The 122,874-nt window shown below is 50.7% G+C and overlaps 2 protein-coding genes across 6 annotated transcripts; one reads left to right on the plus strand and one right to left on the minus strand.

The window, feature by feature from the left end:
• The first annotated feature begins 32,627 nt into the window (after positions 1-32,627).
• NTMT1 (N-terminal Xaa-Pro-Lys N-methyltransferase 1) lies at positions 32,628-44,094 on the plus strand. Of its 3 annotated transcripts, none has more exons than XM_077306833.1 (4): positions 32,628-32,873; positions 40,176-40,469; positions 41,488-41,740; positions 43,585-44,094. In XM_077306833.1, the coding sequence occupies exons 2-4, from the start codon at positions 40,308-40,310 to the stop codon at positions 43,839-43,841; spliced, it is 672 nt and encodes a 223-aa protein (XP_077162948.1). In that variant the 5' UTR covers positions 32,628-32,873; positions 40,176-40,307; the 3' UTR covers positions 43,842-44,094. The 3 variants fall into 3 exon arrangements, with proteins under 3 accessions (XP_077162948.1, XP_077162949.1, XP_077162950.1); XM_077306834.1 differs by lacking the exon at positions 32,628-32,873 and adding an exon at positions 33,204-33,327; XM_077306835.1 differs by lacking the exon at positions 32,628-32,873 and having other exon boundaries at positions 40,061-40,469; positions 41,488-41,638.
• A 3,595-nt stretch (positions 44,095-47,689) lies between these two features.
• ASB6 (ankyrin repeat and SOCS box containing 6) lies at positions 47,690-87,873 on the minus strand. 3 transcript variants are annotated; one of them, XM_077306831.1, is made up of 7 exons: positions 87,846-87,873; positions 66,838-67,028; positions 65,809-65,990; positions 60,269-60,375; positions 50,488-50,596; positions 50,126-50,212; positions 47,690-48,790 (listed from the first exon to the last, which is right to left on the minus strand). In XM_077306831.1, the coding sequence occupies exons 2-7, from the start codon at positions 66,972-66,974 to the stop codon at positions 48,114-48,116; spliced, it is 1,299 nt and encodes a 432-aa protein (XP_077162946.1). In that variant the 5' UTR covers positions 66,975-67,028; positions 87,846-87,873; the 3' UTR covers positions 47,690-48,113. The 3 variants fall into 3 exon arrangements, with proteins under 3 accessions (XP_077162946.1, XP_077162945.1, XP_077162947.1); XM_077306830.1 differs by lacking the exon at positions 87,846-87,873 and adding an exon at positions 71,966-72,128; XM_077306832.1 differs by lacking the exons at positions 65,809-65,990; positions 66,838-67,028; positions 87,846-87,873 and adding an exon at positions 63,164-63,318.
• Positions 87,874-122,874: the final 35,001 nt, after the last annotated feature.

A 122,874-nucleotide genomic window follows, 5' to 3' on the forward strand; every position in this document is an offset into this window, starting at 1 on the left:
CAAAGTGCCGGCTGGTCAACGCCGTTGTCTTCCCCATAACGCTATGGATGCAAAAGCTGGACCCTGAAGAAGGAAGACAGGAGGAGAAGAGATGCTTTCGGATTATGGTGCTGGAGACGAATGCGGCGAGTACCCTGGGCAGCCAAAGTTACCAACAAGAGAGTTTTAGAGAGGAGCAGACCAACTATGTCATTAGAAGGCAAGATGTTACTGCTGAAGATCATTTACTTTGGACATGCGATCGAACTCAGAGAAATCATTAATGCTCGGCATGGTCAGCAGCAAAAGGCTCGACATGCTGGCGCGACATGATCAAAGTCGATACAGAAATGACCCTGGACCAACTGAGAGAGGCGGCCATTGACAGGCACATGGCGAAGACTTTCCTATGGAATCGCTGAGGATTGGACACGACCGAACAGATAACATCATCATCATTCTCATTTCAAATCTGGAGATTTGAAACCTTTGTGTTTCGAACCCAATACAGAATGACTTTGATTGCTGGTTCTACCTGAAAATGCCCGTTTTGAGCTTGCTTTTCCCTTGCCCAATTCTTTATCTTCTGTGACCTTTGAACTCTTCCAGTATTAACTGTGTGCCAGTAAGTCCTCCTATGAAGATATTGTATTTGGAAATGAGGTACATTTGAGTGTCTAAATAAAATCAGTAGGAAGCTCCTCCCCTGCCACAAATCCTGTTAAGATATTTGTGGACATCTGCTCTTTTCTGCTGCTACGGATAGACTCACAGCAGCCCACCTTCATCTCAGTAAAACCAGTACCCAGGAAAGCCCCACCTGGTTAGACAGGAATCTTTACAAATATAACCAGTCAGAAGCAGGGAACTGAAACTGCCCACTAATTTCCCTACAAGTGATTACAGACAAAACACACAGAAGAAGAACAATTGGTTTCTATACTCCACTTTTCACTACCTGGAGGAGTCAAAGAAGCTTCCAGTTGCCTTCCCTTCTTCTCCCCACAACAGATACCTTGTGAGGTAGGAGGGGCTGAGAGAGCTCTGACAGAATTGCTCTGCAAGAACAGCTCTGCAAGAACAGCTCTGCAAGAACAGCTCTGTGACTGTCCCAAGGTCACCCAGATAGAGGCCCCCGCTCTTAATCACTACACCAAGCTGTTTTCATTTCCTGAACCCAAAGTGTTCTCCGATATGCAAAGGGTTCTCAAAGACACAAATGTCAAAGGAAAGGAATTCCACAAACCACCCAGAAAGCCAAACGGATCTCACCAATTCACTGATCTTATCAGAAAGACAACAAAATAATTTGGAATTTGCAAGTCCCAAGAGAAACTCAGATAAGGAGTATTTTGGAAGTGCCTTCAGGTTGGCCCTTGGGACATACAGTGAAAGAAAAAAATCCAAGGGATCCTCCTGCTACTACATAGGTTGAGGAAAAAGAAGAAGAAGATTTGGTTCTTATATGCCGCTTTTCTCTACCCGAAGGAGTCTCAAAGTGGCTTACAGTCACCTTCCTTTCCTCTCCCCACAACAGACCCCCTGTGAGGTGGGTGAGGCTGAGAGAGCCCTGAGATTCCTGCTCAGTCAGAACAGTTTTATCATTGCCGTGGCGAGCCCAAGGTCACCCAGCTGGCTGCATGTGGGGGACTGGGGAATCAAACCTGGCTCACCAGATTAGAAGTCTGCACTCCTAACCACTACACCAAGCTAGCTCTCTCTCAGATGGAAACACAATCACATATAAGTTGTCGTTCTCTTCAGCTCCCAGGCATGCACTGTGACTGATTTGGATCAGGACTGTGGGGTGCATGTGCACAGTGATCCTGATCCTAATCGATGGAGCAGCTGAGGAGAACCTATGCCAGACCCAGCCTATGTGCTCTGACCCAAATGCCAACCTCTAGGTGGTGCCTGGGTATCCCCTGGACTTACAGCTGGTCTTCAGACCCATTTCCCAGGAGAAAATGGCTACTTGGGAGCATGGCCCATCTGGCCTTCTATGCCACAAGATCCCACCCTCCCCTCGCCCCTTCCTACCTGGGTCCCACCCTCAAATCTCCAGGAATGTCCCAGCCCAGAATTGGCAACCTTTTGGTTCTGTCAATCAGAACAGACAACATTGAATTTGATGAACCAATTGCTGGATTTGATGTAAGGCCCTGCACATGGATCACATGAACACATGAAGCTGCCTATTCTGACTCAGACCCTCGGCCTATCACAGTCAATGTCAGTGGATTCTTAGACCTGCGGTGGTTCTCCAGGGTCTTAGAGTCTCACATCACCTACTTCCTGACTCCAGTTAACAGGAGATGCTGGGGACCGAACTGCCACATAGGGTCCCCAACCTATTTCAGCCTTTAGGCATGTTTGGAATTCTGACATGGCATGATGAGTGCAGCAGCAAAATGGATCTGGCTTAAAGTTCTGATCATCACCTTCAAGGCCATATGCCCTGAGTCCCGCCTCTCTGCCTACACCCCCCAGAGAGCACTTCGCTCCACAAATATCAATAAACTGGGGATCCAGAGAAGCTAGTCTGGCCTCCACCAGAGCCAGGGCTTTTTTGGTCCTAGGCCCCACTTGGTGGAATGAGCTGCCAGAAGATATCAGGGCCTGGATGGAGCTAGATCAATTCCGCAGGGCCTGCAACTAGAGACACTGGGCCCCCTCCCATCACCAAACTACACCCAGTAGAAGACTCAGAGTGATACCCGAAAATACAAAGAATTGAACTGTAGTTATTGCATATGTAGAACTGTAAAGTTTAAATGCCCTTCAAATGTTAGAAAAATTATAAGCTACAAGTTACATATATATGTTATAAGTTCAAGTTTCTCCATTTTCATTGTAAACTGTCCTGACCTACAAGGGAGGGCGGAGTGTAAGTCTAATAAAATAATTTTTTTCGACACGCAGCTTCTTGAACACATTCCACATAATGGCCAAAGGGGCGAATGGTGAGGGCCGGTGCCAAAACCCACTGGCTGTGCCACCACCACCACCCATCACCCAAGGCCATCCCCAGTCACCTGAGGGCAATACCGGCCTCAGAATATAGGCAGTGGTAGTGGTGGTGGCAGAGCACCCGAGCGGAGCTCCATGCTAGGCCTCGATGCTTTGCCACCATTACTGCTGCCCATCTTCTGAGGCCAGTCCCACTCTCCTGAGGACAGGATCAGCCTTGGAAAATGGGTGGTGGCAGTGCAGACTCTGCCTGGGACTCCGGGGTCAGTGCAGCTGCTGCCTCAGCCTCCTTGGCCTTCTATGTCAGCCACCTCCCTGCCTCTTCTGGGGCAGGGCTATTGTCCTGCCCCTGCTGCCACCTCCCGTCTCCCAGGAGTTGCCACAGCAACCGGGGCCTGCAGCTGAGCCAGCTCTGGCAGAAGAGAGAGGGGCCTCTGAATGTGCAGCAGGGGGAGGCAGCACAAGTCAGCCAGGCTCTTCTAATTCTTTGGTGCATACGCAGATGCATTCCAGCCCTGACAGCTCGGCTGAATCACGCAGGCGAAGCAGAAGGGTGGTGTTTGCTGAACGCTGAAGGAGCCAGAGACTGCAGGCATGCTGTCAAAGTAGATGAGGCCCATCTGGGATAGCTCCTGGGGGGGATGAGTAAGACCTCCCCCAGGTGCAGCCAATTAGCTGGGCTGCTTTTAGGAGAGACAGCAGGAGCTCTTCGGCATGGGTGCAATCTATGCAGAAACCCTCCTGTCTGGCTTGGATTCCTTGGTCTGCGAACTTCTGGCTCCTATGGGCTTCCTTGACTCCTGGCAAATGGCTTTTGACTACGCATCTGGTAATTGGACTGGCTTTGTTGAATATATGCTTATCTGGACTCTGACCTTGGCTTTCCCTTGTCTACTCTTTGCCTTGCCTTTCATTCTGCTTGCTTTGATTCCTAACGACTTGGACTGGACTTTGACTTTATTCTGGTGTGGACTCCAGCTAGGCTCCGTAGCCCAGGCACCTCCTGCCCATGGGCGTGGCCAGCTAGGGCAGCATAGCTACGGACATTTCTGTAGTCATTTCCGTTTCAGGGGGCACTCCAGAATATGTGTTCCACATCAATGAATTAAAATAAATAAAATCAGCCCAGACCATCAAATCTCCGAAGATGAGAAGCGTTGCTGAGCAAAAGCTTTACCTCGCCTAAAAACACTGGTCAGGCACCAGGAAATGTAGCTCCAGGCCCCCATGGACCTCACAGGCATCACACTGGGGGCCCCTGGCTGAGGGTCTCAGAGACCCAGTTCCAGATCTCCTCTCTCCCATGGAAACTCCCATGTAGGGCCACCCTGGGCCAGTCAGACAGGTTCCACATGAACTACCTCACAGGGTGCCCTGGAGGGTCAAATGGAGGAGAGAAGGAGGAGGTTGGTTGCTCCACATCCCCACTCGGGAGAAAGTGTTTTGAAAAACAGCCAAACAAACACATACCTCAGTCCCACCAGATTTGCTTCCCTGCAGTCTTTTATCAATACACGTGCATGTGTCAGTAGCACAGAAGGGGGAGACCACAGCTGTGGCACACTGCCCATGCACAGAGAGATGTGCCTAATTCAGAAATTAAAAAATGGAACATTGGAGAACTCGGAAGCCTTAAGTGGGTCGCCATGTCGGTCTGAAGCAACAGAAAAAGAGTTGGTTCTTATGTGCCGCTTTTCTCTATCCAAAGGAGTCTCAAAGCAGCCTACAATTGCCTTCCCTTCCTCTCCTCTCCAAAGAGACCATGTGAGGAAGGTGGGGCTGAGAGAACTCTGACAGGACCGGGACTGATCCAATGCAGCTGGCTGCATATGGAGGAGGAGTTGGGAATCAAACCCGACTTTCCAGATGAAAGGCTGCCACCATGACACTCAGCTGGCTCTCAACATACCACAGAATATTTGATATTCAGATATCTGACATGCACATGAATACTTATATCCAGAATTAACATTCGCTGGTCTTAAAGCACTGCTGGACTCCAGCTTTGTCCTTGAGGCATTCGTTCTGCTTGGGGAACAAGAGAAGGGGGTTCTGAACTCCTAGATCCAGGGCTAAAGGCCGAGGGAGATGGACACGTCCCTGGGAGCAGCATGCTTTGGCTAGGAAGGAGAAATGCACGACATAAACTCTCTTTGGGTTTTAAAACGTCACTTGCCTGGTTACCTGGGTGTGGGTGGGTGTGTGGTGATATTTACCTGTCCTAGGGGATCAGGCCAAGGGCTCTTTGCAAGCCCTCCCTCCTTTGGCTTGCAGGATGAAAAAGAGCCTCTCCAGCAGGCTGAAAGGTCAACAGTTTCTGCCCAACCCCTCCGGAGGACACCAGAGCTGTGAGCTCCTTGGGGCTCCTTGTGGGCGGGGCCTCCTTAGTCATTCCAGGAGCGAGTTCTGTGAACTCAGCCAGTCTCTCTTTCCTTACACGCAGCTCCTCCATGCACAGAACACAGGCGGCTGTTGTGGTGCTGAGGCCTTCCTGAGCCCTTCTCTCGCAAGGTGGCCTGGGAGACACGGCCATTTCCAGCCGGCCTGAAAGGTGGTGGGAGGACATGGGGTGTCCTCCATGCTCCAAAGTGTGGGGCAGGAAACATTCGGCCAATGTGTCTGTCTGATCGTTAAAACCAAGCAAACTGCAAATTGAGACGGAGGGAGCAGAGCGAATCCCTGAAATGGGTCCTCAAGATCAAAAGCCGTGGATTTAGAAATCAGATTTGAATCACAGGATTTATGATTTTCTCTTCCTTCAAAAAGATCTTAAGGGTGGTGGTGGTGGTGGTTATCACAGAGTTTAGTAGGCCAGGTGAGAAGATGTGGACTGGCCCTTCTCTATTGTAGGCTGCCAACCTCCAGTTATGATCTGGAGAACTCCTGGAATTACATCTGACTTCAGGACTACAGAAGAAGAAGACTGCTTTGGAGGGTGGACTCTTGGAGGTCGCCTCCCCTCCCCTAATCCTTCACTCTAGGAATTTCCCAACCTAAAGTTGGCAACTTAGCTCCACCCAGGTAGCTTGATGGTAGTTGGCCTGCATGTCCAGCACCGAATCCGATGACTGCTAACACTACCCTGCCATTTGCTCAAGCTGGTCACCTGTTTTCAACATTTAGCCATAATCCTAGAACTAGGGTTGCCAGCCTCCAGGTGGGGCCTGGGGATCCCCCGGAATTCCAGCTCATCTCCAGACTGCAGAGCTCAGTTCCCCTGGAGGAAAGGTCTGCTTGGGAGGGGGGACTGAGGGATGCCAGCCTCCAGGTGGGGCCTGGGGATCCCCTGGAATTCCAGCTCACCTCCAGACTACAGAGCTCAGTTCCCCTGGAGGAAAGGGCTGCTTGGGAGGGAGGACTAAGGGATGCCAGCCTCCAGGTGGGGCCTGGGGATCCCCTGGAATTCCAGCTCATCTCCAGACTACAGAGCTCAGTTCCCCTGGAGGAAAGGGCTGCTTGGGAGGGGGGACTGAGGGATGCCAGCCTCCAGGTGGGGCCTGGGGATCCCCTGGAATTCCAGCTCACCTCCAGACTACAGAGCTCAGTTCCCCTGGAGGAAAGGGCTGCTTGGGAGGGAGGACTAAGGGATGCCAGCCTCCAGGTGGGGCCTGGGGATCCCCTGGAATTCCAGCTCATCTCCAGACTACAGAGCTCAGTTCCCCTGGAGGAAAGGGCTGCTTGGGAGGGGGGACTGAGGGATGCCAGCCTCCAGGTGGGGCCTGGGGATCTCACAGAATTATAGCTCATCTCCAGACTGCAGAGATCAGTTCCACTGGAGGAAAGGGCTTGTTGGGAGGGGGGGCTCAGGGATGCCAGTCTCCAGGTGGGGCCTGGGGATCCTCTGGAATTCCAGCTCATCTCCAGACTACAGAGCTCAGTTCCCCTGGAGGAAAGGGCTGCTTGGGAGGGGGACTGAGGGATGCCAGCCTCCAGGTGGGGCCTGGGGATCCCCTGGAATTCCAGCTCATCTCCAGACTGCAGAGATCAGTTCCCCTGGAGGAAAGGGCTGCTTGGGAGGGGGACTGAGGGATGCCAGCCTCCAGGTGGGGCCTGGGGATCCTCTGGAATTCCAGCTCATCTCCAGACTGCAGAGATCAGTTCCCCTGGAGGAAAGGGCTGCTTGGGAGGGGGACTGAGGGATGCCAGCCTCCAGGTGGGAGCTGGGGATCCCCTGGAATTCCAGCTCATCTCCAGACGACAGAGCTCAGTTCCCCTGGAGGAAAGGGCTGCTTGGGAAGGGGACTGAGGGATGCCAGCCTCCAGGTGGGGCCTGGGGATCCACTGAAATTCCAGCTCATCTCCAGACTACAGAGATCAGTTCCCCTGGAGGAAAGGGCTGCTTGGCAGGGGGACTGAGGGATGCCAGCCTCCATGGGGATGGGGGTGCTTCTGGGGAGCCGTTTTCTCTCGGCCTGGGTCCCAGCCTCCTCACTTGAGTGGGAGACTCTCACCTTCCCCACTTACTCTGGACAGTCCCCATTTTCAACCACAGTCTTTGTTTTGCCTCCCTTTTGAAACCCTGGAGATGCTGCTTGTCTGCCCTGCTTCACGTGTCCTCCTTCAGGATTCAGCACCCCACTCCCAGTCTCCAGAAGCCAGATCTCTGAGCTGCTGAGGACGTCTTCATGCACATCATGTCTGTCGATTAGGGGGTCCCCAACATGGTGCCCTGGAGCCCACCAACCCTTTTCCAGGCATCTGTCCAGTGCTTCTTGTCCAGCAGCCTGTGTGCATTAAGAGGCATCCTGTTAAACAGAGCCTCTGCCTGAAAGGCTGAAGCGGTGCTATCAGAGCGACAGATCCCCTCGCTCCTTGTGGCTGACCTCCCCTCCTGCGGTAGCCATCTTGTGAGGCACCCGTTTTGAAAGTGCCTGTTGCCCTGTGTCAGAGGTGCCTGCAAGCACAGACGTCTGAGGACCCCAGGCACGGAGCACATCCATGCGCATAAATGTAAAGGCACTGTGCAGGGCCCACCTTGTTTCTAGTACGTAAATGCAAGCAAGTTAATGCTAAGGCACCATGCTGTGGTATCTGGGCTTTTGTGCCTTGGCTCCAGTATGTTTCCAATGCTAAGGCACTGGGGGTGCTCTCAGCCCAAGCCTGCTGGGGTTCAGAGGTTCTGTACGCTTCTCCCGCCTTCTTCCTGGCCTGCAAGGCCTCACTGCTCAGAAGCCTGGGAAGGAGCAAAGAGGTCTCGTGGCTCGAGCCCGGCTGTTGAGAGGCCGAGTTGAATAGCCCTCTGCTTCTGGCTGCTGGTCCTGCCACCTGGTCATTCCGGGACCTCATCGAGACACGCAGTTTAAAAGCTGGAAGCACATATGGGCCAAAGAAAGTCCCCCGTTTCACTTGTGATGCTTCCCAGGAGCTCCTGCTGGGGTTGCGGAGACCAACTGCAGCTCTGGCATCTCTTTCCCCAAGAATTATGGCCTGCCTCTGTCTGTGAAAGAAGTCCCCCTGGAGTGCTGTGGCCTCCACACAGAGGCGCGCTTTCCAATACTATCCGAGCAAAATCTGTATGAAACAGATCCCATTTATTAAGCTAGTTATAACTAATCCAAACAAGAAAACTGACACTATTTGGAAAGGAGGAGGGAATTCACTGGCATCTTGCTGATGACGTTCCAGGAAATAGAGAACGAAGAAAGCCGCTAAGCAGATACGTGCCAGACGGGGCCATTGTCCCACCACAGGGATATGAATACTGCTCCACCTGACGAGGTCATGGCAGAGACTGCAGCAAAAGTCATGTCTGCAAAGTGCATTGATTGCTTTGAAATCAGAAATCAGAGTTGCCAGCTCTGGGTTGGGAAATATCTGGAGATGTTTGGAGTGAGGTTGGGGGAGGGGGCAGGGTTTGGGGAGGACCGTGGAGTCCAAGGCCATAGAGTTCACCTGCCAAAGCAGCCATCTTCTCCACCCAAACTGACCTCTGTCACCTGGAGATCCAGGCACAGAACCCACAGAACCCAGAGCTTCATCCAGAAGTGGCCTCTCCCGCCTGGGGGAGGGGAGTGTCATCCGGGCAGGCCTGCAGGCTGCCTACCCCCAGCCCTGGAAGGGAAGCCACGGGGAGCTTCCAGCACCAGCTGTGCTCTGGCCCCTGCCTCCCCCCCACCCCCACCCCCACCCCCACCCCCCAGCTCTGGAAGGCGGCTTGGCTGCCGCCCAGCCATTCGCAATGGAAATGCAATGGTTTCCTGGAAAGCTCTCTGGCCTCTCCTTTCCTTTCTCCTCGCTGCTTTTCTTCCCCTGCTGATGGGAACCTCCCGCCGGCCTTTGATGCTGGGGCCTCTGGAAGCCCCTCCAGTGCAGCCCCCTCCCCGGCTTTTGCCGTTTCTGGGGGGACTTGGAGGCCTCTGCTTTCCCCCTGCTGCCCACCAGCACCCTCCCCTCCCGTCCTCTGCAATTGCGCACCTCTTGCTTTTGCTGCTTCTGAAGGGAGCTTTGTGAATTTTTTTGGGGAGGGGGGATGGGACGGTTTGGCCAGTGGGTTTGTTGCTGTTCGTTGCCACCTTTTGTGCATGGGGGGGGGGGGGAAGGAGGTGTGGCTGCCAGGATCCTCAGCAGCAGCAGCATTTTCCCTTCCTCCCTGGCCTCCAGCTGGGACGCCAACTCCTGCCTGGTAGGGCACGGCCAGGTCGGGGTTTGGGGCAGCCCAGCAGACAGTACCCAGCAGCCCCCTCGTGCCTTCCCTTCCACCCCCACCCCTGTGGGCTCCCACTTGCCTGCCCCACTGGCCTTTGGCGTCGCCAACCTCCAGATGGGGAGCAGGGACCAGTCAGCCGTGGAGCACCGGAGAGAAGAAAAGAAGCTGACCTTGAGGCTTGAAAAATGTATTAGTGTATCAAAATCATATAAAGCCCAGAAAGAGTCCTGGTGGAAACCTCGTTTTCGGAGAATGTGTCTTCCTCAGTGGCTTAATTATGTGCAGCGTGTTACCTCCATATACAATTTTTGCATAAATCTATAAATATCACTTTGCCTGTTGGGTCAAATAGTTCGACGTGGAAAAAGGGGGAATTGCGGGCACAGCCGACGTTCTGTTCCCAGAGAGCATGGGATTGACCCTCGCATTGTTTATGCATTTTGTTTATGTATTTAAAACATTTCTTCCCCTTCTCTGCTTTGGAAGGTGGACCTCACAGCAATAGGCCCTCCTTCCCCAGGCTCCATCCTCCAAGCTCCAGGTCTTTCTGAACCGGGTGTTGGCAACCCTCCCTGGAAACCCTTTCCTAGCAACACTGGCCATGCCCTGATGCAGCCCAGAGTGTTGCCACCTGAGCACCCTCCCCACGTGATATGGGGCACCTGGCAGCACAGGGGGTGGAACGAGGAAGGCAAAGATGGGAGAACGCATGAAGACCAGTGTGTGTGTGTGGGGGGGGGGGGGGGGCTAGGAACCACGGTCCTTGGGGTATGCTGAGCCCAGCCCTACAGTAGCCTGCCAGGTTCCTGAGCTGCTGTGGTGTCATCCTGCTGCATTTTGGATTCTAGTATGTGTCTGGACCAGGTGTTGCAGTAACAGTTACGCACCTGTGAATCCGGGAGTGCCTGGTTCAAATCATACCAGCACCAGGAACTTCTTTGGAAAGCCTCAGGAGGAACAAGTGACCGTTTCAGCCCAGGGGAACCTAAATGCCTCCATCCTGCATCGCGGGAGAACAGCAGAATTTGAGTCCAGCAGCACCCGAGCGACTGAGAAGATTTCCAGCGACTGAGAAGAACTCCCAAATCTCCCTTTGTCGGACCCCAGAGCTGACTCCGGGGTGAAGAGAAGGGAGGATAGCAGGCCCAAAGACAGGTGTGCAAGCACGGTGCTTTTCAGAAGGCTTTGCGTCCTTCCTGAGTAAGCGCCTCTCGTCTATGCTGGAATTGGGAGCCTTTCTCATCCGCACTTTCGGGAACCGGAGCCCTCCCTGAGTTTAGTCCAGACAGGCTTTTTCTTCTTCAACACCAAGGCCCGGGGGCAGCAGGGAGGAGCGTTTCCCTGCTAGGCATCATAAACCAGCTGCAGGCAGCGTGGAGAGAGAAATGCCTCCCAAGCAGGAGAAAGTCCGCCAGGCAGGCTGTTTCTTCATTCATTTGTGTTATTCACAGTGTGCCTTTCTCTGGGGGACCCAAGGCGGATGACACACAGCAAGCCAGCATCCTTGTCAACACGAGGGTTCAGGAAACCCGGGCTGCGAAACCCTGCCTTAAAGTGGTACAGGAATCACATAAATAGGATTCTACTTACAATACGCTAAACACAACGCTGTAGACCAGCCATTCCCAGTGGCAGCCATTTGCCCCCCACACACACACACACACCGTAGGGCCCTGGCGCATCAGAAAGGGGCCACAGTGAAAAATGTAAGGAGGGGAGCTGCATCACACTGCCTGCTCATGTTTAGTTTACAATCCACAAGTACCCCAAGGTCTCGTTCACACACAGTGTTACCTAGAAGTGTATCCCCCATCCAGTAGGCATGCTTTTCATTTTTCTGACCCAAATGCAGAACTTTACACTTATCTTTATTAAATTGCATCTTGTTCTCATTTGCCCATTTTTCCATTGTGTTCAGATCTCGTTGAACTCTGTCTCTATCTTCCGGAGTATTTGCCAGTCCTCCCAATTTGCCAGTCCTCCCAATTTGGAAAAAATCTCTTTGGCAAGTTTGGTCTCCCGTCAAGAAGGCCATATCTGTGGTGCCATCCACTCACCTTGCATCTTCCACCGAAACAGCCAGGCCTCACGGGAAGGCCTGAACAAGCCAGAGGGGCCAGGTGGGAGAAGGCGCCTCCTCTCCATGCAGTGGGGCCACAGATTGTGCAGGGATTCTTCCAGGGGAAAGGTGAGAAGCATCATGGACAGCACTACCTGACATGTGCTCCGTTGCTTCCCATGGGGATGAAGGTGTGCAGTGTGGGGGCAGTTGCAAAGTTGTTGGGTGGTACCTGCAAGGTCACTGTGGCTTGTCCTCTTCATAAACACGGGCAGGGATAGTAATAGCAGCCCTTAGCATTTAGAGAGCACTTCCACTAGTAAATATGCTTCACATATATTATTCTTACGCCATCCCTGGAAGGTAGGCCAGGATTATTACCCTTTTTTTTTAAAGCTCCAGTCATTAGCTTCAATTCCAAATACAGAAGTATTCCAAATATTTCTGCATCAAATTCTGCACCAAGATGGGGGGAAATCTACAATTGATATAAATCAGGCTGTTCCAGGTGACAGTCACCATTTCTTCTTCTTCAGAATTTAAACTGCAAAGTTTGATCGTTTGCAACATTTATTCTGCATGGGGAGGTTCAGTGTAGGAGAATCGTCCTCCGAAGTCCCAAAATCTGGTGTCATAACTTCTCCAGGTTCAGCATCCTTATTCCAGCTGCTTCATCCCAAAAATCCTTGTTTACATTTTTGAGTGTTTTAGCATCAGGGGTGTGCAGTTCTATTCAGAATGGGGCCACCAGGTGTGGTTAGATGGGGCTTAAGCCCCTCCACCCCAGGTCATGTTCCTGACCCAAAGCAGATGCCAGGAGACATGGAGCATTTCCGCATGTGCAAAATGTAGCCGGACAGCCTCTGAATGTAGGCGACATATTCTGGCCCCTCCACATGATGTCGTCCACATCGAGAGGCTGTCCAGTAGCTGGGTTGCGATTTGGCCATTTTTTATTCACAATGTAGTAAAGCCAGAAAAGTGGATTTACCACCCTAAAACGCATGAGCCACTGGTGAACAGCCAGCAAGCATCGAGGGAACAGAACGTATGGAGGGGGGAAGGCATGATAGTCTCAGCAGCTTTCCCCCTCCCTCCCACCTTCGCCACTCCATTTCCTGCCCAGCAAGGGAGGCACCTCCACCTGCCCACCCCTGTGTCAGTTCAACCTCCATTAAGTCTCTCTCTGTTGGTTTTTTTAGTAAGTGCCTCCTTCCCTTCCTCCTCTCGTTTGTCAGATCCCCGTCCCTTCTGCTCCTCTCCTCTCCCTCCCACCCCACAGGTCTGCCTGCCTGCCGCTCAGCCATTCCCTCCCATGATTGCCTAGGACTCCTGCCCTGCCTCTCCCTTCCCAAGCCCTTCTTAAGTGGGGGTGCTCCTGCCATGCCGCCCAAGCCACTGTGCTGCCCAGGCTGCCTCTGCGCCACTGCCCACGGCAAACGCGGCAGGAAGGCTTAAAGTGGGGAGGGAAGAAAAGGTGCAATTCACTATCCTGCTATTGCACCATTTGACCCACTGTGCGGAAATGCCCATTATTTGCCCCACAGGGAAAACTTAGGGGCACTGATGTACGTTTCCCCAGCGGGGCAAATAACGCTCCAAAAGGGCCACTTCCAGTCTGGACAACAGAATGTATGTATATATTTACCTACCTACCTGCCACCCTCCCTTACGGATCAGGTGAGTTTACTTAGAACCTCGAGAACATGGGGAACATGTGAACCCCCCTTTCTCAGGCACATTGTGACCCCCAGGTGTGAACCCCAACCACCAGACTCCATGGCTCCAAGGCCAGGGCTATGTCGATAGCCCGGCAGAATAACTTGGTAACAATAATGTCAAATTAAAAAAGCAGTTAAAATAGTACAGGTGGGAATGTGCCATTCCACATTTCCCTATGGTCCATGGTTCCAATCCTACTGGGAGCATATATACTCGGGAATTAAATTCCTCTGAGCACAGAATTCCCAGCATAGGTCTATGCCATGTTCCCTGTCAACTGAACAGTCTTGGTATGTTCTGCAAAAGTGATTTATTGAAAGAAACAAACGGATATTGATACTTTTTGCTAAGACCACCTGTACAGATCAACTTCAGGTCATGTCCTGCCACTCCACTCCGAAAGGCAGCCTCCCCCCTTTCCCAGGCACATGGTGACCCCCCCAGGTGTGAACCCCAGCCACCAGGCTCCATGGCTCCAAGGGCTATGTCCAGAGCCCGGCAGCTTCCTCTCTTCCCAACACCAACAGCCTGTGCTGAGATCAAAATGAAACTATAAACAATCCCAGACTCCCAGATATTCCCAAGAACACCAAACAATTCCTCTGTTCCCCCCTATAAAGAATGCATATGGTAAAAACCATGTCAGGAGGCTGATGCCAACAGGGATCCTGACCTACAGAAGCCATTGTGGACTAGAGCAGGGGTAGTCAAACTGCGGCCCTCCAGATGTCCGTGGACTACAATTCCCAGGAGCCCCTGCCAGCATTCGCTGGCAGGGGGCTCATGGGAATTGTAGTCCATGGACATCTGGAGGGCCGCAGTTTGACTACCCCTGGACTAGAGTCCACACTCAACTGCACTCTGGAAACAGCAGCAGTGAAATTGACTAAAGTGGCCGTTTCTTTGAGGGGGGGGACTAAGTTATCCTGCTCTCTCTTCCTTGATGGCTGACGGCCCCTGGCTAGGGCACTCTCTTCTGGGCGAGGGCTGGGGACAGGACAGAGAATCACAGATTAATGGCATCCCAGAGAGGGGAGGGGCCGTGCAGGCCATCTGCTCCAAGCCCCGCTCAGTACAGGATCAGCCTGAAGCATCCAGGAGAAGGATCTGTCCAACCGCTGCTAGAAGACGGCCAGTGAAGGGGAACCCACCACCTTCTTAGGTAGCCCACTGCACTGCTGAACTACTTGGTCTGTGAACACCCCCCCCCAATATCTAGCCAGTACTATTCTACATGTCGTTTAAACCCATTACTGCAAGTCATATTCTCTGCTGCCAACAGAAAGAAACCTCTCCCTGTCCTCTAAGACAGCCATCCTGTCCCTCTCAACCTCATCTTCCCCAGGCTGAACATTCCCAGGTCCCTCTGCCTCTCCTCCTAGGGCTTGGTCCCCAGGCCCTGGATCATTCTCCTTTCTCCCCTTTGTACCCTCTCAATTTTGTCCTCGTCTTTTTTGACGTGAGGCCTCCAGAACTGCACACAGGACTCCAGGTGGGGTCTGACCAATGCGGTATACAGAGGGACATCTTACAATTTTGATGTGATGCCTCTGTTGATACAGCCCAATTTACATCCAATGCTTGTGTTTGTGGAGCCGTTGGGGGCAGAGGGGTCTTCCAGAATGCTGGGGGGGGGGTCATGCTGGTTTGGAAGGTAGCACCTTCTGTGAGGGCTGCTTCCTCGGTCTCTCCTGCTCAGGGCATGCCATCCTAAGTAAAAAGCATTATAAGAATGCCATAAATCTCCACGATTCCTGTGGCCATGCCCTGTGCATATAATTGCATCAAGATTTTTTGGGTGGTGTTTTATTAATCTGCAGACAGAGGCACATAAGTAACGGGAAGCACAAAGAGAAGATACATCAGGAGTTGAAATCTACAGCAAAGTGCACAACACATTTTATAAAATCTGGAAATGCAAAACAAAACAAAACACTGAGGGTGCATCCAGCATGGTTACAAGAACAATTAGTTAGGGACTCCGGAACGTGGGCAGAAAACAGAATCTGGAGGATTTGGGGAGAATTTCCAGAACATTTCCAGAAACAACCTGGGCTTGATACGTTATTAAGCTGCGTCTCTGCATCATGCACGCTTTTTGCAGAAGCTTTGCGTGCTGCCATTTGGCGGATGAGAAAGTTTGTGTTTTGCGGGATTTGTGGGGTCTGTCAGTGAAGATCAAAATTACCAGCAGGGGGGATGGAAGAGCATACAGTGGGGGAGGGAGCTGACTGAGCAGAGGGAATCCAGAGCGAGGAGCTGGGGCTTCTGCAGGGTGTAGAATTGCCTGTGGTAGGACTTCCTGGCATGCCCGCCTGCCCGCGCATTGATTGGATAAACATGCAAGCGAAGAAAAGGAGCGACGATCAGCTGTACGATAAGGTTCTTTTAAGGCAGGGGTAGTCAAACTGCGACTCTCCAGATGTCCATGGACTACAATTCACTTCTGGGAATTGTAGTCCATGGACATCTGGAGGGCCGCAGTTTGACTACCCCTGTTTTAAGGAGTCCAGTGTCTTAAATTCTTTTAGAGGTCAGCACACAATGGAGCCTAGCCAGAACGAGGTCCACTCTTGTTTTCAAAACAGCAGCTTAGCTCCTCGGTCCCTGCAATGGATGCCAATTTCCTCAGCCTCTTCTAGACATATATTCCTTCAAGGGCCCACTTGGTTGCTAGTGGAGAATCAGTCTTGAGGTCTAGCGGCTTGGGAGCACACTTGGGAAGTTAAGCTTTTGTGCCCATTTCTGTGATTGCAGAGGAAAAGCTGGTTTTTCGGACCTCCCTTTTTACTACCCAAAGGAGTCTCAAAGCAGCTGCCAGTCCCCCACCCTTCTTCTCCCCAGTGAGGTGGGTGAGGCTGAGAGAGTCCTGAGAGAACTGGGACTGGCCCTGGGCCCCCAGCTGGCTGCACGTGGAGGAGCGTTTATGCTTTATGTTTCGAGTTATATATCCCACCACTCCCACATAGTGGAGAATCAAACCAGGGTCTCCATATTAGAGGACACCAATCTTTGCCCCCTCACCAAAGCTGGCTCTAAGACAGCCCATCTCAACCGATAAAGCTCTTTCTATTTTTCTGGGCATTTGAGAGAGGGGTGGTCCTGATGGGGCCTGCTTTCAGAGTGGGACCAACTTCCAAACTGACTGAACATTTGGGGGACCCCTTGCAAGCCAACCCCATCCTATTTGCCTCTCCGCAGACACCCTCAACAGTCTCACGCCAGCAGACATGTTCCTCTCTTACCTTCCCACCTGGAATACTCATGGATGCCTAGCAATTCCGAGCAACAGGATACACCTGAGGGCCAGGGGTTGATTTATTCATTGGAAGAAGAAGAAGAAGAAGAAGAAGAAGAAGAAGAAGAAGAAGAAGAAGAAGAAGAAGAGTTGGTTCTTAGGTGCCGCTTTTCTCAACCTGAAGGAGTCACAAAGCTGCTTATAGTCACCTTCCCTTTCTTCTCCCCACAACAGACACCCTGTGAGGGAGGTGAGGCTGAGAGAGCCCTGATATCACTGCTCAGTCAGAACAGCTTTATCAGTGCTGTGGCGAGCCCAAGGTCACTCAGCTGGATGCATGTCAGGGAACGGGAAATCAAGCCCAGCTCGCCAGATTAGAAGTCCACCCTTCTAACCACTACACCAAAATGGCTCTCAAATTTGCTCAGCTTATAATGTTACTGTTATGATCTTGTTAAGTTATTATTGTTACTAGTAAAAGAGCCCATTGTAACGAAAATACAATGGGCGCTAGAATGTGGGGGATAGGGAGGGACAGGGCAGCGTGGGGCAAGGAAGCTCACCTTAGAGAGGGTGGGCGGCGGCGGCGGGGCATCCTCGGGCGCTCTGCGGGCCTTTGGCGCCCATCTTCGAATCCGTCGGGGTCTTCCGAAGGTGCGTTTTGCACCAGATTTTTAAACGGGAGTCCCTGCCAGCGGCGCGCAGGGCGGCTGGCGGGGGCTCCCTGCCCGGCGGTCTGACGCGGTGGGAGGCGCAAAGCGCCTCTCACCGCATCAGACCGCCGGGCAGGGAGCCCCCGCCAGCCGCCCTGCGCGCCGCTGGCAGGGACTCCCTCAGGCGGCGGCTTGACGGGCGGCTTGACGGGCAGGGAGCCCCCGGCAGCCGCGCTCCGCGTGACTGCTGGGAGCTCCCTCGTGGTGCGGCCTGACGCGGCGAGAGGCGCTTCGCGCCTCTCGCCGCATCAGGCCGCCGGGCAGGGAGCCCCCGGCAGCCGCGCTCTGCACGACTGCCGGGGGCTCCCTCGGGCGGTGGCCTGACGCAGCGAGAGGCGCTTTGCGCCTCTCGCTGTGTCAGGCCGGGAGCAACTGCGAGGTGCGCTGCGCGCGGCTCACAGTTGCTGCGGCTAGGAATCGGAGGGACCAATCGGCAGGCGCAACGTCGTTGACAATCTGCAACACTCCTGAAACCGATCTGCAAAAAGCGCTTCATTGTAGCGCTTTCAGGGAAATCCCAAAAAGTGGATTCACCTTCCGGAAAGCGCTACACTCCTGCAACCAATCTGCAACACTAGCGGGAAAGTTCTGTGCGTTACCATTGTTGCGGTTTCTGCAAAGTCCCTCCCCCTGGCTCTCTCCTCGGATCTTCCGGTGAAGCGATCGCCATTTTTTTTTCTCCTAGCGAGCGGAGATCAACACACCGGCAAGCCTTCGTTTACCCAGTGAGGCTTCCCCGGCTGCAGTCCGTCTGTTTAAAGTCACCAAGCACAAGCATCATAGAGGCCCGTTTGCTGGTTTATTTTCACTTTATTTTTCACACTGTTTTCGGCCGAAAATCGCGCCCGTGAGGGGGGGGATTTTTTTTTTCACTCGGGGGGAGCGTGGCAACGATGAAACGGCAGCTCAAACATCACCTGCTAGCTGGATGGGTCTCTCCGTTGCAACGAATCAACGCATATTCGTTGCAACGGGTGTGTGTGTGTGTGTGTTTTTTTAAACCTTCCTTAAAGGGAAAGGGGCTGTTTGGGAGCATGATAACGGCCGCCCATTGGCTGCTTGACGGCGAGGGGCGGGACACATGTCAGCAATAGCGCTTCCTTTCTAGCGATTTTTGCCAAGACCGGAACCCTGTGGGAAACGATAGAAACGCAACTGGATTCCACTACAAAGGCAGGTATGCATAACGACGAATTCCACTATTTCAAATGGTGATTTTTCGTTCAGCAAACAATTTGCTACATGGATCCTGGTGCAGAATGGCCCTGATTCTCGCCTCAATTTCCACCTCACAACAACCCTGTGAGGCTGCCTAGACTGCGTGCCTGGCTCAGAATCACCCACCAGGCTTCCAGGGGATTCAAACTGGGGTCTCCCAGCTCCTAGTTCAAATTCTACCCCACGAGCTCTCTCCAGTGGTGGGAGGCCTTCAAATGAAGCAACTAGTCAACAGAAAGTATTCTGCCAAGGGGGCCCAAAGGCACAAGTGCTTGGACTCAGCCAGGAAAAGCGGCAGGAAACCGGTGCTCTGAGGATCCCAACATCCCCCCCCCACCGCCCCCCGGGAACATTTTGTCTGCCACCCAAGCAAAGGCCTCCTGTGCCAAATCAAAGCCACAGACATTTGCTCCTCATGCTAGAGGGGTGGATGTTTGCCCAAGACTCGGTTTGGACAGGAGTCCATTGCTGGGTGGAGCTCATGTTGGCCCTGCACCTACTGCTCAGGCCAAGCGGTGCCCCCTGTTTGGAATTAGTGCCAGCCCCATGGGGTGCAGAGGGCTGCCAGGGCTCTTCGACCTCTAGTGGGGGATGGGAGGGTAGGGTGCCAGTTCCAGGCTGGAAAACTCTTGGAGATTTGGGGGCGGACAGAGACCTCAGAGAGGTGCAAGGCCCTACAGCCCATCTTTCAAGCCAGCCCTTTTCTGATCTCTGTAGTCTGTACAGGAGGTGTAATTCCAGGAGATCCCCAGGCCACACCTGGAGGTTGGCACACCTAAATGCACATAAAAGTCATGCTGATGGTTGGTGTGGAGCAGGGGTAGTCAAACTGCGGCCCTCCAGATGTCCGTGGACTACAATTCCCATGAGCCCCTGCCAGCAAATGCTGGCAGGGGCTCCTGGGAATTGTAGTCCACGGACATCTGGAGGGCCGCAGTTTGACTACCCCTGGTGTGGAGGCTTCCAAGCTTTATTCCTGACTTCCCAGGAGCCCTGGGTCCAGATTTCTTTTTCTCCTTGGTTTTCCTTAACCCTGTGCACACACATATGCAATCCCATCTTTTGCCATTTCCTGCTTGGAAATGTCCTTTCTACTGAGAGACAGAATACGCTTAAACTTGCAAAGCGAGACTTGAGGCAACAGATTGTGAAGGCTTCATGCAGAGACAACAGCGAGGCGTGCTTCAGTTAAGCCCTGGCTTGCTGCAGCATCTACCAAACCAGTGCTCAGACCAGGGTCTGTAACTGGTTTGTTAAGTCTACTTTGTGCCTGGTTTGTTAAGTTTCGTTTGAAGAAGGGGAGTTGGTTCTTATATGTCACTTTTCTCTACCCGAAGGAGTCTCCAAGCAGCTTCCATTCGCCTTCCCTTTCCTCTCCCCACAACAGACACCTTGTGAGGTGGGTGAGGCTGGGAGAGCCCTGAGATTACTGAAGAAGAAGAGTTGGTTCTTATATGTCACTTCTCTCTACCCGAAGGAGTCTCCAAGCGGCTTACAGTCGGCTTCCCTTTCCTCTCCCCACAACAGACACCCTGTGAGGCAGGTGAGGCTGAGAGAGCCCTGAGATTCCTGCTTGGTCAGAGCAGCTTTATAAGTGCAGGGGGGAGCCTAAGGCCACCCAGCTGGCTGCATGTGGGGACATGCAGAATCCAACCATATTAGAAGGCCGCCCTCCTAACCACCACACCAAGCTGGCTCCTTGCAATGCCATGTCTGGTTCAGTAGACCTCCCGTGCATGGCTTGATGGCTGCTGAGAGAGCAGTTCAGGGAGGCCGACCTCTCAGCTGGGTGGGGAGAGGAGGGGGTCAGAAAGACTTCCATCTGGTCCAGCCTCCTGTCTCATGCAGCGGCCGTCCCGTTCCTCCCGACAGCCAACAGGAGAGCTTAGATACTGAGACCTTCCCTTGACATTGCCTCTTGGCTCTGGGATTCAGGGGTTGACTTCCTCGGGCTGTGGAGGTTCCCCTCAGTCCGCAGGGCTCAGAGCCATTAATGGGCTGCTCCTCCATGAATCTGCTGCATCCCAAGTGGAAGCGATTCCTGCGGGCATCAGAACCACATGATCTGTCGGTGACTTCCACATTTCGATCCCTCTCTGCCTTCCCCCCCAACCAAAGCCGGGTAGGCCACCCCCCCTCTCCACTTCTTCCTCCCAGCAACCCTGTGAGGCTGTCACGGGTGAGCTTCCGTAGTGGAACAGGAATCCGAACTTGGGTCTCTCAGCTCCCGGTTGGCCGCTCCGCTCCTCGTTGGTGTCCCTTCCCCTCTGAGCTGCTGCCAGGCCCCTTCCCAAAGCCCCTCAGCTGGCTGCAAATCCCACAAGCAAATCCCGCTTTGAGTCTGGGAGCATGGGGGCTCAGTCTCCCCGCTGCACTACCCCGGCTCTGGAGCCACAGCCAGGAGTAGTCAAACTGCGGCCTTCCAGATGTCCATGGACTACAATTCCCAGGAGCCCCTGCCAGCCTTCGCTTGCAGGGGCTCATGGGAATTGTAGTCCATGGACATCTGGAGGGCCGCAGTTTGACTGCTCCTGGACACAAACCTCGGGTTAGCAGTGACTGCCGTACTGCGAGGGGGGGGGGTGGCGGGACCTATGCAAAGGCAGGGGGAGCTGGGAGGGGAGGAGGGGCCAGCGAGCCCAGGCGCTGCCCCCCTCCAGACCCAGGGCGGCTCCCCCCTTGGTGTTTCCTTCCTTCCTTCCTTCCTTCCCTCCCGTCGCAGCCCCGCCCGGGGCAGTCACGCGGACGCGGGGCAGGAGCCGCCGCCGGCAGAAGCCGCTCTTCGCCGCAGCCCGAACGGCGCGGGAGGGAGGGAGGGAGGGGGGCGGGGGAGGCGGGGGGGGGGAGCTGCTTCGCCGCCCGCTCACAAAGGCGCCCGCGAGGGGAGCAAAGGCGAGGCAACACTGCCCCCAAGTGGCCGAGGGCCCGTCCTGCGGGAGGCTGGCCAGCCGGAGGGAAGAAGGAAGGCGAAGCAAGAGGAAGGAGGGAGGGAGGCAGGCAGGAAGGCGGGCATGGAGCTGGGGGGGGGGGGGGGAAGGCTGATCACCAAGAAGGAAGGAAGGAAGACTGAGTCAGGCGGGAGAGACAGACTAGGGGAAAGGTCAGTTGCCAAAAGCCACGAAGCGGTGGCCTGGTCCAGTGTCACAGTTTAGGGTGGTGGCCTCTCATCTGTAGAGCTGCGTTTGTTTCTTCGCCCCTCCTCCATGTGCAGCCAGCTGGGTGACCCTGAGCTAGTCACAGTTCTTTTAGAGCAGTTCTCTCAGGTTTGTCTCAGCCCCAGTGACCTCACAGGATGTCTGATGTGGGGACAGGAAGGGAAGGCGATTGGCAGACACTTTGAGGCTCCTTTGGGAAATGAAGATCGGGCTATAAAACCCAACTCCTATATGCTTGTTACCAAGCCCACATTGGCTGCACTTGGGGGGGGGGTTGGTGAGAAGACCTGGGGGATTTAAGGTCCTGAGTGGGTGTCGGAAGCAACCTTTCCCACCCCCAGGGGGATGAGAAGCACATCTGATCTGATCTGAATACCAGCAAATTAGTTCAGCCTTGCATGTTCCTTGCCTGCAGAATCTGCCCACCTTCCTATCAGCTACCCTCAAGCCTTTTTGTTTCGGGTGAGGGATCCACATGGAGCTCTTTGCCACGTCTGTGGTTGAGGCCAGGCCAGCAAGAGGCCAGCAATGGGGGAGGTAGGAGGGACCCGATCTTGGTTCCTTGGGAGTTATACGGGTTAGGGGGTTTTATGGGGTTTTATGGAATTTATATTATTACGTAACCCGCCTTGAGTCTTTGGAGGAAGGCGTGCTATACATTTAATTAATAATAACAACAACAACAACTTAGTGGGTTGTCATCCGTATCATCACATAGGGGAGGAGACACAGCCCATTCTCAAAGTTCAAAAATGAACCAGACAGACACAAAATATTGTAGAGGAAGACCTAACCGATGAAGAGGTTGGAGGGTCTCCTCAAAGAAGTCCAAAGACCTGCAAATCTAGAAAAGATTCCGGGAGATGCGGGATGGGGGTGGGAGGAGAGGTTTTAAAATCATGCCTGGGTTGGAGAAATGGAGAGAATGTTTTCCCCTTTCCAGTGGAGATGATGGGCTGCAGAGCCCGTATATCAGCAGCTCCCCACTGTTTCAGTGTGGTGACCCACAAGTCCAAATTGACTTGGCATTGTGAACTATCCAGGGCCGGCTCCAGGCTTTTGTGCAGCCAAGGCCAGGCTTTCTCAAGCAGGGTTTCATGAAACTCTGGGGTTTCTTGACGGCCCTGGGAGGATTTCCCAAGGGGGGGGGGAAGCTGTTAAACATTTCTCAGTTGATATGACCATATAGGATCATATTGCCTCGCCACCCTCTCCCAAAATGGCCAGTGAAGGGACTGGAGGGGATGGAAGAGGAAGGGCCCTGGGTGGGCATGTCCACAGCTCTGCTTCCCAACCATATGTTCTACATCAGGGGTAGTCAAACTGCGGCCCTCCAGATGTCCATGGACTACAATTCCCAGGAGCCTGGGAATTGTAGTCCATGGACATCTGGAGGGCCGCAGTTTGACTACCCCTGTTCTACATGATGCGCCACTTATGGAGTTTCTCCAAGCCTGAAGAATGTTTCAGGGGTTTCTCACTGGTAGAAAAATTGAGAAAAGCTGCGCTAGGCAAAGGAGAACCTTAGTCCTCAGCATCTCACTCAGCGTCCCACGTACTCCAGGGGCTAACTAGATGTTTTTGAGAAGCCAACCAGCATCGCCCCTTGTGTGAACCCCCTAAGCAAGTGGCATTCCGACACACACAGCTTTTGCACATGGAGGTTAGATTCCAGCCTTTGAGCGCTTGCTCCTTTCTAGGGTCTGATCTGGGTTACCAAAACACAAAGGACAGCAGTGGAAAGGGCAGGGTGGCATTTAGGGAGGGCTGGCCCTCCACTACTGGCTTTGAGTTCTTGATCTGCAGGTGGGGAAGCACTGCCCTAGGACAGAGTCTGGGGGTAGGGGAATAGAATTATATGTTCATCCTGGGCGTATTTGTTACCGTGGGCCACGAGAAACTGCTGTAGCACCACTCTGCCAGGCCTGCTGCCCTTTCTAAGCCTTTGGGCTCTTGATAACACTAGGTGTTATTAATTCAATGTGCAGGACTGGGCCATAAGTTCCCCTCTAGGTTGTTTTGGTTTTCCTCTGCCATCTGCTTTGTTTGGTTAGTCATGACGTGTGAGTACTGTGTTTTAATTGGGGGGGGAGTGTGTTTTACTGTTTTTATTGTGTTTATTATTATGAAGGCTGTTTGCCTTATTTGTAAGCCGCCCTGAGCTGACTTGTTGAGAGAGGTGGGATATAAGTTTAATAATAAAATAAATAATAAACATGATTTCAGTGAAGAGGTCAACGGTTTCATGAAATGCCTCATTTGGATTCACGGGCAAAGTTCTAAACACCAGAGTACCAGAAGAATGTTGGTGCAACAGGTGGACACGTCCAGACATCCCCCTTTCCTATGAGACATTTTGCTGGTCGAGTCAAAATATTTTTCAGCCTTCCCGGGAAATGGCGTACACAGTTTTCCTTAGACAGAAACCAAACTTGGCCTCAAACGCTGGCTTCAGGCATTGGAATTCAGAAGAAAGAAGCCAAGGCAGATTCCAGAAGGCACCATGGGGAGCCAGCCCAAGGGCTCCCGGGCAATGGCCACGGAAGGAAGAGGACACCAGAGCTCCAGAGGGGTTCCCCTCATTCTCATCTGGATTGGACATCTTTGTTGCCCTCCTCTGGACACGTTCCAGTTTGTCAACATCCCTCTTCAATTGGGGTGCCAAAAACAACACAGTACTCCAAATGAGGCTGAACCAGAGCAGAGTAAAGCAGTACCATCACCTCCTGTGATCTGGACACGATACTCCGTTTGATACAGCTGAAAATCCCATTTGCCTTTTTAGCCACTGAGTCACACTGCAGACTCATGTTCTATGGTCTGTTAAGACTCTTCTAGATCCTTTTTGCACATGCTACTGCCAAGACAAGTCTCCTCCATCTTATATTGGTGTATTTGTTTTTTCCTACCTAAATGCAGAACTTTACATTTGTCCCTATTGAACTTCATTTTATTCAGTTTAGCCCACTTCTTGAGCCTATCAAGATCATCCTGTATTCTGTTGCTGTCTTCAGTTGTGTTTGCTACCCGTCTCAGTTTAGTATCATCTGCAAATTTAATAAGTATCCCCTTTAATCCCTCATCCAAATAATTTATAAATATGTTGAACAACACAGGCCCCAGGACAGATCCTTGGGGTACTCCACTTGTCACTCTTTTCCAAGAAGATGCTGAACCATTAACAAGTACCCTCTGGGTACGATTTGTCAACAAGTTATTGATCCACCTGACAGAATTAGGATCCATACGCACTTTACCAACTTGTCAACAAGAATATCATGTGGAACCTTATCAAAAGCTTTACTGAAATCCAGATAAACTATGTCCATGGCATTCCCCTGATCCAGCAAGGTAGTCACTTTCTCAAAAAAAGAGATAAGGTTGGTCTGACATGACTGGTTCTTGCGAAACCCTTGCTGAGTCTTAGAAATCACAGCTCTCAGTTCCAGCTGCTCAAGGACCGAGTGTTTGATTATTTGTTCCGAAATTTTGCCAGCTACAGATGTCAAGCTGACGGGTCGATAATTACCCGGATCCTCCTTTTCCCCTTTCTTGAAGATGGGGACAACATTTGCCCACCTCCAATCATCTGGCATCTCACCTGTTCTCCAAGAAGTGTCAAAAATAATGGACAGAGGTTCAGAGATGACATCTGCAAGTTCTTTAGTAACCTTGGATGCAGTTCATCTGGCCCAGAAGACTTTGTTTCATTTAAAGAAACTAGGTGTTTGTGGACTGCTCCAACAGTGATCCTAGGCCACCATTCCCGTCCCCCGTGCTGTGTTACGTTTTTGCCACATTGATCACTATTTCCCTCACAAGAGAAGACCGAGGAGAAATAGGAGTTAAGCAGTTCAGCCCTCTCTTCATCATCTGTTATAATTTCACTTTCTTGTCCTCGCAGTGGTCCTATGGTGTCCCTATTCTTTTTCTTGCTTGAAATATAACTAAAGAAGCCTTTTTTGTTATGTTTAGTATTTCTTGCTAGGCTAAGCTCATATTGAGCTTTAGCTTTTCTAACACTCCCCCTACAATTATTGGTTATTTGTTTATACTCATCCTTGGTAATAAGGCCTTCCTTCCATTTCCTAAATGACTCTTTTTTATTCCTCAAATCCTTTGACAATTGCTTATGGATCCAACTTGGCTTCTTTAGGCTCCTTCCATCTTTCCTTCTCAAGGGAATTGTTTGTGATTGAGCCTTCAGTATTTCACTTTTAAGAAACTCCCAGCCCTCTTGGACTCCCATCTCTTTAAGTCTTTCTGACCACGGAACTCTACGCAACATACCTTTAAGTCTGTGAAAATCAGCTTTCCTGAAGTCCAGTCTATATGTCCAACTACGTAAAGGTTTTCTCTTTCCCACAATTGAAGATTCCAAAAGCACATGGTCACTGCTACCAAGTGTGCCCACTACTTCCACCTCATCAAGTCTAAAATAGCAGAGCCCCTGGTTCCCCTCTTTACTTTCTGGGAAATGAAGCTGTCGGCAAGACAAGTTAAGAATTTAACGGAGTTTGCATTTTTAGCAGAGTTGGTCCAACCGATATCTGGGTAATTGAAGTCACCCATGACCACTGTTTCCGCCTTTTTTGAAAACTGTGTAATTTGGTCTAGCAGTATCTCATTCAAGTCCTCTGACTGGCTCGGTGGTCTATAGCAGACCCCCACAATAATACCACTTTCATTTCCTACTCCTTTTATATTTACCCAAATACACTCAACTGAACTTTCATGCTCGGGTACCTGTATTTCTTGTATATTCTGGATGAATGCAAACTAACTAGGGGCAACTGCGTTCTGGTAACCCAAGAACGTTTTTTTCCCCCTGAGCGGCAATGCTAAGATAAAGTGAAGCTTTAATTGGTTTATTCTTATTTACTCTATTTGTCCTCTACTTTTCTTGCTGATATTCAAGGTAGATTACAGAGCTGGGGGGAAAAAAGAGGACAACAATGTAAAACGTACGATGAACAATGTAATCAAACCTGATTACACAAATGATCTAGCAAGGAAAGGAAAACAGTGCCCAGATCTCTACTTTCTGCATTTAGCGCAGAAGATTGCTCTCTTCCAGGACCTAGCTGATCTGTCCTACTGCAGCTATACTGTGGTTCTCCTGATGTCCATGGACTACAATTCCCATGAGCCCCAGCTGGCAGGGGCAACCTTAAGGCTAGACTACTGTAATGCATTTTACATGGGTAGACAATCTGGAATCTCCAGTGGTTTGATCACTATGGGGAGCTAGATGGAAGATTCAAATTCATAGAAACATAGAGTAGGAAGGGGCCATACGGGCCAACTGGTCCAACCCCCTGCTCAATTACTGATGACAGTCATGTGCCCTCCATGAGGCTGCTTCTGAAAATGGCACAGGAACTTCCGCTGGCCGATGTGCTGGCCAGTCTACTGTCAGCTGGCTACAGGGGTTGCATCACCTGCGTGGAAAGCTCTTTCCAGGTACAGTTCAAAGGGCTAGATCAGGGGTAGTCAAACTGTGGCCCTCCAGATGTCCATGGACTACAATTCCCATGAGCCCCTGCCAGCAAATGCTGGCAGGGGCTCATAGGAATTGTAGTCCATGGACATCTGGAGGGCCACAGTTTGACTACCCCTGGGCTAGATCTTACCTTTAAGGCTTCTGGTTAGTGAACCTAGAGGGCCACCTCCTCCCATTCTTTGGAGCCCCTCCCCTCTTGAGGCTCTCCTGGTACCTGCTTTCGTTCTTCAAAGTGCCTGGTCACAGCACATCTCTGTACTCAGGCTTTTATGGGAAGTTTCTGTTTTATGGGAAGTTTTTATGCTGTTTGTGCTTAGGGCTTGCTTTTTTAATAACTTGTTTTATGTACAATCACCGCCACCTTTATTGGCATAAAGAATAGTCACCAAAAGTAAAATAGGACAAATCAGAATACAGGCAATTTGTTCTTAAGTTCTGGCAACTTAATTGCCATTTGCAAAAATTTAGCCACTGTATCAATTATATCTGGATCCTGGTTGGACAGAAGGAACCGTATCTTGCATTATCAGATTGGCCAATACATTTAATGGGAAATACGTTGAGAGCTTTATTCCGAATAGCAATGGGGCAAAAAATGAAGACGTGCTGTATGGTTTCTAGAGAACCTTGTTTACACGGGCAGTGTTTCATATATATATACACTATGCTTTTTAAATTGTAAGCAGCCTTGAGCATGATTCTGAAGAGGGGGCACTGAAATATTTTAAACTAGCTTCAAAGCCCGTTCCTAAGAATGGGCCTTGAAAGGGCCCCCTCCCATGGCCAGGCAGCTTAAGGTGGCTTTGGGACACTGCTCACAGCCGGATCAAGTAGGCTGGGCGGGGGCTGGCCAGCTTGTTAGAAGGCCTGGGACAGAGCTCCATAGCAGGCAGTCAGCGGGCCCGGAGGGCCTCGTCAACAGACCCATCCTATCAGGCTGAGAGGCCCTCGCTAGCAAGCCCTCCAGCATGACCCTTTACCCAGGGCCCTTTCCCCTTACCTGCTGCTGGCTCCAGGCACTGAGGCGTCTGAGAGCAAAGAGGCTAGAGTCCAGAGACAGAGGGCGGGAGCTGCAGGGGCAGGGCCAATCAGGGCAAAGCTGGCTGCTACCTTATTGGCCCAATTACAACTTGGACAGCTGGACATGTCCCACCCTCCGGGCTATTTCATAAATATATAGAGCAGGGGTAGTCAAACTGCGGCCCTCCAGATGTCCATGGACTACAATTCCCAGGAGCCCCCTGCCAGCAAATGCTGGCAGGGGGCTCCTGGGAATTGTAGTCCATGGACATCTGGAGGGCCACAGTTTGACTACCCCTGATATAGAGGAACAACAATGGATAAGGATAAGTTAGTCTTGTTTTGCAGCTGCTCTGTTGGTTGCCAATTAAGAAGTGGCGGGCTCTGTCCTAATTGGCTGCCACTTGCAAAATACTTCCTGGCCTGGTGTCAAGATCCTGTTCATATGTTCACATGTTCTTGTCAGGAAAGACTGACTGTATGTTTCTTTGGTTCTGTCACGTGATATCCTTTTGACCCTGTTTAATAGTGTAGTAAATCACAGCTCTCTCTCATATGACGTACCCTCACCTTAGCGTGTTGATGCAGTAGTTTAGGAATGTATACTCTCTATTAAAACTTTTGTGGGCTTTGTGTGGGAACAAGATAGCACCTGGGACCGTAATCCGCGTGGCGAGAACCGAGTTGAGGGGCCATATGCGTGGGGCCATAAAAGTATGCTAGCTTGTTAGCATACAGTTTCAGCAAAGGATTCCTTGCTCCCTCATACCATTTCCTTTGCATAAAGAGATTTATTTGCACCAAAGCGTCTGCTTACTGGGAATCTGACAGGACACCGGCACCTTCAACCCATTCCTAAAGGAACACCTGTCCCAATATGCTGGGTCCCCTGAGCAAAGTCCACTGAGGATGCCGGACGTACTTTGCGGGGGCGAGGCTAGCAGATGCCCAGCCCCGAGCCTTTGCAGAATTTGGGCTCACCTCGCCTTGTTGGAGGTGGTCAGGAAGGTGTGCGTATTCCACAGGATTTGCAAACAGAATGGCTCCGAAGGGCATTTTTATAAAGGGAGTAGGGAGGGACAAGGGCCACAGCTTACTACACAGTTTACTGTATCACCTTATTGTTAGATTCAATTGGTTAGCCGTGTTGGTCTGAAGCAGCAGAACAAATTTAGAGTTCAGTGGCACCTTTAAGACCAACTAAGTTTTATTCAAGGTATATTAGGGCACTGTTATCTAATTTCTGCAATCTGTTTTTGCATTTCTTGTATGTCTTGTCTTAAAGCTGTCTTGCTGCATTATAAAAAGTCTCACTGCATGTTTTATACCAGGGGTAGTAAACCTGTAGTCCTCCAGATGTTCATGGACTTCAATTCCCATGAGCTCCTGCCAGTGTTTGCTGGCAGGGGCTCATGGAAATTGTAGTCCATGATCATCTGGAGGACCACAGGATGACTACCCCTCTTTTATACTGTACATATTGCACCATTTTAAAATTTGTAATCCTACTGGCCAGAAAGGTGGACTATAAAAAAAGAATAGGATTTCATGCTTAAAGAATAGTAAAGCACAGACAGTATAATATATCCAGTAAACAATGAGGAAAGGCCAAGCGTTATATACTACAATGAACTGGGAGGAGAGGGACATTTGCTTGATTATGTGGATAGGCTGGAGTTGCTTGATCTCACCCCCTTCAGAAGCCAAGCAGCGGCAGCCCTGGCTGGTACTTGGTCATGGGAGACCACTGAGGAAGTTCAGGTTTACGAAGCAGAGGCAGGCCATGGCAGACCACCTCTGAACTTCTGCCTTGACAACCCTATGGGGCTACAAGTGTTTCCTCTAAGCTAGTGGTCCCCAACCACCAGGCCGGGCCGCGAAGGCCCTGGCACCGGGCCGCAGCTCCCTCTCCCAGCCCCCCCCCCACCGCAGTAAAAAACTTCCCAGGCCGCAAGCTTGTGGCCCGGGAAGCTTCTTACTGTGGGAGGGGGGGAGAGGGAAGCAGGGCCGTGCACACGCATTGCGCCATGCGCGGCCAAAATCACGCATGCGCAAAAGTGCAGTGCATATGCTATTTCGGTCGTGCACGGCGCATGCATGCCTGGCCGGGCATGCATGGCCAGGCAATCGCCCTCCCTGCTGCCGCCGGTCCCCAGCCTCAAAAAGGTTGGGGGCCACTGCTCCAAGCTGTGCAGGAAGCTCCACTCAGCAGTCGGCTGGAGCCGCAAAAGGATCCTGCACTGCCCGTTTGAAGACTGCAGCAGTTACACTCTGCTCAGGATGCCATTTGCTGTGCTCAGCAGGGGGATAAAAATAGAGGGATTATGGGTCCCCACAAGCTGGCTGCAACCTGACCTCTGGTCCAGCACCAGCTGGGTTATAAGTCACCCCCTGAGAGAACATCAGGGGGCGCTGCAGCACCCCGGTTTCTCCAGCAAGGGGCCTCCCTGAGCCCTTGAAAAAAATTGTACCCAACACTCAAAATTGTTATGAATTGCACAAGTGTTGCTCATGTACAGTCTAACACAACCTCTCTGCTGCTGTCCCTGACCTGCCACCCATTTGTCCAGCCCACCAAACAGGAAAATACCACTGCAAAAAAATCTTAGTTATAAACATGGAGGGCTTTTTAAAAAGTGTTTCTTTTGTTTGCTTCGATCCTGCTGTCTACCGTGGATGGAGTGCTATTAAACAGACTGCAGATCTTTATTTATTTACTTTCTATCCCACCTTTCTCCCCAATGGGGACCCAAAGTGGCTTATATCATTCTCTCCTCCATGTTACCCTCACAACAATCATGTGAGGTAGGTGAGGCTGAGAGACTGGGACTGGCCCAAGGTCACCCAGCCAGCTTCCTTGACACACAAGTGGAGATCTGTACTGGGGTCTTCCAGATCCTAGTCCAACACTTTAAGTACTGCAGCAAAACTTTGGCAGGGTCATGCACTGCCACCTGGGATGTGTAGTTCAACCAGGCCAATTCCCAGTTTGAAGGCCACCTGTGCTGGGCTGGGGATTTATTTATTTAAAGGTAAAGGTAAAGGTATCCCCTGTGCAAGCACCGAGTCATGTCTGACCCTTGGGGTGACGCCCTCTAGCGTTTTCATGGCAGACTCAATACGGGGTGGTTTGCCAGTGCCTTCCCCAGTCATGACCGTTTACCCCCCAGCAGCAAGCTGGGTACTCATTTTACCGACCTCGGAAGGATGGAAGGCTGAGTCAACCTTGAGCCGGCTGCTGGGATCGAACTCCCAACCTCATGAGCAAAGCTTTCAGGCGGCTGCCTTACCACTCTGCGCCACAAGAGGCTCTTTTTATTTATTTAGATTTTTATTTAAGTACCGCCCTTCCATACGGCTCTGGGTTGTTTACATAAAACGTCATGAGTTAATGACATGGAACATCACAACAAATATAGCAATCATACCATCTCAACTAGGATATTTCAACAGAACATTGTTGAACAAGACAGGCACTTTAAGGGAACCCTTAGGGAGGTCATATTTAGTCATGAAAGGGGGTTGTCAGGGGCGACCAGCGGATGCTCTTGGGTCAGTCGGCCTCAAGCAAATGCCTGGTGGAGGCATTTTGCAGGCCCTGCGAAACTGTGGGGGTTCGGGCCCTGATCTCTTCAGGGAGCTCCTTCCACCAGGTGGGGGCCAGGACCGAGAAGGCTCAGGCCCTTGTTGAGGCCTGGAAGGTGATCACCCTTAAGCTTAATCCGGAATTCAACTGGGGGCCAGCCGACCTGTTGGACTACTGGCCAGATATGGAATCTTCATGGTGTTTTCTCTGTGCCGGTTGTAGTTTCCGGATCCAGGATAAGGGTCGGCCTGCACAGAGCGAGTTGCAGAAGTCTAGAGGTGACCCAAGGTGGTTCCAAGGAAGGGGGCTGAAACCAACCAGCCCCTATCGCAAGGCCCCTGCATGGGTCTCTGGCGTGGCCTCATTGGGAGCCCCGTGGCCCCTTCTGGCCCCCCACCTGGGGACTAAAGGTCTCCTAGCACTGGAGGAGATGTGGAAAAGGGCACCAGAGTGGGAGGCTGAGGCAGGGAGGGCTCTTCCGCTTGGGGGAGTGACCTCTGAGGGGAGACCAGACCGAGTTTCCAAAATGACGCCTCGGATAGCGGGCAGGGTGGAGGGGGAAGTCCCTTTCTCCCTCTCTCCCCAGCCATGCGATGGAGCCGACGAGCAGGAGGCTTCGGACGGAGAAAAGGATGTTTCCGCTCCTTCCCCAGAGAGTCGAGAGTCCATTCCCACGCAAGGTCGTTCAGCAGAGCCTCCAGCGCCCAGCGCAGTCTTCCCGAGCGAGTGGGGCAGGCCCCGCCGCAGCCGCAGTCCGCGGGGGAGGAGAGAGGAGGGGAGGGGAGAGACGCGGGGCTGCCTTCCGAGGAGGCACGCGGCGGGTGGGGCCGGCGAGGCGAGCACGCCGCTTCCTCCCGAGTAGAGGCGCCCCGTCCCGTCCGTCCCGTCCCCTTCGCCGCCCGCTCGTCAGGCTCCGCGTGCCGGGGAGGAGCCTCCGCCGCCCAATGCCCGCCGCCCCGGCAGGCCGAGCAGGAGGAGCAGGAGGAGGCGCGGCCCGGCCGATCCGGCGCAGCCTGCCTGCCTTCCCCGCCCCGCCCGCGGCTGCCCGGGAGCCCTGGGGCCAGGTGAGTGGGCCGTCGCCTCCCTCCCGGGGGCTTCCCTGCCCCCCCCACCCGCCCAAGCAGGGCCGCTTCCGGGGACGCCACACGTGGGCGCCTGAGCATGTGCAGAGTGGGCCTCCTGCCTGCGGCGTGTGACTCCCGGCAGGGCGAGGCCTGGAGGCTTTGGGGGTGGAGCCGGGAGGGGGCGGGGAGGGGGAGGGGCTACCCCACCCCACCCCAGCAGCCCTTTGCTCCTCTCTGCCCGGGGGATCCCCAGGCTCCTCCTTGCCGGCCTGGGCGCGCTTGGGGCGAGGAGTGGGATGCCTGCTTGGGGGGGGGGAGGCCTAGCGACCCCCATCAGGAAGTTGACCCTATAATACAAGGGCCCTGCCTGAAGTTCTTGTTGGTTTCCTTGCTTATTGGTGTGTTTCACTTCAGTTATACCTGGCCCTTCTCCCAAATGTGGATCCAGAAAAGCGTATGTATTTTTCCTTGTCTCTTTTCTCCCCTCACAACAACCCTGTGGGGTGGGTTAGGCTGACAGTGGCTCACGGAAGACTTGTAGGGATTCAAACCGGGCTTCCCAGATACTGCATTCCGGCATTCTTCACCACTACCCCATGGTGGCTCTGGGACTGTGCATTGATTTCCATGGGAAAATAGTTTTTTTACAGTGATTGCGTGGCAGAGGCCTATGTGGCAGAGAAGTGGGAATCCGTCTCCTGGTGCTGCACAGGAAACTACTGGAAGAGAACAAGGAACGCTGCTCCTAGGATGCCCTCTCAGCTACAGTTTTAATCAGTGCTTAAAAAACAACTAAAAATCATTTGACTAATGGCCAATTCAAAATTCAATCCATTTAGTCCGGTTTATGAATCCAATAAATGGATTCGCAGTATGTCTCCAGGTCAGGTTGAGAGAGGTGAGCTGGGAATTCTGTGCTGAACTGGATCAGGACCATGCCAGATTCTCCGAAATTCTGGCTGTCTGGGGGCTGCTTCAGGACATGCGGGCGGCACAGGAGGGTTGGGGTTAGAGAGATTTAGGCCTTTCTCCTTGCCTGCGGTGGCTGCGGTCTGACTCCAGGCCCTGCATGTCTAGGAGCTGAATGACATGGGCCAACTCCCCAGCCACACCTGCTGCCCGCATCTGAGGGCCTCCCTACGTAGCATGTCGCATACTTAGGCCGCAAAAGGCAGACGGAGGAGGCCCTGAGTGCCTGGCCTTGGGCAGCTGCATGCTTATGGGAGCCTCACCTGCATAGGCCAGGCTGGACTGGATCCCGCTGGCTCTTGGAACAAAGCAGGGTTAGCCCTGGTGAGCACGTGGATGGGAGACCACCCAGAAAGTCCAGGGTCGCCGTGCAGAGGCAGGCCATGGCAGACCGTCTCTTGCCCTGAAAGCCCTTACAGGGCTGCCGTCACTTGGCTGTTCCTTGTCCCTGTGTGGGGTGGGCTGAGGCATGCTGGCAAGGCAAAACGGGCACTCTGTAGTGGGACTGTTTTTAGGGATGCTCTCCAGAACTCTTTGCCTGGCAACGGGGTCTCCGTGGAACCACCAGCCTCCGCGAGTAGTTTTCCGTCAAGCAGAGCAGTTTGGATAAATGAAGGCCACGGTTTGGGCTGAGGAGGCAGGGATCGTCTTTGGGTATCGGGAGGAACCCGGCTTTGCTTGTGACGGCCGCCGGGGCAGCTTGTTCTTGGCACGAAACCCTTTTCCTCCCTTCTGGGCTGTTGGGAGGATAAAATGGAGGAGAGGTTGTCAGCCATTTTGAGCCCCTGTTGGCGAGAAAGGCAGAGTACGCGTCCTGTAAATAACTAAATAAATCCTGTGCTCGGTGGCTTTTAAAGGAAGGTGGCGCAATCTATGGTAAAGAGCCGTTAGCCGTACTGGCAGAATAGATCCTCCATGACCAGAGGCAGGTACTTCTGAATAAAAGATACTTGGGGAGTTTTCTGTGCCAGGAGGTTGGCTGCTTTCAGTCAAGGGCTCTCAGGATGCAAGTGGCAGGCGTTTGTGAGGAGCTGAAAGCTGGGCTAGATGATGTTGGTCTCAGGCTGTTCTCTCTGAACTGCTGAGTCTGGAGTAATGGCTTCATTTTGTCGGGAGACACATGTCTCTCACCCTTGGCTAGTTACTTGGGCCCAGGTCAGTGGAGCTGTTCTGAGCGAAGAAACTTGGCCAGCGGAGTGTGTCCCAATTCCATGTTTGGAATCGAGAAGGCACACCCTAGTAAGCAATGTATATTTAGCTCCTATGCTCATTGTGCGCAGAAGCACGTATTTCTGGGCTCAGCACAAGGGGAGCTTCTCCTTAAACTCCTTTGCTCCTTCCTGCATGGGGCCTCTTCCCCGGGGCCAGGGCCCCTCAGGCGGCTCATGGGACCTGAGGTTGGGGGGGCTCTGCCGCTACTGTGTGTTTAGGGCAAAGCACATTTTAGACGTTTGGGATGTGCCCACCTACGTGTGAAATTTCCTTTCTCAGGGAATAAAAGGGGTCTTGCCTGGTGAAGCTCTGGACCTGAAAATCAGAGCGTTGCGGCTTGAGTTTTTCACATCATTGGTTTGCACTGCTGACTCGCTTCATTTTTGAAGTCTCCTGGTCTACCCATCCTTGCTTCTTTGGTGGCATCTTCACAAACGGCATGTTGTGATCTGTTACCAGTCCATTCCCAGAAGGGGATCCATTTTGTGGGGGCGGGATGGCAGAGAGGCCTCTTCTAAAATAGTTCTGGCCATCTTTTATAAGCTCTTGTTTTCCCAAGTAACTTTGACCATGAATGAGCAGCTGACCAGTTAATCAAAAGCAGGTTGCCTATTGAACCAAATATTGAATTACTTGACAGTGCAATCCTAGACAACCCACAGGCTTAGACTGAGAGTAATTCTGTACAGGATTGCACCATTAGTCTAGCCGATTAATTGGCTGATAGGAACATAGTGCTTTTGAAATTTGCAGAAACCTTTGCCCAGGTCATATTTAGGGCTCTGAGCAGGTGGGTGGGGAGTTTATCTGCTCGTTGCTGAAGTGAGATGATGGTAGAGTTGTGTGTAGGGGAGTCATGTTTCTCCTTGTTCTTGTTACCACTGTATGTCCACATGTCATGGAGGCATATGTGGCTATTTGATAACCAGACATGCGCCAGTGGTAACCAGGGGTGCCTTGGTCTCTGCAAGGCCATGGGTCACAGAGTTATCAACAAGGCTTGAGAGCCCAGATGGAATCATAACACGAAATAACACAATGAGATTGCAAAACAACGTTCTTGGAAGACTGTTCTCCTAACAATGCATCATGGGAGTCTGGCCAAAGGAAAGGGAGTGGACCAAAGCCAGCCCACTGCTGGAATCCATAAGAAGCCATATGTGGTGACACCCCCCCCCCCGATATGGCACAAACAGGGCTGTTTCATGACACCGAGTCTCAGTTTGCTTCCAGGCACAAGGTGCAGGTATTGATCTTTAAGAGCGTTCCAGAAGAAAGGCCTTCTCTGATACAAACTGGCCCTTTCACTCCAGTAATCTTTGGGAACCTGTTTTGGGCGCCCCAGTTATCTGAAGCTATCCAGGTGGCAACCCAAGAAAGGGCTGCCATGGTTATTGCCCTGAAACTTTGGAATTCTCCCCCCAGGGGCATTTGTCTGGGCCCCTGTCTTCCCCCAGCAGGTGAAGATTTTCGTGTTTTGTGTGGTGTGCCCCCAGTAAGTTATTGGCCCATTCTTCTTGCTTGTGTTGGTGTGTGTGTGTGTGTGTGTGTGTGTGTGTGTATATGTGTGTGTGTGTGTGTGTGTATATGTGTATATATATAATATGTGTGTGTGTGTATGTATATATATATATATATTTGAAGTGTATAAATATTATGCACACACATAGCTACATAACACTGTTTTAACGTTTGCCACCTAATTGGGTGGAAAGGAGGCATATAAATGTTTTTAAATAAATGCGTCATGGTGGCTGATGGAGTGATAGGAAACATCTGCTGTCCTTTTTTATTAAAAGCACATTGAGTTATTGCCAGTAACTGAAAGCAAACATATTTGGAGAATGGGAGAGAAGGTTCCCCTCCATGGCAATAGCGCTCCATGGCTGCTTTGACCTGAGCATGGCCTCTTTCCCACTGCCTTCCAGCCACTCTGCCCTCCTGCTGCGATTTCTTTCTGCATCTACACCCCCCCCCCAGATTATTGTTGTGCATTGAATGTCTGCAGTTTGTCTATTTTAACTGCTGCCGTTCTCTTAAAATTGGGTCACCGTCCAACCCAGGTGTGTGGGTTTGGTTTGTTTTGCTGTCAAAGTATACAGGGACACCCAGACCCAAAAGAACGTGGAATAGAAACCTTCTGTGGAAAATACTGGCATCCTGGTACAGCAAAAAGCTTTAATGACACAAACTGAAAGGTGTGTGGGGGGGGGGGGGGGAGCGCAGAAACAGGGTGCACCGCCTGAAAGGGCGACTGTGTTTTAAAGGCTTTTCGGAAAAATAGTTTCAGAGGATTCTGCCGTAAGGCAATTAGATTTGCGCACGGGAGCATCTGAGAGCCAGCCAGCCGGGTATAGTGCTCAGGAAGGGGTGGCCTCTAAGCTGGAGAACTGGATTAGATTCCCCACTCCTCCTCCACATGCAGCCGGCTGGGTGGCCTTGGGCCAGTCCCAGTTCTCTTAAAGCTGTTCCTGCAGAACAGTTCTCTCAGAGTTCTTTTGGGCCCAGCTGCCTCATAGGGTGTCTGTTGTGAGGAGATTCAAGAGGGTACCTGTGCCAGTCAGACGCAGGAGAACAAAGGTCAAGTCTAGGGCACCTTTAAGGCCAACAAAGTGGGCACCAACCACCAGCTTTTCTCCTCCTCTTCTAAACTGACCATTTGCAAGTGGGTTTTGCCATTCCACACAGTTGCAAAGTGCATTATTTACTGTGAGGGCCTAAACCAGGGGTAGTCAAACTGCGGCCCTCCAGATGTCCATGGACTACAATTCCCAGGAGCCCCTGCCAGCATTCGCTGGCAGGGGCTCCTGGGAATTGTAGTCCATGGACATCTGGAGGGCCACAGTTTGACTACCCCTGGCCTAAACGTTGGAGTTCCCCCATAGCTGTTTTAAGGGGACTCCGCAGATGGATTTCCCTGTTGTCTGCAGAGGAATTGTTCCCACTTGGATGAAAGAACAGGCAGCGCAGAAAGCCCCAACCCGGGACCAGGTAGCCCTGGGAAAGTCATCCTTGACTGGTGATTCAGCCTGATCTAAAAACTGCTCAGCCAGGGCTCATCCAACGCTGCAACACCCGACCCAGAAGCCTGCCGGTTCAATTCTGCATGGAGTAGTGGTTAGAGCGACAGGAGAGGTTCTCGAGAGCCAGGAAGGAGGAAGACGGCGTAAGCAAAAGAAAAGAGGTTCAAGCTGGCAATGCAAATAACAGTTTATTCCCACGGGAAACAGTTTCTCAAACTTTCCTAATCATCAAAACAAACTCCTCGGTATATTCCGTTTTCTGTATCTTCATCACTGATATGTGATACTCTTAATATTGTTTATAAACCAATCCTCTTTATATCAATTCTTTCCGACAATGAAAATGTGCCGCCTTGGGCTTCAGTGGTGGCCGAAGTGTGCTGTCCTAGTATCCAATGTACAGGGGTCTACAAGTATTAACATCACAATGTATAAATGCTCTTCGTTAGTCGCTGAAGTTAATATTAAGTCTCTCAGCCCCACCTTCCTCCCAGGGTATATGTAGTGAGGAGAGGAAGGGAAGGCGATTGTAAGCCCCTTTGAGACTCCTCTGAATAGTGAAAAGCATGGTATGAAAACCAACTCTTCTTTCCGAATTTGGCAAAGGGTGCTTTGACTCTCAAAAGCTTACGTCCCCAAAATCCTGTTGGCCTCAAAAGTGTTACCGGGCTGTCCATAATAGCATTCTTCACTAGCGAGGGCAGCGGTTATGGCGCTTTCCCCAGGCGCTCTGTGCCCGGCTGCCCTGGAAATTGCTCTGGACACGCCAACCGGTCCAGCGGGCAGCTGCTCAGGGCCTCCCGGTTACCCAGTAGGGAGGTCACATTTGACCTGTGCTCTTCAGCTGCAGTGGCTCTGGATCAAGGCTTTGGTTTTTACCTTCAAATCCCTGTCAGCCTTTCTCAACCAGGGTTTTGTGAAGCCCTGAAAGGGTTTCCTGAATGGGTTAATTAATTTTTATTATATTTAAAAATTTGTTAAGTGATATGACCATATATGGTCATGGTCATGTCGACCCATCCCTCCCAAAATGGCTAATGATGGGCCTGGAGGGGGTGGGTGAGTACACAGCTCTGCTTCCCAGCCATATTCTGCACAATTGGGCCACTTCTGGGGTTTCTTGAAGCCTGAACATTTCCGGGGGGTTCTTAATGGTAAGAAAGGTGAGACAGGCTGCCCTAAATGGTCTGGGACCCAGGTATCTATGGGATTGCCTCTTCAACTGCCCTCCCCAACGAGGGCAGTCCAGAAATCCCCAGCCCTGAGAGTGTCTGTTGTGGGGAGAGGAATGGGAAGGCGACTGTAAGCCGCTTTGAGCCTCCTTCAGGTAGAGAAAAGCAGCATATAAGAACCAACTCTTCTTCTTCTTCAGTAATCTCAGGGCTCTCTCAGCCTCACCCACCTCACAGGGTGTCTGTTGTGGGGAGAGGAATGGGAAGGCGACTGTAAGCCGCTTTGAGCCTCCTTCGGGTAGGGAAAAGCGGCATATAAGAACCAACTCTTCTTCTGCTGCTGCTGCTGCTTCTTCTGCTTCTTCTAAAGCTGGCTTCTCCCCTCTGCCCAATGAGATCAGGGCCCTGCAGGACTTTAAACAGCTCCACCAGGCCTGCAGGACAGAGCTGTTTTGCCAGGCCTATGGCGGAGGCCAGGAATAACATTGCTGGCCTCCCTGCCTAAAAGCTACCCAAAGGAAATTGTGATTAGGGTTGTGCGCGGCTGCATCCGAATTGGCCGCTCCGGGCCACCGCAGCCATCACCTCACCGCAGGGGGTGGAGGGAGGGTGCGCGGCCACGCATCTTCCCTCTCCCCCCCTGCGGTGAGGCGCTGGCTGCGGTGGCCCGGAGCGGCCAATTCGGGCACAACCGAATTGGGATGTCAAAATTTAAGAAATGCCACAGGGTTCTGTGTTTCTGCCCACTCCACCCCCCGTCACCTGTGGGTGAGGGAACACGGGAAGGCACCACATTCCATGATCTCACAAAGAGGGATTCTCCTCAATGTCACAGGGACAGAGCCCTGAGCAGCCGCCATGCGGCCACTCTTTCCACCTGGTGGGGCCCCCAGTTAGACGTTCTGACCCCCGTGTCGTTTTTTTAGGACTGAGCTACGTCGAGCCGTGGGCTGAAGGCCCCGTGTTGTCACATCGCCTCCCCCCGCACACACCCGCGCCCCCTCCGAGAAAGGTGCCACCTCGAACCCGGATTGCTTTGCCCCAGGAGGACGGCCATCATGACCAGCCAAGTGGTGGAGGATGAGCCGGAGTTCTACTCCAAGGCCAAGAAGTACTGGAAGGACATCCCTCCCACGGTGGATGGCATGCTGGGGGGCTACGGACACATCTCCAGCATCGACATCAACAGCTCCAGAAAGTTCTTGCTCAGGTTTATCCGGGTAAGCAAGGGTCCTGGGGATGTGTCCCAGTGCTTAGGTACTCCCTAGCCACCTTGCTTCACATACCACTACTGGTGGCATGGCCCCTGGCCAACCAGAAAAAATGTTGAAAATATCTTTGCTGGAGCCTTCTGCTCCGACCTGGGTGGCCCAGGCTGGCATGATCTTGGCAGGTCTTGGAAGCCCTGGTCAGTGCCTGGACGGGAGACCCCCAGGGAAGACTTGGGTTGCTGCAGGGAGGGTGGCAAGAGCAAACCACCTCCGAGCGCCTCGTGTCTTGAAAATCCGACAGGGTCGCCCTAAGCTGGCCTTTCCCCGGCACCACGAGGCTTTCTCAGCATCCGAGGAAGGTTCAGCTTTGTGGCAGAAAAGCAGCACCGGATCTGGCCCATCCCCTCACGGGACACCCAACTCTAAGTATAACAAGGTGGTTATTTTGACAAAATCTCCACTAAAGCCACTTAGCAGGACACGGAAGCTGCACGTGTAAGGAGTCACATGTGGAATTCACTGCTGCATGAAATGGTGGTGGCTACAAGCATAGCCAGTTTCAATAATAAGAATAATATAGTTATAATAATATTTATTTATCAGCTGCCCTCTCCCGAGGGCTAACAACAAGCACACTAAACAAAATAACACAATACAATTAAACCATAAATTTTTCCCCAGGTTAAACTTTTTCCCCAGGTTAAAACAAATTCATTCCAAACACTCCTTTCCTCTCACAAGAGGGTGATGTAGACGTAAATTTAACAAGACGGAATTGGATAAGTATTTGCCCCATGGGTGGCTGTTAGGCACAAGTAACAGGTCTGTGACAGTGAATCTCTGTCTTCTTGGAGGGCCCTAATGGGAGGGATTCTGGAGTTCTGGCCCTGCTGGTAGACCTGATGGCCCCTGTGTGACACAGAGTGTTGCCCTGGATGGGCCACTAGCCTGACCCAACATGGCTTCTCTTGTGTTCCTATAAGGTCTCTTCAAGGTTCTGTTCCTCACCAATCATTTTCTGCTGCAGGATGGGTCAGTGAAGACGGGGGTGGCCCGTGCTTTGGACTGTGGGGCTGGCATCGGCAGGATCACCAAGAGACTCCTGTTGCCACTTTTCAAAACAGTGGACATGGTGGACGTCACCGAAGACTTCCTGAACAAGGCCAAGACCTACCTCGGTGAGGAGGGGCGGCGTGTGAGGAACTATTTCTGCTGCGGTTTGCAAGATTTTAGTCCGGAGCCCGGTGCTTATGATGTCATCTGGATCCAGTGGGTCATAGGTGAGCTCTGCCACTTGGGGGGCCCTGAGATTTGGGGGGCCCTCTTCATATGACCGTACGATGCTGTCTTCTACTGAATCAGACCATTGGGTCCCTCAAAGGCAGTATTGCTGACTCAGACTGGCAGCCGCTCTCCAGGGCAGGGATGGGCAAACTGTGGCCCTCCAGATGTCCATGGACTACATTTCCCATAAGCCCCTGCCAACAAATGCTGGCAGGGGCTCATGAGAATTGTAGTCCATGGACATCTGGAGGGCCACAGTTTGCCCACCCCTGCTCCAGGGTCTCAGGCAGAGAAATGTCTTTCCCATCCCCTCCTGCCTGGTCCTTTCAACTGGAGATGCCCAGGATTGAACCAGGGAACTTCTGTATGCTAAACTAGTCCCATCAAGGCCTGGATCTCAATTGGTAGCTCATTCCGCCAGGTAAAGGTATCCCCGGTGCAAGCACCGAGTCATGTCTGACCCTTGGGGTGACACCCTCTAGCGTTTTCATGGCAGACTCCATACGGAGTGGTTTGCCAATGCCTTCCCCAGTCATTACCGTTTACCCCCCAGCAAGCTGGGTACTCATTTTACCAACCTCGGAAGGATGGAAGGCTGAGTCAACCTTGAGCCGGCTGCCGGGATTGAACTCCTAGCCTCATGGGCAGAGCTTTCAGACTGCATGTCTGCTGCCTTACCACTCTGTGCCACAAGAGGCTTAGAAGTAGGTAGGTTTGGTCAATTAGTTCCCAAAATGAAGAATGTTGCTTTTTCAAGCTTTTCAAGCTTTTCCAAATCACTTATTCTGTGGCCAGTAAGCTTTTTATTTTACTTGCAGGAGTCTCCAGACAGGTAGGCCAGCTCCTCCCCCCACCTGCGTAACCACAGCTGCCCTTCTGCAAAACTAACTTTGGTTCAATAGCAGGTGCACCATTTTTAAATGTATATATCCTTATCTATGGTTCCTCTACATATTTGTGAAACAGCCTGGGGGGTGGAACGTGTCCAGCTGTCCAAGTTGGAATAGGGCCAATTGCTGGCTGCACCCTGATTGGCCCTGCCCCTACAGCTCCCTCCCTCCCTCCCTGGATGCTAGCCACATTCCTCTAAGCTGCACCAGAGACAGAGAGAGACACACAGAGCCCTGCCAGACTGAACACGAGCCCTCATTCCCTCCTGTCGCTCCTGCTGCAAGGGAGGTAGAGAAAGACACAGAGAGGGCTGCCCCAAGCTGCTGACAGTGACACAGAGAGAGCTGCCCCTGCTGCAATGGAGGGAGAGACAGACAGACAGAGCTGCCTCACACTGCATACCAGCCCTCCTTCCCTCCTAAGAACGAGCCCTAATTACCTGCTATGCCTCCTGCTGCAAGGCACACCGAGATACACAGCGAGAGGGAGGAGAGAGAGAGACATGGAGAGAGAGACACACAGAGAGAGCTGCCCCTGCAGCAACGGAGGGAGAGAGACGCAGAAAGAGCTGCCCCAAACTGTACAGCAGCCCTCCTTCCCTCCCACAAAACTAGTCCTAATTACCTGCTATGCCTCCTGTTGGTCCTAGTGCCATAAATATAAATATTTATGATCACCCCTCCTGCAAGGTGACAGCAGTGGCCTTCAAAGGGAGAGAGGGAGGGAGAGATCTGCACCTCCCGGTGTCCCCTGGGTCCTAGTGCCCACTACATTGCTGCTTGCGATGAGCTTTCTTGATAGTATATTTATGATATTTATATAACCCCTCCTGCAAGGTGACAGCAGTGGCCTTCACAGGTTCCCAGAGACCCATACCTGGCTGTGGGGAAACCTGACGTTGCAGCCTGGGATCCAATCTCTCCTCACTACCTGTTTTTACCCCAATCAGGACACCTAACGGATGATGATCTCTCCAACTTCCTGAAGAGGTGTCGGCTCGGCCTGCAGCCCAACGGCCTCATTGTCATTAAGGATAACATGGCCCAGGAAGGGGTCATCATGGATGACGTGGACAGCAGTGTGTGCCGCGACCTGGACGTGGTCTGCAAGATCATCCGCCAGGCTGGACTCAGCCTCTTGGCCCAAGAGAAGCAGGACAACTTCCCCGATGAAATCTACCACGTCTACACATTGGCCATGAGATGAAGGCTGCGGAGGCCGGGAGAGCGAGAGACCGCTTTCCTGGAAGCCCCTTGGGGCTGTGTCTGAGTGAGGAACCTCTTCCGGAGAGACCTTTGGGGTGGGCAGGAGGCTGAGGCCACCAACCCTAGGAACCGGTCCAGACATCTTGCGGGGGCATCTTGACTGTTTTGCCGAGATGGGGTTTGGTGGGGAAGAATTCAGGCCTTTTGTTCTCCGGTAAAGCAGTGGCTTGGAAGAAAATATATTTGTGCTGTTAGCAGGCTGTGTTGTCTTGTGGATTGTGGGCAGTTGGGGGTCAAACTTACCAACATCTGACCTAGGACAGGAGCATCTTTAACTACAGCAGGTCGGTCAGACATTTTTTATACCTCCTTCATAAAGCCAAATCAATTTATTTGATCAGCAGACCTTGCCTAGAGATACAATATACAATCAAAATGCCTTCAACAGCCAGGATCTGTGCAAGGACCGAGTCATGTCTGACCCTTGGGGTGACGCCCTCTAGCATTTTCTTGGCAGACTCAATACGGGGTGGTTTGCCAGTGCCTTCCCCAGTCATTACCATTTACCCCCCCAGCAAGCTGGATATTCATTTTATTGACCTCGGAAGGATGGAAGGCTGAGTCAACCTTGAACCGGCTGCTGGGATTGAACTCCCAACCTCATGGGCCGAGCTTCAGACAGCCTGTTAGCTGCCTTACCACCCTGCGCCACAAGAGGCTCATAAAAAGGGGGGTCCAAACTGGGCCTCTCCAGATGTCCATGGATTACAATTCCCTTGAGCCTCTGCTGCTGCTATGGATTAATGGGAATTGTAGTCCATGGACATCTGGAGAGCCAGTTTGACCACCCCTGCCCTAAGCTGACCTAGATGGCTATCCCCTCATAAGAACATTAGAAGTGCCCTGCTGGACCAGACCAGTGGGACATCTAGTCTAGCATCTCGTCTCACACAGTGGCCAACCAGTTCCTCTGAAGGGCCAATAACAGGGAAATGAGACTGAGGCCTTCCTCGTGGTGCTGCGATTTAGAGGTTGACTGCTTCTGAATGTGGAGGTCCTCTTTAGTCACCATGGCTAGAAGCAATTGATAGACCTACATGCATGTATTTGATCCCTATTTAAGGCTGTCTGAGTCTGTCGCCACATCCTCTGGCAGCAAACTCTACTTTTGCGTTTTGTCCTCTCGGCATCAGTGAGGTGAGAGGCACAGGTATTCACCAAACTTTATTGGCAGCATACAGCATAGAGACACACACAACTCTCTCGAGAAGCAGAGGTTCAACTACCCAGGTTTGTTTGGCTCTCTGGAGCTCCAGCAGATGGCCCACTGGTTCTCTCTTCTAGCCTTCTGTTCAGTCCCCCTCTTGCTCCACCTGCCGCAGAGAGGGTTTCAGAATTCACAAGAGGCTGCATGGCACTTTTCACTTTGCAGTTTCCTACTTCTCACATACTGGGAAGTATGAATCACGACGCAACACACACACCACACACACAAACCCCTGCCACCACCACCACCTTTCATGCTGTGGAGACAATGAGTTACTGGGGAGGGGGACAAACTGAAAAGCACAGCTGACCACAGCAGTCTGAGGCCAGAGAAGAAGGATGGCTAACTTGGTGATGCTGGATCACTGGTGCCTCAGCTATGTGGGGTGGGGGACGCACACCATAAATCCTGAACATGTACAGATGGGACACTTCAGAGGGCTCTGGCATGTTTTGCTGAGTTCAATATGCTGTATTATATCTAATCCAAAGGACATCAGGATACTGAGAAATTCTCACGATAAGTGGGGACTCTCATACATGGCAAATAACCTCTAAATCTGAAACTTCTAATTTATAACATTCCTCGCCAGCTAGAAAGAACATTGATTTGGTTGTGGACCATTATTAATGCTGTTGGGATGTATTTTATAGCACTGGGTGATTTTAAGGTTTTAGTTGTGGTTTTAATATTGTCACGTTGAGTAGTCGTCAGCTGCCACAAGTTGGCTTTGCCGGGAGTGGGAGTGGTGGGTTAATCGGAAGAATAAACAAGCATGTCTTAATAAACACACAGATAAATAATAAGCGCACAGATAAAGACACAGCCATCTTAATAACAGAAATCCCAGGTGCAAGCGAAATAACATGCTTTTGAATATTCTCATGCAAGGCTGAGATCCACCAGACCAATATGAAGAGAAGTTTATGAGTTCTAGATGAAGATTTACGAAACAAGAAAGTTACACCTGGGATTTCTGTTGGTCCTTTGCTTGCTTTATATCAAGACCCTTATTTTGTGAAAGGTGTTTCAGCTGTTATTGACACGTGACCGTGGAAACTTTCTACCAGGCAGGGAAAAGTTAACCTGCAAGGAGTGAATCTGAAGGCTTTTCCGGCAGTGAGTGGCCTCATTTGGGAGTCCATGGACTTTGGGCTATGTCATGGTGGCTGTTAAAGTCTTGTGCCTTATCTTGTGTCTATTAATGCGATATTCACAGTATGCTGACTTCCTGTGGACTGTATATTCCTATGACTGTGTATCTTGCTTGTTTGTCTTGAATGTTCTATCTGGAAGGGTTATATTAGGCTGGGTCGGAGTTTCTCCCACACCATGTTTCTTTGAGTTGGTATTCTGTGCTGGGAAGGAAGCTGTTTCAAAAGTGGTTACTCCTACAGAGACACATTAGACAACCTCTGAGGTCCTTTAACAGCTGAGATCCTGTAATGAACAAACTGGGAAGGGACTTTCCCCTCCCAAGGGGCCAGAACAGAGATCAAGAGTTTTCCCTCTGAGGCAAAGGACATCTGAATAATGGGGTTATCCTACCACACAGCCAGAGAGGCAGGAACAAAAATTCCTTCCTCTTCTGGTCTCCTTCAAGCTCTTCTGAGGCCAAATTCTGGATTTAATGCTTAGAGTGTGCAAGATGTGACCTGCAGGAGACTGGGAACATGAGAGGATGGAAATGGGAAGAAGAAATCCAGGTAGAAATCCAGACTGGGCCTGCCAACTCTGAAGTGGAGGAACTGCCAATATTCCTTCTACCTGTGCATGAGAGGTCAGGGGCCAAGCCAGGCCTCAACAAGACGGGGATGCTGTGTCTGAAGCAGTCTTCAGAAATGTCTTTCCATCCCAGGAAAAAATATAAGGCTGCTGCTGCGGCAAAATCTTTACAGGGTTCTTAAATGTTACCAATGATAAAAGAGGATATTTTACTCTGCATTCCCAATAGGACTGATTTCTAGGAACATGGCTTTTCAAAGCTGGAGTTACAGTTCTTGGCATAGCATCGTGGCTCCTGTGGAGCATTAGGCAGTCCGGAGGAGCAGGTTCCTAGAGGTCAGGGCAGGGGGGCAAGGAGACCAAAGATGCTCAGCCAAACAGAGGCAGAACATGCTTGCGGGATGCGAAAGCTGCAGGGTTTGGCCGCCATCACAGCAGCTCCCAAAAAAGACTATTCAACCTGGAGAACCAGGCCTGATTTTAAAGTTTAGCTGGGCCACTGAGAGTGAGATGAAAAAGTCTCAAGCAGGATTTTGCAACAAAAAGTAATTTTTTTTAAGCGGAAACAAAAGTTGCTGGAACGACAGATGGGGGTTCTGGCATGACTGCAGGAGAACTGGGCCACGTCTTGGCTGGGGCTGCCCCCTCCCCCAAAGTTCCTTCATTTGCACATCCTCAAGAGGACTCCAATCCTCCCTCGCAAGAATCTGTGACTCCTGCTCACAACGTTCTTGAGAGTGACACACAGCAACAGGTGCTGCCTACAGCTGGTTCTGTGGTCCCCAAACCCAGCTTCCTGCCAGGTATCAATAACCCTCCCTTTAAACAAAACAAAACAGACCCTCGGAAACCTCGACTGGTGCAGACATCATTTTATTGGCCAAGTGGAACTGCTGAACATTCTCATTTGCCAGAAATTCACTCTGGGCTTTGGGCAGGATTGTTCAAGCCGAGTTCCGTCCCGCGAAGGCTGGTCTGAGTTCTCGTTGGTCAAGGCACAGATCCATGAGGAAGACCTCCCTTCCCTCAACTACAGGTAATAACACGGTTTAATATCAGATTCTGTTCCACCAGAGAAAGATGCACGTCTATCTGTTAAGGGAACAAAGGCCAGGTGTCCACAGAAGGATGGGGGGTCACCACCAGATGTGACGATTCATGAGCTTTGTGTAGATCAACCAGCTGGGCAAAGGGATGAAGATCTTCGGCATGCTGGCACAGTCCCCAACCTATGTTTCATGTGTGTGATGAGGCAGCTAGGTCCGTTCTCTACCCACTTGTTCACACATCCTGTTCTGTGGAACTGCCGTGATCTATCAGGAGGTACCACTTGAGTCTGTCGGGCAGCGGGAGAACTTTGACCTTGACATCCACCGGCCAGGGTCGTAGGCTCTGACGGATGTGGACGCGGCAGAGGTGCTTCAGTGTGGGCGGAGAGTGCTCCAGCTGCTTGAGGGAGCAGAAGAGGCTCTTGATCTTCTCCTTGTGGAAGCAGCAGTTGCTCAGGTTGACTTCGAAGTTGTTTGGAAGCTTTATGGCCGGAGAGCTGGCCAACATAAGCTCCAGCGTGGTCTCGGCCTTCTGGAGGAGGTCGATGGAGAAGCTGTCCTCTTTGGATTCGCTGATGTGGGAACCCAGCCTCTCAAAGATGATGTCGAAGCCTGACCAGCACGAGGGACCGTGGAGGGAGCAGTTGTAGGAGGCCCCTGATTCCAGGAGGAACCGTAAGAGCGGGAAATGGAGGCGGAAACTCTTCAGGCAGAGGTGGGTGAGGGACTCGTAGGAAGGGCACTCGCTGGGGTCAGCACCGTGGGCCATCAGCAACCGCGTGACCTGGAAGCAGAAGCGGCTGATCTTCTGGGCTTCCTCTTTGTCCCCTCCCACCATCTCTCCCAGGAGGAAAATGATGAAAGTGAAGACGGTGTCACCATCTTTGGTGGTGGCCTTGACATCTGCTCCTGAGGAAAGGGAGAAGAAAGAGCCTTTTTTAAAAATCTATTACACTAACCTTCTTCTGAGATCCAAGGGAAATCCGTCAACCTTCCCTTCTCTGCTTTGTCCTGACAAGTAGGTGAGACAGGTCTATCAGTGGCTGCTGCCCCTAGTGACCAATAGGAACCTCCGAAGTCAGAGGCAGTCAACTTTGAATCACTGCCAGGAAGCAACAAGGGAAGGCCTCGACCTCTCTGCCCTGTTGTTGGTTGTACAGAGGAACTAGGTAGCCATTGTGTGAGACAGGATGCTGAACGAGATGGACCCTCACTGGTCCAGTCCATTAGGGCTCCTCTGGTATTCTCTGTCCCATTGTTGGCCCTCTTGAGGAACTGGTTGGCTGCTGCATGAGACAGAAGGCTAAGAAGAGCCCTGCTGGATCAGACCAGGGGTCTGTCTAGTTCAGCCTTCTGCACTAAGGTGAGGCCCAAAACAGCCCAGTAACCTTTACATACACATGAAGATTGGAACCACACTCTTACTGGTTCAAGCTGCATTTCACATTTCTGGGATACCATATTATACTTTTTTAGTGCATACCCAGGAAGATCTGGGGGATGGGCTGAACCCCGTTCAGGGTGCTGCAGATAGCCACCGAAAGGCCCATGAACGGAACAATAAGCCCCTGGAACAGACCTCTGTACACAAGAGAGCCAGATCCAGGTGGGACTAAACAGGTACAACCTTAAGAAGAAGAGTTGCTTTCTGTATCCCACTTTTTGCTACCTAAAGGAGTCTCAAAGTGGCTTACAAACACCTTTCCCTTCTCCCCACAACAGACACCCTGTGAGGTGGGAGAGTCTGAGAGAGCTCTAAGATAACTGCTCTGTGAGAACAGGTCTAACAGGACTGTGACTAGCCCAAGGTCACCCAGCTGGCTGCAGTTGGAGGAGGAGTGGGGAATCGAACTGCATTTCTCCAGATTAGAGGCCGCCACTCTTAACCACTACACCAATCTGGTTCTCTGGGGGGAGAAGTATCTTTTGCAATATCATTGGGGGGGGGGGTGACATGATGAAATAGTCCTCCGTAACTCCCCCTCCAAAAAACAGCTGTCCTGCCTACATGACTACCTGACATGCAGGATTTCTACATTCAAGGTGTGGTTTTTGTGGAGGGATATTCAGTCATGACCCTCCACTCCCACCCACGCTAGCCTGTATGTGTGCAGCCCAAATACAAGTTTTTATTATCTCTGTGAGAACTATATCCCTTCAGGTGCTAATGTGATAAGCAGAGCAGAATTTGGGCTCCCTGGGAAAGGAATGGCGGGGAGGGGGGCAGGGGGTGTGCAACCTCACCTCCTTCTAGCAGGAGACGAATATTTTCCGTGTTATGGATCTGAACCCCATCGCTGCTGGCCAGAGCGTGCAGAAGGGCCGTCTTTCCTGGGGGGCGGAGAGACAGAAACGACCCATCACAGACAGACAATGCCGCAGTAAGGGAGACACCGGCAGACATCGTGCCAGGGGGATCCACGGCGCATTCTCCTCTTCACATTAAGCAAGAATGGGGGTGTGTAGCCTGCACACACAACACCGCAGGAGTAGTTGAAGGCAAGTAAGACTGCGTTTGCTGGCTCCCTCCCACAGGGGCAGATTCAACCCAAAATTGGGGGCAGGGGTGAGAGATGAAAGAAGAGAAAGACCAAGGAGGTACAGACCATGTTTGTCAGACGCATTGACATCGGCACCGAGTTCGAGGAGACGCTGCAGACAGGGAAGGCGTTCTGGCTCTTCACTGGCGAGGTCCAGCGGGCTGCTCTCGTGAATCTAATGAGATGGGGGGAGGTATTGAAAGAAGAAAAGGCTTGCTGGCTGGGTGGGGGATCCTTTCATTTTCCCTTCCAAATACATCTTAACCAAGATGTGCTTCATCTCCCCCCTGGTTCTTTGAAAGGTCTTCCAGCCAAAGGATATGCTGGGAAATGTAAACCTCAAATAAAAGCTCTGGGTCTGGAGGACAACACCGTGAATATTGCAAAAAAATTAAAAAGTCAGGAAAGAAATATGTTATAACATAATGAACAGTGAACAACCAACAAAAATATATGCAAGAGACCAATCTATGCACAATTAAGAGTGGTCAAAATTTACAATCCTTTTATGGATAGGCAAATGAAGAGTCTTTTTGCAAATGGATCCCGAGAGAAGTACAGAAACTGATGATTTCTGGTGACGACTGAGGGAGGCAGACCAGCACCGCAAGTAACCTCTTAGTTATTTTATTGTCCTTTTATTGTTTTAACATGTTGCATTTTATTTTATTAACTACTGCGCTCAGTTTTTAAACCAAGCAGCCTCCACAAATTGTGATAAGCTGCAGCAAATTAACAATTGGCAGCTACACCTGCTTATATCGCCTGACCTTGGACTTCTACAGCTTCCTACATACGAACAGTTAAAACAGGAGCTGGGACTAAATTTAGCCAAATTTACTTGGCAGCTCTAGAGAGAACAGTTATAGATTTGGATGTGTAAGAAAAAGAAGTGGGGAAAACACCAGAGGTGAAGCAGCTTAAAATGGGGGTGCATAAACAAGCAAGAGAGGCCGAGTCTGAGGATCATTTTCTCCCTGCCTCTAAACAATCAAAGATGAGAGACTATTTTGTAGCAACAGGCTCCTTACAAATCCTCACCTCCAATCAATTTGCAGCTTTGGCAGATGTTCTCGATGATTCCTCTGGAAACTCTGCTTTGGATATTGCTAGAGGAGATATTAAATGTGGAGGACTTGGACCCCCCTCCAGATGATAGGAGCATGAAGGGGGTTGATGATGCGCCAGCTGACTTGCTCTTACTGACTGCAAAAACAATAGACTATATCTGCAAAGTACTCATTTGTTAGTACTCTTTTGCCCTCAAGCAATTGAGGGCAAAAGAAGAAGGGGACGACAGAGAATGAGGTGGCTGGATGGAGTCACTGAAGCAGTCGGTGCAAACTTAAATGGACTCTGGACACGACTTCGCACCTAACAACAACAAACAAAGTACTATCTTCACTGCATGAGAAAGTGGACAACCTAATTACTAGGGACTTAGCTGGTAAGAGCTCCAAATTAAAAGAGACCACCCTACCTAAAGAGCCTTCACCAGGTACAACTACTGCCCCACAACAAGGTGCTTCTGCTTTAAAAATCACCAATACTCCCTCACGGCTGCATGATAGAGGAAGTGAAGCTACCACCACCTAGTTTTGCAGCCACACTAGGTCAGCTTAACTGTTTGTAGCTTTAAAGGCAACATTCCCTCTTGGCGATCCAAGCTATTTGTTAAAAGACATCTGAGAGCCCTTTTGGGTGATCAAGTGAAACATGCTGAACTAATTGCAGTGGAAACGCTACACAATCCCAATCCCAATCCCAATCATGCACAAAGGGTTTTACTATCCTTCAGCAGCCCCAAAGTACCATCCCTGCTGCTTTGTAACAAACCCCTCCTAAGTGCAAAGGGGGTCTTTCCAGCTCGTGTTTTTAGTAATATCGGAGAACCAGTACCTGAGAACCAGCTTACTGAAAAGCACAGCCAGCACCTTTATCTACCCCGTCTGCCCACCCATCAAATATGGATGTGCCTAACCCTGACTCCAGCATGACTATTATTGCCCCTCACAACAAGGATTCACCAACGGAAACAGCGCCTGAGAGAAATAAACATCTAGGACCACCAACCAGTGCAGTTACGACTCTGGGGGAGGGAAGCTGCCATAAAGGGACAATATCGAAGCAGCACACAGACACAATGGCCCAGGAAAGGGCAATGGCAGTGTTTTCTTTGACCCTAACAAATCTCTTGAGCGGCTAATTGAAACTGATTGACTCTTAAAGCAGTGGTCCCCAACCTTTCCGAGGCTGGGGACCGGCAGGGCATCGGGCCGCGCCCCCGCGGACCGCGCCCCCGCGGGCCACGCCCGCGGATCGGGCCGCACCCGAGCCGCGCCCGCGGGCCGCGCCCACGCCGCGCCCGCGGATCGGGCCGCACCAGAGCCGCGCCCGCGAGCCGCGCCCACGCCGCGCCCGCGGGCCGCGCCCACGCCGCGCCCGCGGGCCGCACCCACGCCGCGCCCGGGCCGCGCCCGCGGATCGGGCCGAGCGGGCGTGGCCCGCACAGGCGCGGCCTGGCCCTGATTCCCTCTTCCCGCCTCCCGCAGTAAGTAGCTTCCCGGGCCGCAAGCTTGCGGCCTGGGAAGTTTTTTACTGCTGGGGGGGGGCGGGGAGAGGGAGCCGCGGCCCGGTGCCATGGCCTTTGCGGCCCGGCACCGGGCCGCGGCCCGCAGGTTGGGGACCACTGTCTTAAAGGACCCCTCTCTCCCTGCAATCAAGATCCTCTCCTGGAATGCTGCTGGTTGGAAAAGTAAGGGGAATGATCCAGATTTCATGTGTTTTATCAAAGGTTTTGATCTGGTTTTATTACAGGAGACATGGTCACATTATGAAATAAGCTTTGAGGGATATGAATCCCATTCTGTATTAGTTTACAAATCCAAATCTAAGGGGCGCTACAGAGCAGGATTAACCCTCTTATGCTCCCAACAGGCAAGCATAGAACTCACTGCTCTATCTGTTTGCAATCCCATTGCTCTGGCCTCCTTCCTAAAATTTTCCAACATAGCTTTAATAGTAATTAATGCTTATTTCCCTCCTTGCCTGGACCAGCAAAACTTGCACTTCCACTGGAGCCGCTTCACAATATTTGTTGAGGAGCTTGAAGCAAAATTCCCCTTGACTGAAATGCTGCTTGCAGGAGATTTCAACGCAAAGATAGGCAAAGATGGCTCTGCACTCTCAAGGGCACTGGGCTTGGACCCAGATGAACCCCTACCCAATTCTCTTTCTGATGCAAGGCATCCCAAAGAATCTCATATAAATAATGCCGGAATTTCACTAGCCAAATTTTGCATACGTTTCGACAGAGTGATACTAAATGGCTCGTTCCCCCAAGATCATCCTGGGGAATTCACATTTGCCTCTGGGAGAGGTAGCAGTGTGATTGACTATATATTGTTTCCCCCTGCTTTGAAAGGCCAATTAGAGGTATTTCGTATTGGAGACCGCACTGATAGCGATCACCTCCTACTGATATTGACCATCAAGGCGACCTCTCCCCTAAGGTCATCTCCACCAATTATGGGCTCTGAAAATGTCCAAGGTACCCTATGTAAGATCCCGTGGTCACAAAGCACTGCTGGAAAGATCAAACATCTATTTACTGCCAGTTCTCTAATAGCATTTAACTCCATCCCCAGCATCAATGATAATCCTTCTGAGGTTATAAAAAATTACAATAATATAATCACTTGCATTCATCGGCTATCGAGCCACCAATCAAACTCACAGAAAACAACCCAAAGAAGAACTCTAAATCCCTGGTTTGATTCGCTGGCAGGGGGCTCCTGGGAATTGTAGTCCATGGACATCTGGAGGGCCGCAGTTTGACTACCCCTGAACTAAAGCCTAGAAAAGCACCAGGACCGGATGCGATCCCTCCTGAGCTGCTTAAAACCTTCCCAGACTGGTGGGCTCCTCTTTTGGTGCTCTCTTTACTGTAATAAACAAACCAGGCTTAATGCCTGACTCATGGACAAATGCAATCCTTGTTCCAGTATTTAAAAACGGTGACCGCTCGCTCCCAATCAATTATAGAACCATCAGCCTTCTCTCTATTGTTAGGAATCATAGAATCATAGAGTTGGAAGGGGCCATACAGGCCATCTAGTCCAACCCCCTGCTCAACGCAGGATTAGCCCTAAGCATCCTAAAGCAATATGCCAGGAAGCTATATGCCAGACTCCTATCAAATAAACTCACCTTGTGGTTGACTGAGAAAACGATTTTAGGCCCTGAGCAGGTTGGATTCTGTCAAGGGAAATCCTCCCTTGATCATTGCACCATCCTTGCCCACCTTGTCAACAAATATAGTAAGAAAGAGAGTCCAAAGCTCTTTGCAGCTTTTCTGGACCTTAAGGGGGCCTTTGATTCTATCCCTAGAGATCTTCTCTGGGATAAGCTGTTAAAGATGGAGATAGATAAAAGGCTCCTACATCTTATAAGGAAACTATTCTTCTACCTGTTGCCAAGTCAAACTCACCCCCCTTGGGAGTCTTACACCTAAAATACCAATCAACAAAGCGGTAAAACAAGGGTGCATTTTGCCCCCCCTCCTATTTAACCTTTTTATGAATGACCTTGCTCCATCCCTATCCCCCAATTCTGGCCATAGCCCAAAAATTGGTTCCCTTCACATCCCACTGCTTTTATACGCAGATGATGCGGTAGTGCTGCCCCATTCACAAATTGGCTTAAAACGCTTACTGGTTCAATTCCTGGACTTCTGTGAAGTACACAAACTTGCTCTGAACTTTGAGAAGTCAAAAACTGTGGGTTTTGGAAAGCCATGGAAGCCTCCTTAATGGAATGTAAGAGGTAACAACACTGAACAAATTAAAAGCTTCAAATTCTTGGGAATATTTTTTCACCATAATGCAAATTGGGCTATACAGAGGAAATATGCAATCACATCTGCAAAAACTAGTGCCCTGGCAATTACACATTTCTTCTATACCAGTGGTAACCAGTACGTGCCAGCAGCCCTCAAAGTATTCAATGGGAAACTAAGTGCCCAACTGTTCTATGGCATCCCTATTTGGATCAACGCTTTTAACCAAATGGTCAAAAGTCTCCAATCTGTCTTCCTTTGTAAAATCCTTGGGACCCCGAACTGTGTCTCTTACGCAGTCCTATGTCTAGAAACCAGCCAAAGACTATTGGAAACCAGAGCATGGTTGTTAACAATCAAGTTCTGGCTTCGCATTCATTTTAGATCTGACCCCAATAGTCTAATTTCCCTTATGCTATCTGAACATGAGTCATCTACTTGGTTAAGACACATTGAGGGAAAATTAAATCTATAGGAATCTCTTTAGACTCCTTGTATCTGATATCTGAAAAGACTGCATTTGATTCAATTAAACGTAGACTGTTAGACATAGAACTGCAGGAACTTAGCAGTAAAGCTAGAAATGTTTGCTTTCCATTGAGCTTGGGGATCTCACCACGCTCTCCACCCCTAGCTGCGTATTTCTACCATCTAATCATCCCACAACAGCGTAGAGCATTCATGTTAGCTAGAACTAATGCTCTGCCTTCTGCTGTGCCGTATGGGAGATTTCAACAGATCCCGCATTCAACTAGGCTGTGCCCATGTGGACAATGCTGTATAGAAGCAATTACACACGTTTTCTTCAACTGTCAATTTTATTCCTCGATCCGAGCTAAATTTCTTAACTCACTGCTATGTAAAAGAAAACTGCATTCGGATGAACGTAAGATTCAGACATCCCAGAACCCTGATATAACTGAACCAGTGGCAAAGTTTTTACATCTTGCCATGAGAAATCGTGAATGTATTATGTCTTACTCTAAAGCATGATCTTTGCCTATGTTTTCTCTAGCAGTGGATCGTTTTGCACTTTTCCTCTTTATATCGCACTTTTATATGCTATTAAAGGCTTGCTGTAAAAGTACAGAAACTCTAATCCGTGTATGCTAGGTGAATTCGGGATAACACGTTTCAATCCTATTTCTTCTGGCGTACAATACATGCACAAAATATTTTCCTCCAAAGTTCCAGAGCCAACACAGCTCCGTTGGGGATACTCCCTACTTGAGATGCTGGGGCAAACCCTCGGGCCAAGCATCTCCTGCTGATGTGCTGCGGACTGTAAACCAAAAGCCAACTTAAAGCACCAAGAGGGTTAACAACATTGTTTTAGCCATTCTTTTCATTGTACATGGATTGCTCTATTGCATTTCAGTGTACTTTTATATCATACGACGATGATCATGGTTGGCGGTTTGATGTTCATTTAGGGTTGCCAGCTCTGGGTTAGGAAATACCTGGGGACATCGGGGGTGGAGCTGGGAGTGGATGGGATTTGGGACAAGGAGGGACCTCAAGGATATATAATGCAGCCTTTTTCTCCAGGGGAACGGACTGCTGTCACCTGGAGATGACCTGTAATTCCTGGAGGTCCCTGGGTCCTACCTGGAGGCTGGCATCCCTATGAGCATTATCTGTATACTAGGGGCAAAGCCCGTTGCATTCAGGGATACATGGGTGCTAAATTAGGGGGGTGGGGTGGAAGAACTCTGCAGACAGCCTCCCCCTCCCTCCAGGACCTGGAAAGGCTGCAGGCAGCTGTTAGGGGACTTACTGGCAGGGGCAGCTCTCACTCAGCAGGGATCTGCGGCCTCCGAGCCTCAGAGGGAAGTGGAAGGAGGAGGGGGTGGTCAGGGGAGGGGGATGGAAGGCGACTGGCTGGCAGCTGGACAGACAGGCAAGCCAGTTGGGACAAGAGGCACTCAGGGGTGGGACAGCTGCCCTGAGTGGGTGTTAAGTGCTGTCACTTAGCTATGAGACATGCTCCTCCTCCAAGGCCTTACCATAATAATATATAATAAATATATTATGTGAAACAGATTCATATATTTCTTTTCTGACTTTTAATTTTTTTGCAATATTCATATCGTCCTTTGGACACAGAGCTTTATTTGAAGTTTTTTTTCTACCATGACTCCATCCTATTTAAGTCAGTGGCAAATTCACACCTACATGTACTGAGAGACCTATCCTCCTTGTAACAAATAACATAAAAGGGAAACAAAAACCCAATATGGATAGCTGGTGAGAACCAGAAAGGCTGGGGATAAAACTCTATATAGAAAAATATAAATAAATAAAGCTTTATGTGTGCCCAACAGATAATATTTTCTGGTTTTTAAGCATTTTGAGCTCTAATAATAATGGTTTACATTCTAATATATACGGTTTTATCTCTAACCTTCGTGGTAATCCCTTTTCATGCTGTTTACTTCTGTGGCCATCACTACCTCCTCTGGCAGCAACATCCAACTATGAATATTGTGCCAACTATGAAAGTAGAAAACTAGGCTGTGCTCTAGACCAGTGGTCCCCAACCTTTCTGAGGTTGGGGACCGGCAGGGCATTGGGCCGCGCCCCCGCATAGGGCCGCGCCCGCGAGCCGCGCCCGCACATCGGGCCGTGCCCGCACGGGCGCAGCCCGGCCCCGATTCCCTCTCCCCGCCCTGCCGCAGTAAGAAGCTTCCCAGGCCGCAAGCTTGCAGCCTGGGAAGTTTTTTACTGCGGGGGGGGGGGCGGGGAGAGGGAGCCGCGGCCCGGCGCCATGGCCTTTGCGTCCCGCCACCGGGCCGCGGCCCGCAGGTTGGGGACCACTGCTCTAGACAAACTAAGTTCTTTACCTCCTCAGGTGGAAAAAAAAGACATCTTCATCACAGACCCACAGCTTGTAACTGTGGCCCTCCAGATGTCCACGGATTACAATTCCCATGAGCCTCTGCCAGCAGGAGCTCGTGGGAATTGTAGTCCGTGGACATCTGGAGGGCCACAGTTTGCCCATTCTTGCCCTATACTATTCCTGTCTGTAGGGCCTTTAACCCCAGCCCAACGTCCCTTTCCCTCGCAGAAGGACTGCACACATTCCCAGGGGAGATTTATTCCTTGGGAGGTTTCTGCAAGCGCAGCCAACTGCTAGCCTTGGGATGTGACCAGTTTGCAATACAGGAACATACATAAGCCCCCCAGCCTTCCTTCTTCCTTCCCACCCCCCTTGAGCGGTAGGGTGGGGGGGTTCTCACTTTTCGCCATATTTTTATATCATGTTATGACTGTGATTGGAATTATTTGTGTTCTTTTTAACTGGGATTTTAATTGTTTTTATGGACGTATGTAACTCGCCACGAGCCAGCTTCGGGAGTGGTGGGGAATAAATATAAAAATACAGATAAAGATAAAAATTAAAATATTCCTACGCTGTATTGTGCTCATGTCCCATGAATGTTCACACAGGGATAAGACGCTTATTATGGGGGCAGAATGCCTGGGACCATAGCTTTGTGAAGCCGGAAAGCAAAACACCTTCATTTCCTTACAGGAGACAAGAGCCAGAGTCCAGGAGCACTTTAAAGACTAGCAGAATTTGTGGCAGGAGAGGCACTTTCGTGAGTCAGACAAGCCCGGCTACCCACCTTCATTGACTTCCCCACAATGGACACCCAGCAGCAATTGCATCCTTTCCCTCTCCTCCAGTTTATCCTCAGAGAAACACTGCAAGGTAGGCTACACTGAGAATTTGCAACCAGACATAGTCATCCAGCAAGTTTCCGGGGCGGAGCGGAATTCAAACCCAGGTCTCCCAGATATCACCTGGACACTCTGACCGCTACACTACAGGGCTTCTCCTATGCAACACTTCTTCCCCCAACACAAAGATTGGGACTGGAAAGGCAGCTCCAGGGCTGCCCCACTGGCATGGTTCCTATTACTGTTGAGATCATAGTCCTAATCTGTCAGCAACCAGGGCTGCTAACAACCCTCTCGAAAGCCGGGTCTTAAATTCATCAGCCCGTTTATGGCTTCTTGTCTAATCAATGATGTCAATGTTGATCTTTTGCTCCCTAAGACTTGGGGAGTTTTTATAATGTGCACCACAGCATGCTCTCCCGCGCCCTGGACCCTGATGAATGGCGCGTGGCTCCCGATGCGCCCATTCCTCTCTGTGCAGATGAACACTCAATATGAAGTCAACAACATCTTGGGAAAGCTCCAGTACCCGGCATCCTCTTTTCCCCAGTGGCCAACCAGGTATCCCCAGGTGGGCCACAACAGAGGCACATAGCCAAAGCCTCTCAACAACTGACACAGTGTATACCACTCCTGAACATGGAGGTTCCATTTAGCCATCAGAATTAATAGACTCAGAGAGGCCAGGTGGCCCAACTGTGGCTCTCCAGAGTTCCACGGACTACAATTCAAGGTGCTGGCAGGGGCCCATGGGAATTGTTGGCCATGGGCATCTGGAAAGCCCCGGTTGGCCACCCCTGGGACTCCAGGAGTTACAGCATGAGACTAGGCTTTGGGGACCTGGTTCAAGTCCCCACTCTGCCATCAAAGCTTGCTGGGTGACTTTGGGCCAAACATGCCCTCTTAGCCTGACCTACCTCACAGGGTTGTTGTGAAGAAAAAACTGAGGCAAGGAGAATGATGTAAGCTGCATTGGGGACAAAGTTGAGATATAAATAATGTAAATCAAATTAAGCGAGCTCCTGTTGAATCTTACTCTCCATGAAGCTGCACGTTTTAAAGTCGTCCGAGGAAATGTCCTTTGCGTATTGCGGCAGTAAGTTCCACAAGTGAATTAGGCAGTGAGCAAACAAGCGATTCCTTTTGTCTGCCATGTATCCACCCCACCCTTAAGCTTCTGAATTGTGTGTGTGTGTGGGGGGGGTGATTACAGGACTGTTTCCCAGATTCCAGATATCACAGATACACACCTGTGCATTGGGACACTGGCTGGAGGCTATTTGTGACCCCCTCCCCACCGGCAAGCAAAGTCACAATGCTCCCTACCCTGTCCCTCCGATTAATGTCTGCTCCTCTTTGCACTAGGAGCTCCACCATGTCCGGCTGGTTCCGGAGCACTGCGATATGCAGGGCCGTGTAATACGTTACTGGATCTGGAAATAAAAGGAAGACAGAGAGAGAAAGCATTAAAAGTCTATTTTAGACACTCCAGCCAGATCCTTAATGCCAGGCCTCTCCCTGGGCAGGACGCTTAGAGCTGGCACCAGAGAGAAATTGGCCTCTCAAAATGGTGGATCTAACAGTACAAAGATATTCACTCTGATCAAATCCAGCAAGGGAGCATCTTTCCAAAGAAACAAAGTTTCTGCACCATCATCTTTTAGGAGTCACCGCCGACTTTGTTGGCTGCCTGAGGCTGCTTATGGGAACGGGAGCGGGAGAAGCTTATGCGATTCTAAGTCAAAAGGCTCGACCATCCGAGAGGCTGCTATGGGGCATCCCGTTGCAGAAATGGAGCCTGCTCTGGGAGGAAATGATCCGGTCAGGCGAGGGAGGGGCTTCTGAAACTGCATGAATGGGTGGCTTTGGAGCACAGTTATTTTAGCATAGGTATGTTTATTATTTAGTTATTTCAAACATTTTTTCTCCCGCATTTATTACTACTACTACTACTACTACTACTACTACTACTACTACTACTACTACTACTATCACTATTATTATTAGACTTATTGCCCGCCACTCTCATATCTGACTCATGGTGGGTTACCGTTTGTCCAAAATTAAAGGCCCATTTAAAACCGCACCAGACATACACAACACAACAGACTCCAACAATTTAAACCAAGTGGACTTCTAAGCCCTCTGAAAAACTAATGTAGGAGCAGGAGGCAGATCTCCAAGTACGTGCATGCTCTTAACACGGGGGGGGGGGGGGGCAGCCTGGCAACTCTTCCTTGCTACGCTGGCCTCAACCATAGACCTGACATAAGAGCTCTGTTTTGCAGGCCCTGGGGAATGTCGAAAGCTCCCACAGGGCCCGAAGCTCCTCCAGGAGCTCATTCCCCCAGGTAGGGGCCAGGACCAAAAGGCCCTGGCCCTTCCCACCCAGTTAGGGGCTTCCAGGTGGCAAACCATTAAAAAGACAACAATATCAGTTTTTTCAAAAACTCAATGCACCCATATTCACAGTGAGTGTGTCTCATGGGTTAAGTGCCACTCAGCGTTTAACACCCAAGGACCTTACCTTCAGGTGACCTTACCCAGGGGTTTAGCAATGAGCATAGGAGACAAGATGGAAATGTGCAGAACACAGAGGCCAAGGGGCTATGCAGCAGGTTCCCAGCACCACCACCGAAGACCAGATGGGGCCAAAGTAGCCGCAAGACAGTTCTTCCCAGTCCCAGCCTCAGTTGGGAATGATACCACAGCTGATAGCACTGAGGCATTGAGGCATTGACATCTCCCATCATCCACCAGAGCAACCTGTTTCTTTCAGGGTGTTTTCTGTTCTGCACATGCTTTGATCCTGCTAGTGATGGATTTGATATCACATCACTGTGTGTCTAGCATTAAAAACTGCAGTTTAACTCTGCCGGGAAGTACATTGGAAATAAATTGATGTAATATTGGATCAGCCACTGGAGGGAGCAAAATGTGTGCGGAGAAGACACAAGCGAGGAAAAGCAGAATGTGGAAAAAGCCTAAATCCTCCCACTTTATACATTTTTTGTTCCTGTATGACTTTAAATACATGCAACAGGGCTCCTACAGGGCTCTACCATTGATCTCAGGAATAGCGTGGGGATCAGTGGAGAACCTGGCCATCCAGTTGCTGTATCGACCGGCTAATTCACCGCCAACTGCCCTGTCAAGCCTCCTAGAGGTCTGGGCATTACAGTATCCAAGATTTATCATCTTGGGGGACGTCCATGCCGATTCACCGTCCTTTGGCCCTGACCCCAATGTGGTGGAATGAGCTCCCGGATGTGTTGAGGGCCCTGATGGAACTTTCTCAGTTCTGCAAGGCCTGTAAAACGGAGCTCTTCCGCCAGGGCTCTGGTTGAGGCCAGGGCAGTTAAGATCTGAGCCCCTCTCGGTGCCAGCCAGGTCATCGGACTACCCCTGAGGCATTAGTCAAGAAGCCTGTAGAGCTCGGGGGAGGGAGTCTATTTTAGTGCCACCAGGGGAAGGTTTTTATGTTGTTTGATGATTGTTTTATGGGGATTTCATTGTGGGGTATGGATGGAGGTTGCCCACCATGAGCCACTGTGTGGGAGTGGAGGGCTACAAATAAAAAATAAATATGGAGGATCATATTAGCCAGTGAGTTTAGATTTCTGTCTATCATGACAACTTGTGAACAGACTACCTTGGCGGGGGGGGGGGGGGCTCTCTTCTAATTACTATTAAATAGGTGCCACAGTACATGAGATCCAATCAGGGCATTTATTTATTTATTTCCCACTTTTCTCCTTCATCGGGGTCCAAAGTGGCTTAGCACACCATTCTCCTGCTCCCCTATTTCTCCACAACAACCTGGCTGGCCAGGCTGTGACTGCCCCAAGGTCACCCAGCGAACTTCAGTGGCAGAAGTGGGGATTCAAACTCAGGTCTCCCAGGGTCCTAATCCACCACTTGTCTTCCCGGACTTTCGTAACACTTCTGTGTAGTGCAGGGAGACCGAAAACTAGGAGGGAGCCAGCCGAGGTTGGAATCATAGAAGGGGACAGTGTTAACTGCCCTTTACATTCACCGTGACCCCAACCCTGAGTCGCTTTCTTCAGTGCCTGACTTGGGAGGGAAAGAGAAAGAAACCCCCACGCTGCCCTCCACAGATCTCCCAGCATCCTCTCCAGCAGCCCCACACTGAGTGTCTGAGTGGTGTCTTTAGTGTGTGGGGGCTTAGTGAGGCCAGTGAAAAGACTGCCGAGCCCTTACCGCTAGGCAACTCTCCCCTGCAACAGGGAAACCAGCAGTCGAGGAAGGACTCTGCCCAGCTCCTCCCCATCTGGCAGTCCAGGGCCCTCACGCGCGCCATACGGGTGGCCGCGTCCGGGAGCGGCCATGTTGCTACGGAGACCGTCTATAGGGAACTCCGGCATGAGGTCACAAAACTCCGGAGCACCAACTGAGGCAAAAAGCACGCTCTCTTTAAAGAGAAAGGGCGAGGGGAGGGTGGCAAAAATCACAGACACTGCCACACAGGTGCTGCACACCAAGGGAAGTCTGACTTGAGGGAGGAAAGAAACCAGGCCTACCACATTCACATACTGGAGGGCCAGCATGGTGCAGCCTTTCTCAAGTTTTTCCCATTGAGAAACCTCTGAAACATTCTTTAGCCTTTGAGTGGCAGGAGGCTGCAAGATACGGTTGGGAAGCAGAGCTGTGGACATGCCCACCTATGGTCATATCAGACGATAAATGTCCATGTTAAGAAATCCCAGGGTTCCGCGAGACCCTGGTTGAGAAAGGGGGAAATCCAGTTTTGCATCCCCACGCATATCATGGAAGCTTGCTGGGAGCTCTTAGGCCAGTCACACCCTCTCAGCCTCAAACGGGGAGAGGAGAATGAGGCAAGCCATGCTGGGTCCCCACTCGTGGGGGGGGGGGTGAGAGGCCAGATAGAAATAAAGTAACCAGATAAATACTTCTAGTATTCCAGTGGTCACACTTTAAGATTTGGGGTGCGGACAATGAAACGGGGGGTGGATTGGGGCTCCCCAAGCATGGCCCAACATGGCAACCACAACACACCGACTCTCACAGCAGCACACCAGTCCGAAAGGAATGGGGGAAATCATCCACATTCAGAAAAAAAAGTCTTTTTTTCAAGCAAGTCATCAATATTTGCTCCCAATCCCAGAATGAGTGTTTCTCCTCCCCCCTCCCCCCCATGCTATGTTACGTGGCCCTAAAGCAGGGATCCCCAAGGGAGTGCCCACAGGGGCCATGGCGCTCACTGACAACTTTCCTGGTGCCCACCAAATGTTTCCAGAAAGTGGGTGGGGCTCTCTGACGGGTTAGCCGGTCATCCTAAAAGGGCATTGTCTCAGGGACCACTATCAGCACAGAGCTTGTTGTGTTCCCTTTCACTCGACTTTTCTAGCATTTTTTTTTAATTATCCCTCCTCTCTCCTGCATTTGGGTTTCCTCCGTGGATGGGGCTGCGCCTCTTCTTGTGGTGAACAGAAGCCATTTTGTGGTTCGGTTCACCACCTTGTATCAGAATATCTAAAGCAGGGGTAGTCAAACTGCGGCCCTCCAGATGTCCATGGACCACAATTCCCAGAAGCCCCTGCCAGCGAATGCTGGCAGGGGCTTCTGGGAATCGTGGTCCATGGACATCTGGAGGGCCGCAGTTTGACTACCCCTGATCTAAAGGAATCGAACAGGTTGGGAAGCCCTGCCCTAAAGCTTTTAGTCATTGTTTAGGATCCAAAACTGCAAGTCCAGCACATGTGTAGCAGCCTTATTCAGAATCAGACTCCAAGCCCATCACAGTCCGCTCAGTGTGGGTCTTCGTTTACTCCAGGAAAAGCAAACCTTCTTTAGAAACGTTTCTTTATTAGAGCAGAGCAAGATATTACATGTAAGGCATAGTTAGAACTAACTTACAGAACACTAGCACACAGGGGCCAAGGGAGGTGCCCCCCTTCCTGGCAACCTAAAGTAGGTACCACATCAAGGAAGTCACAACATCTTGATAACAACTATGGGTGCAAAAGTGATGGGAAGGGCAGAAAACCAAACAGCCGAGGGGAGGGAGGGGAGGAAGGTGAGGAATCTTAGGGCATCTGGAGACTTCAAAGGGATTTCGTCCTTGGGTGTCAGCTACACTCAGGCATGGCAAAGCATTAAATCAGGAGAGTTGTTTCTTATATGCCGCTTTTCTGTACCCAAAGGAGTCTCTACTCAAAGTGGCTTACATTCGCATTCCCTTTCCTCTCCCCACAAGACCCCCTGTGAGGAAGGTGAGGCTGAGAGAGCCCTGAGATTACTGAAGGAGAAGAAGAGTTGGTTCTTATATGCCGCTTTTCTCTATCCGAAGGGGTCTCAAAGCAGCTTACAGTCACCTTCCTTTTCCTCTCCCCACAACAGACACCCTGTGAGGGAGGTGAAGCTGAGAAACCCCTGAGATTAGTGAAGAAAAAGAGTTGGTTCTTATATGCTGCTTTCCTCTCCCCGAAGGAGTCTCAATGCAGCTTCCATCCACCTTCCCTTTCCTCTCCCCACAACAGACACCCTGTGAGGGAGGGGAGGCCGAGAGAGCCCTGATATTACTGCTCAGTCAGAATAACTTTATCAGTGCCGTGGCGAGCCCAAGGTCACCCAGCTGGCTGCATGTGGAAGAGTGTGGAATCAAACCCGGCTCGCCAGATTAGAAGTCCGCCCTCCTAACCACTACACCCAGCTGACTCGCTCAGAACAAGACTACAACTTACTGTATCATGGCAGGAATACATGGGGGCTTCTGACACTCAGACTGACAACCCATCATCTCCTGCCTGCCGGGGATTGAACTGGGGACCTTCTGTACGCAGGGCAGGTGCTATTCCGCTGAGCCGCAGTCCCTCTCCTCCTACCTTCAAAGACAATGTCTGCCCCGTTGCGCAAGAGGGTTTCGGCAGCGTGAGTCAGCCCGAGCTCAGCTACTTTCAGCAGAGCGTAGCTCACTCCTTCCTGGTAGAACAGCGAATGGGCCTCTCTCTCCAGAAGCTCTTGGAGGACCAGCAGCCGGCCTTCATCTTCAGCCACATCGCTGGGACTGGGGAAAGACAAAAGGACCACAGGAGGTCAAGGTGGCCACGGCGCTGGAGGAATTGCAGGACCCAAACGGCATGGCTAAATGATACCCCCCCCCCGATCTTTTCATCTCCAAACCACTCACATCTCTCACCTTTGTTGCAAGCATCCCCGTCAAACACACACGAATGTTGTCAGCCAGGCACACTGGCATCTGTGCACACAAGCATGGGGAGAAATAATCCACTAGGGAGGCAGGGTTGCCATTTGTCCCTCTGGCACGACCCATGTCCCATCAGCATCCAGTGGGCCGTGGGTGGGAGATGCGTCACACAAAGCTGCAACTTCACTTCCAGCTTGGACTTGGATACGGCATCACCACGTTGCAGCAATGCTCTAGGAATTTCCCCAAATCTCTATGGTTTTTACCATAGAGATCAGTAGGAATTCTGGAGTGTTGGAGCAATCAAGATCCTAACCGGAAAAGTTGATGTGACGGCTTGCAGTGCCATTTTGAAGCCCTGCCCCCTCCGGAGTGGTGCTGGCTCTTTTGTTCAGAGAATGTCTCTCAGCAGAATTTCTCTTTCCTATAAATAACACTTCCCACTCTTCCTTAGCATCACTTCCTGTTGGAGTTGACCGGAACTTTAGTTTTAACTTGAAGATGGAGAGAACTACGACTTCCACCAAGCAAAGCCATCTGCACATGCACCAGGTCACTAGCCTATATGGAGATGAATGGCATCATATGCCAGGTTGCGTCTTGCCCTGGGGTGAGCGCATGCCCTTTCCCATTGTCACTGTGGCCTGGGTCCAGAAGACCAGCTCTCCAGCGCCATGAATGCCCATCAACCTTTCAAGCCCATTACCTCTCGAGGGTCTCTTGCCGTTCAGGATCCTGCAGCCCCAGGCAGCCCAAGATCTCGTCCACGAAGGGCTGGTACTCAAAGATGATCCTCCGGAAGCCGTGCAGGAAGGGCATTGTCCCCGCCTGGCCAAAGGTCATCCAGAAACCACTCCTGGTCTCTCAGCAAAGCAGACGGTTCCCTTCTGGGCTTCCCTAAAATCGAAACAATTGTCTCTAAACAAAGGTGTTGAAGTAGCACCTGCCTATTCAAAATATGAACGTGTCAGAGTGCATCAGACATCCACGCAAGGTGCGAAGAAGCTAAGACCAGGCAGGGATGTCTTGCAGGAGCACTCCTGGCCCTTGACCAGAAACGTCCTGCTCCGGACCAGCTCGAACGCATGCAAGGAACGGAGCTGGTGGACTCCCCACTGACTGAGACCACTTAATCCCAGTTTAGAGGCATCCGGATGACAGGGCAGGACACAGCTGGATCAGGTCAGGACGCTTCCAAGCCAGCTCCTTCAGAGGAGCACCACGGCCGGCTGGTCCCGCCTGCCCCTTTTCAGGAAGGCCACCTGCTCCTATGTGCAGGACTACGTAGTTCAGAGCCCCACAACCACCAGCCAGCAGCTTTCGATCTCAGCTCCCGAGAGGCCTGCTGCAAAAGCAAACCCCACACGGCTCTAAGGAACATTTCTACGTTGCACTGCAAAGAACTGCAGACCAAAGGAAAATGCCCTGCATGGCTGCCCTGACCCCACAGGGCCTTCGTTTTATCGTGAAGGGAGCACTTGCAGGGTGAACAGTGAGTGCTTCATACAAAATACATTTTAAATAAAGTTACTTTTATTGACCCTATTTACAGCCTGCTTTTCTTTACCAGACTACGCCGAGGAAGTCAGTACAACAAACAGGGACATACGATTCCCCATGATGTTCTGATGGATAAGTTGAAGGACTGCAATCTGGATTTTCAGATAGTCAGGTGGATAGGGAATTGGTTAGAGAACCGCACTCAAAGAGTTGTTGTCAATGGTGTTTCATCAGACTGGAGAGAGGTGAGTAGCGGGGTACCTCAGGGTTCGGTGCTCGGCCCGGTACTTTTTAACATATTTATTCATGATCTAGATGAGGGGGTAGAGGGACTACTCATCAAGTTTGCAGATGACACCAAATTGGGAGGACTGGCAAATACTCCGGAAGATAGAAACAGAGTTCAACGAGATCTGAACACAATGGAAAAATGGGCAAATGAGAACAAGATGCAATTTAATAAAGATAAGTGTAAAGTTCTGTATCTGGGTCAGAAAAATGAAAAGCATGCCTACTGGATGGGGGATACGCTTCTAGGTAGCACTGTGTGTGAACGAGACCTTGGGGTACTTGTGGATTGTAAACTAAACATGAGCAGGCAGTGTGATGCAGCGGTAAAAAAGGCAAATGCCATTTTGGGCTTTATCAACAGAGGCATCACATCAAAATCACAAGATGTCATAGTCCCATTGTATACGGCACTGGTCAGACCACACCTGGAGTACTGTGTGCAGTTCTGGAGGCCTCACTTCAAGAAGGACGTAGATAAAATTGAAAGGGTACAAAGGAGAGCGACGAAGATGATCTGGGGCCAAGGGACCAAGCCCTATGAAGATAGGTTGAGGGACTTTGGAATGTTCAGCCTGGAGAAAAGGAGGTTGAGAGGGGACATGATAGCCCTCTTTAAGTATTTGAAAGGTTGTCACTTGGAGGAGGGCAGGATGCTGTTTCTGCTGGCTGCAGAGGAAAGAACACGCAGTAATGGGTTTAAACTTCAAGTACAACGATATAGGCTAGATATCAGGAAAAAGTTTTTCTCAGTCAGAGTCGTTCAGCAGTGGAATAGGCTGCCTAAGGAGGTGGTGAGCGCCCCCTCACTGGAAGTCTTCAAGCAAAGGTTGGATACACACTTTTCTTGGATGCTTTAGGATGCTTAGGGCTAATCCTGCGTTGAGCAGGGGGTTGGACTAGATGGCCTGTATGGCCCCTTCCAACTCTATGATTCTATGATTCTATGATAAAGAATCCAACAGGGTCGCAACAGTAGAAGTCTGGAACCAACCACAAGACACCCCAAAAAGGAGAATTAAAGCAAGCATAGGTACTAATAGGACAAATGGAACAATGCAAAATTCCACCCTGGGTTCCTCCCTCCAGCGAGCTACGTATCTGCAGCAGCATAAACAGGGCACAGTTATCCAAGTAACTTTGCAACCCATTTTGTGCAGAAAAAGGCCCTCCTGAATTATTTTGATTCAGCTGCAGCACAAAGCCTGAGTCCAGGGGCACCTTGGAGACGGACAAGGTTTAACTCTGGATATAAACTTTCATGTGCAGGCACTCCAAGTTACCCATCCATATCTATAGGTACAAAGTGAACAGTAATTTAGCACAATGTAGTTTCTCGTTTCATGGAAACGACCCTGAGCCTTCAGGGAGGGTCGTATATAAATACAATAATTAATTAACAGATGCAACAACCAAACAGGAATAACAAGCTTAGTTTATATGGTCTCTATTTGTTTGGGTTTAATTCTGGGGGGAAGAGCCAGCTTGGTTAGGAGCTGCAACTTTTAACCTGATGAATTGGGTTTGATTCCCCACTACCTGCAGCCAGCTGGGTGATCTTGGGCTAGACACAGTTCTCCCAAAACTCTCTCAGCCTCACCTACCTCACAGGGTTGCAATCGCCTTCCCTTCTTCTCCCAACAACAGACAACCTGTGAAGTAGGTGGGGCTGAGAGAGCCCTGAGAGAACTGTGACTAGCCCAAGGTCACCCAGTTGGCTGCAGGTAGAGAAGGGTGGGGAATCAAATACAGTTCTCCAGATTGAAGGCTGCCACTCATAACCATGAAACCACGCTGGCTGTTTGCTCTGTTGCATTTCTATCCTTCCCAAGGATCTCTGATTTAGAGAAGTTCTCCACTCTTCCATTTTATCCCACAACAAATCTGCAAGGTAGGTTAGCCAGAGCAAGGATAGCCTAAGATCACCCAATGAACTTCATGTCCCAGTGGGGATTTGAACCCAGGTCTTATGGTTGCGGCCCTGCCCACTACGCGCCAATGCCTCTCCTGCCCTGAAGCAGCCGGGCAAAGCTTCCGTTTGCTGGAATAATTTGACCTGATGCCTATTTAGCACAAATGCCTTTTTGAAAGGTGATTTTCAATTTTTAATATTACCTTGCTTTATTTCTTCTTTAATTTTATTTATTTGGTTTTTTTAAACAGGAGCCTGCCTCTGTTGTCTCAAGATCAAAGGCAAGGAAGAGGACGTCCAGTGAACCGTTTGCTACAGAAATGTTAGTTTGCGTCATTAAACATCATAATTGTGCCCTCCCCCCCCCCCCCCCCCCCGAGGAAAGTCAATGGCCTGGTTCCACAGCAACCGTTAATTCTGTTTCTGTAATTAGCATACTTTCAAACAAGCTGCTGATTCAAGCATCTCTGTTTTGCTGTTCTAATCAAGTGAATGTTTTGAAAATGCAGGGCCCGTAATTAGCTGGTCAATGGACCTGTTTTTTTGCCCTGCCAAAACCATCAACCCCTGAGAAAAGCAGAAACAGAGTCTCCCCCCGACCCATCATCCCTGAAGCACAACAACAGTCTGGCCTCTCCATCCTCCCCTGGCCTGGCCGTCCCTGGTGCCAACTGGCTCAAGGCCATCAGCTGCCTCTGCATTGTGTGGGGCGGAATGGCTCCATTTATTCCCATCAGAACCACCCGGCAGAATCAGACAAATTCCACTTCTTATTCCCCACCGTGGCTACCCAGATGTCCCCCAAAGGCCCTGTTGCAGGGACCCAGAGGTCAAAGTCTCCCCCTGTCACTATTCAGAGGGACCCCCCTTCAGCCCACGGAGGTTTCCTTTAGCCCTCCTAGCTGCCTGCGTTCCATGAATCAAGTGAACAAGGGGCTCTGCATCTTGAGGCAGTGAGTTCCACAAGTTACTCTGTGCAAAGAAGTACGTCCTTTCATCTGTTCTAAGGCCACTGGCCATCAGCTTCATAGGGTGTCTCTGATTTCTACTATATTGGCAGAGGGAGAAAAGGTTCTCTGTGCTCTTTTCTAATCCAATGCAAATCTATGGCACCTTCAACCAGTTAGCTTTCCCTCTGAACCTCAAGCACCGGGCCAGCCAGTCCAAGCCCCCTAGCAAACTTCAGGCAAACACGGTGCAAACAAAAAGCCCCATCAGCCGTGGGCTCCAGGCCGTCCTGTTCTCTTTCCCCTTGCCTAATTCTTTCCCCGGCTGAGGCAGCGTTGCCGGAGCTAACAGGATGCTGCAGCGAGAAGGCTGCTGTCTGAAGAGTGCAATTGTGCACAGGAGGCGAAGTCCTGGGCATGGGGGCCCCTGGCCCAACAGGCCGAGAAAGAACCTGCACACTCACCTGGGCCCAGAAGCAAACAGGTAAGCAGCAGAGATACAGAAGCCCACAGGTTGGGCGCTCTGCAGGGCTAGTCAGGGGGGGGGGGCATGGTTTGTACCAACTGAAGCATCACGATGTTCTTCAAGGGCAGCCCCACGCACAGCATGTTGCAGTAGTCCAGCCTGGATGCGGGCATTCCCAGAGCCCGACTGACAGCATCTATCTGCTGACCGGCAGGGGTGAGGCCACTAAACGGGTGAAGCAGCAGGCCCTCGTCTTGGGGGGCGGAGTCTTCGGGTACCCAGGGGCTGCGGCAGGCTCTCTTGGGGGCCCTGGAAGGGATTTCCCTATGGGTGGATGTCAAACATTTATTGGGTGAGATGTCCATATAAGGTCATGTCGACCCCCAAATGGCAATGATGGGCCTGCAGGGGGGGGGGCGAGTGGGCGCGTCCGGAGCTCTGCCTCCTGGGGCTGCAGAATCAATGGCAAAAAGGCCAGGAGGCTGGACTGCAGCCCCCGTGATCACCCCCCCCCCCCACCTCCAAAAAATGCATCTTTCCCGTCCGGTTCAATCGCGGCTTTTTCTGTTCTTCCATCGTCCGCATCCAACTCCATCCATCCCCCCCGGAAGGGGCATCCTGTCCCCCCCCTTTTGCAAAAAGCACCTATGGGATCCTGCGGGGCCGCCGTTTGCCTGGGCTGAGCCAGCGCCGCCCCCGGGAGAGACCCGCCGAGGCCTACCTGGCAAGGTTGTTGGGCGGGCGGGCGGCCGAGCGCTCCCGCCGAGCCAAGCAGCCTCCTTCCGCGCCGGGGCTTGCGGGCATCCGCAGCGGGCGCTGCCCTGAATCCAGAGACGCGCAAGCGAGCGGGAAGCGGAAGCGCAGCGCTGCAGGGCGGCCGCCACGTCCCATGCGAGGGGGGGGGAGGGGGGTTCCCTCCTTCCCCGCCAGGGCCCTCTGCAGGCCGGAGGAATCCGGCGACGGCGGCGGCGGGGAGCGCTTCCACCCGTCCGCCGCCAGGGGGAGAGCTACCCGCATTGACCGCGGTCATCTAGTCCACCCCCTGCGCAAGGCACGGTCAGCCTCAAGCCTCCGTCCAGCCCCTTTTGCTGCCTCTCCCCCCACCGCTATCTAGTTGCGCCCATTCTCCATGCAGTGGAGGTCCCTTTCTGCCAGCAGGAGCCGCGCCCTGCCCTCCTGCAAGGGACAGCCTTTGCAGGACTTCAAGGGAGCCCTCTCGACCCCTCTCCGCCTCCCCTTCTCCAGGCTGACCCTTCCCAGGTCCCCCGGGCCCCGGGTCATCCTGGCCGCTCTCCTCTGCACCCCTTCCGTTTTGTCCATGTTCAGAACTGTGCACAGGACTGCAGGGCTGTAAGATACCTGTAAGATAAAGCACTTTGAATGCACTTTAGAAGTAGCTTGTCCTGTCCCACGCAGGAAAATCCAGCTGCAAAAGCACACTGAAAGTGCATTACCCAGTGTGTGCAGAATGGGCCCGGAGGGGGGGGGGGGGGGTCTGACTGCATTCAGCAGGACTGCACTTTGGATGTGACGCCTCCACTGATACAGGCCAAGACTCCATGGGAGGCAGAGGTCTGTGCTGGTTTTTGTCTGTTTCAGATTTAAATGTGTACGGGTTTTCAATCCGATTCCCACGAGCCACCCCGAGACCTATGGAGAGGGGTGGCAGACAAGTTAAAACAGAAAAAAACAGATAAATCAACGTCGGTTAGGATTCTCAAGTGAGTATTCATTCATTCATTCATTGATTCATTCATTTATATTTCTATACCGCCCGTTTCTTTGCAGCTCTGGGCAGTTTACATTGAACATTATATAACTTACATGGAACAATATATAGACTAACATCAACAACTTTCAAATAAGGCATCAAAAGATTACAAAACCACATTTATAATATAAAAATAACAATTAACAGTAACATTGGGGGGTTGGTTCTTTCAGTCATGGAGGGCCCAGTCTGAGGGCTCAGCAGACATTCCAAGTCGATCGGCCTCAAGCAAATGCCTGGTGGAAGAGCTCCCTCTTGCAGGCCCTGCAGAACTGTGGAAGTTTGGGTAGGGCTCTGATTTCCTCAGGGAGCTCGTTCCAGGTGGGGGCCAGGACTGAGAAGGCTCTGGCCCTTGTTGAGGTCCGACGTGCTCCTCTGGGGCCAGGGACCCGCAGCCAGTTGGAGGTGGCGGAGCGTAAGACTATTTTGGGAGTATAGGCAGGGAGGCGGCCTCTCAAATACACTGGGCCCAGACCGCGTATGGCCTTAAAGGTGATGACCAGAACCTTAAGCTTGATCCGGAACTCAACTGGGATCCAGCCAAGTTGTTGGAGTACTGGCCGGATGTGGGATCTCCATGATGTTTTAGTGAGAATCCTGACCACAGCGTTCTGCACCAATTGTAGTTTCCAGATCAAGGATAAGGGTAGACCTGCGTAGAGCGAGTTACAGAAGTCCAGCCTAGAGGTGACCGTCACGTGGATCACTGTGGCTAGGTGCTCTGGGTCCAGGTAGGGCGCTAGTAGCTTGGCTTGGCGGCGGTGGAATGCCAGCCGTGCTACCTTTGTGACCTGGGCCTCTATTGTAAGGGAATGAGTAGGCTGGAGCATCAAGTATTTGCCAAGAGAATCTCGCAGGGGCAAAATCAAATATTCAAAAATATTTCCCCAAAAGGCTGGGATAGAGCTTGGCTTGTTGTTCTAGTGAGGTTCTTGAACCGGCCTTCATTCTACTTCAGTCGAATCGAAGTATAACGAATCTTCATTATACTACACGTTTGTGGGTTTTTTTCATGATGCTGTTTACTAATTTACGGCTAACAGACCCGCTCCTTATATATATAGTCCGTTGATTTCCGCTTCATTGTCTGAAAACATTTGCATGGCACGAAAGCTCACCCCTTGAAGAATAATTAGTTGGCCTCCACTGAGCCTCTGGAGTCAAACTTTATTCTGCTACTTTGGATCAACACTGCTGCCCATCTGAATCAAAGGTGGTACTTAGTGTATTCGCCCTTTCCAATGCTGGGGGGGGGGAGAATGTTTATTAGGGTTACCCGGTGTCTTCTTTTTAGAGTACATATCCTCTTTTTTCCTGTATACCCTCTTGGGGGCTCTTTCTACAAAATAGATGAAAATGTCCTTTTTCTATTGGAAGGTAAGGAATATTCCTTGTTAGCAACAATTATCACAGCTTCAATAGGAGGGGAGTTTAACATGAGATTTGTCAGAGTGACCACTCATCAGCGGGGACAGGTGACCTCTTTTTCACTTCCCAAAACATGGTCACCCTAGTTGGATTGTTCCTTGAGCACTAGCAAAATCACCACTGTGTGAGCCAGGGAGATGGTTTAGCATCAGGTTCCACATAAATGAGCAGTGTGCTGTGGGTAAAACATGGCTGCCTTCTGGCCATGCTGAACCACCGAGATGGACAGTGATGCTTGGATCCTTCACTGGCATTTGCTGAAAGTGTCAACCTTTGACACAAGCCCTCTTGAAGGTAGAGAAGGCTCCATGAGGTCAGAACAAGCAGGGTATAAAAGCTGACCCCATCAGCTGACCCCATCTTCATCAGCTGACCCCAGACAGACCAGCTTGTGGGCATGGCTGAGTATACAGAGTACACAGAATCATCCATTTAGGGGTGCCTCTCCACCATGGTGCTTTGTCGTACCTCAGTGGAATTGGGCCATGGCTGTACATGTAGGGGGTCAGTTTCCTTTTCTGCTTTGTATTCATACATTTATTTTATTTATAATTTGATTTATATACCGCCATTCTCAGAAATTCTGGCTCATGGCGGTTTACAAAATCCATCGGTCGTAAGTTCAGCCAACACAAGAAGAAGAGTTGGTCCTTATAGGCCGCTTTTCACTCCCAGAAGGAGTCCAGAAGCTGTTTACAATGGCCTTCCCTGCCTCTCCCCACAACAGACACCCTATGAGGTGGGTGAGGCTGAGAGAGAAGAAGAAGAGTTGGTCCTTTATGCCACTTTTCTCTACCCATAGGAGTCTCAAAGTGCTTTACATTCACCTTCTCTTTCCTTTCCCCACAACAGACACCCTGTGAGGGAGGTGAGGCTGTGAGAGCTCTGATATTACTGAAGGAGAAGAAAAGTTGGTTCTTATATGCCGCTTTTCTCTATCCGAAGGAGTCTCCAAGTGGCTTACATTCACCTTCCCTTTCCTCTCCCCACCACAGACACCCTCTGAGGGAGGTGGAGCTGAGAGAGCTCTGAAAGAATCTTCTCTGAGAGAACAGCTTCTAACAGGACTGTGACTGGCCAAAGGTCACCCAGCTGACTGTATATGGAGGAAGAAGAAGAGTTGTTTCTTCTATGCCGCTTTTCTCTACCCGAAGGAGGCTCAAAGCGGCTTACAATCAGCTTCCCTTTCCTCTCCCCACCACAGACACCCTGTAAGGAAGGTGAGGCTGTGGGCATTCCAAGAGAACTGGGACTGGTCCAAGGTCCTCCAGCTGGCTGCATGTGGAGGAAGAGCGGGGAATCAAACATGGTTCTTCAGATTAGAGGCCACTGCTCTCAACCATATCACACCGCCTATATGCAAGTCGAAATGTATCCACCCATCTGGATCTAGTCGATTAAAGTTCTCTCCATTTGGAGTCAGGGTACCAAGCCTGACAAATTACTCTGGTAATTTGTACCTAGTGACCTCCCTGATGCTGGAAACGGAGTGTGCCTCATCCTCCTATTCTCCAGTTGCTTCCCTGGCCAGCCACTGGTTACCAGGCTCCATTTAAAGCCCTTCGTGGTTTTGGGGGGCCCTGTCTGGGAGACAGCCTCTCCCCCTCCGTTCTGCCCTGAAAGCTTCAATCATCCCCGCTGGGCCTCCTGCAGATGCTCACCTGCCAGCGGGCAGCATGGAGAACAGCCTCCTCTGTTGTGGCCCTTGCCTTGTGGAGGTAGAATCATAGAATCATAGAGTTGGAAGGGGCCACACAGGCCATCTAGTCCAACCCCCTGCTCAATGCAGGATCAGACCAAAGCATCCTAAAGCATCCAAGAAAAGTGTGTATCCAGCCTTTGCTTGAAGACTGCCAGTGAGGGGGAGCTCACCACCTCCTTAGGCAGCCGATTCCACCGCTGAGGTTAGGAAGGCTCCTGCTCTCCTGGCTTTCCACAAACTTTGCAAATCTGAATTACCCAAGAGGGCTTTTCTGCACAGGCAACAGGGCAGCCAATGGTGTCGCCAAGCTCCTCAGAGACAATCTCAGGGGCTGGGGGCTGTCCTCCTGTGTCCAGTTTGCTGCGGGCTGGATTCGATCATTTGATATTGCATCACTTCATGTGTCATGTTAACACTTCTGCCCTGGTTCAGTTCTGCTTTTAGACTTCTCGCTGGCTCTCCAGCCCAAGTCCTGTCCCATCGTGTTGGTCACACAGGCTCAGCCTGGAGTGCAAGTGACAAAGGTGGACAGTTAAATGGTTAAATACAATGGAACAAAGTCTGCTTGGGAAGAGACCAGAAAATCGGGAGGGTCCCTAGCAGCCCACCTGACCCCAGACACTGATTACCACCAAAGTTTGGAAACTGGGGTTCTTTTACTGACGACAGAAATGATTGAGAACAGAGCCACTTACCTTGGGGAGTGCCAATAAAAAAGGACTCTCATATCCCATTCAATTTAACAGTTTGGACTCTTATCTTTAGAAATTAATCTGCCCTTTGACATTTCCTCTATCCGTTTTTTTAAAGACCTCCTTTATAACGGAGCGCCATCTGTTTGCAATTTACAAGACATCTCTTCTCGTTCCAGTTGACTTTATTAGCCTTCCTCTCCCAGGCCCACATTTGCCCCCGTCTAATTCCCTGCATGCAGTCTCCTACATTTTGCATGGGCTCCAGTATGAATGTGAAGGGCTTCCAAGGTGCTCTGAAAAAATCTATTTTCATAATGGGTACAATTGAGACTCCCCCCAAATCCGGACAGCCTAATTTGCATTTTATGCAAATAGTTGCTAATTTTGCCGGCCAAGCACCTTAGACTGGCCTGGCCTCCGGGTCGCTTTGGGGGTCTTCCGGGCAATTGCTCTCCAAAGGAAGGATCAGAGGAATCATCTTGTTTGCCAAACCTTTGCTCAGGCTCCCTTCTCTCGTCAGTGTACCATGCTCCCATTTCCTCATGCGCTTTGCTCTCTCTAGTGGCCAGTTATTACATTGCTGTATGTCTGGCATGGGAAACCTTGGGATGACAGAGAGCGCCCCAGAGATTACACAGCCTTTCCCAGGAGTCTGGATGGCTGCTGATCACTAGACCTCACTGGAGGCAATTTCCCCTGTTGCTCTACACACCTAATATCTTTCTCCACCATGGAAAGGGCAAATGATCGATCCATGGATTGGCTGGCTCCTGCATATTACTTCCACACTCACTTCTCTAAAGGGGCATGCTACTGCTTCCAAGGTCCCTTGAAGCCTGAAAAATATTCCTCCATGGATAAAAGGTTGGAAAAGCACAGTTTGGGACAGCAGCTCCCTGCAGGTTTTTAGGTTGGATGTCTGTTGGTGTAATCTCAAACCGGCCATTAGAGGGAGACAAACACATGTGGAACAGGACAAAATATGAAGCCACAGGAAAATGAGAATGTGGAAACGCCAGTATGCTGCCAGGGTCAGAGCCCAAACCCGGAGGTCCCGTCCCTGCCCCACTGTTCAGGCATCCTCTGCATACACAGGCTCATTGCTTCCTCCCCAGAGCTCCTTTGCTTTTCTCTCCCCCAGTTCCCTCTCAAACTGCAGGGCAAGCCAAAGGGCTCCCTGAACCTGCCCAGGAGACCTAGCCCACCCTTTCGGACACCTGGCTGACTCTGACCCTAACTGCTGTTGCTCAGGCAGCCCTAAACGACGGGCCCACTCTCAGAGGGAATCTCGAGAAGATGCAAAGAGCACGGGGGGGGGGTGTGGGGGGGAGAACAGGAGGATTAATGTCTCCAGCAAGAGGCAGTCAAGGAGGCAGGATGAAATAAAGCCCAGCCTTCCCCCTTAAAAAAACCCACCAAAGGTGATTTACCTTAGTTTGCCTCAGGATCGAAATCGCCACATCAAATTACGTGAGATCTTGGGTGAGCCCTGAATAATGATAATTGATAAAAGGGCCCAGTGGGGAGGGAGGTAGCCCTTTCCCTCCATACCTATTTCTAGGGATGCAGCCTCTAGCCTAGGCCTAGATCCACCAGAATTCCAGCTCATCTCTGGACTACAGAGCTCGGCTCCCCTGGAGAAAACAGCTGCTTTAGCGGAGGGGGACTCTCTGGCATTGTGCCCCACTGAGGACCCTGTCCGCCCCAGCTCCAGCCTCAAATCTCCAGAGTTTCCCAGCCTCAATCAGGCAACTACACCTCCAACCCTCTGCCAATGACTGGGGTGGGGGGACCTGGCAACCTTATCCTTTTCTCAACACCCAAATGCTTTCCAGATCTCAATGTTGTCACCCTGCAGGGAGTAAACAAGCAGGCTGAGTGTATGGTACTTTGCTGCAGGGGTGGCCAAACTGTGGCTGTCCAGATGTCCAGGGGCTCATGGGAACTGTAGTCCATGGACCTCTGGACAGCCACAGTTTGGCCACCTGTGCCTGGGTGTTTCCCCTGCACCACCGCCAACACCACCAAGGGTCAAGCTGCTCCAGTGGAACAGGAAAAACAGCACAAGAAGAGTTTAAAAACCACCCTTCGAGATCCAAAATGGAGGCCCTGAAGCTGCTCTTTATACTTGTCTGACCCAATCATGGTTCTCCCAAGATCAACCTTTACTTGACCACCCACACAGAAATTAAATAGGGCGACAATGAAGAATGGCTATTAATGGAACTTTATTGCATGTACGTGCCTATTGTTTCCCGCCCTGAGCCAGCTGATAAGGGTGGGCTATAAAGATATACTAATATTAATACTATTAATGATGATGATGATGCCAGCACCACACAATATTCACCATTCTATTTTAATTTATTTCATATATACACCGCCTGTCTCCCCAGTGGGGACCCAAAGCGCCTGACATCCTTCTCTTCACCTCTATTTTATCCTCACTCCAACCCTACGAGGCAGGCTGAAAGGGTGTAACTGGCCCATGGAGGTCAACCAACAGGTTTCCGTGGCACAAGTGGGGATTTGATCTCTCCTATCCTGGGGCTAAGATGCAGGTACAGGTTTTCACTAAAGTCAGCACGCTGACCCTTTTAAACCGTTGTTTTAAACAAACGGCTGAGAGCCAGTTTGGTGTAGTGGTTAGGAGTGTGGACTTCTAATCTGGCATGCCAGGTTCGATTCTGTGCTCCCCCACATGCAACCAGCTGGGTGACCTTGGGCTCGCCATAGCACTGATAAAACTGTTCTGACCAGGCAGTGATATCAGGGCTCTCTCAGCCTCACCCAGCCCACAGGGTGTCTGTTGTGGGGAGAGGAAGGGAAGGCGACTGTAAGCCGCTTTGAGCCTCCTTCGGGTAGAGAAAAGCGGCATATAAGAACCAACTCTTCTTCTTCTTCTTCTTCTTTATGCTGGTGCTCTGATACTGCGTTATTTTTTCTGCATATGATTATGCATTTTCTAGACTTTCACATTTCTTAAGTGGGAGTGGCCACTTCCTCCATTGTGTCAGATGCTCATTGGCAGGCCATGTTCAGCTGCAATGTCACCTGACCGCCACTCTGGCATATGCTGCTGGCAGGGCCTGATGGGAATTGTAACTCATTGACATGGAGTCCTCAACAAGAAATTGCTGGAGGGGGGGAGGCGCACAGCCTTTTGAATGCTAACACTACAACCTTTCCCCCTCAGAGGTGGGCTGTTCCTCATAGAGAGTGGATTGAAATGCTTCTGAGGGAAGCAGCGCACTAATTTCTGCTGGTGCAATGTTGTCATTGCAGAAGTGGGAGTCTGTGCCAAACATGTTGCACTTCGAGCTCCCATTGGTGGACGAGGGACTAGCGTGTACGGTGGCACAGGCGAGGAGACCAAAACCACTCCATTATTTATGCATGCAAAAACAGGCATCTTTGGCACAGTCCTAAAAGAAAAGTTGTAGTAAAGCTGATTTCAAAGATTGCGGTGGAAAGATGCAGTCACTGCTATGAGTGGGGAGGGCAATGCATACTATGGTGGGTTTTCCATGGCAAAAATGGCGCCACATGCAGAATCAACCAAAACATAGTCTTCTTTTCAAGACTTTTTGCAATGTTTCCTGCCTTGCATACTGCCACCTAGTCGGATCCTCCAAGTACCACAGCATGCTGATGTACCTGGTTGCCATTGGAACCATTCAACAATTCCACTTGGAATGGAACCATGATAGCATTTTTTCCTAACATCCCCAACAAAATTTATTAGTGACTGATGCAAGCAATACATTTGTTCTGTCCCTTGTGTGTAAACTGCATTTAAACAACATAACATTGCATTAAAATCCCAGGAAAGAAACAAACCACCAAGGATCACAACAATGACAGAAACAGAAAAAGAGGATAGTCTCGTATTACTGCTTTCAGTATCGTACAGGATAGTGAGACAGAACAGACTTGTTTCCTATCTGTAATATAAATAAAGGCCGACCGGGGTGGTGGGAGGAGTTGGAACTCATTGCCTACCTGATTAGCCATCTGTCCAATGAACAGCCAATCAAGTAGGCTGTCCTGCCTCTGACTGCATCCCCCTCCAACTTCTTCCATATGGAAGAAGGTCCAACCTCCAGTAATCCAGGCAGCAAGCAGGAGCTGGGAGGGAGAGGGAAGAGCCTGAGACTGTGGACCTGAACGGGAGGGAGGAGGGAGCCCACCCCCACCAGTGCTCCCCCCCCACCAGTGCTCCCCCCCAGCCTGAGCAGCCCTGGCTGCGGCCTAACCAGGCCTTAGTGGGCCTGCCCAGATCGGGATGGAGGGAGGCTAGTACCCATTGTAATTTTCGTACAACAGGCTTTCCTGCTAGTCAAACAATAAGATACCATCTTCACATTTTTCACTGTTTTTCTGAAATGTCAAAATTCAGAAAATACCTTTATAACAAAATGCAAGCTGGGGGTTTGGCTTGCCTGGTTACTTGATCAGCGTTTGGGCAAAACACAAACATCCAAGCCCCATTCATGAGCAGCGCTGACCAAGTGTTGGGTTAGCCGTGAAAGAGTGAAAGCACATTTTTTAAATTCCCGTAACTGAAGGAGACAGCAGGGGAAGTGTCCGGCCACATTGTGCCTTCCAAAGAAGGGTTACCAACTTCCCGGCAGGGCCTGTAGTTCACCACAATCTCCGATCTCAGTCAGTTCCCCTGGAGAGAATAGCACCTTCTGCAGGCATATCTATTAAATTCTCCCTCACGTATCTTGCCCCCAAATCTGAAGGAGTTTCTCGAGCTGGATTTGGCAGTCCTACCCAAAAGTCTTACTGATGAGTAGATACTTTAACGTCTTAGTTTTCGTAAATCTATCATTTTATATAAATCTATCTGATGAAGGGAGCTTTGACTCCTGGAAATTCATACCCTAAACATCCTGTTGGTCTCCAGGACTCCAGTATACCAATCAATCAATCAATCTTTATTTTACAGTCATTCAGACCAAAATTGGACTCCAATACAGCTGTTTTGTTTAAGTCAAACATTTGAAAGTTTCCATTTTTACAGACATTCAGTTACCAAAGCAAAAGCTGAACTATTTCTAAATTCACAAATTGAAAATTCTGAAATCTGGCCCTTTCTCTGCACTTGACCTCATAATCTCCACAAACAACCAGCTGGGTGAACTTGGGCCAGTCACAGTTCTCTCAGAGCTCTCTCAGCCACACCTACTTCACAGGGTGTCTGTTGTGAGAAGAGGAAGGGAAATCAATTGTAAGCCACTTTGAGACTCCTTCAGGCAGTAAAAAGTGGGGTACAAATAAACATATATTTTTTATTGTTACCTGTCCCAAGTAAATCACTAGCCTACATTTGCCTACCAGGGATGCCTTAGTTGATTTCTTTTTTAAATTCAAATTTTATTATTCAGCCATCCCTCTTCAGGCTTCAGATCTCTCACATAAGTCTCTAGAAATTCCATCTCTGGATGTTGGCGAATGCAACTGGTCTCCATTGCACATGAGCATTAAGGCCTTGTACATTGGACCACCCTCCAATTATTGGGGGCTGGCTTAGTGGTAGAGCCCCTACTTTGCATGCAGAAGATCCTCCGTTCAATCCCTGTCATCTCCCAGATCAGGTAGGAGGGGATGTGAAGGTCCTTAACCTGAGATTCCAGAAAGTCTGCACCAGTAAAAGATACCTTTCTGTGATTGGGCAGCACCCAATGATCAGACACGGGTCTTTAACTAGAAGAACAAAAAGCATCTTGGCTTTAAATAGCTGGGGGTGGGCATGCTAATACCAAATAGATTATTGCAGCATCTGAGAAGAATCTTCAGCAATTCTTATTGTGTGTACATGTCAGTGAGTAACAATCAAGTATAACTTCCCTCTGAGCTGCTGTCGGATATGAGTTTCCACATGCAACTCCTTCGCTCTCTGACATGCCCTCCCATGCTCTTCCCACCACTTGAGTCTATTCTGCAGGGCAAAAGAGGGGCCTTGGCATTGGTCATCCCCACTCCTCCCCCCTGCCACCAGCAGGGGATGGGGGGCATAGTCTTGCCATCTCCAGGTTGGGAAATCCCTGGAGATTTAGGGGTGGAGCTTGAGGAGTATAGTGGCATACAATGCCATAGAGTCCTTCCTCCAAAGTGTCCCTCTGTAGTTGGGAGCGGAGCTGTAATTCCAAGGGGTCCCCAAGTCCCACCTGGAGGCTGGCATCCCTGCTTCACTGGCTCTTCACACCAGTTCCTTTTGGTGCATTGCACCAGTTGCTGGCTGGCTTGCTTCCTCGTCCTCTCAGGGGCTGAGACCAGTGAAATTTTTGGGGCAAGTATTGTAATGGGGTGTAGGCTGAATCACACAATGCGTGGGCTTGCTACCCCAAGGGAAATGAGTTGTGGGCATTTTTTAGTAACATGAACATCCACCTGAAGCCTGGGGCCGCAATACTTCAGGAAGGCATCAATCACGGCCAGGCCACATTTATTAGCCTTCCTCTCCTTTTCATCTTTGGAATTCGTTCCTGACAAGCGGATCGCTTTCTGGGAAGTTTACTTAAGCCTCCGTCAGAAAAGCGCCCGGGGCACCGGGGCCAGCTTTGCTCTCGTTTCTGGATGCAACCCCAGGGAGAAAAAAGGAACCGTGATCGAGCCCTGGATGGGCGGATGCAGGAGCAAGGAGGGGAGGGTCAGGATCTGGAGTCCACAAGCCGCCTGCTTCTCTTCCAGGCAGCAGCAATCAGCGGCCGGCCAGCCGGCCCCTGGGGAGGAGAGGTACGGTCTCCGGGCCCGGAAAGGAGGGCACAAAACCCATCCCATCTCTCATCAGAATTTTCATGGGGAAATTCTCTGGGCTGCCAAGTTTGACAGGCCCAAAGAGAGGGCTCAGGAAAGAAGCAAGCAATGCAAAGGAATGAACTAAAAGGATGTCAACAGGCTATGGCTGGGTAAGCTCGCTTTCTAAATAAACTTTGAGATGTTTGAGTGAGAGTGATTTTCCCCTTTCCCTCCCAAGTGGGGTCCTGTTCCTAATTCCTCTCCATGTATTTATTTTTGACTCATGCCATTCAAAAAAATCCATCCTGCACAAGGTAAGCTGGGTGTGGAGTGGATTTGGGAGCTTTCTCATCCCTTCGGTTTCCACGCTAGAATCTCCTCTTGACCTTGCTTCTCCTGGGGGAGATTTTCAATTTCTGTCCCTGTCCCATTTCTTCACATGGACTATTCCCCACAAGACACATGCATGGAGGGACTACTTCTTAAATTGGCAGATGACACAAAATTGGGAAGAGTAGCAAACACCCCAGAAGATAGAGAATTCAAAGAGATCAGGCCCTGCTGAACGTCAATAGATTCCTCAGGACCCAAGTTTCTGCCAGCAATATATTCCACCAGGCTGGGGCCATAGCAAGTCAAGGCCAGGCGCACTTCCTTAGAGTAAGGGGCCAACAGCGTATTAGTATTCGATTAGCTTAATGTTCTTCTGGGGGTATATGGGGAGATACAGTCCCTTAGATACCCATGGCCCAGACCGTGTAGGGCCTTGAAGGTTAAGATCAGAACCTTGAACTTGCAGCTCAGATTACTGTGGCTGTTCCTGTCATTGTGAAGCAAAGTTGTTGATTCTACCAACCCTTTCATAAATTGCAATAGCAATGCAGTCCCCACTTCCTGGCGCTTGTATACCGTAATAAATGGTTGGGTGGAAAACTTATCTTGTGTCCTTTCAAAATGACCCACTCCACAAAGTATTTACTCACACAGATTTTTGCTTGATGTTATACATGCATGGCATGTCTCATGTGCACGCATAAGCCCCACCACTGAAAAATGTAGATGAAAAACTGTAGGGAAAGATCCCATCCTCAAGAAAGGACTGTTTTACTCAAGAATAAATGAAAATCCAATGGAAACAGTGGCATTCTTTTTGGCCACCTCATCACACAACACAAACACACACGAAGCAGCAGCAAGGGGAGAAAGGCTGGCGTATGCAGACCCGTGACTCTTTCGTGGTCTTTTAAGCCTTCTCAGTGCTGACAAGGCTAGAAGAAAGATTTGCATCCAACTTCACCCTCCCCCAAACTTCTCCTAGCATGCAACAGAGATTCTCCTAGGGCAGGGGTAGTCAAACTGCGGCCCTCCAGATGTCCGTGGACTACAATTCCCAGGAGCCCCTGCCAGCGAATGCTGGCAGGGGCTCCTGGGAATTGTAGTCCATGGACATCTGGAGGGCCGCAGTTTGACTACCCCTGTCCTAGGGGCTCTTGCAACACCCCAAGGTGGGAGCAGATAGGCCTCTGCAGGCCCCTACCATGGTTCCTTCACATGGGTGGACTGAATTTTTAAGCCCTGGTTTTCCATCGTGGGACTCAGTGCAACAGATTTCAGCCACAAACCTTTGCTTTTTGAGGAAATAACTCCCCCTCCAGCATCAACACTAACCATAACTGCAGACAACCCTCCCAACGTGCAGAAAATGCCTGCAGGAAGCTGCCAGACACGCGGTCCAGACTGGCTCTTCTGACTGGGGGCAGCTCTCCACAAGCAAGGCTGGCCAGGACCCCCCTGCTTTAGGGTTGCCAGATCTGGATTGGCAACTACCTGGAGATTTGGGGAGTGACATCTGGGAGGGGCACGGGTCTGGGGGGGGGACTTCAATGGCCTATCATGCCATAGGACCCACCTTCCAAAGCAGCCATTTTCTTCAAGTCAACGGATTGGAATCACCTGGGGGCCAGGTAATCCCAGGAGATCCCCAGCCACCACCTGGAGGTTGACAACAGGCTACACAAGTAAAGCCAATTAAAAAAGTCCTCTTTTATTCAAAAAATAAAACATGCCGGAATGCAGACCAGGTAGTAAGCTTTTTCAAATGTATTTTCTTCAGTGACAAGTCAATTAGAAATATTTTCAATTTTCATACAGGATTGGTATTTGTAACAATCAAGAGAAACAAGAGAAAATCCTTCAAAAATTCCGTGGACATAAGCAGTTATTTATTTATTCATTATTTATTTATAATATAATTTACAGTCCACCACTCCAGTAACCGGCTCGTGGAGGTAGCAGAATTATAAAACCCTATAACCTAAAACTATAAGACAGCCTGGCAGCAGAATAAAATACCCTCACTGCCCCCACTGAACAGAAGGCCTATAACCACCTTGAGGGGTTAATAGGGAGCAATGTGATGGCGCTATAACTTGTTGATTGGGGTGGGGTGGGGGAGCAGATCTTAACTGCCCTGGCCTCAACAAAAGACCTGGCAGAAGAGCTCCATCTTACAGGCCCTGCAGAACTGTACAAATCCATCAGGGTCCTCAGCTCTTTGGGGAGCTCATTCCCCAGGTCGGAACCAGGACCAAAAAGGCCCTGACCCAGGGTCAAGTCTGCACTTTGCTTTTTATCCTCTCCCAGCCTGAATAAATCCCTCCCTCCCTGTATTCAATTTCCATTTTGATTTTGGGCCCTTTAAATTTCCCCTCTGCAACATGCATGATTGATCCGCAGTGACCCTACCTTTCCCCCACGATATCCAGGAGCAGATATAGGTTGCTATATTTGAAAAACTGCCACTAGTATAATTGTAGATTTCTGCTTTTTGCAAACTAACTTCCTGCTCCGTGCCTTGTAGCAAAGGAGTCTTCCCTGACTGTTCAGGGCATCAGTTCAAAGACTTCCTGGTTCCCCGTTGCAAGGCTTCCCTCCCAAGACTTAATTCTGCCCTCCTTTTGGGATCTGTTTCAAAGTGACTGCACTCCAGAAGCCCACACTTCTGAGCAGAGATTTGCCTCATTCTCTGTGACGCTGCTGCTGGCTCCCCTCCCCTCCACCCCCTTCATGAAAAGAAAGAGGCAAGCAGCCTGGGTCCATCCAAGTCAGCATTGTCTACTCAGACTGGCAGAAGCTCTCCAGGGTGTCCGGTTAAGGAAGGGGAGGGCACACTGTGGCCCTCCAGATGTCCATGGACTACAATTCACATGCTCATGGGAATTGTAGTCCATGGACATCTGGAGGACCACAGTTTGCCCACCCCTGGGTTAAAGTTTTTCACATCATCTACTACTTGAACTTCCTGTCAGGAGAGCCTTTTAATTGGAGATGTTAACACTTGAACCTGGGGCCTTCTGCATGCCAAGCAGATGCTCTACTATTGAGTCACGTTCCCTCCCCTGAAGGACCTCTCTCCCACAAGGGGCACTTGAGCAGGCAGAGTTGCCAGGTATTGTTGGGTCATGAGATCCAGGTTGGGAGTCTCCTGAAGATTTGGAGGAGGATCCTGGGGCGGACAGGGATCTCGGTGCGGTGCAATGCTATAGAGTCCACCCTCCCAAGCAACCATTTTCTCCAGGCTGGCATCTCTAACTGGTGTCAATATTTGAACAGGGCAGCCTTTCTCAGTCTTTTTACCATTGAGAAACGCCTAAAGGCTTTGAGAAACCCCGGAAGTGATGTCAGCAGGCCACGCCTTCCTGCCAAGCCCCTAGAAGTCACATGGCACCAGAAGTGACATCACCCAGATGTTCCTGCTTGGTGTGACATCACCAGGCCAGTCCCACAGCACAGGAATTGACGGCATAAAACTATTTTCAGATTATTTGCGAACAGCACCATAATTGCACTCTGGGTATGAAAACTACCCATCTGCTCTTCTTCACTGAAGGGAGCCTGCAGAAACAGGGCTGGAGCAGGCCTATGCCTCTCCCTCCCGCCCACCCCAACTCCCCATTATGTTAAAATGAGAGTACTTGCCTCTCTGGACTCCAGTTGCTGCCACATGCAGGAGCCTCGGCCAGCAAGGATTTGTATGGCCTCTTCCCTCCCCCTTCCCACCCCTCCAGGCCCATCAGTGGCCATTTGGGAATGGGGTGCTGGGCTAACATGGCCATATATGCTCATATCACCCGATAATTTTTAAAAAATGTAAAAAATTAACTCCCACCCAATGGACAAAACCCTTCTGGGGCCTTTGTGAAACATAGATTTCTTCCCCCTGTACAAAGGCAAAGATAAGCTCTTTCTGATTTTCTACCTGGCATTTTCCACCTGAGCAGGGATAACTGTCACTCCTGGAAGAAGGAGAATTCGCATTCCGTTAACTGAACTTCATGGAGTGAGTTCCACCCTCCATCCGACAAAGGAGGGGATGGCCTGTGAAAGGTCCTAAAATCTGGGTCAGTAGTTTGCCACATTTAGGATTTTTCTTAAATTAAATTTGTGACTGAGCTTCCATTTAAATGCTAACCTGTAGAAAAGGAATGTTTTAAACATATTTAACAGTGGTGGTGGTCCCATTCCCAAAAACCCCTGTTCCAAAGGATGCCAACAGGGACAGTCCCTTTCATAGAGGGTTACTATTTACCAAGAGATCCCTCCATGCCACGAGTGGCCAAATGGAGGCTCTCCAGATGTCCATGGACTACCATTCCCATGAGCCCCTGCCAGCATAACTGGCATGGACATCTGAAGAGCCCTGTGAGGAGGGCTGCAAACACGAGATTTACCATCCTGCGTTTGCAAGCAGGAAGCCACTCACCTCCCTCCAGTCTTAATTCTGTCTGTACCTTATGGCTAAAGGCCACTGATGGGACTCTGCTCCATCTGCTTATCTAGTCCCCTCTTGAAGCTGTCTGTGCTTGAAGCCACCACCCCTTCAGGCGGCCGTGGATGCCACTGGCTGGCATTCCTCTCTGGGCAAAGGAGGACCTTCCTTCCACTGTTCTAAGCCTCCTGCTTGTTAATTTCATGGAGTTCTTATCTTGTGAGAAAGGGAGAAAAGTCCTTCTTCCTCCCCTTCCTCTCCTGGGCAGTTACTGACCGTTTGGACCCCGTCAATGTATATATATATAGTGAGTTGCTCCAGGGTGCTTCACTTTGCACTTGCTCAGCCCCGTTTGCCCTGCTGACCCTCCGTTGTGCAGCCGTGGCTGATCCCCCAGGAGCACTTGGCAGTCTTGAGCAGGGGTAGTCAAACTGCGGCCCTCCAGATGTCCATGGACTACAATTCCCAGGAGCCCCCTGCCAGCGAATGCTGGCAGGGGGCTCCTGGGAATTGTAGTCCATGGACATCTGGAGGGCTGCAGTTTGACTACCCCTGGTCTTGAGCAACTTAGTGTCTCCTCTGTTTCCTGTAAATTAAGTTGTTTTAATTCACAAGGGGACTTGCCCTCTTATTCGACTGAGTTTACTTAGGGGCCTTTGATGAGGAATTTTCTCAAAAGCTTCCTGGAAGTGACATGGGGGGGGGGCACCTTGTCCACATGTTTGTTCAACCTGCAAAGAACAAGCTAGGGATGCAAGAAGCTCTATCCTCGTGGGATCCGGGATGATTCTTCCTCAGTTGCTTTTGTTCTTCAGTTTGCCTCCTAATCTCTGGCAATGGATTTCACCTCCTTACCTTGCATTGCCAGTAGACTGACAGGGCTGCCGTTTTCCCAGATCTCCTCTGGAAATTTCCCCCCTGTAAAGATGGGGGTTATATTGGCCACTTTCTAGTCATTGGGAATGGAGGCAGATCTTAGTGAGATCATTCTTATTTTTGTCAGGAGATACACAAGTTCCCTCTGAGTTCTTGGGTATCTGCCACCTGGGCCAGTGATTTGTCAGTTTTTGATGTGTCCGTCAGGCGCAGGCCCTCCTCTCTCATCACCTCAATCCAACTGAAACCGGCGGTTCTGACGTGGGCAAGCCCCCCCCCCCCCTGCATCTTCCACAGTGAAGACGGAGGCCACCAAGGCCTTCTCCCGGTCATCCTACAGGAATCCGGCCTCCTCCAAGGGCCCTGCTGCTTCCCTTGGCTGTATTTCTGCTTCTAACGTACTGGAATAAATTTGTCTTGTGTCCCTTCTGGTCCCTTTTTTGCCTGTTGGATCACTACTTGGTTTTTTTGTTTTTTGCCAAAGCATTCTATTTGCTTCATTTTAGGTGCATTCTTGCCTTTGCTGTGCCCATTGGTTAACCAGGCAGGTCTTTTGAAATAGCTGTTTGTACCTTTCCTAAACTACATTGTGTCGTTGGGAGCCTGTGGGAGGTGGTGATTAGAGCAGGGTTTCCCTACCTTGGTACCAAGGCACCATATGGCACCACGAAGAACCATCAATGGAACCATGGCGTGAGAATGTTCAAAATGGCAGCTGGGGAGAGCCTTCCCACCCCATGAAAGAAGAAGATTTTTACATTTTTCAAAATCTCCCTCTTATTTGGGCAAGTTGACCCACCCCTTCCCAAAGTGGCCAATGATGAGCCTTTAGGGATGGAGAGAGGAGGGCCCTGGGCAATTAAACCTTTGCTGCCTGGGGCTCCTCTCACTTCTGGGGTTATGGCAGGGAGGCGTGACCCACTGACGTCACTTCCGGGTGCCTTGAAGCCTGAAAAATATTTCAGCTGTATCTCCACAGTCAAAAGGCTGAAAAAAGCTGCAGTAAAGTGTTAGGCTGGATATGGTAGACTCAGATTTGAATCCCTTCCCTGGCATGGAGGCTTGCTGGGTGACCTCTGGCCAGTGACACACTTTGGGCCTAACCTACTTCACAGGGTTGTTGTGTGCATAAATGTAATTTGCTTTGGGTCCCCATTGGGGAGAGAGGCAGGGTAAAAAATGAAGCAAGTATTTAAAATGTTTAACGTGGTTGCTGTTGTTTGAGGGAATTTTGGGTAACCTGGGTGGATTCTGCACTTACTTTGTTTATTCCATTGTGGATCCTGCTGAATTCAGATTGATTTCTATCTTCCTCTATCCCCCCTCCCAATTGAAACAGAAAGTGTTCTGCACTCGATTGGGGAAGCTCATAGAATCATAGAATCATAGAATCATAGAGTTGGAAGGGGCCACACAGACCATCTAGTCCAACCCCCTGCTCAACGCAGGATCAGCCCAAAGCTCAGAACGGGGAGGGGAGCCAAGCCAGCAGGAGCCTCTTTCTTTTCCTGAATAGGGGTTGTGGTGGTGGAGGGGATTGGAGACAGCAGAGGAGGGGGGAATAACAAGAGGTAAATCTCTGCTGAAGGAACTTAGGGCTTCTGGAGTACAGTTATTTTAAGACAAGCCTTGGAACCGCGAACCAGGAAGTCTTTGAACTGACGCCCTGGCCAATCAAGGAAGACTGCTTTGCTACCAGGCACAGAGAAGGGTGTTAATTTGCAAAAAAGGAAAACCTGCACACTTCCTGATGTCGGTTTTTCAAATATCGATGGTTATATTCACTCCAGGATATCGCGGGGAAAACGTAGAGTCACTCTGGATCAATGATGCATGTTGCAGAGGGAAAAGTGCTCAAAATCAAAATGGAAATTGAATTCATTGCAGAGGGGAGGGGTTTATTCAAACTGGGAGTGGGCAAAAAGCCCTGTGCAGACAACACCCTATTTGGGTGTCTTTGGGAGGGAAGGTGGCATAGAAATGCCTGATGAAGTGAAGGAAAGACATTAGTTGGTATTACACACATTGTTCAAGTAAAACATGTCCTGATGGTCACCAGAGTAAATGACAATCTGGGGTGGGGGGGGGAGTGGGGGGGGAGTTAAGAACAACGAATAGGAAATAAGCAGGTGGTCAAAGGCTAGAATCTATCCTCCATAGGTAAAGGCTGGGTATGTGGGAATGCCACTAGCTTGGAGAGGGGGGTCCACAGCAGGGGCAGTTGTACCCTTTGTGTGATGTTGTTTGGTTTCTCTCAAACATCTGGATAAAATGGGATGCTGAACTAGATGGCTGCTGAAGTCATAATTTGGTGAGGGAGCCATGCCAAAATTTGTGAGCAGGTGGAATCATTGCAAGGCTGAGTAAGCAAAAGTGCGTTTCACTGTGAAACGAGAAGAACACTGGCCTTTCTTTCACACCAACCACTGCCCTCACCTGATAACCTAGCAGTCCTTGCTTCAGAATGGCAGCCTCATAGTGTAGGAGGGGCAAAGGCCCGCAAAATTTACCCTGGAGTGGCCAACCTCTTGCTTAAATCTTTTGGTACTCTTCCTCTTTCTTCTGATGACCATGGAATATATCGAATTAAATGCATTTATTAAACTTTATGTGCCATTATACGAAGAGCCCAGCTGGATCAGACTGGAAGGCCGTCTCATCCAGTATCCTGCTTTTACACAGTCCCCCAGCTAGGTGCTTCTGGGAAGCCAACAAACACTCCCCCCCCCCCCCGGTTGGCTTTCAACCTTTGGTCTTCTTCAGTTTCATGCAATCTGATTGGCTAACATTTACTGGGCATTTTCCATCCTGTCTCTCTTTCCATTAGAGGTGGATAACAATCAATTTGCTGAGAAGACAGCCAGCTAGTTTACATACAATACTGAAAAACAAAGGTGCAGCCAGCTTCCACCCCTCCGTAGATCACTAATGGTCTTACATTTCCATGGAATACACATTTATACCATAAATAAAGCCGGACAAGGATGGTGGAAGGAGCTGGGACTCATCGCCTACCTGACTGGGCTTCTGGGGAGTCAATCTCCCTAGAACACCAATCAGGCAGGGGGTGCCCCACTGTTAACTTCCTCCACTACCCTGACTGGCCCCTGGGGAGGGCACTCAACCCCCAGAGGACCAATCAGGTAAGGGATGCCAATCCCTGACTGCCTCCCCGTCTGCTAGCTGCATGAAGAGGCAGCAGTCAGGTAAGGCCCCTCCTGGCCCAAGTAGCCCCACTGCGGCCTCGCCAGGCCTTGGGGGAGCTGCTCAGGTGGGGGGGGGAGGCAGGGAGCCCCTGGGAGAGCTCATGCCCACCAGAGCCTGAGCCCACTCTGAGGAGCCCTGCCATGACCTTGTCAGGCCTCGACAGAGCTGCCTGGGTTGGAGTGGAGGGAGGGAGGCAACCTCCGCACGAGCTCATTCCGTCCCCCAGCATCCCTGCTGCAAGGCCCTGAGGGAGCTGCCCGGGTGGGTAGGGAGGCAGGGAGCCCCCACCCAAGCTTGTGCTCACCCCAAGCAGCCCCGGTGTGGCCTCACCAGAGCTGCCTGGAAGTGGGGGAGAATAGAGTCCCTTGTATTTTTGGTACAATGGGCTTTCATCTTAGTGGCTATACATGAAGCCACCTTCTGAGTCAGACTTTTGGGCAGTCAAGTCAGAGGTAATGATGATGATGATATTTATTATATGCTCAAAGGCCAGCAAGTCATAAAATTTAGCATCAAAGATTTAGCTTACCATGTTAAGGTCAGTCAAGGTCAGTATTGTCTGCTGAGACCGGCATCCACCTTTCAGGGTCTTTTCCATCACCTCCTACCTGGCCCTTCTAACTGGAGATTGCGGGGGGGGGGGACAGTTCTCTGTGGTCTGGAGGTCAGTTGTTGTTCTGAGAGGTCTCTTCACAGAAGTGGTAACCCCAAGAACGAGTACCTTGCGTTGAGCCCAGAAGCTTAGAGTAGACAGCAATGCAGCTTCAAGAGTGGTGTAAAAAGAACTTGCCCAGGCCACTTAACGAATGGGTCAGAGCCGTGTCTAATTAACTGGTGTTTCTGTGTTAGCTTTCAAGGGCAACTTCATGTAAAACATATCACAGCAGTCCACCACAGAGAACACAAGAGCATGGATCAGCACACCAAGGTCAGGTGAATCTAGATGAGACCTTTTCTCATCTCCCAATCTACCTCCTCCTGTTCCAAACTGGGGTCGACAACAGCACGGGGCAGCTGCTGCCATAAATCCATGCCCTGTTGTGTGGAAGGTTTCCTTTTCCTCTCCCGAATTGACTGTCTGTCGGCTTCAGCAATTGGCCCTGGGGGTGAATATTGTGGGAAAGTCTATCTAGTTTCCAAACCATACATCTGTCATGTCCCTACTTAGGCATCTTTTTTCCTGGATTTAAACAAATCTCAAACTCTTTAGCCTTTTCTCATTGGGAAAATATTCCAACTCCTTTTTTGGTTGACTGGCCCTCTTGTTTGCAACCCACCCCCCTTCTGCAGTCAAAATAGGATGCTCAGAATTGTACTCTGGATTCCAAAGTTGGCCATACCACCCGTTTATATATGAATCGTAGCATGTTGGCTGTTTTAAAGAATTTCAGTCATTTTCCTAATAATCTGTAGCTTGGAATTTGCATCTCCCACTACGGAGTCACTGTTTTCATTTAGCAGTCCGTGAAGTCCCATGAGGATAAATTTTGTAACCTTTTGACGACATTCTTGTAAAATCAAGCCAAGGGGAGAGGAGAGTCACAGTCGTCAGGAAGTGGTTGGAGGAACTGAGCCCAAGAGAAATGGGTAAAGTTCTAGGGATAACAGACCTATCAAAAGCCCACAAGACATTGGGTCCTGATGGCAAAAGCATTCTTGGAAAAGAAATGAAACTGTTGCTCTCCTAATTAAAAATATGCAAGGTCACTAAAGCTGGCCTCCTTTTCAGATGACTAAAAAAGGGAATGAAACATCAATTACTGTTACTGTTACCGTTACCGTTACTGTTATTAGATTTATTTACTGCCTCTCCCTATAGGCTTGAGGCAGGTCACAGTAGTCTCAATCTCCTTTAAATCCCCATTAAAAGACATTAAAAATACCAACATGATGGCACGAAGAAAAGAAAACCCATTCCTTTCCCTCTCCCACTATCAATACGAAGAAGATAGAGGGGAGTGATGTAAACTTCCAACTCCTGGGGGGGGGGGGTGATGTCTCTGATTCGGTGACCCCAGCCCCAACCACAGACCTGGCGGAAGAGCTCTGTTGTACAGGCCTGCAGGGCCCGCAGCTCACCCGGGAGCTCATTCCACCAGGGAGAGGTACGGACTGAAAAGGCCCTGGCCCTGGCCGAGGCTAGGCACGCTTCCTCGGGGCCAGGAATTTGCAAAGAAGGAGTTGAGTTGGTTCTTATATGCAGCTTTTCTCTACCTGAAGGAATCTCAAAGCAGCTTATGATCACCTTCCCTTTTCTCCCCCCACAACAGACACCCTGTGAGGTGGGTGAGGCTGAGAGAGTCCTGATATCACAGCTGGGTCAGAACAGCTTTATCAGTGCTGTGGCAATCCCAAGGACACCCAGCTGGCTGTATGTGGGGAAGCGCAGAATAAAATCCAGCTCACCAGACTAGAAGTCCACACTTCTAACCACTACACCAAGCTAGCTCTCTTGAGAGATCCAGAGGAGATCCAGAAAACGTAGGCCAGCTCCTCTAATCCAGGGGTCCCCAGACCTTTTGAGCTTGCTGGCACATTGGAATTCTGACATAGTATGTTGGGCGAAGCCACAAAATGGCTGCTAGGGCTCACTTTCAGTAATACAGTGAAGGTCCTCGGGCTATGGTATTATGTTTATGTTTATGTTTATTAAATTTATAACCAGCTTTCCCCAGCCAGCCCACTGGAGCCGGTTCACATCAAACAAAATAACATTAAAACAGAAAACAAACAACCCACCCATCCCACCCCCTCCTGCAGAACCATGGGATGCAGATGTCCCCTCAGGACTCAGGGTGCATGTTCCAAGGAGAGACACGGCTGATGTTCGACCACCAAGCCTCAACCAAATGCCCGGTGGAAGAGCTCCGTTATACAGGCTCTGTGGAGCTGGAGGCTCTGCCAGGAGCTCATTCCATCATGTCAGGGCCAGGTCCAAGAAGGCCCTGGGCCTGGTCAAGGCCAAGCATAGGTGTTGTGGGCCGGGAACCGCCAACCAGTTCTGAATCACAGAGTGTAATGCTCTGCTGGGAGCATAAGGAAACAGATGGTCTCGCGGGTATGCTGGGCCCAGTTTAAATGTGAAAAACAAAACATTAAACTTGATCCGGAACACAACTGGCAACCCATGCAGCTGCCACAGCACTGGTTGCATATGGGTTCTCCAAGGTATACTTGTGATAATCCTCGCTGCTGCATTTTAGACTAGCTACAACTTCTGGGTCGAGAATAAGCGCAGGCCGATGCAGATTGAGTCGCAGAAATCTAATCAGGAGGTGACCATTGCATGGATCACTGTGGCTGGATGTTCCGTGGCCAGATAGGGCACTAGTGAAAACATGCCAGCTTGGCTACCTTCATGACCTGAGCCTCCTTGGAAAGGGAGGCATCAAAGGTCACCCCTACATTCCTGGCTGACAGTGACTGCTCTAGCTGCACCCTGTCCAGGCACAGGAGGTTTGCTTCCTGATATAGAATCATAGAATCATAGAATCATAGAGTTGGAAGGGGCCATACAGGCCATCTAGTCCAACCCCCTGCTCAATGCAGGATTAGCCCTAAGCATCCTAAAGCATCCAAGAAAAGTGTGTATCCAACCTTTGCTTGAAGACTTCCAGTGAGGGGGCGCTCACCACCTCCTTAGGCAGCCTATTCCACTGCTGAACTACTCTGACTGTGAAAAACTTTTTCCTGATATCTAGCCTATATCGTTGTACTTGAAGTTTAAACCCATTACTGCGTGTCCTCTCCTCTGCAGCCAGCAGAAACAGCATCCTGCCCTCCTCCAAGTGACAACCTTTCAAATACTTAAAGAGGGCCATCATGTCCCCTCTCAACCTCCTTTTCTCCAGGCTGAACATTCCCAAGTCCCTCAACCTATCTTCATAGGGCTTGGTCCCTTGGCCCCAGATCATCTTCGTCGCTCTCCTCTGTACCCTTTCAATTTTATCTACGTCCTTCTTGAAGTGAGGCCTCCAGAACTGCACACAGTACTCCAGGTGTGGTCTGACCAGTGCCGTATACAATGGGACTATGACATCTTGTGATTTTGATGTGATGCCTCTGTTGATACAGCCCAAAATGGCATTTGCCTTTTTTACCGCTGCATCACACTGCCTGCTCATGTTTAGTTTACAATCCACAAGTACCCCAAGGTCTCGTTCACACACAGTGCTACCTAGAAGCGTATCCCCCATCCAGTAGGCATGCTTTTCATTTTTCTGACCCAGATGCAGAACTTTACACTTATCTTTATTAAATTGCATCTTGTTCTCATTTGCCCATTTTTCCATTGTGTTCAGATCTTGTTGAACTCTGTCTCTATCTTCCAGAGTATTTGCCAGTCCTCCCAATTTGGTGTCATCTGCAAACTTGATGAGTAGTCCCTCCACCCCCTCATCTAGATCATTAATAAATATGTTAAAAAGTACCGGGCCGAGCACCGAGCCCTGAGGTACCCCGCTACTCACCTCTCTCCTGTCTGATGAAACACCATTGACAACAACTCTTTGAGTGCGGTTCTCTAACCAATTCCCTATCCACCTAACGATCTGAAAATCCAGATTGCAGTCCTTCAACTTATCCATCAGAACATCATGGGGAACCTTGTCAAAAGCTTTGGACCTTTCCAAAGGACCTTTCCAAAGGACCTTTCCAAAGGACCTTTCCAAATGGACCTTTCCTGCCCAGCTACAGGACCCCTGTCTTGGAAGGCTTGTGTTTCAGGTAGCTCTGCTTGAGCCAGAGCATGGTGAAATGACTCGACCCTGAATGCACACATTTCCACACTGGGCAGTCCCGAATTAGACTCTGACTGGGCTAATAAAATTGCTGCAATCAGGAATTTCTAAAATGTGTGGTAAGTCAGAAAGCAATTCGGGACTGCTCCTGGAAAAGCAGAATTTTATGCGGAAATGAGCAGAGAACTCAGTCATTTAAAAATGCAAATCAAAAAAATATTGCTAGTGCAGAAATGGTCTCAGTTTGTGGCTATGAGCCAGCATTTCTTGGTGGTCTGTCAGGACCTCAGCCATAGGCCGGGTGGAACAGCAGGCTCCGTGGAGTTGGTTAAGGTCCCAGGTTTCTCTTGGCAGAACACTCTACCAGGCTGGAGGCAAGGCCAAGAGGGCCCTAGCCCTGATTGAAGCCAGTTTCACCCCCTGTGGACTGGCAATCCTGGGCAGGTTTTAGTCAGATGGTCTTAATGACCTTTGGGGGGGCATAGTGGGAAAGGCAGTCCTTTAGGTATGCTGGCTCCAGACCATTTAGGGCTTTGAAGGTTAGTACCAAACCCTTGAACTTGTCTCCAATCTGGAGCCAATGCAGCTGGGAGAGCACCTGTGTCACATGTGCTCTCTACTGGTTCCCTGTGAAGACCTGAGCTGCTGCATTTTGAACCAGCTGGACTTTCCAGAGCAGTCTAGAAGGAAGCCCTGTGTAGAGTGAGTTGCAGAAGTCTAGTCTAGTCTAGAGGTGACCACTGCATGGATCACCCTGGCAGAGAAATAGTGACATAAGCTTCATGCTGGCGCAGAAGGAAATCTGCTAGGCAAGTGCTGTTCGTGATCCGGGCCCCCAATGAAAAGGAGACATCAAGAATTATGTCCAGGTTCCTTACAGAAAACACCAGTGTTGGTTGAGCCCCAACAGGAGCTGGGAGGTGTGCCAACCTTCTCTCTGTGCACCGACCCAGCCAGAGGACCTCTGTCTTGTCTGGATTCAACTTCAGCCAGTGCCTCTTGAGCCTCTCCACCACGGCCTCCAGGCGCCTGGCCAGACAGCCTGGAAGTGCTGAAATGGTTTCATGTACAGGACTATATTGCAGACCTAACAACAGCCCTGTAAGGATCTTTTTGTCTTTGTTGTCAAGTTGCAGCAAACCTATATAACCCCCAAGGCAAGAGACATTCGGAGGTGGTTTGCCACTTCCTGCTACTGGAGGACTGGAAGAGGCAAGCACAACACCAATTCACAAAGAGACATATTGAGCAACTACCTCTGAGGCCAGGAAATTCTGGTGAGGGACACATGGCATGACATCACCAAGCTCAGCTGTTCTCCGCCTCCTGCTGTCATTCATTGCTTGCTGAGTTGGTGGGTGGAGGAACAAGCCAAGGTGATGCCACTTTGTGTTTATTGACAGCTGTCAGTTTACTGCACTGAGATCCCTCCTTTCTCCCTCCGGGTCAGGAGGCCAGCTGGATGGGTGTTTGCCATCTCTCATTGAGGGAGGCAGGTCATTTGCATATTTTGCCTTTTGGTGGGAAACGCCCCTCTTCTCCTGCCTCGCTAGGGAGCTGACGTGACTATAGGTGTCCCGTGCTGATTTCTTGCAAGAGAGGTTTTTCGTTGCTATTTTACTTCTTCCCCCCCATTCTGCCTCTCAGCCTCCTTAATTCGAGTGAATTCGGCTCCTTAAGGCCCTTTCCCCTCGGCTGTGCTGGATTGGGCAGCAGGACTCAGCGGCTGTGGGTGTGGGGCTGGAGCAGGCCGCGCCCAGTCCATCTGCCAGGAGGGAATCGGACGCTGAGGCTTCCACTTCTTCTGTCCAGACTTCCAGGGACCATCAGGAGACGGGTAATGTTGAGGCCGACTCTGGCCAAGTTGCTCTACCCAGAATTGTTGCTTATAGTACAGAATGCTGTGCAGGCAGATATGTGTAAGGTGTGCCAGCAGTTATTACCAACAGGATCTAGGCCCTCGTGTTCCAGGTCCCGGACTTCCTCTCCAGAATCCAGAGCTTCCAGGAAGAGTCATTCCCATAGGAGGTCCCCTAGGTATTCACACCCCAGATCTCGTTGGCCTACCAAGGCAGCACAGAAGAGGCCTCATTGTGCTCAGCAGCAATCCCCTTCCTCTGAGGAGGAATTGGAAACCAGGGAGAGGGAAGAAGGTGAATTTATTACTGACGAGGAGGAGGTGGAGCCGATACAGGTGCCTCAGCAAACTGAATGATTCTTTAATGCTGAGGATTTTCAGTTTTTGCTTAAGAAATCCATTTCTGTCCTGGAACTGAAGCTCTGAAGAGCCACCGTCCAAACATGCTAGAAAATCGACCCTGGGGCAGTGGTGAATTTTTTCCAAAGCCTGAAACAAATTTTAAAAATTCTCCCATGCCAGAATCTTTTGAGAGAAAGATTAGGGCGGAATGGGAGAAAACCCTGGTGACTAAACAATTTCTATCATTTATTAGAAAAATGTATGCATTACCTGAATATGCTGAGTCCTTCCTACAGATGCCAGTCATCGATGGTCCAGTGGCAGCTCTCCAGACCTCAGGATTGCTGTCTGAGGATGGGGAGGGATACCTGAAGGATGTCATGGATCGCAAATCAAAGACTGCACTACGCAAGGCGCACGAAGCCATGGCTATGGCTACAGCTATACTACAGCTTCTGTAGTGGCCAGGGCATCCATGGCCTGGTGTAAGAAACTACTTACCCTCATTCCAGAGTCCGAGGGGCGGCTACAAGAGGGAACCAACAGGATTCTCAAAGCATCGGCATATAATGCTGACACATCTCTAGATATAGTGTCATTTGCAGCTCGGGCCATGGCATCAACAGCAGTGGCAAGGAGACTACTATGGCTCAAGGCATGGCAGGCTGACCCACATTCAAAGACCACCGTGGTGGCTTATCCTTTTCAGGGACACAAGTTAATTGGAGATTCCCTAGACTGGATATTGGTAGAGACTCGAGATAAGAAAAAGGCCTTCCCATGGCATATATGCAGGGAAGCCCTTTCCACCTGCCTTCCGGAATAAAGGGTCAGGCTCCAGGTTCATGCTGGAAGGCAGGTGCGGGTCTTGGGGTCAGTCGAGACAATCCTTCCGCAGCGGGGCTTATAACACCAGATCCAATAGATTTAGACAACAGAGAACAGATTGCACAGACAGAGACAATAAGGGCTCCCAGGCATGTCTTGCGGTCCCTACCATTGGGGGGAAGGCTATTAGAGTTCCATCAGGAGTGGTTGGATCCCAGGATAGATGCCTGGGCTCAGGAACCGGTAAATAGCGGTACAGATTAGAGTTTGCTCAGCAGCCCCCAGACCAATTTTTCCTTCCCCTATTTCCAAGGATCCAACAAAAAGGGATCCCATGTTACAGGCCATAGAACATTTAGTAAACATAAGAGCAATAGAACCGGTGCCACCAAAGAAGCAGGAACAGGGAGTTTATTCCCTCCTGTTCACAGTGCCCAAAAAGACTGGGGATTGGTGAGCCATTCTCAATCTCAGGTTCCTAAACACCTTCATACCACTCAAAAAGTTCAGGATGGAAAGAAACCCTGCTGTCCATCGCAGAGGCTTACAAGGAGGGGAGTTTCTTATGTCCCTAGACCTCAAGAAGGCTTATCTGCATGTGCCCATAGCCATAGAGCACAGGTGTTACTTACATTTTTGCGCATTACCAGTACAGGGATCTACCCTTTGGGCTTTCCACTGCTCCCCAGGTTTTCATGAAGTCAGTAGTGAATCTCATGGCCATCTTGGGACAGGAGGCGATTCACATTCACCCTTATCTCGATGATCTCCTAATCAGGGCTTCGTCGCTAGAGTTAGCAAGCCAGTTTACACAGAGGGCGATCACAGTCTTAGAACAGTTCGGGTTTGTGGTCAACAGGGAGAAGAGTTCCTTGATCCCAAAGCAGCGCATAGAGCATCTGGGGGTGGTGATAGACACCGTTCGTTGTGCCCTTTTTCTCCCTCAGGCCAAGGTGCTGTGGACTATTCAGCTAATGTCACAGGTGATAAAAGCAAAATGATACTCGTTATGCATTTAGTCAGGGTCCTGGGCATACTAGTGTCCAGTGCAGAGGCAATTCAATGGGGCAGAGCCAGAGCCAGGCCGCTGCAAAGAGTGCTCAGACCTTTCAGAGAACGCATATTGCGAAAGAAGGACTTGCTAGCGATGTTAGATCTACAAACCAAGACCAGACTATGCTGGTGGACAGTTCAAACCAATCTCAACAGAGGGATGACATTTCTCTATGACCAGGTCCAACACGTTTTTACCGATGCAAGTCTCTACGGATGGGGAGCAACCTGGTATGGCGTACCTGCTCAAGGAACTTGGTCAGCATTGGAGAGAAAGCAGCAGATAAACTTTCTGGAGCTTAGAGCGATCAGTTTAGCACTGAGGTTCTACAACAAGAGCCTCAGGGGCAAACATGTGCTGATCAGGATAGACAATGTGGCCGCAAAGGCTTATGTCAATCACCATGGAGGTTCCAGGTCGGGGAAGCTGCAGAAGGAGGCTGAACTGATGATGACATGGGCAGAGGACCATCTGCCATCACTCTGAGCAGAGCACATTCAAGGAACATCAAATGTGCAGGTGGATTGGCTCAGCCGGCAGGCATTCCAGGAGGTGGAGTGGTCTCTCAGCAGGGTGGCATTCCACCTAGTCACGGCGCAGTTTGGACAGCCGATTCTGGACCTGTTCACATAATATCAAAATCAGCAGGTGGACCGGTTTTGCAGCAGGTTTCTACACCCGGCGGCAGAGATGACGGATGCCCTGACAGCGGAGTGGCCACGGGGCCTGCTGTATGTGTTTCCACCTCTGCCAGTCATTCCAAGATTCCTCAGAAAGGTTCGAGAGTTGGGAGCAGAGGCATCTAGTGGCATCGTGGTGGCCCAAGAGATGGTGGTTCTTCACAGTAGTGCAGCGGGCAGTGTAAGAACACTTTCACATCCCGGTGACACCGGATCTGCTGTCCCAGGGACCGTTCTTCCACCCCCTTCCAATGGTGGAGTTTGACCACCTGGCTACTGAGCGGTCAGCGCTCAGGTGGAAAGGTTACAGTGCTGCAGTGATGGATACGATATTGGCCTCCAGACGGGCCTCTACAACTAGAATTTATAACAAAGGAAGGCCTTTGTATGATGGTGCTGGAGGAAGTCCATCTCCCCCTCTATGCCTAAGATCAGTAGTATTTTGCAGTTCTTACAGGATGGGCGTACGGCTGGTCTATGTTCTGGTGGCGGCACTGTCCACAGTCTTAGGTCTGCAGGGGGGAGTCTCACTCTCCAGGCATCTGCATGTCATGAGATTTCTAAAGGGGGCTTCGAGTCTCAAACCGCCACCTAAGCACCTTTTCCCAACATGGCGTTTGGGCTTGGTACTGTTGGTGTCCGGGCGTGGCTGTTTCGGATGCTAGAGATAAAGGTAAAGGTAAAGGTATCCCCTGTGCAAGCACCGAGTCATGTCTGACCCTTGGGGTGACGCCCTCTAGCGTTTTCATGGCAGACTCAATACGGGGTGGTTTGCCAGTGCCTTCCCCAGTCATGACCGTTTACCCCCCAGCAAGCTGGGTACTCATTTTACCAACCTCGGAAGAATGGAAGGCTGAGTCAACCTTGAGCCGGCTGCTGGGATTGAACTCCCAGCCTCATGGGCAAAGCTTTCAGACGGCTGCCTTACCACTCTGTGCCACAAGAGGCTCTTACTATGCTAGAGATACCTACCAGTTGTCCCAGGCAGTCGACGGAGCTCGGGAGATAGAGAAGACGAGCCGCGGTTGTGCGGCTGCCACTGGACAACGCTGCGAAAAGAGACCAGCCATGAGGAGCAGCATCGGGAGAAAGTCGAGCCCAAACAGAACAAGTCGAATGAAGAACGTCGGCAAAGAGAAGACCCGCCTGGACTTAGGACGGCTGAACAAGGAACGTGGGACTTGGAGGGGAAAAAACAGGGCGAGCTGGGGGCCGAAGCACAGGGGGTTTTAGAGAAAGGATTACCCCCTAGGGGAAGGGCGCGGCAGCAGGTACGGAGACCTCGGGAGGGAGCCAGGGATGGAGCAATGCCAGGGCTGAGAGAGAATGAGAGCTAGGCAACACCCAAATCCCGGAAGTGGGGGCAAACAAGCTGAGAGGTTTATAAGGGGGCGGGGCCCTACACGAGGAGGATATAAGGAAGGTGTGAGGCTTGCACGGGTGGTTGGTGAGAGTGGGAGTGCTAAGAAGGGGAAGAGACGGTGTGTGAGAGACAGAGCTGTGATTAAACCAGAGAACTTACCTGCATTCCGAGTCCAGTGTCGTGTTGTTGCCAGGCGTCGTCGGGATCAAACCTTTAAAGCAGGGGTAGTCAAACTGCGGCCCTCCAGATGTCCATGGACATTCTCTGGCAGGGGCTCATGGGAATTGTAGTCCATGGACATCTGGAGGGCCGCAGTTTGACTACCCCTGCTTTAAAGAGATAGAGAAGAAGGTTATCCTTTGAAGAAGAAAGCTGGTGCTTCACAGTTGGTTCTGACCAAGGATCCATTTGAGCCCATTAGATTGGTGCCCTTACAGTGGTTGAGCAACAAGACCATTTTTCTGGTGGCTATTACATCCGCTAGGCGGGTTTCTGAGATAGGGGCTTTGTCGGTGGCCAAGGACCTGTGCTGTTTTAGACGGTCCAGAGTAGTACTGAGGCTGAACCCTTTATTCAGACCCAAGATAGATTCCCGATTTCACCTATCACAGGAGATTAGCCTACCCACCTTTCTTCCCAATCCCACTATGGAACAAGAGCAGGGATGGCACAAGATAGATGTTAGGTGCGTCCTCAAGGTCTACATCAAGAGGACAGCTGCTATCAGGAAATCAGATTCTATGTTCATCTTTATCTCTGTGTTGAAGGTGGGGGGGCCCTTGACCAAGGCAGCTATTAGCAGACAGGTCAGGTCCTGCATCGTGGAGGCCTATAAGGCTGCAGGGGAGGAGATACCACAGGGCGTCACGGCTCATTCCTTACGCAGCCTTTGCCAAGAACGCCTCAGTGGAGGAGGTCTGCAAGGAAGCCACCTGGGCCACTCCTTCCACATTCGTAAAGCATTACAGAATTCAAGAGATGGAGGCAGAACAGGTGGCATTTGGCCAGCGGGTTCTGTCGCATGTGATGGACTAGGTTTGGACCCTCCCTGGGTTGGGGACTGCTCTTGTTAAGTCCCATCCAGTTAGCCTCCTGTTCTGTTTCTCGCCTGTTTTTTCGCACTAACTCAGATTGCTTTCTAGTAGAAACCCCTCTAAAGCTCTGCCATGTGTTTCACTTGTTGGGCTTTACCAGAGAGTATGCATTTTTAGATGTAATTTACACTTAGAACATTCCTCATATAGAACGGTGGTTCTCAACCTTTTCTTCGCTGCAACCCCAACTTCAGCGCCGAAGCCCAGTGGGACCCAGCCAGAGGAGCTGCCAGCAAGTGCTGTGGAGGTGCTTTCACCAGCCCCCTCAGCCATGGCCATGGGCGACCCCCCGCAGGAGGTGACTGGAGGGGGGGTGAGGGCCCTGCCAAGGGGAGGGCGCTGCTGGTGCCGCTGCCACCACAACCACATTGCTCACTGTCCCGCTCTGGGCACGCGTCTTGCCCCCTTGGCTCGTCACTTCTCTCCTTTCTCCCTTCTTTTAACCACGGGGGGTTCCGCAGTGGCCCTGCTGCAGAGCACGCGGGGCTTGCCGGATGGAGTCGGGTGGGATGGGGTGACTTTGGACCCACGGGGGGAGGGGGTCACTTTCTTGTCAGCTCTGAAAGACCTGAGTGGAGCGTTTTGGCACATTCCTCGGCAGGCGCCTGTGCGACCCTCCGGGCAGGCTGGGCAGCTGCAGAAGGAGCCAGTGGGGTGCTGGAAACGCATGTGCGCACGCATGCTCACAACAATCAAGGTGGCATGGAGGCAGCCATTGCCATGGTTCCACTGCCTCCGTCCACCTCTGCCGGCCACCGGTCGCTGCCTCCACCCGCCTCCGCCACCACCACCCGCCTCCACACGCTGCCCCCTGCCACTTGGTGGCGGGCAACTTGGTGACCCCAGGGAAGGGACCAGGCAGCCCCAAACGAGCCAGTGTGACTAAGAGTGATGGAGAACTGTGTTTAATTCCCTGCTCCTCCACCACGTGCAGCCAGCTGAATGACCTTGGGCCAGTCACTGTTCTCTAAGAACTCTCAGTCACACCTACCTCACACGGTGTCTTGCAGGGAGAAGTAGGGAAGGCCATTGTAAGCCACTTTGAGACTCCTTTGAGTAGTGAAAACTTGAGTATAAAAACCAACTCTTCTTCAACGTCAGCTTCCATATGAAATTTGAGTCCAGTGGCACCTTTAAGACCAACAAAGATTTGTTCAACGTGTGAACTTTTGTGTGCATGCACACTTCTTCGGACACAAAGTGCATACGAGTGCTCACACCTTGAACAAATCTTTGTTGGTCTTAAAGGTGCCTGATTGGACTCAAATTTTGTTGTGCTACTTCGGATCAAGACAGCTACCCACTTTAATCTATGTTTCCATACGGATTAAGTCACAGATCCCGACCTCTGTCATGCTGCCTTGGGATGCACAACCTTATGTTGTAAACCATTAAGGTTAGAGAGTTGTCGGTCACGTAAATTGCTTGATGTTAAGACAGCAGAAAGCTTTAAAAATCCATGTGGCCAGATGTGCACTACTTGTCTCACCCTTTTGAACTCTTTCAGCAAGGTTTCTCAAAGTCCTTCATTCATAGTTCTGAATTTTCAATTGGAGCAACTCTCTTTTTGGCACATTAAAGGACTCCTAAGACAACATGTTGTCCTCTATCTTCCAGGACAGAAGGGAGCTGCCTTGGCCTAGCTCCTCTTCGCTGCTGGGGCCTCGATGTCCGGCCATTTGGCCAGAGAAGAGTGAGTCTGGGCAGGCTTTGGACGGCTCTGGTAGAAGGGCATCCATCCTATTTTGAAGGATGGATGCTATGGCACTGTATCCCACAGAGATCCTTCCCCGACTCTCAGAGTCTCGGGAGTTTCCCAGCCTCCCCCACCACTCCCTGAGCTGTCAATTCTCCTCCTGATCTCTGGTGTGGGAGGAAGTTATAAGGTTGGGGAACTCCTGGAGATTTTGGGGTGGTGTCTGGGGAGCACAGGGACGTCAGTGGTGTCCAATGCTACCCTATAAAGCACCCATTTTCTCCAGGGGAACTGATCTCTTTAGTCTGGATATGAGCTGGAATCATAGAACCCTAGAGTGGGAAGGGGCTATCCAGGCCAACTAGTCCCACCCCCTGCTGAATGCAGCATCAGCCTCCAGCATCCAGGATAAGGATCTGTCCAGCCACTGCTTGAAGAGCGCCAGTGAGGGGGAGCTCCCCACCGCCTTAGGCAGCCCATTCCACTGCTGAACTCATAGGACTCATAGAATCCTAGGGTTGGAAGGTGCCATCCAGACCATCTCATCTCACCCCCTGCTCAATGCTGGATCAGCCTCAAGCATCCAGCTGCTGCTTGAAGGCTGCCCTACTTCCTTAAGCAGCCCATCCCACTGCCAAAGTATTCACACTATGAAATCTCCCGCCTAATATCTAGCAGGTGTCATTCCACCAGGGAATCTCCAGGTCCCACCCGGAGGCTGGCATCCCAAGCTGAGAGGTACTACACCTGGATCCAGTACAAGGACTGTGCACAGCCTGTACAAGGATTCCTTTCTTCCCCAGGAATTCCCCTGGCCCTGGAAGCCCTCTCCAAACCTGGGAAAACATAGGGACATTCCGCACCTGATAAATATAGTGAAATACTCATCTTATGCAAGGGCCATATTTTTGGCGTTTTGCATTATGTCGCCAACATCCAGCATCCAAGCACCAAACTGTTAGCTACATCCTCTATTTTAAAGTGCTAGTTGGGGAATAGCATAAAGTGGATTCCCCCAACTAAAAAGCACAAGCTAGAGGAAAGCAACCAGCAAGCCACACACCAAGGAAATGTGTGCAGCCGAAGTAGTGCTATCTCCGCCTCTACTTCTCACCCTCACACCCGCCTCCCTCTGCCTTCTCCTGGGGATGTTTTTTTGTTGTTGTTTTTTTAAAGCAAACTCCCTAAAGCAACAAATAGGCATTAAATTGTGCAGGCAAAACAACCCCCCCCCCCAGTTAAAACACAAAGCATGCCTCTCTAAAGTCTTCCCCCATAGGGAATTAGATTAATTTTTAAAATATTCAAGGCCTGCGAATCCATAATGGGTGGCATTACAAAAAGCACTATCTTTAATCCGCTCCTGCGGAGCGGATTAAATAAAAGAGAAAGGGCTGTTGGGGAGGAGTTAGGGCTGGCTCTGTCCGGGATAAAAAGCTCCTCAGAGTGGCAATCCAGGGCCAAGTGGCCAATTGGGAGGCGTGCGAAGTACTGGCTACTTGGCCCGTCTCCCGAACGCCGCACAACCAACTCTACAGTCCTCCCGAGCTGCCATCCTTGCCGGATGGCCTCCGGGGAGGACCCTTGCTCCACACCGCTGGGCTCCGGGAAAACGACTTTCCCTCCACCCAGTGACTGCCCTTGGACGGGACTCGCTGCTACCCCACCCCCCCTCCCCACACACCGCTGCCTGCTTGCCTCGGACAACGACCCCGACCCTCTGTACCCGCCTGCCCCAGCGCACGCCCTTCCCGCACCCACCACGAGCATCTATCCGCAGCCGACCCCGCCCACCCCCTTCCCACCCCCACCCCCACCCCACAACTTACCGCTCGCCGCTTCCCCAATTCCCTGCCTGTCCCTGGCCTTTGCGCCCACTGCCACGCCCAGGCCCCAACGACCGCCTGCTTGCCGCCGTTAGGCCGAAGACACCCCTGCCAAGGCACTCCACCGCCACCGCTGTGCCTGGCCCGCAGCCGCCTGTGGCGCACCTGGCCAGCCGTCGCCCGCGCCGCGGCTGGAACACCGCTGCCGCCACCACAGCTGGGCCGCCACCGCTGCGCCGCACCACATGCCCGCCCGCCTTAGAGCCAGCCGCACACCACTGTCCCCGCACCTCCCAGCCGCTGAGGAGCTGCCATCGCCAAACACAGGTAGACCGCTTCACGGCAATCCAAGCCCGGCCCCGCTGAAGCCGTCCCCGGTCTGGACAGGGGGAGGAAGAGAAAGGCTTCTGCGACCCCATGGACGGCGCGGCCAGCCTCGCTGACCCGCCCCATGCCATCCACGGCTACGCAGGAGCCTTTGGGAGTCGGGGGGGGGGAGCCCGAAGCAATCTAGCGCCCATTTTATGTAAATTTAAAATGGGATTTAAATCTAGTATATCTATGATTAGATGCATAGGTGTTTCAATGGAGAAGTTTTACTTAAAAAAAATTAGCTGCCATCGTGGGCCCTTTAAAGCAGGGGTCCCCAACCGCTGGGCTGCGGTCCAGTACCAGGTCGTGAAACCCTTGGTACTGGGCTGTGGCGGGGGGGAGGGAGGCGCCTCCTCCCCCCCCCGCAGCACAGCGCTTGCTGCACCGGGAGCGATCAGCCGACAAAGTGGCCTCCCTCTCTCCCCCCTCTCTCTCTCCCCCCTCTCTCCAAGCACCAAACTGTTAGCTACATCCTCTATTTTAAAGTGCTAGTTGGGGAATAGCATAAAATAGCATAAACAGCCCGAAAAAGTTTGGGGGCCGCTACTTTAAAGCATGGAGAAAGGGGATTGGTTGCCTGGCTAGATTGACAGGCGGAAGAGAGTCATATGTAAAACATGTTGCTCTCTTCTGCCATTTCAAGCAGGCATGTGGAGTACAAGGAGCATGAGAAGATGGCAGACAAAAGCAAGAGAACCAGAAGGTGAGGAATGGCCAGAGGCTCAATTATTTTTAGCATGACGCCATTTTTCTGGCGTGATGCTATTTTTTTAAATGTGCAGAATTGCCCATCTTCTCAGGCCTTGCTCGGATTGCCAGGAGATCTCCCACAGTTACAGGTGATCTCCAAATCAGAAGATCATTTCCCCAGAGGAGAATTTCACAGTTCTGATACCTGCGATGAATGTATCCTTGTTTTGCTGATGTAAGGTTTGCTATTTAGCATATGGCACGCACAAAAATGAAATTAACTTCTTATTTAACAAGCATTTTATTTGATTAGTGATGATGCCCCGCACACTGTGAACTAGCGAGATCTTGTTAAAGAGGGTTTTTCAATTTCGAGTGGCATGCCACTTCCAGGGGCAGGGGGAGGGGCAAGGAGGCATAGCCAGCTGGCATCTCTTCCGGAGTGCCTTGAAACCTGACCACATTTTCAGGTGTGCCTCCAGTCAAAAGGTGCAGAAAGACTGGTCTGTAAATTTAAACTCCAGATGGAATATGGCGACCTCCCAGTATTACAACTGATCTTTGGATGGCAGAGATGAGTCCCCCTGTGTAGAAAATGGCTGCTTTGGAAGGTGGAGTTTATGGCATTTTGCCCTCCTGAGGTCCGTCCCCCCTCTAAACCCCGCCCTCCCCAGGCTTCACCCCAAATGTCCAAACCTGGAGTTGTCAGGCCTAGCTCCTCCCTATGCAGCCTCAAGGCCTTTTGCCTATGCTGCACACCCAGCCATCCCTCCCCAGTACACCCTTGTGCTGCCCACTCCTACGTTGTATTTCTGTCTTTGTGAGGCAGTGCTGAGATACAATGCAGGTTTAACAAAACAAAATACCTTGGTATTGATAAGCCACGCCATTCCCAAAGGATCCAGAAACTCCTGAGTCTGGGGCAAACAGCAGAGCCCACTTTTGTGTAAAAGAACCCTTGTTAATGTAGAAAATGGGTGGCAGAAGGAGGGCGTAGTCTGCATTTCAGCACTGCAAAAACCACACCTTTAAAAGTTTAGTCCTTCTTGAGGACTTTGGCCCTGGGAGTTTGAAGTTGGCGATTCATCAGGGAGGCAGAAAGAGAGAGAGAGAGAGAGAGAGCAAGGGAGGGGAGTTCGGAGGCAAGCCAGGGAAATATGATCATTAAGAAACCCCTCCTGGCTGTCTGGGGAAATTTAATTAAATCGCTGGAAGGCTTGTGTGCGAGAGAACACATCTGGATTCAATATGGGACAGCTTTGATATTTTTTTAAAAGTTCATTCTTTTCCCATCTTGTTGTTGAAGGGGAAGGGGGGGAGCAGCCGGAGGAGGCAGGGCAAGGAAAATAACCCAGCCGCAAAGTCCTGCTTCGGAGGGGATGAGCATTCCTGGCAGAGAAAGAGAAAGAACGAGAGGGAGAGCGCATGAAGGAATGAATGCCTGCGTGCCCAGGGAGAAAAAGGACAGCGAAAGCACAGACTTTGGGAGGAAGGGACCGGCCTTCAGCTAACCACCCGCATAGCTGCTTGGGCAACTGGGGCCCACGGGCAACCTCTCAAACTGAGGCCCGAGTTCAAGTGCTGCCTCAGGGACTTGGCAAGTCACTCTCTTTTAGACTTATTGGGGTGACTGCAATAGAAACAGGAACACTCGTTCCACTAGTGGTGCTAATGGTCTCCTCAGGCACAAACAACCGAAAAATGAACAGGCAAATCAAGCCAAAGTGGGCAGGATGCAAAACAAACATTTTGGAAGAACAAAGTTTGAGGGACACCTTTAAGAACAACAAAGTTTAATTCTGGGTATCAATTTTAGTGCACATGCCCACTTCTTCAGCTATAGAGCATGCACACGAAATTTAATTATACTCAGAATTAAACTTTGTTGGTCTTAAAGAAGCTACCCAAACTTTTTTCCCCATTGCTACACACCTGAATCTATCACCCAAAGAAGTGTGTGTGCACACAAAAGTTCATACCCAAATTAAACTTTGTTGCTCCTGGATTAAGGTCTCCCAGGGTCCTCTAGTCCAACCCCCTGCACAATGCAGGAAATTCACAGCTACCTGCCCACCCACAGTGACCCCAGTTCCATGCCCAGATGATGCCTCCCCCTAAGAAAGCCAGAATCCCTGGCCAGTCTGGCCTGGCATTTCCCTGGGCATCTTTGTGGTGACTGGCATTTCCCTGGGCATCTTTCATACTTCAGATCAACACTGCTATCCAACTGAAATTTGTGAGACAGTGTTCCCTTAGAAGGGGGTAGCACTTGGAATTAAAACTCTGCTTTGGTAGGCTTTTTGTCCGTCTCTCTCCATGTCCCTCTCTGGGCCAGATCAGCCTCACTTGCTGGGTTGCCAAATGCCTGCAAGTTCCAGGGTAGAACCTGGGGATGGCAAGGTCTGCTGGTAGGGTGAGCCTTAGAGGGGTCCCATGCCAGGGAGTCCCCCCTCCCAAGCAGCCCTTTTCTCCAGGAGAACTGAGCTCTGTAGTCCTGGGGATGACCTGAAATTCTCAGGGAATCCCTAGGGCCCACCTGGAGGTTGGCATCCTTAATTGCATTGCATGCCCCAGCTGTGAGAATCTGCATGGAGATGTTGACAGCTGGATTACTTGGGCATAGCCTCTGCCAGGCCCCTCCAAGGAGCACGCGGGATCTGTAACCTGACCGATGGCACCACGGTGGCTGGAGCCGATGGAAGGGGCCTTCCAAATTTAGGATCCTACGACTGGGTTTTCCCTTCCTCTCCTGCCCTCCACCCATCCTGAAAGCCAACTCCTGCATTCCCTAGAAGAAAATGTTCAGCAGGATAAGTGATCTTTGTCCATGGCGGCCAAAATGGCAGTGAGCCGCGCATCACCTTGAAGGACTAAAGAGCTCTCTTTCCTTGGCAGCTTTTGAAGAGAACAGACAGCGACTTTCTCTCAGAGAGCACGTTCCACAGGACCGGGCCAGGAGCCCGGGAGGGGGGTGGCGGCGGCTGGGACAGGCTGATCCAAATGTACTGGCATTGGGGTTGCGAACTCCGGGGGGGGGGTGGAAATCCCCCAGGGGTAGTCAAACTGCGGCCCTCCAGATGTCCATGGACTACAATTCCCAGGAGCCCCCTGCCAGCAAATGCTGGCAGGGGGCTCCTGGGAATTGTAGTCCATGGACATCTGGAGGGCCGCAGTTTGACTACCCCTGTCCCACGGCATTACAGCTCCTTTCCAGATGATAGGGACCTCCTGGAGAAAATGGCTGCTTTGGAAGGTGGGGCCTGGGCATTGTTCCCTGAGGAGGAATCTCCAGACATTTCCGATTATTAGTGGCTGCAGGAAACTGACCCAACCGATGCTTGTGGTGCTGAGAGTTTGCCCCAGGCCTCTTTTAACATCCCGGGCCGCTCTTGGAAAGAGTGTGAAGCGATATCACCTGCTGCAAAACCTAGGGCCATTTCGCACGGCTTCAAAATAGCACAATGGTTGCTAATTGGAAACGCTACTAATTTGCCATAACCCACGACGTCGTAGACAATCTGCAACAATCCTGAAACCGACCCGCAAAAAGCGCTTCGTTGTAGCGCTTTCAGGGGAATCCAGAAAAGTGGATTCACCCTCTGGATAGCGATACACTCCTGCAACCAATCTGCAACACTAGCGCTAAAGACCTGTGCGTTACCATTGTTGCTGGTTCTTCAAAGTCCCTCCTCCTGAGCCTGTCCTCCAAACTTCCGGCAAAGCGATCGCCATTTTTTTTTCTCCGAGCGAGCGGGGATAAACGCACCAGCGAGCCTCTTTCTGTTTAGAGGCTTCCCTGGCTTCAGTCCTTCACCTTTAGTCACTAAGCACAAACCACATAAAAGCCCGTTTGCTGAAATAAAGTCCCTTTATTTTTTACACATAAATTCAGCCGAAAATCGGGCCCGTGAGAGGGGGGGGGGATTTTTTTTTTATCACTCGAGGCAGCGTGCCAACGATCATACAATGAAACGACAGCTCACATTAGGCAGCTGGATGGGTCTCTCCGTAGCAACGAATCTACCTAGATTCGTTGCTATGGGTCTGTTTTTTTTTTTTAAAAACCTTTCTTAAAGGGAAAGGGGCTGTTTGGGAGCATGCTAACGGCTGCCCATTGGCTGCTTGACGGCCAGGGGCGGGACGAGCTTGGCAATAGCGCTTCCTTTCTAGCGATTTCTGCCGAGACCGGAAGCCTGTGGGAAACGCTAAAAAACGCAACTGATTCCACTACAAAGGCAGGTATGCATAACGACGAATTCCACTATTTTAAATGGCGATTTTTCATTCCGCAAACAATTTGCAACAAAGATCCCCGTGCAAAAAGGCTCCTAGCATTTCCCTTTGACACGTCTATGATTGCCAACCTCCCGGTGGGGCCTGTGGTTGTTGCTGTTTTGGAGCTTACGCTCTCTGTCCTTATATTTTGCTGTTGTCTCTCCCTTCCTTCCTCAGGCTCTGCCCCCCAAATATCTTAATGAATTTCCCAAACCAGAGTTAGCCACCCTAGAGCACTTCCGTGGCTACCGTGGCGCTTATGCGTGGCAAGTCAGCAGAAATGAGGATTCAGCAGGGTGAGCGTCAGTGAGAAGAAAGAGAATGGACGGCTTCTTCTGGTGGGCAGAAGGATTGGCCTAAAGCTGCAGCCAAGCGAATCATGTCTGCCACTTTCAGACTTATGCAGATTCTAAATTGTGTATATTAAAATCTACCCAAGACCACATTTTGAAAAAGGGATGTCTGATAACACAGGATTTCCAAACTTCTGGTAGCAAAGTTGTTGTTTTTTTTTCTCAGATGAAGATTGTAAACAGTAATGAGTCCAAATTCCTTTTCTCCCAGGTTTTCCCTGTGAATCTTCCCGCAACCGCCAGGTTCTTCTGCCTGAAGTCCAAATCCCCAGTGTGCCCATTCCCTCCCATTTTTGGTTGAGTGGGGCCAATTGGACCTTTCTTCTCTTGCTACGGTTGCCAGCTCCGGGTTGAGAAATACCTAGAGATTTTGGGGGTGGAGCCTGGGGGGAGGGAGGGGTTTGGAGAGGGAAGGGACCTCAGCAGGGAAAGGCTCCAATGCCATAGACTCCGCCCTCCCATGCAGCACAGGGGAAAGGGGCAATGCTGCCCCCTAGCTCCAGTTGCAGCTCTAATCTGAATCGTTCCCTCCCCACGGTGCCTGTGAAGGCGAATAAGAGAGGGGGAGAACCCTTCCGGGATATCCTGCTGTCTTATCAACCTGGGACAACGTCAAGTCCTTCCGAGTGTGCTTTGAACAGGAAAAGCACTGGCTCTGTCAGCAGCCAAATTGGATCAAGGCTGAGGTGGACAGCAGGGCATCAGCCGTCCATTTTCATGTCGTTTACATGGTTGCCAGCCTCCAGACATGGCCTGGAGACCTCCCAGAATTAAGGTTGTTCTCCACACTACAGAGATCAGCTCTCCTGAGAAAATGGCTGCTTTAAAGGCTGCATAGCTTTTTATTAGGGTGGCCAGATGAGCCAGGGATGCCAGTCCCAAGGTGGGATTTGAGAATCCCCTGGTATCTCCAGATGAAAGAGATCAGACCCCCTGGAGAAAATGACTGCTTTGGAGGGTGGATTCCATAGCATATTCCACTGAGGTCCCCCCTGCCCCCCCCTAACCCTGGCTCCACCCCCAAATTCTCCAGGTATTTCCCAACCCAGTACTCCCAACGCAGAACTACGGACCAATTGAAGGCAGACCTGGATGAAGCTTCAGTACTGGACCCTTTCCAGTCCAGCTACCGCCCTGACCATGGGGTGAAGACTGTGCTGGTCACTCTCACAGACCTCTGTAGACAGTTGGACCAAGGCACATCAGTATTATTAGCCCTTACCACAGGGCTAATGTGGTCATCAATGCGGTCGAAGCTAGGAGTGCCCTATTTGGCTCCAGAAGCCCTAGACATCACTATCCATGTGATGGTCACCTCCAGGCTAGGTAACTAGGTAACTAGGTAACTCGCTCTATGTGGGCCTATCCTTATCCTTGACCTGGAAATTACAGTTGGTACAAAATGCAGCTGCCCAGATCCTTACGAGGACCCTACAGTGAACTCACATTTGACCTGTTCTCCAGCATCTGCACTGGTTACCAATTGATTCCGGATCACGTTTAAAAGGTTGGTTATAAACTTCAAGGCCTTACACAGTCTGGCACTGCCATACTTTAGGGATCACTTCTCCATATATGACCCTTGCAGAGTGCGCCATTCAGCAAATGTCAATCTGCTGATGATCCCCGGCCCTAAAGAGATTCGCCTGGTCTTGACCAGAACCAGGGCTTTTTCAACCTCGGCTCGAGCCTGTTGGAGCTGCCGGCGGAGAAAAGAGTCCTCTTGGAACTTCCAAAGTTTCAAAGGGCCTGCAAGGTGGTGCTCTTCCGCCAAGCATTTGGCTGAGTTCCAAGGTTCCCTAACATCTTAATGGGTCTCCCATGTCCCCTGCATCTGGGATTAGCAGCCACTTGCCAGCCCCTCCTCTTAAGCCAGGCCAAACAGTGGGTCTTTATAGTTGGTATGCCTGGCTCGTAAGGTGGTTTATGGGACAGAGTAATTACAGTAAGAATTTTAGCAGTATTTTAGCCTAAAGCTTGTTTTACTTGAATCTGTATCTGACATGTTTTTTACCGTGATGCACTGCACTGAGATCATTTTAGGTGAGGGGTGGCCTAAAAATCCCATAATCAATCAATCAATCAATCAATCAGATGAACTCAAGTGGATACTCAGGTTGGTCTGAAGAAGCACAACACAATTTGAGATCATTGGCACCTTTAAGACCAACAAAGATTTATTCAAGGTGTGAGCTCTCGTGAGCAGTCATTGGACTCAGATTTTAAGATGAGCTGTAATTCCGGGAGATCCCCAGGTCTCACCTGGAGGCTGGCATCCATACGTTATAACCTGCTGAGGTCTTGCTCTCCTGCCTGACCCCTGCCTCCCCAAGGCTCCACCCCCAAATCTCCATCAATTTCCCAACAGAGTTGTCAGCCATCCTCGTCCTTAGCCTTGAGAAGGGTCAAAGAATAAACTGTGCAAGAGGAGGAAGGGATGATTTGGTTCAGTTGGTCAAGCCACCCTGGAGCAGGAGGGTGAATCGGCTTCCCCAGTCCCCGCAGCCTGTTCTAGCTGTTGCAAAAGCGCTGGGGGAACCGGCTTGGCCACTTCGGCCGACCCTGAACTGCAGTCTGCATAGTGTGGCTCAGCTGCCTTAACTGCAGCTCTCCCTCTTTCTACACTCCGGAGATAGCCTGTTCCCAGCAGAGCAGATGCTGCTCCCCTGAACTGTCCCCACAGCCAGGAAAGCGGCGTGCGAGAGCAGCCCAGAGGGCTGGCTGTTTGCTTACCACAAGTCTTGCCTGTGACTTATGAGGATTTCATGCCTAATTTGTGTATTTAAAAGCACCTCCCCACATAGACAGCACTGTAATTAAATTCTGATTAGCCATCCAGCCAAAAGGAGGGCCCATTTGTGTCCTGCTGACATCTAATTTCATGGCTGATATTCCCACAGTGCTTGCATGGCTTCCTGGATGAAGACCTAGAGTGACAGGCCCTGGGTTTAAATCCTACCCCAGGCATTGTTCTGTCAGCCTGCCCTGCCATATCTGTGTGTGTATATGGATATGTCTGTGTATACACAACTTTAGTTTGACCCATTTGACACATAGAAATATTATATTAAATATTATAGAGAAGATACTAGTGCATAAAATAATTTTATTAGCACACCGCTTTGTCTATTCTTTCTTCATTTTTGCTGTCTCATGGAACCCACTTGCATCCTGGTGGTACCTGGAGATCTTCCAAATTTACAAGTGATCTCCAAATCTCATAGATCATTGCTCCTGAGGAGAACTGCTGCTTTGCATGGTGGGCTTTATGACAGCTGAGAGGAATGCTTTGCTCAGGCAAGGTACTACACACACAAAAATGAAACTAATTTCTTATTTAACAACCATTTTATTTTGTTAGTAATGCCATGCAAGCTGTAAACATGTGACTTCTGGGGACATGGCAGGGAGGCGTGGCCAGCTGATATCGCTTCTGGGATTCCTTGAAGCCTGGAGAATATTACAGGGGCTACTCCATGGTCAAAAGGTTGAGAAAGGCTGTTTTCAGCATTGCTGTGAGAATGGGGTTCAGGAGTCTTGCATAGATTACCTTTCCTTGGAAGGTTAGAATGAATATTAAATGCCACTTGGCATTTCCTGTCCATGGGAGACCTTGAGCCAGTCACACTGTCAGCTAAGTCACAGGGGGATTGTGAGGATCAATTAGAGATAGGAAAACCAATATGTTTCTCTGAGATCCTCAAAGGAAGATGAGATAACAATGTAATGGACAGAAAGAGATCTATTAATTTGGTCCTAAAATGGGTTTAAAATCCAGTTTGCCCATAGAATTCAGGTTTTTGTTTCCTAGCAAGGAATAGATCCAGGACATAAGAATATTTATTTCCATTCCCCACCCCCTAGGAAAGCACAGTGTAAACAAACCACATTGACATTCTGTTGAATTTCAGATTTTATTCTTCCAAAATACCAAAGTGGAAAATTTCTTTAATAAAACAGGAGGCAATTTTTATTTTTAAAATAATAACAACCCTATTTTGCCGGTTTTGAAAGCAGCCAGAGTCAGGAGTGTGGTAAATGGCTTCTCTTTACTCTTAGTGTAAATAAAGCAAATTTATCGGTTTGACCTCCTGAATAATCTCCCCCTACCAGCAGGCAAAGAGAGAACCCCCAGTGAACTAAACAGAAAGGTCAAAAGTGTAGCTGCTGGCTAAAGAAGGATGGGAGGGGTGGGGTTTTTTGGGTTTTTTAAAAGGCATGTAGAGAAAAACCAGACTGCACCTCTCAGCGAAAAGGAGAGATACGAACGGTATAGATGGGCCGGGGCAAACTGAATATCAGAAAAGGGAAATCTCATCAAGGGGGGCAAGCAGAGTTCCCTGGCTCCTTTCCTTTCACTCTGTGCTGTGTTCAGCTCCTCCTTAGCCTGGAGAAATTTCTGCAGGGGTCCCCAATGTAGCACCCAGGGGCCTCCTGGCACCCACCAAGTGGGTTGAGAAAGCGGGTGGGATCAGGTAGAGCCAGCAGAGCCTCTTATTGGTCATCGGCGATCTGATTGGATGCGCAGATTAAAATATTGTTGCTGCAGCAGCTGCCATAACGGTGTTGGTTTTATTCCTTCCTAACTCCTCTTCCCCAGCTTATTATTAAAAGGTACTCCTCTTGGCCCTGGCGCTCAGGCCTCCTCTGCGTGTGAGAGTGTGTGGTTGGCTCCGCCTCCCACGGTGGCAGTTTTGGGTTGTGCCAACCTCCCTGCGCTAGAATTCCAAAGGGGCACCCAGGCTCAAAAACAGCTCCCTCCAGACTACAGCAGTCAGTTCCCCTGGTGTTCCTGCCAACTGCGAAACCTGAAATGCTCTCAGCCACCAGAGATCAACCCCGACCAAAATGTTGGAATACTCTTCCATTGCAACTCCTATATGAAATACAAAATCACTTCAGCCTTCAGATATCAAATACTGACAACCAGTGCATAGGACTGTCTGACATTAGACCTCACAGAATTCTTGCCCCACCCCCAGACTCTGTCTCCCCAAATCTCCATGAATTTCCTAACCTGGGTTGAGTCTGCACTTTGCTTTTTATCCTCTCCCAGCCCAAATAAACCCCTCTCCTCTGCACTGAATTTGATTTGTATTTTGATTTGACATGCATGATTGATATGCAGTGACCCTACCTTTCCCCCACGATATCCAGATGCGGCTATAAGTCGCAACATTTGAAAAAACGGCGGTTAAAGCCATCAGTATAACTGTAGATTTCTGCTTTATGCAAATTAACATCCTGCTTCATTTCTCCAATGCTGGTATAGCAAAGCAATCTTCTCTGAATGGCCAGGGCGTCAGTTCAAAGATTTCCTGGTTTCCTGTTGCAAGGCTTTCTTCCCGAGACCTATTTTTGACCTGCTTTAAAGTGACTGAACTCCAGAAGCACTCATCTCAGCAGAGATTTGCCTCCCATCTTGCACAGGGGCCAAACAGTTCCTCTGGAGGGCCAGCAACAGGGTAGAAAAGCCGAGGCCTTCATAAGAACATCAGAAGAGCCCTGGTGCTCCATCTAGTCCAGCATCCTGTCTCTCACAGCAGCCAACCAGTTCCTCCGGTAGGCCAATAACAGGGCAGTGAGGCTGAGGCCTTCCCTTGATTTTGCCCCCTGGCTCTGGGATGCAGAGGTTCAGTGCCTCTGAATGTGGATGTTCCCCTCAGTCACCAGGGCTAGCAGCCATTGATAGGCTGGTCCTCCATCAATCTATCTGATCCCATTTTAAAGTTTTTTATTCCTGTTGCCATCATGGCATGCTCTGGCCGTGAATCCCACATTTTAATCAGTCTCTGGCTCAAGACAGTCATGGTTATTAAAAGCAGCCACTCACCACTCATTGCCCTCCCAGATATCAGTCAGTGCATTGGGGGGGGGGTCAAACAGGGTGTGGGGGGGTCAGCTTTTCAATGATTCCTCACGCAGCTCCGCTGATCCTTCCAAGACCCCCTTGTGCAAAAGCAACTCTCCTCATTCCTATAATTGAAAACAAATGGCTTTTAAAATTAACAGCTTCTACAACTGGGATCTATTAAAATGACAAGATAGGTTTGGTTTTTTTCCCTTTTGAGATTGCAAAAATAAACAAACAAATAAATGCATTTAATCCTGTATAAATTGTGTAATCAGAGAATGAAAGGAAGGGAGGGCAGGACCCTGCCGAGACTCTTTCTCCTTTTCACTAAGTCCTAGAGCAAAAGAGGAAATTGCATTAATATGGATTGTTTTATCATTTTTTTAAAAAAAGAAAGCAGCCTTGACCCCGACTTCAAAAAAAGTCATTAGGTTCTCCTTTCTAAAAAGCCAACAGGGAACGTTATTGAAAAGCCAGTTAATTTCTCAATAACTTACTGTTCCAGCTCCTCTTTTAGAAATGTGTAAAGAGTCAGAGGGTAATTCTAGGAACCCCTGCCGAAAGGTGTATAAATCTTTGCATGTCTAAAGAAACTTTACCAGGCCTCTAGGACAGGGCAAAAGAAAACTGACTGGGATTTCCCCCCCTCCCCTTCCTCTTTTAACCTTTCCCCCCCCCCCTCTTCCCCATTTCCTTTGGAAGTCTGATCCTCTTTGATCATAAAAAGCTCGTATTTCACCTTGAAAATGCCAGCAATCACCAGTCATGCCGAAGCCAGATCCTAAGGGGGTTTCACTGTCGATTATTTTCTCCATATAATTATTTAACGCCCTGAGCAGTAACCCGCTTGCCCGCTTGCCTTTTCTCCCCACCAAAGAGAGACAGAGGGACTGGGGTTCAAGAACGGGTTATCATAAATAATAACTGTGGGATCATTATGACCCAATTAAACAAGCCAGAAGACAAGCCTGACATCCAAAGACTTCCACCTTGGCTGCCTCCACCCCAGGCAGGCGCCTGCAGAGTGCAGTGGTGCCTTCAGGCTGGGAAAGGCAGTAATCACAGCAAGATGTTAGCTTGGCAGAGGGGAGGGCAACTAAACAGCTGGCAGAGAGATCGACCCCTGAGCCTTTGGTTGCCCCATTTTTCTCTTCACAAACTGGCCAATGGACTGATGCTGCAGGGGTTTCGTGACAGCCCTGGAAGGGTCCCCTGAATGGGTGGGAGTTACCTCATTTCTTATATATGTTTAACATTTGTTAAACATTTATCAGAGCCTCTTGTGGCACACAGTGGTAAGGCAGCAGACATGCTGTCTGAAGCTGTCTGCCCATGAGGCTGGGAGTTCGATCCCAGCAGCCGGCTCAAGGTTGACTCAGCCTTCCATCCTTCCGAGGTCGGTAAAATGAGTACCCAGCTTGCTGGGGGGTAAACGGTAATGACTGGGGAAGGCACTGGCAAACCACCCCGTATTGAGTCTGCCATGAAAACGCTAGGGGGCATCACCCCAAGGGTCAGACATGACTCGGTGCTTGCACAGGGGATACCTTTACCTTTAAACATTTATCAGGTGATGTGACCATATATGGGCATGTCGCCCTGCACTCCCCTCCTGAAATGGCCAATAATGGGCCTGGAGGGGGTGGGAAGAGGAGGGGGCCCAGGTGGGCGTGTCCACAGCTCTGCTTCCCATCCATATTCTGCACCATCGCACCACTTCTGGTGTTTCTCGAAGCCTGAAGAATGGTTCAGCAGTTTCTCAACTGTAAAAAAGTTGAAGAAGGCTGCTCTAGAGGCTCACATGCCAATTTTATTTATTTATTTATTGAATTTCTAGATTGCCACGGTTTACAATCAAGGCGGTTTACAATCTTTATCCATGGTTCCTCTATATATTTGTGAAACAGCCTAGGGGGTGGGACGTGTCCAGCTGTCCAAGTTGGAATAGGGCCAATCAGGGTGCAGCCTGGCTACATCCTGATTGGCCCTGTCTCTGCAGCTCCCTGTCCCGCCCTCTGTCCCTGGACTCTAGCCTCTATGCTCTCAGACTCACAGTGCCTGGAGCCAGCAGCAGGTAAGGGGAGAGGGCCCTGGGCAAAGGGTCGTGGTGGAGGGTTTGTTAACGAGGGCCTCCTGGCTGCTCGGCTGGCCCTGCTAATGAGGGTCTCCCCTCTATTCGGGGACTCCTAACGAGCTGGCCAGCCTCCACCCGCCCCACTTGATTTGGCTGCGAGCTACGGCCCAAAGCCTCCTGGTCAGGGGCCAGGGGAGGGGGCCCATTCATGGAATGGACTTTGAAGCTAGTGCGTCCATAATATGCATTTTGTGGCTAGAACAGCCTCCATTTGCCTTTTAGCCAGGCAGGGGAGATTTAACCCTTCAACCCCCACTTAGTTTCTCTATTTGAAACTAGCTTCCACTTTATGCAAATAGCATTTTACAGAGGTCTCCTTTAAAAGCACCCATTCTGGCTCATTAAAATACTAATAACCAATCGGGAAGAATGGTAAAATCAATTAGAAGTTAAATTATTTAACCTTAGATTTGGTTAAGATTCAGGCAATGAGATCAGGAAAATTATAAGAATTTGATTATGAGATGGGGGAAATCTAGCTGTTTATCAAATTACTAGAACTAAAGTCCATTTTATATCTAAATAAAATGGGCACTAGGCCCCCATCCCCGGGGAAGCCTTTGCAGGGTGAAGTGTTCCCGGGGGCTTGGACACTGCGGCCACTGGAGCGTGACCTGGGGCATTCTGCCAGCCGCGGGCTGGACCTGGGGCCGGGAGAAGTCCGCTGGCCGGCCGCCCACCTACCTGGTATTATCCCCGTGGCCTTCTCCCGGCCCCAGGAGCAGCCTCACTGCGGCGAAGCTGGTCCCGGGGCCGGGAGAAGGCTGGGGACCGTCCACCCACCCATGCGGAAGTGTTGCGGGGCCTTCTCCTGGCCCCAGGAGCAGCCTTGCCGCGTTTGCGACGCAGCGAAGCTGTTCCTGGGGCCAGGAGAAGGCCCTGACCTACTGCGCCCCCCCCCCCAGCGGCAAGGGATGCGGGGCGGGAAAGGATCAGGGACTGCAGGGACTGTAGTCTTTGACTGCAGCCAACAACTGCAGCGCGTCCTTTCCTCTGCAGTCAACTGAAACAGCATCCTGCCCTCCTCCAAGTGACAGCCTTTCAAATACTTAAAGAGGGCTATCATGTCCCCTCTCAACCTCCTTTTCTCCAGGCTGAACATTCCCAAGTCCCTCAACCTATCTTCATAGGGCTTTGTCCCTTGGCTCCAGATCATCCTCGTCGCTCTCCTCTGTACCCTTCAATTTTATCCACATCCTTCTTGAAGTGAGGCCTCCAGAACTGCACACAGTACTCCAAGTGTGGTCTGACCAGTGCCGTATACAATGGGACTATGAC

Source organism: Paroedura picta, chromosome 12 (genome assembly GCF_049243985.1).
Source record: "Paroedura picta isolate Pp20150507F chromosome 12, Ppicta_v3.0, whole genome shotgun sequence".
Classification (NCBI taxonomy): Eukaryota; Metazoa; Chordata; class Lepidosauria; order Squamata; family Gekkonidae; genus Paroedura; species Paroedura picta.

Bases quoted from the DNA above. Each gene is read 5' to 3' on its own strand.
- NTMT1 (XM_077306833.1), top strand. From the start codon at position 40,308: ATGACCAGCCAAGTGGTGGAGGATGAGCCGGAGTTCTACTCCAAGGCC. The intron at 40,470-41,487 runs GTAAGCAAGGGT...TTTCTGCTGCAG, and splicing joins TCTTGCTCAGGTTTATCCGG to GATGGGTCAGTGAAGACGGG. The intron at 41,741-43,584 runs GTGAGCTCTGCC...TACCCCAATCAG, and splicing joins CTGGATCCAGTGGGTCATAG to GACACCTAACGGATGATGAT.
- ASB6 (XM_077306831.1), bottom strand. From the start codon at position 66,974: ATGACCTTTGGCCAGGCGGGGACAATGCCCTTCCTGCACGGCTTCCGG. The intron at 50,597-60,268 runs GTAGGGAGCATT...CCATCTCATTAG, and splicing joins ACATTAATCGGAGGGACAGG to ATTCACGAGAGCAGCCCGCT. The intron at 50,213-50,487 runs GTCTGTACCTCC...TCCGCCCCCCAG, and splicing joins CAATGCGTCTGACAAACATG to GAAAGACGGCCCTTCTGCAC.